Raw genomic sequence first — 141,541 nt, 5'->3', positions numbered from 1 at the left:
TATTTTCAAAAATAGAGAATAAATAATAAAAACGAGAATTTTGTTAGAGTGTATGGATAGATGTAATGAAATTATGTTCAAAATATATGTGTAACAAGATGATATCTCTATTTGACAAAATTGATGTATATAGTATAAAAATGTGATGTCATATATTTAATATTGTGTATTTTATTGTATATATTTTAAAATTTTATTTTTTCAATATTTAAATATGGTGTATATAAAATTAAAAATATTGAACTAAGTTTCCCTAATAAATAAAAGATTTGCTATCTTTTGCATCAAAGGTAATTAAAAAGTCATATCTAAATATCACTTTTAATCTTCAACGAAATGAAAAATAATGATAGATTGAACATTTAATATAAAACTGTTATTTTATGCTTTATAAGATACTGGCAATCAAATTGATATATAATGTGACATAAAATATTTAAAAATTTGATTTAAAAAAAAAAAATTAGTGAAGTTCGAAGTTCTTTTATCGTAATATTCATTGTCAATATTTTGAAATATGTTATATTCTTCTTCAATTCGATCCATAGGTTGCATAATTGTAATTTTTTAAAAGAAAAAAAAAAATTCTATGAATTGAGTGATTTTAATATATAATAATAATTTTTTTTTTTTATGTGTGTAAGATGATTTTCACAATAAATGAAAAATAATTTATATAATTACATATATTTGTAATGATTAATTAAAATCCAAAATTAATAAAATCAATGCTATAATTAATATTAATGAGAAAATGATATTTTCACTAATAAAAATAATTTCATGTGGACCGAGCGTGTGTATATATATATATATATAATTTTTTACCGACTTATATTCAAAACCTGACTTAGTCAATTTTTTTAAAAAAAATATATATGAAAATTTCAGGTAGATAACCAGCGAGGGTAAAATAGTAAATGTGCATAACAATCTTTATTCTATTTCTGGCAAAAACTAAAATACGAGTCTATTTTTTCATCAGCTTTCTCTTCCTGAAAACGCAAAGGCAAATATTCCCACCTGCATTAATCGATCTAGGGTTTCGTGATTCCGTCATTGAATATGGCTACCCCAGCAGCTTCTGGATCGAGTCTCTTGAAGTTTCTCAAGCGGCCACAGCCCATTGACATACAGGCCGCCGCCCTCTGGGGCGTCGCCGCTGGATCGGCCGCCCTCTATCTCGTTCAGGTGTTGAACTATTTCTCTCCGATCTGTTCGCCGTTCCCGCCGTTGTGTTTGATTAGCAGTATTATTTAGGTTTTGGTCTTCTCTGTTTTCGTATTTCTACATTTTTAAAATTATTTATATATGAATGGAACTCGTGCCAGAGGGGAATTCTGTATGTAATGTGTTGTATGTGAACATCGATTAATCTGATTAAGGTTAAACGTGCGAACATCCCTTGCCCAACGTTAATTTGAATTGTTTGCTGTGCATTAACGCATCGCTCGGAAGGTGGATGGCGTTCTATATGGTGTGGGATATGTAATGAATTGGCCATTTATGCTTTTGCAACCGACCAAAAAATAAATTTAATTAAAATGCATAAGATGAGCAAATGTATTTAGTTTTCTTTCTTGATTTCTGGTGTTCCTTATGTCAGATCTGTGAATTCTGTTTTCAATATATCATCAGTTCATTACAGATTATAATATATGTTTATTTTCCTCTTTCAATCCATTGGTTTGATGTGTGTAAATGTGTTTATAATGATTTCAATATTGCCAACTGACTGTCTTTCATATTCCTAGCAAAACACCATCTAGTTTTTTCATACTTAATTGCCTACTGGATCGAGAGAATCCCCACAAAGATCAATGAGATAGGAGTTTTGTTTGTGTGTTTGTTATCCTGTTTTGATAAAAGAAAAAATTTATGCCTTTGCTTTGAATCATAGTGGAATTAAGTTTTTTTCGGATTTATAGACGTAGAGATTGTTTACAGGGTTTTGTTGATTTTGCTACCCCCATGTGGCAGAACAAACACAAAAGTTCAAAATGCTTAGTTTAGTGCACTAATTTGTTGTCTTGTCGTAATATTGACAAGCAGTAATGAACTTTTCATTGATCATTGTTTGCATTTGAACTGAGCTTTCTTTGTTTTTCATATCCACAGCCTTTCGATTGGCTGAAGAAGACATTATTTGAGAAGCCTGACCCTGAAGAGAAGTGAACAAAGACTGAATGAATCTTGACGGTAATTTCTTGCTTATGGCTGTCGCGGGTTCTGATCTAGCTGCATTCATGAATTAATAAAGTCATTTAGCTGTCGTTTTAGGATTTAATGTTGCATTGCATTGTTTATTGGGATTAATTGGAAGGGAATTGGCTGCTCTCCTGTGCATTCTCTTTTTCATACATTTCCTGTTCTATAATTTTGGTCTAGTTGCTTTCTTGGTAATTTCTTGCTGAATTTCAAGAAATTTTTGCTGTTGTTCTGAGTCTTGTTACAGGAGCAAAATAATTTGACTTTGATGCTGATCGCCTACTATAATGTGGTGAAAACCTGTGTTGTTGTGTAACCTTTTGGTTGTAGAGTTTGCTAAACTATTGAAATGATACTCGGCCACACTCTTCGAGGCACTGCCATTCAAATTTAATATCCTGCAAATTAAATTATCAGTTCAGTTTGATTTTGAATGTGAAGAATGGTTTTATATGAATTAATTTATCATTTGTATTTAAGATTTAGAAAGGTTGGAATGTTAGTAGGAATGTTAGATATGATATTTTATAAAAATAAAAAATTCTAAAATTAAATATTAAAAATAGATATAAGAATCACAAATATTGTGGATATAATTTGCTATTGGTAGATTTATTTAAACTCTATACATATGTAAAAACATATAGTTGTAGTAGAGCTGACAAAAACTGATCCGACACGACAAATATGACCCGACATGAAATAATTGAGTTTGGGTCAAATATTTCAACCCGATTATGTATACGGATTGACACGAACTCGATACGATAGTAAACGGGTCGGGTTAGAGTTGAGGCTCTTAACTCGAATCCAATACGACAATCCGATTATAATATATTAATATTGATTAATATATTCATTATATATGTAAAATAATTATAATTTAATAATTTCTTCGTAAATTAATTTAAACTAAGTTTAATTTTAAATAATCCGACTTAATTTATGTTCAAACCAATAAAAATTAACATAACATGACAACATAACAAAAAATTATTTAATTTAAATCAAGAAATTCGACTTAATTATGTATACGGGTCAACACGAGTCAACTTAATGGGTCAATTCGAACCCGACACAATAATAAACGGATTGGGTTATAGTTGAATAATTTAACCCGTTTGAAGTATTCAACCTGACATAAATCCGATACGAATCGACCCATTAAGAGCTCTATGTTGTAGTACGAGCCATATTCATTTTTTCTTTAAATGAAATTAAGAAATGTTGCCAACAAATTCATCCATCATTAACTGTAAAATAAAATAAAATATTCGATTTTTCTTTAATAAAAAATGGAATCGTAGATTGAAGTAAAGTGATGCTTGGTGAAACCATATACTAGATCTAGCAATTTAGGACCGGCCCAACAAATTAGACCGGGCCGTACAAATTATAGTTATGTGGGATAGGCACGGTTTGTTTTGTTAAAACTGGGCCAATACTTATTAAAAATGAACTTTTATAGATTAATTTAATAAATGAAATTCAACTTCAAACTCACAATCAAGTTGTCTACAAACAAATATGATAATATTATCCAAACAAATATAATATCATCCCAACTCTAAGTATTTTTCTACGATTTTTATATTTTATTTTTTTAATTTTATTATAAAAAATAAAAATTATCCGTGTATTGGTCATGTGGCTGACGGACACATGGATAATTTTTAATTTATTTATTTTTAATTTTTTAATTTTCAATTTTCAATTTTACTCTTTATATTTTTTATTCTATTTTTAATATTTTTTATATATTTTTTGTATTTTAAAAAAAATAAAAAAAAAATTATCCACTTGACGGACACGTGTTTACCACGTGATTCTGACATGGCTGACATGTGTCACCGATATGCCACGCAAGTGCCACATACGCATTGAAAATTAAATGTGTAAAAAAAATCACTTATAAAACTATTTTAAGAGAACCAACAATTACGATACTAAAATAATAAAAAAAATTAATTACGGGACTAAAAAAATATTTTATCTACCCAGTAATAAATTCTTATTCTTCAAACAATTCACTTTCTATAAAATTTTACTTTCTATTATTATTTTTCAATAATTTATTTTTTTAAGTTTTATTTATTTCACTTTCCTTATTGCCGCTTATTTTTAAAATTAAAGATTTGTAATACATTAAAAATAAAAAAATACATTGTTTCTTTAAACCAATTTTTTCAAATTTATTATTTAAATTATTCATTTTTTGAAAAAAATACATTTTTTCTCTATCACAAAACATCTGATTAAATATTATTTTAAAATCAAATTCAAATTATTTTGGTCAAATTCAACCAAAAGCATTTAAAGAAGCAATGAATGATGAGTTAAGGAAGCAATAAAGGTGTACAAAATGAAAGAATTAAGGAAAAAAGTGGGCATGAAATAGGGAAAATAAAATGAAAGCAGGTGTGTTTGTTCTGTGTGTTTTGATTTGAATTTTTTTTTTAATTATGTAAATAATATAAAAATAATGAGTGTGTAGTAAATTAATTTTTTTTTTAAATATTAAAAACTTTTTGAAAAAGAAACAAACTCTACATATAAAAATAATTTTATATTTAATACAATTAATTAATATATATTTATATTATACCATACTTTAACACTTTAATATTTATTTATTCAATATTCAAACTCGAAACAAATTCTTAAGCTTCTATATAAAGTGCTTACCAATTTTAAAGTTCTACTCCGTCACTCCACTCAAAAGTATATATATATATTTTGTAACTTTCTCGTTGAGCCTAATTTGCACGGTATTAGGCTCGGCCGAGGTTTATCCAATCCACACTTTCGGATAGCGGCTGCAGATTATCGCATCATAAAAATATATATATATATATATTTATTTTGATTTGTATTACAATTTTTATATTACTATTATTTTATAGTATGGGAGACCTGGAGGTGGATTTTACTTTTTTTAAAAAAATACTATTTTTTCAACAAATAATCATACTTTAATATCATATAATTATTTTTACATTAAAAAATAAAAAAAAAATTATATTGTACTGTTTTTAATTACTCATTATAGTTAAAATACTATTAATTTTAAAATCCACACACTAAATATATGTTCTCTTGCAGCATGGAGAAAGTATTTTTCAAAAGATCTAAAAATTAAATCATGAATGTATTTAGTTAACATTTTAAATGTCAATCTTTATTACGTTACTAACATTAATAAATTATCTTTTTTTTTATTTATTTTAATTATTAATTAAAATTTTAAAATACCAACTATCTTTTTACTTTTTAATAAAATATTTATTTTTTTAAAATTTTTGTGTAAGGAGAAATATTATACTCACTCTCGCTTACTTTGTTCTTTTTTTTTTTTTTTTTTTTTTTTAAATTTTCGTCTATTTCACTTATTGTCATTGTTTTTTTTTTAAAAAAAATATACAATTTAATCTTATTTTAAAATTTTAAATTTATTATTTTTTAAACTTTAATTATACAAATTAGCTATCTTAATCTTTACTCCCTCTGTCTCAGTACAATAGTTTTATTTATCATTTTTGTCCGTCTCAAAACAATAGTCTCATTTCCATAAATAATCATATCATCATAAAACTATTCATACTTTTTCATTATTATTACACAATTGCCACTATTTTTTACAATAATATACTCACTAGGGCAAAAAAATCATTTAGCCTTACTTTTTACCAAAATTATTTTTATTAAATAAGTATTATTTTCACTAATATATTTTTAATTATTTTCCGTGTGTTTATGGTAAAGTAAAAAATCACCATACATGAGAAGGATGAAGTATATATTGAAATTATATTAGTAAAAATTATTTGGGTGAACAAAGTAAAAATAAATTATACTACCTCCATCCGGCTCTAAGGGTCTCATTTACGTTATGCGTATTGATATTTAAATATTAATTATTATGTCAAAACATAATACAAATTAATAAAAAATTACAAAAATACTTCTATTAGCGTATTATAATACATAAGGATATTTTTAATATTAAGTGTGAAAAAGTAAATGTGACCCTAACCGAAGAAGTATAAAGTTAGTCGGGCCAAAGCCCCGAACCAAGCCTACTCCGAATTATCTCGGACCAACGAGTTAGAAGCCGGTCTGACTAGGCCGGACCGGCAGCTGTTAACGACACGAGTCACACGACGCCTGAATTATCTTGATTCGGAAATCAATTTGTATCCGTCGGATTGGATTGCCCCCATGCGGGGCCCATCGTGACCGTCAAATAAATCACGCGCTACACCCCAACAATCTTAGTCTCTCGCCTCGATGGTATATATTTCAAGGAGGCAGCCTCGGCACCGGGAACTAGGGTTTCAGGTTTAGGCTTCTGTGGGAGCACCGGCAGATGCTGAATTCGATTTTTCTCGTTCTCAGCTTTTGATTTCAAAGCTTGCATTACGGTATGTAATTTTGAGGGCACTTATTTATCGTTTGGTCAACAATCTGATTGGTTTTCGAGCTAAATTGGCTCACCCATTCGCAGTTTTTCGTTCTTTCGATGATTTTCAAGTTTTTTTGCGACTGAAACGGAGATTTCGATGTGGGTGGGGCTAATGTCGGGCTTTCGACCCCCTCTAAGTTTCTCTAACAAATATATGGAATATCTGTAGATGAAATCAATTGATGATAAATTCATGTTCGATGTTTGGATGTATTAGCGGTTTGATGTGTAGTTCGATGGTCAAAGAGACATCTTGCACGTATATGATGCGGCAGACTATGCGTAGTATTGTTAATTGTTTATTTATTTTTAATTCGATCTGGATAAAATTGTTTTAAGTTGTTTGTGATTTCTGTGTATGATTGAGTAGGAATAATGGAGAAGGAGCTTGTTGATCTTTTTGAGTCTGTGGAGAGGGCTGCAGCTGCAGCTCTGAATTCACCCGAGGATGAGGATAGGTGCCTTGATGCATTTGAGTGTCTCAAGAAGTTTCCGGTCACTTATAAAATCTTGCGATCCACACAGGTATTGAAACTCTTTCTTTTGTCTACGTTTATGTGTTTGTGTTCAATGGAGTTCCCATATTCTGAAGCTGGTTGCCTCTTTCACATAGTAATTGAATGCTGTAATGATCTTACTTATTGTTAACCATTAGGGTAGATGAACTTCGAAACAATTCTAGGGTGTTTTCATCTAAACCAATATTTGAATTTCTAGATTTCAATTTTAAGATGTGTCTAAAACAAAGTGATGAAATCCTTTCCGGGATAGATATGTTAAGTTGAATGAGACTGGGAATTGTAGAACAGGACTGTTTTGTATAGAGCAAATGTTCTATATGCAAGAAGATTGATTCATGATTTCGATTTAGCCTGGTTCTCTATTTTCAAGAGTTATTAGCTTATTGCCCATCTTAATATGGTAAGCCTTAGTACAAGGACTTGTAATAAATTGAGCATCTGATTATCCTGCCCTTAAGAAAGCTTGTGTGTGGTAGGGCAACAGTTTAGAGATTTGTATAGAACATCTGGTGTGTGCTGAAAATTGATTGTTGTTACTATATTGTTGATGTCAATGTGAGTGCTGTGTATGACACAAGCTTATGAAGTTTGGGAGTTGTACAGCAACGTGGCATGTGTGCTAAAAATTAATGACTTCCAATTATTGTTGTCTAAGGGAGTTATGTAAATGGAAAGAAACAAAAATAACTTATGCTTGAATAGGCCGACAGTTTAGGTTATGGCAAAGCAATGTGTCGCATGTGCTAAAAATTGATCAATTTTCTTTTATTGTTGGCAAATTGAGTGCTGTAAATGGCCACACGAATGAATGAATTAGGTCACTGTGTAGGTAGGTCAATGGAAACGTGTCACGTGTACTAAGAACTGATTGATTTTCATTTATTGTTGTAATAAAAGTGCTGTAAACGAAACAAGCTTATGAATGGTGAGAGGTGGTAAGGTAATGTGTCACATGTGCTAAAAGTTTATCGACTTTCCTTTATTGTTGGAAAAGTGGGTTCTGGAACTTGCTTAAGCTTATGAGTGAATACATTGACTGTTTAGGGGCTTTCTGGGCAATGTGTCACGTGCACTAAAAATTGGTTTACATTCATTTATTGTCGTCAAATGAGTTATGTAAATTGGTTTACCTTCATTTAAAGATGACAGTTGTGTTGCAAGAGGTCATCGGATATCTTTTTACCCAGATTTTGAGAATCTTTTAAAGCCCAAAACTTCTGGTTACAAATGTGAAACCAAATGTGGTTGCTCTCTCAAGCACTTGGAAACTTCTTTGTGCTATCTCTGCAATATCATTTGGTACTAGGGTTTGAACTGAAAATTTACTTTCCTTTTCTGGCCGGATTGAAACAGTTGACTATGTGAGTACATGGTGTAAGGGGAGTTTAATCAAACACGTTGATTAATACTCCCATCTAAATCTTACTCACAATATGATGAACTTGAAGATCAAAAATTAGCTTTACATTGCTCAAACATATTTACCTGAAGCATTTTCGAACACTTACGATTATTTACTACTTTGGATTAGTTGGGATTATTTACTCCCCATGTATTAGTTAATGCACAAGGATTAGATAATCCCATCCAATTCTTTGTAGTAACCACACCCCAAGGATGTGATTTTTAGGGTGTGGTTGCTGGATGGGATTATTTAATCCCACTGTATTAATTTACACAATGATTAAAGATATGCTTTGGAAGTGTTTTGGAGTTTTCGTGTGATATAGATAGTTGTTGGATGTGATGTTTTAAATAGATAATAGAATGTTGACGTAATATTTTAGATGAAAAATAACTTTTGATGTGATATTTTTTTAAGAAAGAAAAATTTTAATGAATAGTACAATTTTGAAATCAAAAGTAAACAGAGCCCAATAATCAGATCCAGTCCTCATAGTAAGCACGCCCTTAGGGTATGCACATATCTGAAGTTATTATGTTAGATAGCTCAATTTGATTTGAGAAACTAGCAAATAAAATGTTTCTCAAACTTGAAGCTGCTCGTTGATATAGTCTTTAAATCTTTTTTTGTTTCTTATAATTATATAGAAACTAATGAAATGTAGAACTCTAGATAATTGATTTCTCTAGCTGCGCATATTTATACCTATTTCATTTCATAAGCGAGGTTTCTTTTTCTTGTTATTTTAATATCATATAGGCAATCGGAGCTCTCCCCCTCTCTCCATCCCTCTATCTATATCTCCCTGTCTACATCTCTATCTCTTTTTCTCTCTCTCTCTCTTGTTCTGTTTCATACATTTTTTCCATTATTGCTCTTTTTGATGTATTGCTTATAAAGTTGAAATGCTAATGGATGGTAAGTTATTTGGGTGGCGAGTGGAGGCACGAGCATATTAGTCCTTACCTCAGGCCCTATCTAGCGTGGGTCATTGATGTAGCACTTTAGTATTTTTCGTTGCTAGATTGCACCATCTCTTCTATAATGAATTTGTAGTTTAGTTTCTCTTTCCCTGAATACCATTTTTCAGGTTGGAAAACGCATCCGCCAGTTAACCAAACACAGAAGTGACAAAATAAAGACACTGGCCTCCAGTGTGTTTAAGATGTGGAAGGATATTGTAATTGAGGAAACATCAAAAAACTCCAACAGTACTGCAGATGATGCTGATTCAGTGAAACCCAAGTCTGCCAGTAAGGAGACGAGCGAGGCCAGGAGCATTAAAAGAACAAACTCTATTAAGCCTGAACAGGATTCTTCAAAGAAACCTAAGATTGATGGAACCAATCATTCTACTACACCAAATTCGAACAAATCCATGAAGCTGGGAACCTCCTTGAGCGTCAAAACTGAGAAAGCTGAAGCAGAGAAGCCAAGGCCCATGTCGCAAAAACCAGAGAAAGTTGAATCAGAGAGGCCAAGATCCATGGCACAAAAACCAGAGAAAGTTGAAGCTGAGAAGCCAAGACCCATGGCGCAAAAACCAGCCCCGGCCTCAAATCCCGGAGGCCCGCCAAAACTGACTTCCCTTGTTTACTGCAAAGATCCATTGCGCGACAAAGTCCGTGAAATTCTTGCTGAATCCTTGTGCAAAGTCTCTACTGAGGTTGAAGATGCCGACGACCATGTGAAACGCCAGGTGAATGGATCTGATCCTTACCGGGTGGCTGTTCTCGTGGAGACTGCCATGTTCGATAAGTGGGGCAAGTCCAACGGTACCCATAAATTCAAATACCGGTCTATAATGTTCAACATTAAGGATGCCAACAACCCGGACTTCCGGCGAAGAGTTCTAGTGGGGGAGATCGAGGCGCGCCACATTCCTGAGCTTACGCCAGAACAGATGGCGAGCAACGCCAGGCAAGCTCAGAACGAGAAGCTGAAGCAGAAGGCATTGTTCAACAGCGAGCGCGCGGCAGCACCAAAGGCGAGCACGAACGAGTTCACCTGCGGGAGGTGCAAGAAGAAGGAATGCACGTACTACCAGATGCAGACTAGGAGCGCAGATGAGCCGATGACAACGTATGTCACGTGTGTCAACTGTGGCAACCATTGGAAGTTCTGTTAGAAGGAGACTACTGGGTCGGGTCGGGTAAGTCTCACTGTACTGTGGAGCTGCTGCTGCTGCTGCTGTTGCTGTTACATTATTTTTAGTGGTACTATTACTTTTAGGTTGCCATAATCACAGCACTGTTGATCTTCTTCAGATTCTGATCTTACCTCACATTTGTTGTAGAATTGAAGTCTCTCTCTCTCTCTCTCTCTCTCTCTCTCTCTCTCTCTCGCTCAGATTCTGTGACTGTTTTTTGCGTTGTGCATTCTTGTCATAGCCCTCAATTTTATATAGTTAATTGTGGCTGCCTGCCTCCATTAACATTTATGTACTTTGCCTGTCCAAAGTATCAAGATCTTGGATAGGGGTAAGTTCAAGTGGCTTATGTATTTTTAGGCTTCCTGTTCATGGGTTTGTTTGCTTCAAAAATGTTGACAGAATTTTATTAGTTTTTTTTTTTTTTCCTAAAAAAATATGTTCAATTAAATATTTATTATTTATTTTTAATATTATATTTAAAATTAATTTTATTTTTAAAATATTGCGTCAGAATTTATTTGTCTCCATCATGTAATTATTTAAATTTATTTTTTTTGTATTTGTAAACTTCAAACTTCCAACCAGCTATCCCTAGTGTTTTTTTCGATTGAATTTGAAAGTCAAGCTTTGTTCTTTTTATTTTTATTTTTTTTACATATTTTTTAAAATAAATTAATACATTATATATATTTATTATCTTTAAAATATTTATATAATTTCTTATACATAAAATTTTTTCATTTTCAATTATTTCACAAAACAAATACACCGTTCTTCATTAAAATAGAGTTCATGAGGTATACTTGTCAAGATTTTATGATTACCATCCTTTCGAATTGGGTAATCCATTAATCCAACTACTTTGAGGATTGTAAATAGATCTTTTCTTGTTTTTTTCTCCATTAGAGATTAGGAATAGATGAACTCTCAGTAGAATCCATTTTAGCGACCGAATTCATCACCACTTTAGTGATTTTAGCGGCTTGACTAGTAATTCAATATTGTTTCAATATTGTTAGCAATATATAGATGGATAAGTAATTCAACCATTCACATTCGGATCATGAATCCAATGAATTCGAAAAATTGAACAAGGAGCTCTATGAGGTCAAAATTTCATATACAATATTTTGTGAGAAAAAATTATATATATATATATATTTGAGAACATATACTTAAATAAATAAATAGATATGATGTAGCTTTTTTCGTTTTTAGAAAAATTTATTATTGATCAACCACCAAAGAATTTTGAAAAGTGCATGTAAATATAGAGCATAAATTTCTTTTTGTGAAAATGTGTGGCTGTTCGTATAATAAGAAATTGGGTTTATGATGTATTTTGTAGGCAAAAATATGTATTCCTTCCATCGAGCATAATTACGTGAAAGTGTATGCTGGACAGATTATATGAAAATTTGTATATTCGAATCTCTCAAATCTTTGATGAAATCGGTTAGAATTCTGTTTTCTTTGAGACAAACTTTTAGGTGAGTCGATAGACATTATTCAAATAAAATTTGAATAAAACCATGACAATATTAAATCGAAACGAAATTAGAATTAAACTAATTAAACAAATCAAGGCTACCATAATGAATTGAGTTAGGTAAAAACAAATGAAATCACAAAGAACCGGCTTTGGACAGCTGCGGATCTCCGACGGCAGCTCCCTCCTGTCATCTTCTCCAACAACTCCTCCACAGGCGAACCGCAGCGGCATCCTTCGGAAAATCATTTGAACTTCAGTCCTCGAACAGCCGAATTCTCAATCGATTAACCTCCGATCTTTTTCCCGATCTTGTCTATTCTTTTTCGAACTTTCACCGGAAATATGAACAACATATTTCGGGCCAACCATGGTGTCGGAATGACTTATGGTAACCACGCCTCAAAATAGAGATCAGCTCCTCACTCTAAGTCTCGACGCCCATAGAATTCAACGAGGGACCACATTTAGCTGGTATGCCACCTTAAGACCTGGTTTAATACAGACTTGGGCGGAGCTAGTGCAAGCCTTCCACGTAAGGTTCTACAACCCGTCATTGGAGGTCACAATTTCTGACCTTACTAACCTCCAACAGAAAGGAGACGAAACCGTGGAGCAGTTTTTGAAACGCTGCAAGCAGACCAAGGGACATAGTGGAAGATGTGAAGAAAAATCACACTTATAAGTCATACATAAACTCCAATAGTATGAGGTTTTTTGGAAAAAGTAAAACACAAATCCGTGCGAGCTTAGTCAAAAGTAGACAATATTATACTAGTGTTGAGTTGTCCCAATCCTAACAGTGGTATTAGAACCCGGTTAGATGGTGAAGCGGATTGAGTGGCATTGGGCACTAGTGGTGGTGGTGTACTCTCCCTCGTGACCTGCGGAAGTGTCTTGTGTCGAAAGTTTCTTGGCGGTGTTTGATCGGTCCCGACAGTTATAGTTGGTCAGACAGCGGGTCCCTTTGTATTATGCGGTACAAGGTGGCAAGAAGGCCCATAAGTTGGTCCCTGGTTTGAGGTGTCATATTGAAATATATGAAGAAAAATCCACACTTTATAAGCTCCATATAAACTCCACTAGTACGAGGCATTTTGAAAAAATTCAAAAACAAATTTATAAAAACTTAGTCCAAAACGTACGATATCATATTTATTATTGAGTTGGTCCAGTCCTAACACCTACTTCCTATCTTAAGGAGAAATTCACACTTCAATAATAGCCATAAGGGCCGCGCAACTTTTTTATGACACCAAAAGTGTGTGAGGACAAAGCCTATGCAAGATCTAGCCTTGTGGGCGGCAAACCAAAGGGAGGCTCAAATTCGAATGTCTTGGACAAACATTTCAGCCTCCGAGGAACCCTCCGGTTCGGGATAGATTCACATTTTTCGACACTGTCATCGAAGTTAGCTTCGAAAAGAACGGCGAGGTATAGAAAGTCACATTTGTCAATTTGATTGTTATCGGATTGTGTCCATCTTTTTATTTTAGTTTGTAACTTATACAATTTAATTTCATTTTAATTTTTTAATTTATAATTTTTTTTAATATTAATTAGACTAATTTGTTATCTTAATATTAATATAGAATTATTTATATTATACGATAATTATTTTTAAATATATTTTAAATTATTTATTAATTATATCTCTCCTGAATTCTCGTGTTTATAATAAAGAGGACACGGTAGTCGGGACGGATGGAATATTATTTTTTCATGGCTTTCTTTTTTAGCTTTTGTAGGTATGTTTTTTTTTTTTAATAAGTTTTAAAAAAATTTAGTTTTTGTAGGTATGTTTTTTTTTTAATAAGTTTTAAAAAAATTTAGTTTTTGTAGGTATGTTTTTTTTTTAATAAGTTTTAAAAAAATTTAGTTTTTGTAGGATATATTTCTTAAATGAGTTCTAAAAAATTTTGATTTAGATTTGATATTGAAATAATGTATGATAAAATATAATGTGAGAAAAAAATTATTTTTTTCAAAATAGTATAATTCAGATAGTACTCCCTCCGTCCTATGTAATTTGGGCATGTTAATGTAGACACGATAATATGTGTACCAGTAAAAATAATTATTATATAGTAAAAATAATTATAGATTAAGATTAACATAACTAAATAATTAAAAAATTATAAAATATAAAGTTTAAAATGTAATTAAAATTTATAATTATATTTTTTTAAAAAAAAATAAATTATATAGGATGAACAAAAATAAAAAATAAAGAGAAATTACGTCGAAGAAAGCAAGAAACTAGGAATTTGAAGTTTTTAACCGTAGTCACTTCCTTTATAGTTCTTTTATCTATTCTATTTTCAGCGGTGAATTTAGTAGGTGGGAGCAGTCTAACTCTTAAAGTTCAGCCTACTTTTGATTTAAATTTTACTGCTTTATTTAATTTTTACTAATTTCTTCGTATTCCTGCATTGCTAGTGCCTGGCTTTTCATTTAATTTTTACTGCTTTTTCAATTAATTTCTTCGTATTACTGCATTGCTTAGTACGCAACAACAGTGCGTACTAGGGTGTGTTTGTTTGGGGATTTCAATTTTGAGTTGGAATTTGAATAGCAAAAATTTTGAATTTGAATAATTGTACGATGTGATATAAATAGGTGTTGATGTGATGTTTTGAATGTAAAATTGATTTTTAATATAATATAAAAAATAAAAAATAGGTGTTTGATTTGATATTTTTGAAAAATTTTTTTTGAATGAATCAAAATCCTACAAACGAACCCACCCTAAATATTTCTCAACTATTCCTCAATTTTTTATACAATTATTCCAATTTTAACGGTGAGTGAATTTGTGACCATAAGATCATAACTTCAAAAACTTCTACGTCTTCTGAGCTACTTGACCACATAATTCATAATTTACCTAGTATGACTTATCTTATTAACCTAATTCGTAGAATATTAAATTCGATCAAAGATTTATCATTTATTTAATAAATGTTGTGAATTCCCAAACGACACAGTTCTGAATTCCTAGTTGAAGGAAGCTAAAAATCCATTGGATTTTTTATGAACTCAAATGCTAAACCATCCAAAAAAATGTTTCAAGCAATAACAGTACAAACCAACCAATCAATCTCAGCCTTGCTAATTCCATTCCAAGCAGGCAAGTAGTAAGTATTGTTTGAGGAATTATGTGGAATTTTCTATTATTTCCATAATATTTTTTTTTTAAAAATATCAAATTAAATATTTATTTTTTTATTTTTTATATTATACTAAAAATTAATTTTACATTCAAAACATCACATCAATTTTTATTTATATCACATTATATAATTATTCAAATTCAAAATTTTTACAAACACACCCTATTTTAATTAATTGACACACAAAATAGCTAGATAATATTTATGTTCCTTCCTTTAACAATGAATAAGAATAATATAATTGTACATGTCACCTGGTGGCGTAGGAATTAAACTTAGAAATGAATTTAAAGTTTCGACGCCTCAAGTCACCTGCCATACATGGTTCACCTTAGGGCTAAATACTACTTTAGATTATAATTATGGGACGGAAGGAGTATCAATTAACCATCAGAAGTAGGGGTGGAAGTAGAAATAGGAGTAGAAGTAGGAGATTGTTTGAGGGCCTGGAAGACCCTGGAGCTCCTGTAAAAAATCTGGGCTCTCCTGTTGTAATCAGTGGGGTGTCTCCCCACATCGTCACCCATTATAGCTTCCTTCTCCAGGAACTCCAGGACCTCCGCTATTCCTCCCAGCTCAACTTCATTCTCCTTCTCCAGTATCTCCTTCTCCAACTCCAACTCCAACTCCATCCCCACTGATTTTCTCTTCTCATCCTCTTTGCCACACCCTAATCTCCTCCCCGCCGCCACCTTGTACTTGTAATTGTAATTGTAGGATACCGCAGGATGAGGAAACCAGATTCTGCTTCTAGAAGAAAAAGATGATGATGATGATGATGATGATGGGAATCGAGGGAAGACAGATTGAGAAGGAGAAGATGAAGAAACTGCAATCGAAACAGTGTTCATTGTTTTATGATCTGCTGTTTAATCAGTTGTGTGTGCTGTTAAGGACGACCAAAATAGGCGATCAAGCCTATCTGCTATCTGTTGTGTGTATATAATATATATACATATATCTGTATCTATGTTTATGTCAATGGTCTCCGGAGATGAATGTGTCAGTCACGTGCCTGGACGGTGAATGAAAGGAAATGGTCTGCGGCCACGTGGCGGAGAGGAAGACCACGTGTCTAGGGGCACGTGGAATGACAAGCATAGCTCCACCTCAAAAATATATTTCTTCCTAACTAATTTATCTCATTTAGTTTAGACACTAAATTTTAAAATTGTACAATTAGTGATTAAATAAAAAGATATTTGTGAAAATATTTATAATTTAATAAAATAATTTTAAATTAAAATTAAAATAATTAAATAATTTAATTAAAATAAAAAATTATGAATTGGGAATTAAAAAAAAAAAAAAAAAGACAAATTACTCTAAGCCAGGAAGCCAGTTTAGCTTAGGTAGGTCGATTTCGTGTTCCATGAGATAATGATAATCATGATGATAATGAGTTTGTTTTATGTTGTGTTTAAGATGAATTTGTATTTTATTCTCTAATAAATATTATAGAAAATTATATTAATAATATAAAAATTAATATTTTATATTAAATTATTAATTTTTTTAAAATAAATAATATATATTTTATATTATATTAATATGAATATTTTATATTTTAAAAAATATTTATAAAAAAATTATATCATAAAATATATATATATATATATTTGGCCAACAAACCGAATACGTTTGCGTGTTTTGTTGAATGGAATTAGGAATTCATACCCTATAAGCGACACACCAACGTCGCTTCCAATCTCAAAATTACTCACGGCATCCGACTCTACTTTCTTCGTCCCCAAGAAAAAAATAAAATAAAATAAATCTATATATAAAATAATTATTTTAAAATAATATTTTAAATTTTATACTATAAAATTTGAAAGATATACACAATGATTATTAAAAATATATATTAATATATTATTTTTTTTATAAATTTTTTGTAATTATTTTTCTAAAATATTAAAAAACAATTATTCCTCCGTCCTACTTTTCATATCCACCTTTATATTTTCGTTAGTCCCATTTATTTTGTTATTTTCGTTTTTGTAAAATAATTATATACTTTAATTTTATTTTTGAAAATTTAATTTATAATTTTTTAAATTTTAATTATACTAATTAATTATCTTAATTTTAATCTATAATTATTTTTATTAAATGTTAATTATATTCACTAATATATTTTTAATTATTTAGTAATTATATTCCTTATAAATTCTCGTGTCTACAGTAACATAGACAAAATATCCGGGATGGAGGGAGTATTTTTTATATTATGGATTGTAAAAATTATTTTTTCTAAATTATAAATATATATATATATCAAATAAGTTTAATAAAAGAAGTAAAAACAATAATAAATATGACATACAATATGATTATATTGAAAACATAGTTGTCAACCACTACAAAAAAATAATATATTTGTAACGGAATTCCGTTCATAAATTTCACATAGCTAACGTAATTCCATTCCTATTTTCGTCTCTAATGTCATTAGTAACGGAAAAAATAGATTTAGAGACAAAAAAGTTTTGTTACAAAAATGAATTTTTCTTGTAGTGAACCTAGCTTAGAATATGACTTGTATTGAGAAAGAAATCGTGAACATGACTATGTTGAAAACAACATCATGAACACGGGCATGAACACAACCATGTTAAAAAGTGCAGGGTAATCAACACTGTCGGACCTAGTTTGCAGGATATTAAATTCGAAGAGAATTATCATATACGCACTTTCGGATAGCAGGTGCGAACTCCTAGGTCAGGTCAGTATATTTATTAGTTTAAATCATCCATTTAATTTATGTATTATTTTTTTATAGTAAACAATTTGTCTATTTATAATTTTATTATTATTATTTTAATTAATTAATTAATTAATTAATAATAATAATAATCAAATAATAGTCAATACTATATTTTTATTTACGTTATATTTTCTTTACCAACTTTTAACACACATTTTATTTTTTATTTACCCTGCTTGTATATTAGAAATAATATCATTACTTCTTAATTTTTATGCTCAAACAAAATAGTATAGAGCGAAATATTATAAATTAATTTATATATTTATATATAGTGCATGTTAATAAATAATATATTCGCCTCAATTCAATATATCTATTTTACTATTTTTGTTTGTCCCAATTAAAAATATATATTTTATATTATAATATAGTAATCATATACAAGTACCAAAATATTGTTAAATTTTACTTTTTCGTTCCGGCTAAATTGCCCACTTTAGCCGGGTACAAAGTTTTAGGTATTACGCAAGTAGCAAGTAATTAAACATGTATTAATAAAAATAATTATAGTATAATAAAATAATAATTATAAATTAATATTAAGATGGCTAAATATTTTAATTAAAATAAAAAAAATTATAAATTATGAATTTTAAAATGTAATTAAAGTGTATAATTATATTTCCGAAAAAAAAATAAACAATTTATGTGAGACGGATGGATATGAAAATGGTTGTTAAATTAAGTGGGACATAAGGAGTATAAAATATATTCAAGGTTTTTGTGCCCGTATTTTTTTTCTGACACGATTCTCAATATATATATATATATATTTTATTCTTTCACCAAAGTCAACATTCAACATAAAATATATTCACTCCGTCTCACTTACCATGTCTATCTTTTCATTTTCGTCTGTCTCACTTATCTTGTCATTTTTTTCTAAAAAATAATTATATACTTTAATCTCATTTAAAATTTATTAATTTATAATTTTTTAAAATTCTAATTAGATTAATCAATTATCTTAATATTAATCTATAATTATTTTTATTATACGATAATTATTTTTATTAATATATTCTTAATTATTTACTAATTATATCTTTTCTAAATTTTTGTGCCTACAGGAAAGCGAACATGATAGCAAGGACGGGGGAGTAATATTTATATTATCGACACAATTTTCTATATATTTCATAAAAAACTAAATTCAAGAAAAATCACTAAACAAACAAACCATAAGTTTTTTGTATTTATAAAAGTATAAGTGTCAAAACTATTTTACACACTTTTACTGACCAATAAAATATTATTATTTTTAATCTACTAAAAAAAATAAATATATAAATTCAATTGAAACACGAGTATATATTAAAAAATATTTATAATTGTTAATATGCTAAAATATACTTATTACTAAAATATAATAATAACTATAAAATTTTTAAGTATTAAATATTTATAAATAAATGACTACTGTTTTGTTTAAACAGAAATTTTTGAAGATTTTTGGAATTTTATAAGTTTGAAAAGAGTAAAAAAAAATTAGTATTTGGTTTAATATTTTGTAAGAGAAAAATTATATTTGATGTTATTTTTTTGAAAAATAAAATATCAAATAAATAAAAGTGTGTTGTGTAAACAAAATCTACACTTACCACACTAATTAACTTTTAATATTTGATGGTATTGTCGGGTGGAATGTAAATTTACTGATTGAATATTAATTTTATTAAATTATAATCATATAATCATGATTGATAAATTTATTTAAAGAGTTCATAAAAAATATTTTGTTATTTTTGTTATACGTAGTCAAACGGAATAAACACATATTATAGCAAAAAAATATTTTAATTTATTTCTTTAATTATAATTAAATGAAGAATCTTTCATACAATTTATCTATAATATTAATGTTCCATATTGATTGACTTTTGCAGAGAAACTTTTGGCTTTTATTTAAAAAAAAAAATATTTTGTACATGTTTGAAATAATATTCAATAATAAAAAAAATAAATAAATAAAATTGAAAAATAATTTTTTCATAAGCACTTGAAAGTAACTCTTTAAATAAACAACAACAACAATAATAATAATAATAATAATAATAATATAGTATAATATAGTTGTTGAGTAAGGAAAACCAATACGTAGAATTTTTTTGGAGAATGGACTTATAAATTAGAATATGGGTTTGGGTGTATAGGCCCAATGGTCAATGCGCTATTAAGAAATTGGCTTTTCCGGAAGAACATGTGATTAGGTGATCGGTGGATATAGAAGTCGGACAAAGAGAGGTCGGACGAAGGGAGACAACAAACATCTAGGTCGGTTGGCATGAAGGTCGGACAAAGGAAAGTCGGGCGAAGAAAGATGAGGCGGCCGATGCGGAGGTCGGACAAAGGGAAGTCGGACGAAGAAAGATGAGGCGGCCAATGCGGAGGTCAAGACAAATGGAAGACGGGCAAAGGGAGAAGAAGCAGTGGATGTACAAGTCGGATGAAAAGCAGTTCCAAGGCGGTTGGAAGAAGTTACAACTGACAAACGGATATGAAGGCACGATCTGATAACTACATTTGGGCGGTTGACATGGGTTTTTAAATATGTCTTTTCATAACCTAAAAGAAGAATCTTCAATCGACATCAAATTCAGTGAATTTCTTTTGGGGATCATTATTTTAATTTTACAGTCTGTAGTATTTCTTTTCAATTTTTTCTTTTATATCGTACTAGGTTTAGAGATTCTTAATCTCAGACATTTATTTAATCAAATTCGAAGATAATTTCTATTTTCGGATTTTACTTTTTATTGTTGAAAATTTGCATCAACAATTTGGCGACCACGGATGGATGGAGATAGAGAAGCTAGGGGTTAATTTGGCTAAGGCACGACCTATCGACCTTTGAGGGTTCGGGCTAATGGGTAGTCGGCCAAAAAATGCGTTTGAAAAGTATAGACGAAGCCACAGCTCCAGGAACCAAAATGGTCCCGAACCAGCTATGTCCGCCTTCTTGGTATCGGTCAGATGGGTGCTCACTCGGGATAAAGCCTCAAAAAGGTTGGCTAAAAATAAGGTTCCTAATGAGAAAAATTGGCCACTGGCCAGATAAATGGCCTGGTCAACCTGGGAGGACAGAACAAGCTTGGAAGGAGAAATTATTATATATGTGTGAAGAAAGAAGAAACTTAACTAAATATTCGACTTTAAGGTTATATGGAAAAGTATAAAGAAGAAAAGTGTACCTGCATAGCCAAAAAGAAGGAAAGCTGCGTTTTCCAACTCGGAAACAAGGGTGCTTTCCTCACCCAAAAACTTAGTAACAAAGCTGGTCCAGCTCATTTCCTTCTCGGCCAGTTTGGCAAGTGCCCAACCAGCATGGTCGGGCGAAGGTTCCCTACCCTCAAAGAAGACCAGAATGGGATCGTCGCCCACTATGGGTAAATGGGTGATGATGGCCACGTCCATAAGGGTCGGGCCAATGGGTCCAGAAGGGAGAAAAAAAACTCCCATCTGTGAATGCCAGAAGGCTGCCATGGCCAACAGGGCCTTATAATGAAGGTGGAGAGGCTGAGTTGAGAGGAGAATAGCCTTGTCAATACCTTGCCTCCTCCACTGCTCTTCGAAATGGGGGAGAAGTCTTGCGTACCATTTGCGATAGGCATCTTTAGGGTCAGTAAAGTGAGTCCTGACGCTATCAAGGAGTCTTTCTGGCTTGAAAGCAACATCGTTTATGGCCATCGGAGAAACTTGGGAAATGACGGATTTCATGCGATCGACATCTTCGGCAGTAGTACAATAGGGGCGAATGGTAGGGGTAAGGCCCCTCGAGGCCACAAAAGGCACCGATGGATTAGTCCTGTCGAAAGGAAGAGCAAGGACATATTGGTTGGCCATTTGCGAAGGATATACAGAAAACGAAAGAGAAGAGATCTGGGAGGATATTCGCTTGAGAGAAAGGGAAGGATTTCAGGATTCTGAGTGCGTGAATATGGAATGGAAGGGTGAGAGAAGGGTTTTACGTAAACCCCACGATGTGACATAAAACAGTGTAATGATAGCACTGTGTTACAAACCCCTAAACATCACATCTCACACAGTCCGAGAATTGACGCTTAGGAGTCAGGGAGGCAAGTTGTTGAGTAAGGAAAACCAATGTGTAGGGTGTTTTTGAGAATAGACTTATGAATTAGACTATGGGTTTGGGTATAGGCCCAATGGTCAAGGCGCTATTAAGAAATGGGCTTTTTCGGTAGAACTTGTGACTAGGTGATCGGTGGATATAGAAGTCGAACAAGGAGAGGTCGGACGAAGTAAGACAACAGACATCTAGGTCGGTTGGCATGGAGGTCGGACAAAGGGAAGTCGGGCGAAGAAAGATGAGACGGCCGATGCGGAGGTCCGACAAAGGGAAGTCAGACGAAGAAAGATGAGGCGGCCGATACGGAGATCGGACAAATGGAAGACGGGCAAAGGGAGAAGAAGCAGTAGACGTGCAGGTCGGATGAAATGCAGTTCCAATGCGGTTGGAAGAAGTTTCAAATGACAATCAGATATGAAGGCACGATCTGATAACTACATTTGGGCGGTTGACATAAGTTTTTAAATAGGTCTTTTCATAACCTAAAAGAAGGATATTCAATCGACATCAAATTTAGTGAATTTCTTTTGAGGATCATTCTTTTACTTTTACAATATGTAGTATTTCATTTTAATTTTTTCTTTTGTATCGTACGAGGTCTAGGGATTCTTAATCTCAAACATTTATTTAATCAGATTCGAAGATAATTTCTATTTTCGAATTTTACTTTTTATTGTTGAAAATCTGCATCAACAATACTATAATAATCTTTCCCTCTATAATAATCTTTCCCTCATGGTTGCTTTTCTTTTCTTGTTTCTTCATAAAAATAACTAATTTTTTTTTTTATTTTTAGTTAATTTATTATTTTAAATATATTTAATAAATATAAATTAATTAAATTAAATTTTAAATTCTTTTCCTAGCTCAAAATATCTTTATTTTTATTTATCTACTTAATAAATAAACATGTATATTTATATTTAAAACTCCTAATTTTTATAAAATTAGTTTTAAGTTAATTATAAATAAATATAAATATTTATATTTATTTATATTAAATAAAATTTTACTCCCTCCGTCCAGGAAATATAGGACTATTACCGTAGATATCAGAATTTAGGTAAAGTATAATTAGTAAGTAATTAAAAAGTATATTAGTAAAAATAATTATTATTTAGTAAAAATAATTATAGATTAAGATTAAAATAAGTAAATAGTTTAATTAAAATTAAGAAAATTATAAAATTTAAAATTTTAAATGATAAGTTATACGGGACGGACGAAAATAGAAAATAAGGACAAATTATGTGGGACTGAGAGAGTATTATTTATGTGATATACATATTTTATATTTTATTGAGATATAATGTTAAAAATATTTAAAATATCAACAATACTACTCGTATAAATACAATAAAATAAAAATAATTTTTTAAATATAATTAATAAAAATTAAAATAAATTATAAAGATTCCAAAAAATATACAATTATATTAACATCATATATTTTTAATAAATTTTAACTATTTAAAACACTTTCAATTTTATTACATTCAAATAATTTTTTTTTAAAGTATTCTCGGAATTATTACAATACATTGTATTTCACGTATTGTATATGATCGGCTGCTCTAGCCTTATCCACTTTGCACGGCGTGCCGTCGTGTGTTCGAGCCTTCACAGCGGCTGCATTTTCCGGCGACTTTACAAACCCGTCGACCAATGCTCAGTGATCGAGTACTTGGCTGGGCGACGAATACCCCATCAAAGAATGTAGCCGATGGTTCAACGACAAAGGCCACACCTGTTCGATCCCGTTGGTCGATTTTCGCAGCTCGCCGATATCTGATGACGATCCAACCGATTCCGCCGGAGTCATTGATCCAAAACGACGCCCCTCTTCTATGTTCCGACTACAGTTTCCCGGCGAAGGGGCCAATGAAGCCGCCATTGTCGGAACTGCAAAACTTCCTCGAACCACCGAGAACTTCAGGACATTCTTACAGGCATTGCACATAAGTCGATGGCTTCTTCTGTTAAAGATCAGAAAATCATCGGGAAAATGCAGAAGTTCTGAGCAATTGTAGCATGCGATAAACGGCGCTGCACCCGCCACAGGTCGAACGTATCTCTTCGTCTTCACCGGCCGTTTCTCTGGAGATTTAGATCTTTTTATGTCGTTGCAGGTTCGATGCGATTTACTTCGATCATTAACATGGTGATGCGAGCAAGAGCATCCGGAACAATTAGAATCCCTCGATGCAGCCATTCTTGAGTACTGTTTTATTGAATATGCTTCCTGCTCGACTGTGTATGGATTATAGCTCAAGCGATTGAACTTTCTATCTACGAATCGATCTAAAAAGCTTCTGTTTTCTATAACCTCGGGAAACTGCATCCTGTCGATCTGATCTTTCAGTTCGTAAACTGTTCTCAACAGGTCTGCTCTGTTCATCTCCGAGTATGAAGCTTTTCTTGACGGACGATCGCCCAGACAAGGTGGAGGTAAAATGAGACGATCACTTGATGCGCCGATTGAGTATAAAGCAGTTTCAGCGTACTTGTCTCGGTCCCGGAACATTTCTTGGATTCCATTGTAAGAAGATTCAGTACTTGTGTATGTGTAATAACTATCATCCGTCGCATTCTTAGTTGTCGATCCATTTTCTGTGTTGACGCCGAGGTAATTTGATCCAGTTGTAATCGGAGAGTCTTCCCCGTCTAGATTCATAATCTTCTCCATTACATCTTCGCCTGCTTCAAGATTCTGCTCTTCTAGTTGCGATGCATCGTCGCCAGAAATAGATACAGAAGATAAATCCTGATCGGCAGATTTTACACTTCCCACAGAATCTGGTTTCTTGTCGAATAACAACGAAATCTGTCCCTTTTCAACATGATCTTGTGGAACCACATCATCCGAAGGCAGATTGGCTTCTGGATCTTCATGTTCTTGTAAATCCGGAACATCCATGGCCGCCTCATGAGTACACTCAGCCGAGCCAAGGATTCCATTCGGCTCACCATTATCATCACTGTGACATTCTTCGGACACAAGGTCTCTGAGATTGCCCTGTTTCGAAGGTTCCTTACCTTCAACAATGGAACCTTCAATCGGACGGGCAATATCAATCGAACCACCACCGGAATCTTCTTTATCCGGCGAAGAATCTAAGGAAGGCTGCGGTCCGGTGGAAACATGCTCGGAGCTCTGAACTTCCTTCTCTTCAAAAGCACCAGCATCCTCCTGGCTTTTTTCAATCTGATTGCTCCTAGATTTCCAGTTTTTGCCTAAAACATAGCAGCAAATCACGAAGATGGAGAGCAATTCTGCGAAGAAGACGAAGCTGAAAGAGGCTACAGTACCTTGAAGAATATTGCCGCATCCTCCGCAACTGTAGAGGGAAGCGTCAGGCAGCTCTTCTAGAACGTTCCAACATCGAGGGCATCTAACCCGTCGAACTTTTCCAGCCATTTTTGAACGGTTATTTCGTTCCAATCTACGAAGGGATGAGATCGATTGAAATCAATAATTTCAGTATTCCTCAGAAGATCAACCATTCACATGAAACCGAATCAGCGACGGAAAATTGGAAGCAGCGCAGTGAAGAACAAGCAAAACTCAACAAAGTTCATATTAAATTACGCTTAAAATTGAAATCATACAGAGTGCAATAGAAACCCTAGAAAATGGGGACGAACCGAACTCAAATCAGTTAAGCTGTATTTCTTCGCGCAATTCAAACAAACTAACATTACTGAACAAGAGACGAAATGCGATCCATCATTCATTCCACCGTATATAAATATTCCACCTAAATTCCGAAAGAGACGACCATACCTTATTCCATTAACAATCGGAACTAACTCTTCAGAATGATGTCTTCAATCCAGACCAGCAGATGAAGGAAGTAGGAAGCGTGAGATGACGTAGAAGAAACAGAGCCTACACAGAGTCAAGGAAGGGAAGGATATTATTGTTTTGGATATGGAGAATCTCTCTTCTTCTCGTTCTTCGTTTCTATTGGTGCAGGCAGAGCCACTGCTGCCATTGACAAGCTTCCTTCTCGCTATCACTGAAAACCCCACACGGAGGGAGAAGTCATCATCTCTATCAGTCATCATCTCTGCCAATTGCCATGGACATGACTCGGTCATCCAATAAAGAAAACTAGCCGACGCTTGAATTTAAACGCTTTTATTTTATTATAATAGTATATAAATTACAATTTTCTTTTTTTATTTAGCTTAAAAATAGTGTTAAATATTGTGCTCATATATATATATATATATATTTTCACTGTTCGCCTTTAAAGTCATATTTACCTTTTATATTATTATAGTAATATTAAAAAAAAATTATATTTGTATAATTATTTATATAATTGAAGTATTTTTGTAATCTTTTTCTTAATTTGTACCCCTTCTGTCCCATATAATTTGTCCCTATTTTATATTTTCGTCCGTCCTACGTAACTTGTCTTTTCTATTTTTGGAAATATAATTATGCACTTTAATAGCATTTTAAATTTTAAATTTTATAATTTTCTTAATTTTAATTAAACTATTTATTTATCTTAATTTTAATCTATAATTATTTTTACTAATACATTTATTAATTACTTACTAATTATACTTTACCTAAATTCTCGTGTCTACGTTAATACACTCATATTACATGGAACGGAGGGAGTATTACGTTTCGATATAATAATTAATATTCAAATATCAATACGCAAAAAAACAAATGAGACATTTTGATAATAATAATAATAATAATAATAATAATATAATAATAATATAATACTTGTATCGTAACAAAGTAATTATTTTTTTCATTTTAATCTGTACCATAACAAAATATCTATTTTTTTCCTAACATTACAAATACATTTATATTTTATATATAATTTATCCTTATAAATATAATAACTACGTAAATGAATGTCGATGGTGTGTAGTTAAGCGGTTTAATCTTCGCTTGACCAAGTTCTTTTTCATTTTTTTATATCGACCCAGAAGGATCCTATGGTAGATATTCGTTATTAAGGGGTTTGCTTGGGATCATAATCTTCACAAAGATATCTAACATTGCTTTTGTAAAATAATAATAATACAAATAAATTAAATTAAAAACTACTTCTAATCTGAAGTTTTTATTGATTAATATTTAAAAATTACAAATTACAAATAAGAATTTTCTTCAATTTTATTATAATTGAGTTTCAATAAATTATTTGAATATTTTGATTTGAAATTGAATATTTAATTTTTATTTAAATAATATTTTGATACGATATTTTGTCGAAAAAAATATGATATTTTTATCTACGATTGAACATTATTAATTTGTATTTAAATTACAAACTGAACACCCTTCTTATTTTTCACTTATTTATTTATTTTTTTTATCCTTATTATTGTTAGAAAAACTTCTATCTTATGTAGGATCTTAGTAATAAGCACTTAAACAGCTAAAGCTATTAGAGTGTGTTTGTTTGGGGCTTTGGATTTTGAATTGAGATTTGAATAGTAAAAATTTTAAATTTGAATAGTTGTATGATGTGATATAAATAGGTGTTCATATAATGTTTTGAATGTAAAATTGATTTTTAGTATAATATAAAAAATAAAAAATAGGTGTTTGATTTGATATTTTTTGAAGAAAATTTTTGAATGAATAGTAGAATTTTGACAAAATCCTACAAACGAACACACCCTAAAAGTAAATTAAATTCCTAATTTTGGCCTGATAGCATACAAATATTGGCTCTTACTATTTCTTTTTAATTGATTTACAATAGTCACGGAGCATGCATTACTCTTTGAATACTCAAAGTGATTCCCCCAAAATTTTCCAACTGAAAATGAATTTTTGCATGGCTCCTACTCAGATTTTTCGAAGGGGCTCTAAGCCTCTTCTGAATATGATGCGCTCAAAGATCAAACAATGTGAGTCCTGGCAGCACTTCACAAAGCCCGTTGTCGGATTAAAAATAGGCTCTAGCAGTAGCACCGCTACACGGTTTCAAGCCTTAACGGTTCATTTGATGGATTTTATCTAAAATCTACTGGAATTTGGATAAAAACAAATTGAAAATTTAAATTAACATAAAGTATGCTAGAATTGACAAAAAGCAATATAAATTAAGACATAATTCGATAAAATTCCTAAAATCTAGAGACAAGCTACTAGAAAAATAAAAAGATAAATTTGATTTTAGATAAGATGTGTGTTGTGTGAGTCTTACTAAATATGACCCTAAAAAGGAAAATAGAACCAATTCTTAAATTCTAGAAAGTGGATGGTACTTCTGGACCCATGTCCAACAATCTTTTTATTCGTACCTGCAAGAATTCTAACACTTGTGATCGATTTTGAGGCCACATGTGACAAAGGAAAACTTCTTCATCTGCAAGAGATAATCGACTTCCCATCATTGGTTGTCTGCAGCATCACCGGAGTGCCAAAGGCAAACTTTCAGACATACATTCGGCCAACTTACAACCTAACCTTAACTGATTTTCGCAAAGAACTTACCGGAATATAGCAAGCTCAGGTTCTTATATATTCATAATGTCCAAATGTTTGTTTTAACTTTTATCTAGGTCGACCGTGGTCTTACATTAAACAAAGCTATTTCCCTACACGACAAATGGCTTCAGATGATGGGAATAAAAAACACTAACTTTGTTGTCGTAACCTAGTCTGATTGGGATTGCCGAACGCTACTTGAAACTGAATGCCGATTCAAAAATATTTACAAGCCTCCTTATTTCAATAGGTATGCTTTTGTCCTCCCAAGTCAAAGTAATCAATCTTCTAATGTTCGTCATCAAACCTATCCTTTACATAAAACTATGCATATTTTTTAGCACCAATTTTGTCCGTGTAAAAAATGGATCCATTTGAGGATTCCATTCCATAGTGTTTTTGGTCGGAAAGCATGTAAGTTGAATGAGTCTGTCGAGAAGGCCAGCCTAAGACGGGAAGGTCACTTAATGATAATTCACAAGGGCTACAAACTTTCAATCACCAACATGTTATCCTACAACCCAAGCGATATTAGGCCATTAATTGTGGGGTTAAAAGTAATAAAACAATGGTTAGGAAACATGTGCTGTGGCAAGGAAGATTCTTCTTCGAATGCGGAAATTGGACTCCGGCGAGAATTGCTAAATGCCAATTCAGAAAATCAAATATTTCAGGGCTTAATTGTGATTTTTCTTCTTGGTTGTAGATCTGTGTTGTGTTGTTCTGTTCATTTTTTTAATTGACTGATGATCGATCGAGAATCTTCTTCTCCATTCAGTATATACATATGCTAATTCTGGTTTGCTAATTTTTAGGTATTTTATGCTTGCTCTCTTTATATGTATATATGGACATAATTGTGGGTACAATACCTATATGTTTATTTATCTATGGAGTGTGTGTTAAGAGTATTTGTCTCTCTTTATATTATACGTACTATTGGATATTCTCTCATGTTGTTCATCGCCTTCATCAATAACAACATTAATTAATATATATGATTTGTTTCTTTCTAAACATGAACTTGATCGACACATGTGGCACCCATCTGACACGTCAATGTACACATATTAGAGTAAATATATGCACGTAGTTGATAGAGTTACTCAGAGCACCGCCAGTGGCTAATGTAAAAATCTCCCTCGAAAGCCCACGTGTCCAATTATACTTTATTTCTCGATGGATGGTTTGTCAATTTGAGTACAGTGACCCATTTGTTTTTTTAGAGGTAAAATATTTTATTACTAATTTTATTTATTTAAAGAATATTTTCCTAGGATTTTTTTTCATAGATACGGCCATTCTCCCCCAAATTGATATATCATCTCCTCGCCTCGTTGATTCTCTTTGTTGTGGGCATCCCCGACGACATCATCCAAACAGCACATCGCCCGGTGGGAGTTTCTTCGGCGAAGGTTTTTGAAAATTTTCATCTCGGAGAAGGTAAGAAACTCCTTCTCGCTTTCTCTCCTTCTTTCACCCCACCCGACGACTTAGTAACGCATGAGCTTTGCTGCCAGAGGGACGGCGTGAGAGAAATTATTGTGGGAAAACTTGACGCCGGGGAAAAAAGAACAGTGAAGTGGAATGAAATTTGTACGGTGTGCACAGATAATTTAATTAAAGATGAGAGAGAAGATGAATTTTTTGTCACACAACACCATTGTGCCTCACCTCCACCAGGCACAAGTTATGTTGCGCCAATATATTCACCTCGAAGTTTATTTCACTGTGCGGCCTAATTCTCGATGGTCATGAGCGAGGCCTTCTGAATAGAATAAATGGGTCTCCAAATATGAGCAGCTGGCGATGATGCTCTCATGTACTATGAAATCACATGCATATATATATATATATACTAGTGCTCCGTTGGCAGTGTATAATTGTTTTTTACCATAATATATATTAATATTTTAAAATTTAATTATTAAGGTTCTATATATACTAATTAATTTTAATAATAAATATTATTACGATTAAAGTATCGATTACTATATTTTTTTATTATTATTTAAATCAATTTACTTATGAATAATGAAACTTAATTTGTTTAAGAAATAAAATGCATAAATTTATTAAAAATTCTAAATTGACGCAAAGATCACAAAAATAATATTCTTATTAAGGAATATCATAGTAACAATTTTATTGAAAAAGTATAATTAAAATATAAGCAAAATAGGGATGGTGAGTTGTTAAGTGGCTACCGAGTAATTAATAAAAATTATAAGTACTTGTTTATAAAGCAAAGATAATTTTACTGCAATATCTGAGATGCCTATGTTAATTACAACAAATACGTAACAATAATTAATGAAAACATATCTAAGTATATCTGGAAAGTTTTGGAGGTTTTGAAAATTTGGAAAAAGTAAAAAAAATTAGTATTTAATTTGATATTTTTTTTAAAAAAAGTATATTTAATATGATGTTATTAAAAAAATGAACAATGTCAAATGAGTGAAAATGAATTGTGTAAATATACCTTAATAAGTAACAACAAAAGGTTGTAAAGACAAAAGTTCAAACAAATATACAAATGCAAAAGGCAATGCAAAAAATATAAGGATATTAAAGTCATTTCAACTGTCAAAAAAGTTAGATAGGTATATATTACTTTAACCAAATTTTTTCAAATTTTATTGTTTGGACTCCATTTCTCGAAAAAAAACATATATATTTTTTTCACAAATCATTACATCAAACATTTGTTTTGATACCAAACTCGAACCAATCTTTCCCAAACTCAAATAAGTATTAAAATATATGAACAGCATGCATAGATACAAAAATATGCTTACTATTTCATTGTTGTGCTGCAATGCTGAGATGCACAATTGGATCAAATCCCCTTATGGATCATATCTACAGACTCAACTGCTTGGCTTTTCCTTATCAGCAATGGCTACAATTTTCTTCTCAAGTGCAACCTTGTCGGCACCAACGAGCTTGTCGACCTCTTTCCCATCCCTCATGAAAAAGAAGGTTGGCGTCGCGCTGATGCCCCATGAGGTACTGAATTCCTGCACCAGATAGACATAAATCCACAAGTTCAATTTGGACATTGAAGATCATCGATTGCATGTAGACAGTCATGTCATTTCCAGTTCCGGGTTTATGTGAACTTACAGCCAACGCATCCACATCAACCATTAGAAACAGAATTGCGGGGTGCTTGTCAGCAAGTTCGCGGTAGGTTGTTGCAATGTGCCTACAAGGACCACACCAATGTGCACTGAAATTCACCACCATCTGGTTGGAAATTTCGACCATTTTGTGAGGATAAACGAATCTCTGTAATGGAAATGGATTAAGCTTAACAAAACTGATAACTTACGACTTTGCCTTCATTGTTTGATTCCGATGTTTCTTGGTTCCACTTTTCCATTGAATTTACAAGGTGAACATTTCCACCTGCAAGTTCTTCGTCACTGTCACTGTCCTCTTTTTGATTGGTTGGATCCCCCAGCCTACAAACTCTCCTTATCTACCAGGAGACATGAATGAAAACACAAATTTTTTATGCATTCCAATGTTTTGTTTAGCTCAATTGTTAATAGGGAATGCAGAGATCACATAAACAAGCATTGTCATGTAGATCACAGTCTAAAAACTGAGTAGATTTATTGTAGAAGCTATTAACACAAAGATTGGAAGAAATTGGCAATTTTGTTTCAATTAACACTTTCAATCATAAGTCACATATTTGTAGGAATGGGAAACCAGTTAACTGTTTCTGTATTCGATAACAACAAATCATCGGCTAACACAGCAGAAAAAAGTTCAGAGAAATATGTGGGCAAAAGTGCATGCTAGAAATTGGTTTTAAAGAACTATGATACATTTGAAAACAAGACTGATTTCTCGAAGAGAATTAGAACACTATTGCAGTAAATGGGAAACCAGTTAACTGTTTCTGTATTTGATAACAACAAATCATCGGCTAACAAAGCAGAACAAAGTTCAGAGAAACGAAAGAAATATGTGGGCAAAAGTGCATGCTAAAAAATTGGTTTTAAAGAACTATGATGCATTTGAAAACAAGACTAATTTCTCGAAGAGAATGAGAATTAAAAAACTATTGCAGTAATTTAACGAATCACAAAGAGATGTGAAGATTATAATCAACTAACATCAATTCCCCTGCTCCAGCTCCAGCAGAGTCCCATCGACTATTCACAGCTGAACCCTGGCCAAAGGACTAAACCCGTGAGCTGTGACCAATTGTTACAAGAAACCATTCATACACCAGCTAGAAACACAATGCACCAAAAGATATTCTTAATTGCAGCAATGAAGCAGACAAGCAAGTCGTTAAGCTAAAAGTATTTTCAATTGAAAATTAGCCAAGCTTTATATCAATCTCAAAATTCAACCAGTGACTTGCTTAACCACAATTTTGGGGATAATGATAAAAACCTAATTTCCACTTTAACAACATAAACATCTCCTAAAAATTGATTTAAATGTGTTCTCGAGTGCAATGAATGAAAATCCTCTCAAATATTTTCCTTAAATGTCCAATATTGATCCAGGAAAGCATTTTCACCTGATCAACCATTAAAATTTTATGAGAATAACGTTGTCCACTTACCAATAACCGTGTGCATAACTCAAAATAACCAAGACTACCACAAATCGCCGTCTCGATTCGCCTTAAACCAACGAATCAACAATTCCCATTTAGAAATCATAGCAGAGCTATTAAATGCATCAATACATGCATGCCGAAAGACAGGAAAACCAAAATCCAGCCCTTCCTAGAATCCATCTGAAATTCATCCACATTAACATTATAATCGCAGGAGTACTATGCTCCGATTGCGGTAATCGTTGATCAATCGAAAATTTTTACCGTACGATCGTGTGAGCACGAAGCTTCTGGCCAACCGTCATGGAAAGGAAAGGGAGCTAACGATCGATGAGAGAGTAAATTCTGATATGATTATTTATAGTATATTGGTTTATTTTCTTTTTTTTATACACACAAATTAAAAATAATGCTCTATTATTCATATAATTTTTATTTAAAATATATTGTTAATTTAAAATTTTATTATTTAAAAAATTAAAGAAATAAAAATTTAAAGTATGTATTGTCCCATGTTTATAATTTTAGATATTTTTAAGTGAAATATAAAAAAAAAATAGTATTAAGATTATCATCATTATAAAAAAAAGTATGCATTCTAAGGATAATTATATAGGAAATAAGAGATCGGAAAATTTTCAGAATTTTTTTCTAAACCAAGTATTTATCAAAATTATTTTCTTAAGTTATCGTTTGAACAATTAAACCATGCACAATGGTCTAAAAGCAAAAATACCTCTTAAGTAAAAATCAAAATTAATTTAGTATATGCTTTCAACCATTTAATTTTAAATTTAATCATTTTAATTGAATAAAACAGTTAACTCCGTGTATGTATTTAGTATTTGTCCTGCTCGCATAAGTTATATGGTATCACAAAACAATTTTTCAAATTCAAAATAGATTATTGTCTTTCTCTCATTGTTTATGTGCAGAAGTTCTTGAAGAATTCTCTCTCTAATTCTCTCAACTACATAGTCTCTTTGCCCGGCTAAATAAACTAACTGTAGTGTGTAACAACTTTTAGGGCGGTTTAAATTCAATTTTGTATTTCCAAATAAAAACAGTTTATGAGTTGATATTATGTCAATTAACTCATGATTTGTTGGGTTTGGGTTCCTTCTGTATGTAAGAGGCCCAACAATTCAAAGTTAGCCCAAGAAGAATTAAAAGCCCATTTTTGTTAATTGTTGCCCTAGCCGTCTTAGTTGGGAGGGGTCAATTGGGTGTAGAGATTGAGAGAGACAATTGTTATCCACGCACGCGAGAGAATCTGCAAGTAAGAGATAATTTCAACTCGGTTCCGATCAACGGTCTCGTCATCTTCGGATGTTCTTTTTTGGTATCGTTGATTTTTCCTTATTTGTTTGGATTCGATTTTGAATCTTATTGGTTGGGATTGGAATGGGTTGTTTGTAGTTGGGAAATCTCTTGTGATTGGGATTCGATTCTTGTATTTGGGTGTGGAGGTTGATAGCCCTTTTGATTGTGGTTATCTTTTGATTGTACGAACCTTTTGAGATAGTGGATTTTTACCTTGGGTCGGGTGATAGACCTCGTGGTTTTTATCCTTCACTTTGAAGGAGTTTTCCACGTTAAAAGTTTCGGTGTTTCGTATTGTTATTTTCGTTTTTATTGGTGGTTGTCATTCATCTTCTTTTGGTAGAAAAAATAATTGATTGAAGGCAAAGGTTTTGGTGGAACAGTTTGAACACACTGCTTGGGCGTGACCACGCACGCTTAAGGAGTACGTCGAATCTAATTTTGGTTTGCATTTTGGCCTTCTTACGGTATTCTTCCAACATATTTGATCATCAGATAAAATTTGTTCTGACTTTCAGCAAAGTCTTTGTCTAAACATAGATTGATGCAGGTCATTCGACTGACTCTCGGATAACATCATCCAAAATTATAAATATGTCAACATTCTCAACAGAGCAAGTAAAAAAAAAAATTGTTTATTTGTCATACATCGATAATATAACTAATTTACTTATTTTACAATTGGCGAAATTGAATATTTATCGATGATCAAATTCACTATTTAAGTTGTTAATTTTATTATTGATTAGAAGCTTTTTATTATTAAAGTTACTGTTCATCATAGATTTTTTAACCTTGTAATTTATTTATTTTTAATTTTTAATTTTTAATTTTTAATTTTATTAATTAAACTCCTTATATATATATTTATATATTGAACATTTGGAGAATTTTTTTTTTTTTTTAGCGGACGATTCTACATTCGCTTTATTATTTTTGTTTTCATTGTTAAAATAAAATTATACTATTTAATTTTTTAGTATATGAGGAACAATGTCATTAATTAATCTATTCAACAAAAATAAATAGATATATAAATATAAATAATGGTAATAGCTAGTAATATATTACCCCATTTGTCATGTAAAAATAAAAAATGTTTAACAAATTTTAGGCATGAATTTTAACAAAAATAAAATAGTTATTGTTTTGCCTTTTTATAAAATATATATATTTATGTTTTTGCTTAAAGAAAATAAAAATATTTTTCTTATTACAATTCAAAGAAAAAGAGTTAATATAGATTTGAATAATACTCCCTACTCCTCCCACATACCATGTACACGTTGTTGTTTCTGTTCGTCCCACATACCATGTCACTTTCCTTTTTTTTTTAGAAATGACTACACATCATTTTAAATTTTAATTTTTTTTTAAAATTTTAATTAAATTAATTAGTTATTTTAATCTTAATTTATAATTATTTATATTATAAAATAATTATTTTCACTAATATATTTTTAATTATTTATAAAAAAATTATTATATTATTACTTTAACATATTTAATTTTATCTTATTTTTTTGTTTAATTATTATAATAAAAACAATAATTAAGTATGCAAAAAACGACAACAAACTTATCCTTAATCCTCCTTCATTGCATCCTCGGTAGCATTGTAATACTACTTAATTAAAATTCGATCGTTGGTACCTTCAATTTATTCGCATTTACTGATAAATTTTAAACAAGAAACTGCTTTGGCAGTTCTCACTCTTCTGACTTTTCCACCAATGAACAACACTTATTACGCAAATTTTATAAAAATAAAAATAAAAACAGTAAAATATATTAAATAATTTTTTAATAAAATAATTAATTAATTAATTATTGATTTTATAATTTTTTAAAATAAATTATTATTTTTATTTAAAATCAAATATCAGTTTCCAAAGTGTTTTTTATAAATTTTATAAATTATAATAGGGTTTTTGTGTATATTTTTTTTAGCGTTATATAATATACCTAAATTCCATAGTACATTCTACAATTAATCGGCGCTTTTTACTTTCCCAGTTTCTGCTAATTCAGTTTTAGGGTTTTAATTTCTTCTTGTTTTTTCATGGAGGAATCGTCAAATCCAGACGCTACTCACGGCGGATTCCTCCAGTTGCCTTCCGTACGGTTCATACAGTCCCCTATTTCATCCCTACTCGAATACTCCGGCGTCCTCCGCCGCGACCCCCCGCCGGAGTCCTCCTCCGGCAGCCCTCTCGTGGCCCAGAGTTCTTCGACTACTGAAGCCGCCGCGAACGGCGCTCCGGAGTCGGGAAGTAGAGATTCCGGCGACGGTAATAACGAAGGGGACGTATCGATTCGGATTGTCGGGGAGAGTGGCGCCGGCGACGGTGGGGACAATGTGAATGATGATTATTACTACAGGGGATCGTCGAGGTTTTTGCAGCAGGCTGCGAGGTGGGTTGAGCAGATTCTTCCATTTTCAGTCCTTTTTTTGGTGGTGTTCATCCGACAGCACCTTCAAGGTAATCAATCTAATCTAATATACTCTCTACGCAGTTATTCTCCAAGTTTTAAGAAATTTTGAATCTGATTGTTACATCTATAAGTATGTTGATGATGATGAGTTGGCTCTATTGCTTAGAACAATAGGTATTGCTTTAAGTAATACTCTCTCTTTCCTCTATTTGTATGCTCATTTGACATAGACACGAGTTTTGATTAATACTCCCTCGACGAATACTCTGTCAGTCCGGTTGTAAGGTTTTATTTATATAATATTTTACAAAAAATATTATTATAATAGTATTATAAGAATACTAAAGCATTTTTTTGTCATTAATTTATACTACATTTTCATATAATAATTAATATTCAAATATCAACTAGCAAAAAGTAAATGATAGATTGTGATATAAAGTGAGTAATATTTTAGAAAATAAATTACTTGAGTTAAAGAGTTAGAGAGTTTTTAATAAAAGGGACCTTTAGAGTTTGTAGTAAATTAAAAAATAATAATATTTTATTAGTTAGTGAAAATATAAAAATGTGTAATAATTTTTTATATTTGTGCTATTTCCTTTGTGTATAAAGTAATTGTATGGGTTATAATTAAGTAAAAGTTAAAAAGTATTTTGGTTTTAGTATATGATTATTTTTTTTAAAAAAAAAATGAAAGGAATATTTTGAAATAAAACATACGATAATGGTAAAAAAGATATTTGAATTAGAATAGAAGGAGTATAATATAGAAAAGTATAAATTAAAGACTATAAGAAATATTTATTATATATGAAAAATGCATATTTTTGTGGACAAACTTAAAAAAAAAATGTATAAATTTAGTGGACGGGAGACTATATAGTGTTTTGTTGTGAAACCGAAGTTGAAGTATGGAAGAGTACTGCATATTAAGCCCTAAAGACATTTTTCGACCTCGCCGGTGAGGTTTCCGGCGAGGGGGGTTTAGCTAAAAACATACTAGTAAAAATATATGGCTTAACTCTTTGTCATTCAGACATAGGTTCGTCAAACTGGATCACCAAATTATCGTTTTTTGTGTGGTTGTTTCTTTCTTGATTTCCTTAATTTCGCAACATATTTAGTTTTATGGCTATATTTGGATATAATGTTCATGTAAGTAAGCTCATATCTGGACTTGTTTCTTTACTGTTTCTATAAATTGTTTCTAGGATTCCTCGTGATCGGTTATGCAATGGCTGTCTTGGTGAAGTCCGACGATGTTCTTCAGAACCAAACTGCCCTAAAGGTTGAGCCGACATTCGTTTTGCAGATGACATTAGTTAATACGGCGAAGAAGAAAACTCATAAGATTCTTGCAGGGCGAGAGGAAGCTAATTGTCCTGCTCGGTTGTTCAATGCTTTTCATGATTCATATATTCGGAATCTACTGGTGGCTTCGCAATGACGACGTTCTGTATTCACTGCTCATGATTCCTCCAACGGCGATCCCTCATTTTTGGCGCGCAGTTTTCATCATCCTTTTAAATGGTATGGATCTCCTCCATTTTTTTAACGGTCATTTTTGTGAAGTGAATTTCATTAGCTGACAGTTCTGTATTTACTTAGTATCCGGTTGCTGTCAGATATAATGGTGCGACAAGCCGGGATGATCTTCAAGTTGGTTCTTTTAATGTTCTACAAGAATGGCCGAGCCCAAGATTTCCGGAGACGGGTAATGTAGCAGTGTGTGGATGTACTATTAGCTGTAAACGAGCCGAACTTGTCATGTTTGAGCTCGGCTCGTAAAGAACTCGAGCTTGGCTCGTGTTCGTTCGTTAAGAGATACGAGCTTAAATTTTTATTTGGGCTCGGCTCGTTTAGCAATTTTTTTGTTCGTGTTTTGCTCAACTCGTTAAAAGAAATTTTCGCTTTGTTTACCCACACACTTTCACTCGTTGCATACTATTCATTTTTTAAAAAACATTACTATCAAATACATTTTTTCTCTCATAAAACATCAAATTAAATACTAACTTTTTACTTTTTTTTTTTTTTTTTCCAAACTTTCAAAATTCCCAAAACCTCCAAAAACTCTTAGCTAAACAAACCATTTATTTTATTTATTTATTTTTTTTAAATTTAAATTTAGTTAATAATAATTATAATTGTTATTAATAAATTTAAATAAAAAATAGAATGAAATATAATATTTATAAAGATATATATACTTATTAAAATAAAATTATTAATTTAATTTTTCTAATAAATACTATCGAACGTCCGCGAACAAGCTCGAACTCGTTCGTGAACACAACGAGCTAAAATTTATGTCGTATTCGACTCGTTTAGCTTAACGAACGAGTTCTCAACGAGCTTAAACGAATTGAACTGAGCCGAACTCGCGGCCTATTTGTTTGTTTTACAGCTCTATTTACTAATAATCAGCTCATGTAATTTGCTTCGAGTTAACAGTTATGTTTTGGCAATTTAGGGGCAAATGCTGACTCTCGTCGAGTATATTTTACTGCTGCACCGCACCGTGTTGCCTACGCCGTTATGGTACAGATTCTTCTTGAACCAAAATTACGGGAGCTTTTTTTCATCGGTGACTGCCGGATTATATTTAACTTTCAAATTGGCATCGATCGTCGAAAAGGTATTTCCTACATGAGGTTATTTGTATATAAAAAAAACTCGTGTCTGAATGATCTACTCCACCGATTCGCGATCAGGTCAAGTCATTAGTTGCTGCCGTGAAGGCGCTGTCCCGGAAAGAAGTTCCATACGGGGCTTACGCCACACAAGAACAGGTGCTCGTATTTTTTTTTCAAATTTGAGAATCTGAACAATCGAATCACTCATGCAGCGCGCTAACCGGACATTTTTGATCGATTTAATTCAGGTAAACAATGCTGCCGGAGATTTTTGCGCTATTTGCCAGGAGAAGATGCACGCCCCGATTTTGTTGAGCTGCAATCATATGTTCTGCGAAGACTGCATTTCTGAATGGTTCGGTTCGCCTTAATTTTTTTTATTTTTCACCTTTGCACAAGCTAAGTTATTGATTCGATCAGATCAATGATGCCAACTTTTTTTTTTTTTTTTCAGGTTCGATCGAGAAAGGACCTGCCCCTTATGCCGGGCGCTGGTGAGGCCAGCTGATCTGCAATCATTTGGGGACGGATCGACCAGTCTTTTCTTCCAAGTGTTCTAGTCTAGTCGTCTTCTTGCGACAAATTAGTCATTCGTAACGGGATCTTCAATTCCCCTGTCTGCTCGGCACCCAAATCAAACAGTCGGAAGCCAGCTTCGCGATCAGAGGACGGATTTGTGAGATAGAGGTCTCCATGGCTGAAAATGGAGGATAGACATTGAGCATCAGGATGAAGACAGGGGAATGTTGGGACAATGTTTTTGACATGAAGGGATTCATTGAAATAAACTAACTTGCATGGATGGATATGCAAATACTTTGGCCTTATATCATATCATGTATAAAAGCATCATTGGTTGTCTACCTCTCGATTCTTTTAAATTTGTTTTTGTCGGAGAATATGATTCGAATAAATGTTTGTCTTGCTCATATAGCATGGCTAAAAGATTTTCATTTTGGATTCATGTTTGTGGCTGTCATAAAATTTAAAAGATATCGGCAATGTTATTACAAGTATGACTAAGAGCAACAGCAAAGGATTCCATGGCTTTCTCTCAACCTGTAGAAGCCCTTTTTTTTTTTTTTCTCAAAAATTAATTACAGACTCTTATTTCCATAGGCATAGGTGATGCAGTCCCGTGTAGAAGAATGGCTTCTCAAGCTTTTTTCGGCTTCAAATCCTCTGTTCCATTTTTTTTTTTTTTTTTGTTACCTCTGTTTCTTTCGTTTTCAATTAAAATAATTTCTATCAAGATTTATCAATTAAATTGTGCCAAAAAAATCATGGGAGAGATTTAGATCTCTTTAATCATCTATCCAAAATTAAAGATGTGATTCGGAGTTGCTTTGAACTCACTCCGCTGCAAAAAAGAACTTTCTCTATGATTAAAAGATAGTCGTGAGAACTTCCATAGGTCCACCAGAAGAAGTAGTCGTAAAGCAACAAAAAATTCATCTATACAATCATCCCAACTTGTTGCAGCTGCGCATCAATCCATGGCCAGGTTAGTTATTCAATGCTAAAATAAATTGGAAACTATATATTTGAATCGGTTAAAAAAATATAGCAATATTGAATTTGTCCGTCAATTGTTCGATAAAATGCTGCCAATAAATTTGTCCACTAATGACTATAAATATGATTTCACCTTACATCAAAACTTTTTAAAAGATCTCAAGAACTTGATCTTTTTTTTGTTCAAACGTCTATAAGATAATCAATCATAATTTCTTTCTTATTTATACTTTTTAGTCTATTTTATTTAATTTTATTTATCTGTTTTGAATAATAAAAACAATGTGTATATTTCTTAAAATATTTGTTTGATTGATGCCATGATAAATCATGTGCATGGATGGATGATATCAAAGGATAGTATTGATATTAGAAAGGAAAGACAACATGCAATAACAAGAACCTTTTATAGTTATGGGTTTCAAATACTTATAAGTTATTGCACCATATTTTGTCTGAGAGATTTCATATGTTCTTCGTAAGGATATATTTAGTACTTGTTGCACTTGCTGAAGTTGAAGAAGAATCTTTTTTACTCACATGTCTAAGAGATTTCATATGTTCTGCCTAAGGATATATTTAGTACTAAGAAGAATTTTTCTTACTCACATTGGATTATATCATCTTATTTAATTGTCAGTTACTTTTTATGTCATGTTGTTGGATTATGAATATGTATGTATGATCAATCTAATATCGTGCGGTGCAACTGTTCATTAATCATACATTTTGTTTATTCGAAATTTCTCTTTTCAACATTGCATATATGATTTGATGCCACCAATTCATTCTTTCTCAACTCGATACAAACACCTTATTCTTAAATTTGAATGTCATAGTTTTGTCTAATTGTATTACTTATATTATATTGGTTTCTTAATTAAATACTAACTTAGGAAGGGATTGCATGAACACTAAGAATGTAGAGCTATAAATTAAGATATTAAGATTCACTTCCACTAATTGCAATGTTATAGTGAAATTAGCTACTGAACATTATCACCCTACTATAGATTCCTCAACTCACATTTAAACACTTAGTGGATGAACACATATAGGGATCAAGCCAACACAGAAGGAAACTAAGATAAAAAAATTAAAATAAGAGCTAAACGCAAATGAACCGGGAGGAATAATCCATGGGATTTGTATTCTCTTGCACCTCTTTCATAAACCATATAAAATGCTATAGTTAAAATTGAATGTAATAATTTAGACTCTATGATTAAGATATATTTTATTATTCTTAACAAACAATAATTTACTTTCAAATCCAAAAGTTATTGATATTATGTTGATTGACACTTTAGATTGTCATTTACAGTTTTCAAAAGAAGAATCTGCATATTTTAATTTTACAATCAAAATGAAGATAAAATTAAATTTGTCATTTAGAGGATCTAGAGCTTTCAATATTCGGGTGATTTGCCTCGTGAATTAGTTTGAACCTGAACATGTATAAAACAAAAAATCAATATAATTTGTTTTTATTTTGCTGACAAAGAAAAATCAAGATAAAAATTGATTCATTTGATTTTGCACAAAATCTTGATATTTAACGTCAAAAAATATATAATAAAAACTAAAGTATTACAAATATAAATACTCAAATATAATGTAAACTAACTCGATGTGATTGATTATACATTCCTTGATTTTTCATAAACAATTTTATTTGTGGACTGCAAACAATATTCAAATTTTTTTAAAAATAATAAAATAAATAAATGTATATATAATATAAAAAATATATAATATATACTTGTATAGAAGTTAATACATCTTTTATGGCACTTGACATCGTGATGAAGGACTTTTTCTTTTCTCCAAAGTTTTCTCTAGTCTACTTTTAAATCTCTTTTCCCGAAATAATTTTTTTAACTTTTATTCCAATAACTTTATCTGTGCTTCTTCACTTATTGTAGATGCATTTTTTTTCCTTTGAAGTTAATTTCTTCAAAATTGAATTCTCACAAAAAAATCCATATTGTGCAACTTTTCATTAACCTTTTTTACATATTTTCTTGAGATCATCTCTTGTCATTTCATATATTTATTATGTTCCAACTGCTCTCGTAAGAAGTTCATTAAAAATATTATACAAATCTCTGTATCATATTTTCTACAGTACTTTAGAATCCAAATAGTTCATATTGACCAAATGTCATTGTATTATGAAAATCTCCAATCTTCAATTTTCTTGTCCATCACCTCAATATATATGAATGTGGAGGAATCTCAACAATATTATGTATAATAAAAACCTTCAAAGCATGAGAATATAATATTTCACAAAATTCAAATTTTCTGCAACTGCAATGTATTTTGCAATTCAAAAAGTCTAAGTGACAATATGATATTTTGTTTTTCCAAAATGTGTAACATGATAAATTGAAACAACTTCGATTATGCTAAAAATATAAAAAGTTACAATCATAAGTATTTTACAATTCGTTTGAAACCATTTAAATGTTTTTGAAGTATAGATATTTGCAGTATTTTTTAACAATTAAGTAGAAAAGGAAGAGTATTTGTATTTGTTCTAAAGTCATTTAATTCTCCGTAACGAAGATTATCAATCAAATTTTAAAAGTATTCAAAAAATTGATGCAACTATTCTTGTAATTGGCGTACCTTTTAACAACATTATTCATGCTCACATTTCTTTATGCCATAGTGATATTAATACAAAAATATTGACGACTATAAATCAAGACCTATTTTTTCCTTTTTACTACATAATCTTTTCAGTCAATTATTATTTTGAAAATTATATTTTTCAAGTATATTATTCTATTCAATTAAAAAAAATCATATTCTTCTTCAAAATCATATACACACTTGCTAAAATTATATGCAAAATCTTTAAATTTATCAAAAAATTTACCTAAATGTTTAGCAATATTTTGATAAATATGTCAAAAATACATAACTTATGGTGTCTCTGGCCATTTAAAAGCTAAGGTTTTTGTCAATTTCTGCGTCTTCGTCAATCAAAATAGTATTTGGCTTCTTACTTGACATGCTATAAAAAAATACGTCAAATAGTCATTCAAATGTTGCAGTGATTTTATCATATAAAAGCATACAAACAAAAATAGTAGTTTGTTTGTGATGATTCACACCAACAAACAATACAAGTGTGATTTTCAGAATTCTTTATATAAGTTGAATAAAAAGATATCACATCTCCAAAAACATCATAATCAGTTTTTATTCTTCTATATGTCCCAAAAATATTAGTTATTACATCATCCTCGTCAACTTGAATTGAATCGAAAAAATTTGAATCTTTTACATACATTTCTTTTAAATATTCAAGTATTCCGCCCGTATCTCCAATTTTCATATCTCCGATTCTCTTTGATCGCAAATAATTTTTATAATCTTGTGAAATAAATCTCAAATTATCGTGACCGCCTGTTTGCTTAATCATATAATCTTGAAATGCTTTTGGTGGAATACCTGCATTATCTGTTAATTCAATTTCAATAATATGAATTTAAGTTATTTTTCTGTGTAATCTAAACATATGTGTTTCATCCACTCTTGTTAAATAATGATTATGTTCTGAAATAAATTTCACAATTTCATAATTTTTATTTTTATTCAAATATGTTTTCATTTTTGCCAAATAATCAAATCTAGTTTCAGCACGTGGAATTTTCACATTAGTATCTCATTGATCATGTCTTATTTTACCCTGAGCACAACAATAAAATAATATCAATCGACAAGTTTGCCGAAAATTTTTATGCTGAGTGCTTTTTCTAACATCAAACCCATTTTTTTTAACATATGCATAATAAAACTCACCAATCAAATTTTTATTATCATATTTCATAGCTATTTGGGGAATCTCTTTATTTGGGATAGAATTACGCAGTGAACCATTACAATTAAAATTTCTGAACTTGAACGGCCGATAATATTCTGAACCATTACTACCTCTTTCTGATGTATCTGGAAGTGTGGTACAAGGCGGAGATTTTTTGATATGCCTTAAAGTTAATTTGTCACTTATTCATCTGACATTGTAATGATGCATCCTGGTAGTTATCCGAGGAGGAGCAAATCTGAGGCAAAATGGAGCAGTCTGTTCATCTGACATTATAATGAATGCATTTGAAAGTGGATTCAAGTCAAGGTGGATATTTGTTGATATGCCTTGAATCTAAAGATATGATTTGAATATTAGATATTATATCCTTATATTTAAGATATATCAACAGATGTGATATAAATATATATTGATTTGATATTTTAAATATAATATTTTTTGTATAATACTAAAAAATAAAAAATAGAAAGGGATTTTTTTTATAAATAGTAAAATTTTAGACTAAAAGATTGAGATATTTTAGATATTCAGTTTTAGATTTAATAGATTTATATCTAGATTTGATCTTATTCATAGACTAGGTTACTTAGATTTGAGTTTATCGAGTCTGTTTAGTATTGTCTATATACAGACTCCTTATTTTGATGATCAATAAGACAATTTCATTATTTTTCCCCAAAATTTCTAACATGGTATCAGAGCCTACTTTTCTCATGTCGTAGATATAGTCTACCAACCCGCGTTTCTCCGGGTACATTCAACCTAGGATGTACCCGGATGTCTCACAATTTTGAAATTTTTTTCTATAGTTTCTAGCCCCTTCTTTTTATAATTTTGATTTTGTCTTTAGTCCTGATTTTTTCTACTTTTGAAGTCATATATGTGCATCGGTCTACGATCCATCTGCTGTATTTCTTCAGTGCCATTATTTTCGACTCCATCGTGAGTGCTGTTATTTCCGACTCTATCGAGAGTCCTATTACTCCATCGTGAATGCCGTTATTTTTTACTCCAGTGTCATTATTTTCGACTCCATTGTGAGTGCGGTTATTTTCGACTCCATTGAGTCCTGTTACTTCATCGTGAGTGTCGTTATTTTTACTCCATCAAAAGTCCTATTATTTCCAACTCCATCAAGAGTCTTGTTGTTTCCGACTCCGTCGAGAGTTCCATTGTTTTGGACTCTAATTCAGTTAAGAGCATTATTTATGATATTAATCATCATCATCACCATCAAATGGATTTTCATTAGGAACTTCTGGATTCCAATCATATGCTACGGCGGCATCAACGGCAAGCAAGCAACTGTTATTTTTATTTGCATCTTTTACGTTTGTATTCAACATTTTTATCAAACTTTTCCCCCTAAAATTTCTAACATGATATCAGACCCTATTTTTCTCATGGCGTAGATATAGCCCACAAACCTGCGTTTCTCTAGGTACATTTAACCTGGATTGTACCCGAAGGTCTTGTGATTTTGAGATCATGCATTTGCAAGTCTGTCTATCTGCAAATCTGTTTCGTCTGCGATCTGTCATTTGCTGCTTGTCTGTTCTTGCGTGCGATTTGAATCATGTCTGCGATATGCTATATGTTTGTTGCCTGTGTGCGATCTGAAACCGATCTGCCTTCTGTCGATGTTTGTCTATTGTCTGCGTGCGATCTGTTTGGTGTTTCCAATCTATGTCGTTTTCGGCTCCAGTTAAGTCATGTCGTTTTCGGCTCCAATTGAGTCATGTCGTCTTCGACCATCTCGTTTTCGGCTCCGGTGGAGTCATGTCATTTTCGGGTCCGGTGGAGTCATGTCGTTTTAGGCTTCGGTGGAGTTATCTCGTTTTCGGCTCCAGTGGAATCATCTCGTTTTCTGCCATCTTGTTTTCGCCTCCGGTGGTGTTATATGGTTTTCGGCTCCAGTGGAGTCATATGGTTTTTTGCTCCGGTGGAGTCATCTCATTTTCGGCTCCGGTAGAGTCATCTCTTTTTCGGTGGCTTCGGTGAAGTCATCTCGTTTTCGGCTCTGGTGGAGAGTCATCTCGTTTTTTGCTCCGGTGGGTGGAGAGTCAACTGCTAATTTTATTTATGTTTTCTTTATGTGTTTATATTCAAATTTCTTATCAAACTCAAGTTGGTTTCTATTATACCACTTGAGTTTGAGGGGATGTTGAGATATTTTAGATATTCAATTTTAGACTTAGTAGATTTATATGTAGACTTGATCTTATTCGTAGATTAGATTACTTATATTTGAGTCTATCGAGTCTATTTTGTATTGTCTATATATATGCTCCTCCTAATTTTGATGATCAATAAGACAATTTCATTATTTTTTCCCAAAATTTCTAATACAAAACAGAAAGAATTAAACATGGTCGTATGACAATATGACAATGTATAATTGTAGACTGAACTATACAGTCATGTGACAACATGACTATGTATAATTGTACGTCCATGTCAACAATTTTCGTTAGTTTTCTAACAATGAAAATAAAATTGATTAAAATTGTTTATAATAGGACTAAAATTGATGAATTTTCTATATTTTAACCAAAATTGATAAATTTTATTATATTAAGACCCAAATTAATCTTTTTTTCTTTTTTTTTTTCTACATAATTCATTCTTAGTATAATGTTTAAGAAAAACTAAATTATATATTACCTCCATCATCCAGAAACATTGTTAAACTTTTGAATATAAATTTCATATGGGCGTAGATATATATTTTTTATCTTTTATAATAAAAATATTTAAAAAATAATATTATTATTTTTACTAAAACAAAAGTATTAGACAAAATAAACAAACAAACATAAATTTAAATGACCGAGTATAATATAGTATTAAACAAGAAAGTATTAAAAAAAAAAAAAAAAACACTGACAGAGATTTAGAAGAATGAGTATAATATTTTTAAAATATAATAATAAAAAGTTGCTTAAAATTCCAAGCGTGAACAAACCAAATACGTACACGCCCAAATGGCCTAAAAAGGAGGATATGCCGACACACTAACACTCGCATCAAGCGAAGCTCCCGGAGTTCGAAGTCCCGACATTATATCACCGCCGTAGATCATGGTACCCGCGGCCAACGCTCCCCCCGCCGCCGCACCCATTCCAAATCCCGGAACCGCCGGACGTCCCTGACCTACTGAAGATGGCATGCTTATGTAACTGCTAGGAGTCCAAGGACCATTACAATATGGACCAGATCCGCCACTCGGCGGTGGCGGTGGCGGAGGCAGATTATTAAGGTGATTCCCGCCGCCAAATTGGTGGTGCTGAGGATAGCTCGGTGTGTACGGATAAGGCCTCGCCGCCGGCCGTAACGATCCGCCAGTTAAATCAAATCCATCATTTGCCCCTGCAATAGTACCTTGAATTACAATTTCACGATCGGCAACCAATTGGGGGAAAACAATGGCGACTTCAATTTTAATTACCTAAAGGCGAAGATCCAGTTTCAGCCTCTTCGGAATCGGAAATTCGAATGGAGATATCGACAAACCCTACGGCTTTGTCGGATTTCTGCGTCCTCAGCTGAAAGCTTCCCACTCGCTCCGATCCGGTGTGTTTCTCCAGAAATTCGTTGAGAGGAACGGTGGCGGATCCGAGGAAGGTCTGGCGGAGAAACACCGGCTCTCGGCTGTAGACCTCGACATGAAGAGCGGGATGAGATTGTGACCGGGGGATTGGGTGAGCAAATGTGGTGTTCCAGAGGGGATTCCCGGTCCCCGGGGCGTCGATTTTGGTGCAGAATTTGTGGTCGGGATGGATCCAGGCGACGGCGTACCAGTGGAGGCGGTTCCAGCAGCAAGACGAAGATCGGCGGAGGCCTCTGGCCGAGATGAGGCAGATTTCGGCAGTTAGTGTCCCCATGATAGTTCAAATATGCATTCTGAAGCAGCGTAGAGAGTATAGCATAGCCGTTGAGTGAGTGCTTCACAGGTGGAAAGGGCAAAAAATTGCAGACAATATGGTAGATATCACTTTTGTTTTTTATTTATATAGCTGGTAAAATATATTTCATATGTTTACAAAAATCGCTATTTATGTGATTTATTTGCCCGTAACATTCACATAGAAACAACGTAACAATATCTTAATTACTGCCTAAACAAATTAAAGAGAAACAAGGACTGCACTCACAATAAAAATGCAACAAGTAGGATTTTTAATATAGAAATTACAATATTAGCTATCACATGGCATTGTAGCATTGTGTTCATTTCCCTCTAAAATTTTTCATCTTCGCATGAATAGAAACAACGATCATTACTCTTCCAGGCACGCTTTGATGTCGCATTCAACTCCCCAGAGTGAAAGGATTTTTCATTCTTCCGACCAAATGATCGATCAGGTTGTTTGGTGTCATCATCTTCCCGACCTAGTAAGTTGTTACAAAAATTGCACCGGTAATACAATCTTCTCGAATTGTTTACATTCCTTGATCTAATTAGAGTACATTCTCTTCCGCACACACTTAGGTCTCATTTCATCCATAGGTGGTTATGCTTCAACTATAGAAAAAAAGTAAATAAATTATCGACCATCAATTTAACGATTTCGAAAACAATAATGAACATATTGAATTCCTATTACTTTAGACACCTATTAACAATCCGAAAAATGGAAAAATGCAAACATCAAGGTCAAAACTGAACTGTTCTTTAAAGAAAACAAATCTGAATATATTTTGTGCAAATATATCTCCTAAAATTTATCCACAATTTTCACTCTAAGGTAATCAAACAATAAGGGGCATATACCTCCTGATAGAGTTGTTAAACGAATCAAGCCGTTCGTGAACTCGACTTGGTTCGGCTTGATTCGGTTTGGTTAAAGCTCGTTGCGAACATTAATGAGTCGAGTCGAACAACATAAGTAGGCTCGTTTAGTTAACGAACGAATTCGAGCTTTGTTCGTGAACATTCGTTAAGATAATATATTTATTATAAATATTAAATCTACATATAAAATTATAATCTATACATAAAAAATTTAAAAAAAACAATTTAAAATAAATAAATCAAATATTTTTAGTTTTTTTTTATAAATTTAAAAAAGTGAGGCAAACTAGCTCGAACGAACTTAATCGAGCCTACACGAATTGAACACGAACACGAGTTCAAATAATAAACATATTTAACGAGCCGAGCTCGAACATTACAAATGAGCTCAAAAATTTAACGAACGAATACAAACCTTGTTCGCGAACTTTAATGAACGAACACAAACACTTAAAATTCAGCCAGTTCGGCTCGTTAACGGTTTTATCTGCTGGAGCATTGTTCACTTCGATTTTAAACGACACTAAAAAATAATTACCAAGAGAAAAATACAAAAGAACTACTCACCGAAGATCGATCCTTTGGATGTTTCTCCGACAACGACAGCCTCTGACATCGTCCAGTTAGGGTTCCACGGTGAAGACGAGCGTTATTTTTCTATTGAAAAAAAAAATGTGTAAAAAGTATAAAGTGAAAATAAATTTAAAAGGCCAGTGTGAAAGAATTTAACAATTGTCTTGCTATGTGATATGGAAAGTGTCAATAGGCCCATTTATGTAAAAATCATGGGCCAGCGATTGCCTTTTGGATTTTGAAACCAAATAAAAATGAGGTAAACTTTGGGTTAAATTTCTAAACAGTTTCGGTCAGACGATAAAAGTATTTCTATCTGCCCAATTGGTTGACAGCAAAACATACACGCGCCCCGCGTCACTGTTCAACCTGCTGACGCTGATGCTCGACGAACTTAAATGCTGAGTTCGAATCGTAGTCAGACAGGGAATTCAAAAATTTCACAGGTGTAGAAGGGGCAGGAATCGAGCCGGGTCTGTGGTCTCGTCGTTTCAAACTTTTCTCTGGACCGTGGGCGGTAAAAGGGTTTCAATTCTATTTCTTTTTCACTAGGTCCGCTGTTGTTAGGGTTTCCGGTCTTTGTTTTTGTGGTTGTGTTGAATTCAAGTGAGATAAGTACTAGGTTTTTGTGTTGTTGTTTTCAATTGGTGAATAGTTTAGATTCCTCTGTGAAGTTAGAGGATATGGACGGGAGGAGAATAACGGCGAGTCCGAGACCCTGCTGCGGTCGGCGGGTGGTGGCGAAGAAGCGGCCCCGCGGTGGTTTAGATGGGTTTGTTAATAGCGTGAAGAAGCTCCAGAGAAGGGAGATATCCTCGAAGCGCGACCGTGCTTTCAGCATTAGCGATGCTCAGGAGCGATTTCGCAACATCCACCTGCAGGTTCGTCGTATATACATAGTTCACCATCTTTCCAATTCAAATGGTCTTTTTTTTTTTGTATAATTTTTTGGTACCGTATGAGGATTTGATTGACTGTTGTGATTGTATACGGAATTTTGTTTCGATGGTATGTTTGTAATGACTGATGGTAGATCCTGCTGCAATGTAAAACTAGGGTTTCTATTAGGCCTTGACAAATTCTTAGATTACAACGCAACTAGTACCTACATATGTATGGGATTTCGTTTACCAAATTATCATTTAGGACCCCAAGTTGAGAGAGTAAATTAGGCTGTTTGCTGTGAACGCTTGAATTTACCAAATTAATTATGCGGTTTGTCTATTAATTGGGGGTTCTTTTTGCATCTTGTATGATTTTTATAAAATTTAAATAATAAGCTGCAAGACCACCTGTGCTTAGAATTTGTTAGAGATGAGGGCTTGTTAACCAGTGGCCAATAAGTGTGAAAGATTTGTAGTGTTTCACTCTATAGAATGTCCTCTAGGTTTGATTGTGAAGTTCCATATGTTAGATTTATATTCTGCTTTTGTATATTTTTACACATAGGGCAGATATTTGGAAGTCTGATGCTTGGTTAGAAACAAACTCTGGTAAGTGCCCTTCTACCCTTCTTGCTTGATCCACCACGTTGGTGATCTGTTTGCAACACAGATACTGTTTGTGCATTTAGCCAGCAAAGTGAAGCACTTCTGAACATTTTACACTGCTAATTGTAATTTTATACAATTGTGCCAAGTGAATTTATTGATTAAGTTTAGTGTGATGTTTTGTGCTGTTTGGTTTAAGGAATTTGGGCATTCTACACTATGATAAATACATCTGAAATCCCATTGGTGCATGGTTCTGTTTTAATTTTCATGAAGATATGACGGCTTTTCTGTCCGTATAATTGTATTGCATTTCAGTCATCTATAAGGCTCCTTTTCTGAATATTTGGGATAGGGTGTGTGCTTGTGTTTGTGGATGTTTTGGATTTCAAGTTTTTTGAATGGAAAATAGGTTTTAGAATCTGAGATATTATGTTTTGAATGGAAAATAGGTTTTAGATATTATGTATTGAATGGAAAATAAGTGTTGGATGTGATGTTTAAAAGGGAAGAGGATTATTTTAGTATAGATTGTATGCTGCAACAAGATTTAAAAAAAAAAAACAAAACACACACACACACACACAAGCAAAGTTAACAAAATACACTATATCATTTGATGGTTTTGTGAATTGGTTTTTTTTTTGTTTTGTTTTTTTGGTGTACTCTGATAAGACTTTCACTCATTTTGTCTTTTCATCCTGCAATAATTGCAGTGAAGTACAAAAATTGTCTGGAAACTCTATCCAGGTCACTGCAAGTTTAATTTGATGTGTCATAATCCTCCATTTGATTATACTTCCATGGAGGTTGTGTGCTCATGTTGTTATTAAGCCTTCCCTGTTGATTCAATTAAAATTACATTTTTTACTATTATTAAGTTTTTCCAATGTTGTCAATTAGAACTTGTTATTTCTGATTCTTTTCATCAATATATTTTCTTTTCATCTGTATACTCTAATTCATTTGTGTTCTTTATATGTTTGATCCAGGAGGAATATGATACCTATGATCCCAAAGGATATGGTCCATTGTCGTTGCCATTTCTGAAGAAAAGGGCAAAAATTATAGAGATAGTTGCTGCCCATGATATTGTTTTTGCTCTTGCACAATCGGGTGTCTGTGCAGCATTTAGCAGAGGTGCTGCAACAACGCTGAAACTTGGTATCATTTCAATTTTAGGATGTTGGATGATGCCTTACATTTTGTGTCTTCTTTTGCAGAGACCAACGAGAGGATTTGTTTTCTGAATGTTTGTCCAGATGAGGTTATAAGGAGCTTGTTTTACAACAAGAATAATGATTCACTCATCACTGTTTCTGTTTATGCTTCTGACAATTTCAGCTCCCTAAAATGCAGAACCACAAGAATTGAGTATGGAATTCTATTTGCTATTACATCATGGTTTCCATTTGTAATCATACGTTTTCTAATACTCATTGCATTTCTTGACCAAATTTTAGATACATACGCCGTGGTAAACCTGATGCTGGTTTCCCATTGTTTGAGTCTGAGTCATTGAAGTGGCCAGGCTTTGTGGAATTCGATGATGTGAATGGAAAAGTTCTTACTTACTCTGCACAGGATAGGTCAGTGACTAATAAAAATTTTCGTGAATTATCCAGGCAAATACTATTTTATCCTGCAGTTTGCTGATCTCTTCTTTCTTTGTCGTTTTACAGCATATACAAAGTGTTTGACTTGAAAAACTATACAATGCTATACTCAATTTCCGATAAACATGTTCAAGAGATTAAAATCAGGTAAATTTTATGCATTTAGAGTTAGTTGAATTCTTTGATTCCACATGACTTCCATAGTCTTAGTTTATGTCGAAGCCCAGTACCTTTTGGTGTTGGAAGCTAGAAATAATTTATTTGCAATTGTTGCATGACATGTCTAGTCATTGTTTCAGCTTGTTTAAATTATTCTTATTTACACTTCCATGTCCCTTCAGATTTCTTTTATTTCGTAGTTTTTTATGGTTTTTAATAAGTTGTACTCTTTCTTAATGGGATGGTGTTCGTACCGATCTGCTAAATGTGATTGAACTGTTTTGTCTTTGGTACCCTCTGTTTGTGTTTGACCCTCGAATGAGATTTATTTTTGACTTGTTCATGTAATTTTATTATTTTTCGTCTCTTTTTGGTACTTTAGCTGCAGCTTTGTTATTCTTAATCTGATTATGATGATTCTTGATTTGTTTATGTTGTTTTTTTCTATGCAGTCCTGGAATAATGCTGTTGATATTTACCAAATCCCAGAGTGGTGTTCCTCTAAAGATTCTTAATATTGAAGATGGGACTATTCTCAAATCATTTAGCCATCTTCTCCATAGAAACAAGAAGGTGGATTTTATCGAACAATTCAATGAAAAGCTTCTGGTCAAGCAAGAGGATGAGAACCTCCAAATTGTTGATGTGAGTTGCTTCTAATTTTTGGTCAGGATGTATACTTCTCCTGCTTCTTAGATATAAGACATTTTTATGTGCACAGGTTCGCAACAATGAGATAACAGAAGTTAGCCGAACTGAATTCATGACCCCGTCCGCATTCATATTCTTGTACGAGAACCAGTTATTCTTGACTTTCAGAAACCGGACGGTCGCTGTCTGGAACTTCAGAGGCGAGCTCGTGACCTCGTTTGAGGATCATCTTTTATGGCACCCTGATTGCAACACCAACAACATATACATCACAAGCGATCAGGACCTCATAATCTCCTATTGCAAGGCAGATGCCGATGAACCACTTACTGAAGGAAATGGTGAGTGTCATGTCATGCCTTGGTGATTAAACTATTCCATACACAAAAGCTTTTCATCGTTACTTAAGAACTATAACCACAAAAAACTTCTCATATCTTGCAGCAGGATCCATCAACATCAGCAATATCTTGACAGGGAAATGCTTGGCGAAGATAAAAGCAAGCAACAGCCAACCCACAGACACAGACGAATGCAATAGCAGCAGCCCAAGTTGCAGTAAAAGAAAGCGCAGCTCCAGCAAACGCTCCCGAGCTTCAAGAATCCGAAGCACTGTTGCAGAGGCACTGGAAGACATCACTGCCCTATTCTACGATGAAGATCGCAATGAAATATATACTGGAAACAGGCAAGGCCTTGTCCATGTCTGGTCAAACTGAGAGCATCAGCCCTATTCCCTTAAAAAAGGGATCATTCGGTATGTCATTATACTTTGCATACATTCATTGAGCTTGGTCTTTTCGTAGTGTTCTTAAACTTATACAATCGGATCATGTCGCCGTGTAGATGTGTTCCATAAGTTCCGAGGGCTCTCGCGGGAGCCATTGTAGTGTAATAATAGTTCTAGGGTTGAACCAATGATGCTTGTGTAATGGATTTGTTAGGTGTGATTTGTGTGCTCTACAAAATTGCTTGTTTGCTTCATGATTTGGTGTTTTGGGGGTGGGGTGGGGTGGGGTGGGGTGGGGTTGAGGGGGTGGATATCAAACCTCCATTTTCATCCTCTTGAAGATATGTAATCTATAATGGGATGCAATATATGATATATATCTGTAGTCTTTTACTTGAAGATTTTTATGTGTAGCTTTTAAGTGAAGACACCACACCATTTTATCTCTTTTTGTTCTTTTGCTGTTGGTGGGCAAAAAAATTATGTTGTGTTCATAAACGGTCGTTTTTTTAAGAAGAATATTAAATTCAATATTTATTTTATTTTATAAAATATCATATAAATTTATTTTATTGTTACTATTTTTAATTTTTTTCTAAATTTTTCATCACTTTCAAATATCTTATCTAAATATATGATTGGCTAAATTTATTGCATGATTCAGCTTGCAATGGTAACAGGTGAGCTTGGAATTATTAGTCTACAGGGTTTCTATGGTGTAAATGGATTATGTAATAAAACTTTAAAATATCTCATCATTTATGTTGTAAAATATATGGTTTATTTGGTTTTTATTTGAATTTAAGATTCGATTAAATAGTATTTTGATGTAATATTTTGCTGTATAAAATAGTATATATTTATTGAAAATAGTATTGATTTGTATTTGAAAGACAAATACTAGTGTTATAAATTGTTAGAGCCGTTAACAATTCGAGCCGAACCAAATTTTAAATGTTCGTTAACGTTCGCGAACAAGGTTCGTGTTCGTTCGTTAAGCTTTCGAGCTCGTTTGTAGTGTTCGAGCTCGGCTCGTTAAGAATTTTTGTTGTTTGAGCTTGTGTTTGTATTCGGCTCGTTTAGGCTCGATTAAACTCGTTTGTCTTATTTTTTTAAAATTTATATATAAATTATAAAGAAAATTTAAAATTATTTTATTTATATATTTTAAATTAATATTTTATTTATTTATAAATTATAATTGTATATGTATATATAATATTTATAATAAATATATTATTTAAACGAACGTTCGCGAACAAAGCTTGGGCTCGTTCGTTAATCAAACGAGCCTGTTTATGTTGTTCGGCTCGTTAACGTTCGCAAACAAGTTTTAACCGAGCCGAGTTCGTTTAACAACTCTATAAATTGTTAGATCAATATAGTTAACAGAATTATATCTTGATATAGTTAGGGTGATTAGATTTTGTTAATTACATAGATTTTTTTTTCTTACTTATATATATATATATATGTATTGTCTATTTTATTTTTTGTAATGAAGATAACATACTTTTATTTAAATTTGATAATCGATCATATCCTGGTGTTTCGTATATCTATGCTGAATTTATCTTAATTGTGTTAAGAGTATTGCAGAATTTAATTAGAACCATTGTATGAAAGCCTATTAGGATTTGGATTAAATTCTACTTTGGGCAAAAACTGTAACTTTCCTTCACACACACCCATTCGAGCAAGCTTTTTACCCAATTTTATTGTGTGGTCGTATGTCTCATGCACCGCCGCTGTTGTCGCTATACATCACACACACAGGCCCGTTTAAATTGGCTTTTGGCAGATATTTTTGACTTTTATTTTTAAAAAATACTTTATACATGTTTGTATTCATTTATGTACAAAAGCAAGAAGCACTTTTGAAGCCCAAAAGTGCTTTTGAAATAAATAAAATTATTTTTCAATTAAAATTATTATTTCATCGTTAATAATAATATAATAATTTTAATAATATAATAATAATAATAATAAATACAATACTATACCATAATATAATATAAAAAAGTTAATTTATAAATTATATTTTATAAATATTAAAAAAATATAATTATATTATTATTTTCAATTTATAGATTATACTTAATTAAAATTCTAAAATTATAATTGAAATAGAAGTAAACAATTTTTTTAATTATACTAAAATTATTAAATATAATTTATAAAAATTTTAAAATAAATTGTAAAATACAAATAATTTAATATTACATTTTTAATTTATATATTATCTTTAAATTAAAATTTTAAAATATAAATAACTAAAATTGAAAAATATACTAACTTTTTATACTTTAATTTAAAATCTGTAAATATAAGTAATAAGTTTTAAAAATAAATTATAAAAGTTTTATAAAAAAAATTAACCGTACGTTATTTTGAGTAATTTTAACAATTTAAAAGTATTTTCAATTATATTATATCCAAACAATTTTTCTTTTATATAAAAAGCTGTTTTTATAATTATTCATCTAAATACAAAATCGAATTGCTTCTTGCTTTTGCTTTTGCTTTTGGCTTATACTTATTTTAGCCTATCATGTATTTCTTAATCTACATTGTATTTATGTATTCGGTAAATTTCTATCAATCTTCCTAATGAAAGAGCTTTTGGATTGTTCTTTAAAAAAAAAAAAAAAAAACAGCAGAATCTAAATCTGTTATGATGTTAAAATATATTATTTTTGAACAATATATAAATTTTTTGTTGGAATAATTCTAAACACAGTCAATCCTAAATTTAAACAACACAATTTCGTCCCATAATGAATAACTTAGTGGTGTAAGAATGAACTTGTGACCATGAAATTACAAGTTTAAAATAAATTAATATTTTATTTTAAATCAATTTCGAATACACGTTTTTCCCTATATTAAAGTGTTATGTCAACCATTAATAAGATTAAAATTGATAAAAGATTTTAATACATTCTGTCTGCAAAAAAATATATCAATTACTAATATTATTTTTTAATTATCAATTAAATATAAACTTAGTATCTAATCTAATATATATATATATTAAGGTTTGAAGGTATGTTGACACGTGTTGGCCTAATAATTTTTTTTTATTTTTTAATTTTATAAGTGTGACTCTCACGAATTAAAAACTAAAAATCAAATGACTTTCGTCCTTCTAATCAAAGACAAATGCTGCATTTTTTTTTTATTACTCCCTCCGTCCCAAATACTGTGTCCACGTTGTCGTTTATGTCCGTCCCACGTACCATATCACTTTCATTTTTTGGAAAATGATTACACACTTTAATCTCATTTTAAATTTTAAATTTTAATTAAACTAATTAGTTATTTTAATCTTAATTTATAATTATTTATATTATAAGATAATTATTTTCACTAATACATTCTTAATTATCTACTAATTACATTACTCCTAAAATACCGTGTCTACAGTGTAGCAGACACGGTATCCGGGACCGAAAGAGTATTATTTTATGAGTGTAGATCCTACGAATTAAAAATCAAATGATTTTCATCCTTATTTATGTGTTTTTTTTAGATATGCTTAATATTAGAAAGATAAATATATTGAGAAGATGATAAGTCAAATTTTTTATAATAACATTTAAAAATAATTTAATTATTGTATAACAACAATTAATTCTAACAATTCAATAAAATTTATATAATTACCCCTGCATAGGAGAGACTCCCTCTAGTAATTTATTTATAATAAAAATATTATCGATCTACAATTTTATTATCTCATTTTCACAAATATTAACTATTTTGTAATCATTGTTTTTATTTACTCTATCATTTTTTAAATCTAATTTTTTAATAAATTTTTTATTTTTAACTAATTTTATTATATACCTATTATATTTTTATATTAAAATATTATTATAAATTTTCCATAAAGTATTTACACCTGTTAATGAAAAGAATAAATTTATTAATAGAGTCAACCATCATATATCTAATTTTTAGTAAATAGATTATTTCAAAAACCATTACTGAGTATTTAAATTAATTACAGTATTTTAAATGGAAAGTATAATTTATAAGCATGTCAAAATTTATAGTGTTCCTATTTAACTGACTATTTAAAATAGGTATCATACTGAATTTTGAGAAAATAAAATTTAAGTATAGATTATTATAAAATAGTTATCAAAAATAATTATTTTTTATATAAAATAATTTCTTCGTCCCGGATAGGGGCGTCAATTCGTGTTATTGGGTCGTGTTTGTATCGGGTTGAGCCATGGCGATAACAAAAAAGCTGTCAATCTGAACCTGACCCGAACACGATATCTGACCTAAAACTATAGACCCGAATACAACATGAATTCTTTCAGGTCGGGTTCAGGTTGACCTGAATTAGTTTCAGGTCACCCGAAACCCGAACAAACCCGACACAAAACAGATCCAAAAACTTAAAAAAAATTAAATTGACCTAAAAAATATCATTTTTATTTTAGTTTTTATATTATTTTATATTTAAAATAATATAAATATTTAATTAAAATAATAATAATAAAAATTTCAGGTCAACCCGAAACACGAAATTCAAAACCTAACCCGATTTTTATATTTCAGGTTATCAGGTCAACTCGAAACACAACTCAGACACGACACTAATTTTTTTCGTTCGGGTTTGGATCGGCCCCCTTTTTTTCAAACCCGAAATACTCAAAACCGAACCTGAAAAATTTCAGGTCGAACAGGTTTGGTTTTTCGAATCGGATTTACTTTTGACATCTCTAGTCCCAGATATGATGTACTATTTACCGTAGACAAAAAAAGAATAATTAGTAAATAATTAAGAATTTATTAGTAAAAATAATTATAATTTAATAAAAATAATTTTAAATTAAAATTAAAATAACAAATTAGTATAATTAAAATTAAAATAACTATAAATTAAAAAATTTAAAATGAAATTAAAATGTATAATAATTTCCTAAAAAAAGTTGACAGAATAAGTGAAAATTACATAAATAAAAATATAGATACGGTAGGTGAGACGGAGAGTATATTTTTAACGAAAAAATAGAATTTATATACTAGTAAAAAGAATTAAGAAGAAAAAAACATAACCATGTCTTCTTGACGTAGCAGAATTTATTGAAAGCAATCCAGAAATAGACACAATTCAAAAATTAAATTAAAAAAAAAATAATAATTATTATTTGTGTGCAATAAATAGCAAAACGGCAGAAATCCCATACGAAATTACACATTTGATCCTTCATTTTGCATTAATTAAAATTTTGAAATGAGAAAATATAATTGAAGCCTATAAAAACTACTCGGTGCCTTCCACTATACTGTACAGTTCTTTTCCATACGGTACGTGCAGTTAAAGCTAAACGTTCTCCTTTCTTTTCCTTTCTGTCACTCTCACTCAAATTAAAAAATGGGAGCTTTTATTTGAATTGAATTCATCGTCGCTCACACCCCCCTTCTCCCTCTCTCTGAAGCTCCTCAGAGCGCAGGTGGCGTCACTCAGTGTTCGTGAGTATTCCTTTTATCTGATTTTGTTTCGAGTGTGATGGTTGTTTGATTTGAATGTGCATCGTTGTTGTGTTGGTTTTTGTGTAATGCGTCGATTTGAACATTGGCGGTAGCTTGGAGGTTGGCGTGCTTTTTTATTTTTGTTAGGTTTATTTTGTTGGATTGGTGGCTTGGGAAGCGTGGGTTAGCTTGTGTTTTTTAAGCTAGATCTGAGTTTGAGCGGTTGGTGATGGTGTTCGTCATTTCAAATTCTGTTTTTTTTTTTTTTTTTTTGTTCTGGAAGTGTGGATTTTTGGAGTTGTTTTATTTCATTTTCCGTTTCGTTTGATCATTCAATGGTATATTCGGGTGGCGAGTGCTGTGCTGGATTCACAATTTTATTCTTTCACCTTAGGTTCGTTTGATTGTTTCATGTTCATTACCGCTTGGCTGAGAATCGAATGATTGGGATGTTTATTGTGGCAGGTTTGTTTCGTTATATGGCGCAGAAGTTTGGAAAAGTTTAAAGCAGAAAGCATTCTGTTAGTCATGTTTTTCTGTGTGCTCTTGCTTTGTATATATCGCCTACAAGATTCAGGACTAACATACTTTCTTTATTTATTTTTTAATCTTGATACAGATAGTGCCTTGAGAATAAAGTGGTGATGATGGAGGCAGCAATAGATGCTAATGCTCCACTTGATTATATCGAAATCCACATTTTCCCATTGCAGAATAGGTTAAATACCCATCTTTGCATCTATTTTAACTATTTATTATGACATTGCTATGTATCTTCCTCTCTGTATTGTGTTTCTAGTATTTTTAATTAGTTTTCAATGATTAGTTGTACTTCCTTTAATCTTCTATGCTCTTTGAACATCTGGTGAATAGATTTTGATCTTAAAATAGTTGAAAATGATATAAAGAAATCTTTTGTATAATTATTTGTTACATTTCTTTCTCTGAAAGACCAGAACCTGTTTTTTGGACTAAAATGGGGAGGCAGAGTTCATGCTTTTTCTAGACTGCAAGCAAGTGTGACTCTAATTTCTTGTACTATGTTTCAATCATTCTTTGCTAATGATTATTAGGCATTTGTTCTGCCTAATTCAATCACTATTGTTTTATGTGTTGTTGTTCACTGTTACTTTCACACTTGTGAAGGTATGAGGCATGTGTTACCTATCTGCACAAGAAAGAGAAGGTGTCGTCTGGACTTCTGGAACATCTGCTACTGCATTCTCCCAAAATCAAAGATTTGCATTGTCAAGGATCCAATACCAAGTATGGACTTAATCCACCTGAGTATTCACATGATATAAAGTGGTTTACAAAATCCACATTGATAAGGTTCGGAAAATTTTCTTTATATTAAATTTGAATTTCATTAAAGCATTCCTCTTGCATTCTACTAGCTTCAAATTTATATCCACCAACAGGTTTCTGCATATAATTGGTTCTGCAAACATATTGGAAGTAACAAGTACTCTGAAAAAAGAGATATCTCAACTGGAGGATGCTCGCCGATTTCATCTTTCTTTGTATACAAAGGTTGAGTCAGTCAACTGGTTTTTTTCTTCATGTTTCTTCGTTGAACAATCAATGAATTAATTTATTAGTCAACCTTTTCAGGGTACTCAATCTAACCAGACCGAGGAATTTGGTAAGTTTGCAACCATTTTACTTTCCAACGATATCCAATGAAAAGCATATAAGAATTTTCATGCGTGCATATTTAAAGTTGATTGAAGTTTATGAATTCTTAGTTGAGTCCTATGCACTTTGCCAAGAAAAATATAGTGAAAGAAGACTTGAGAGATATCTTTTAAACAGATAACCGAGTGAGCATTCCCTTGTTTTTTTAGATGCTGGATGCACTAATAGTGGTGGGTCTGCTACAAAGGTAAAATGTTTGTCATTCTGTTTTGTTTCAATTATGTTGAGTGTTGTGCTTTTGTGATTTTTAAACGGCTCATAATCGATCTCTCTTTGCAGGCTGAAGACTCTGATGTTTCCAAGTATGTGTACTTGCTTGTCTGCCCATGTGCTTAATGCATACCCATGTAGATTCTTCTGTACTCTTACAGTTATGTATGCAGGAACAAGTTGCTGCATGCTATTGACTCAAGACTGACTGCTTTAAGAGGAGAATTGACTGCTGCTTTCGACCAAGCTGCAGGATCTAGATATTCCGTGGCGGAGATGACTGATATAGAGAAGTTTTCTCGTCACTGTGGATCTTTGGAATTGAGGTGCGCCTTCCTTATATGTTGGAACTAGGAATTATTCTCTCAACAATGGAGATTTATTTCTTTTTTATTGTGTTCCAGTGACTCCCTGCACAAGCACATAGAACTGATTCAAGGAGCTCAGACAGCTGAGAAGTCAGGGAATCATGTCACTGAATCGTTATCTTCAGAGGTTCAATTTGCGGATGTGGAGAGGCAAGGCTACACTGAGAGTGATGGATCATCTTTCTCTAGTGAGGAAGAGAAACAGCATGAAAGGAGTCGGCCTCGGATAAGATCTGCTTCTCCTCGAAGATCTGCATCTCCAATGCGGAGGGTACAAATTGGAAGATCTGGCTCCCGAAGGTCTACTGCTATAACTATTAAGAGTCTGAATTGTATTCCTGCCAGAGAAAAATCATATTTGCCTGCACGTGGAGCCGCAAGTGATAGTGAAGGAGAAGGATCTCAACCAGAACCAAAAAAATCTGATAACAACGTGAGGATTAGTGTCCAGGATGCAATAAATCTGTTTGAAAGAAAACAGAGGGATCAAAAAGTGGATGTCAGGAAGTCAGGGACATTTTCAAATGGAACTATCTGTCCAAACAAAGCTGTTCTGAGAAGATGGAGCAGTGGGATGGGTGACAATTCTGTACAACATTCGCAAGAGATTTTTCATGAGGCTCCTGTTGCTAAGATTCAAAACGATGCAGAAAACAAGGAAGTTAAAAGTGATCTGCAGGAACATGATATCTTTTCAGAAGACCTTAGCCCCGAGCCTTTTGGATTGGATGTGAAAATGAACTCACCTGTAAAAGAAGCTTGTAGTTCGGTAAGAACACAAGAGATGCTCCTTACTGCACCAACGGATGCTGGTGAGAAAGTAATTTCCTCAGCTGAATGGAATCGTCAAAAAGAAGTAGAGCTGAATGAGCTTTTTATGAAGATGATGGAAACTAAACCTGTGAAAACGCGGGCTTCTGTACCTGCAAGCAATAAAAGACACAGCTTGCCTTCTGAGCAGAGAGGTTGTTCTTATGATCACTACAAGGAGAAGAGAGAGGAGAAACTTCGGGGTGAAGCTGCTGGAAAGCGAACAGAGAAAGATAGACATTTCAAACCAATACAACAATTTTCGAATGTCAGAAAATCACAAATGGCCTTAGCAAGTGGCGTCGATTCGGAAAGAAAGCCTAGTGTTAAGAAGATGCAAAAACCACAAAAGAGCTCGGTTGAACCTGCAAATCGCAAGACTGAAAGCCCAAAATCCGGATCTGTTAAGAAAGCCACTCCGAGATCCTCTTCTGTTCCTCACATACGCAAATCATCAGCTTCATTACCATCAACAAGAGGTCCATCTCCCGCAAAAACTCCTCCCATAGTAGATGCAATGCCAGCTCGTAGAAGACCACGGTCCACAACACCAGTTTCTCGCTCCAGCCCAAAAGTGGAGACATCTCAAATTGGAACTAAGCCTGTGAAGCCAAATTGGGACAACAGCAAAAAAAGCTCGGGAAATGCAGTGGAGAAAAAGCAGCAATCTGCAAAAAAGCCTTGGCAAAGTGTCAAAGGCAAAGTTCCAGCTGCGGCCAACGATCATGCTCCTACTGCTAAACCTAAACCTAGCTTGTATATCAAGGTTACCAAAAAAAGCACCATCGTCCCTCTCGAGTCAAAGCCTTCTCTACCTAAAGGTTCTGGAACTGTCTCCGATGCTAATCCATCTGTGAATAAAGAAGAAGCATTGGTTTCTCCACAGGATGTATTGCAGAAGTCGGCAGATATGATCGAGCATGAGGAAAATTTAGAGGTATCCAACCATTCTAGTCCTGAGATTCTTCATGAAGATGATATTGCTGTAACGCCCGAGGTTATTGAAAGTGTAACTACTGTGAGAAGCCCTGCCATTGATGACAACAACACCGAGAATGTGACGGAGAATCAATTAAATCCCGATATTGAAGAAGAATCAATCTCACCTGCTGCTTGGGTGGAAATTGAGGAGAATGAAAATCAACTTGCGACTTTGGAAGACTGTTCTTGGGAAATGGTTGATCCATCAGCAGCCAACAAGGCGGCGCCAGTCGTCGCATCTAGTCCTCCTCGAGTGCATCATTCTCTGTCGCAAATGCTCCTTGAAGAGAGTAGTGAATCTGATGTCCCAGAGTGGGGGAATGCTGCAAATCAACCACAAGTGATGGACCACAAAGACTCTCCCAAAGGTTTTAAGAGGCTATTGAAATTTGGTCGGAAGAGCAAGACTGACACCAATGCAGCAGCAGCAGCAGGTGGTGGTTTGCTTATCTCGTCTGTCGTGTTTTCTGAAGGAGAGGATGAGGGCGAGTGTGCAAATAAAAGAAATGCAGAAAAACTACTCAGGAAATCAGCAACACTGCATTCGAAGAACAATGTCGCTGGTAAATTCTTGCTCCCAATCCCTTCCAAGATTATTATCATTTTGACGATGAATATGAATTTTGTTGTGGTTGGCTCGGCTGCAGGTCGTCCGAATCTTAGCAATTCCAGTTCGTCACAGGATGATCATGCAACAACAAAAGGTTAGTTGCAGTTGCCATTTTTGGAGCCGTCCCGTATGAAATGTTTGTTTGTTTGTTGTTTGTGTTTGGTGATTATTATTATTATTGTTATTCTGATGAAGTCTTGGTGGTGTGTGTAGTAGGAGGAGGAAGGTCGTTGTTCTTCTCTCTTTCGGCTTTCAAAGGCAACAAGTAAAGTAAGAAGAAAGGAGGAGGAGGAGGGAACAAATCTATAATATAGATATCATTTTGTATGGAATTTCGTTGCACTTTTTGACTTGTTAATTATATATTATATATGGTTGGTTTAGGCTACTTTGCTTTACTTTTGGTTTTGATTTTGATATTGGGAATGGGTGTCCATGTCCATGTCCTTCCTATGTAAAACATACATTGTCTTGTTTTATGGTCGGGTCGGATCGGATTGGATCTCACTCAGTTTGGATGAATACTAATTAATTTATACATGGCTGTCAAACTTCAATCAGACCTAAGGGTGGCATATTGTACTAAAAATACCGATCAATATCGATATTATATCGAATTTTACATAACGTACAGGTACGGTTAATACTGAAAATTCTGATTTAGGTAAGATATCGGTAAACTTCGATTATGTTCGAGCAGATGGGGAAGGCACCGAACGGCTTTAATGAGATTAGGGTTTTTTTAAGTTTCTTTTTGGTATATTTTTTAATTATTTATATTAATAATTAAATTATTTAATAAAAATAATATGGGTACGATATTATATCAAAATATCGAGCTTTCCAAAAATTTATACCGATATCGTACTAAAATTTTCGATATTTTCAATACGGTATGGTACGAATAAATCGGTTAAATTTTACTTGCTTGTGGATGACTTACCATATGCGAAAAAGATTTTGTAATTGTCATTTCTTGTTTTGGCATACGACACATCCTTCTATCCAGTGTGTCGAGATTTGAGACAAACACACAATAGGAAAGTTGATAGGCTGTGTTGCAGACTCATTTTGCATGGTTGCTTTATGTCTTTTTTCAGAAAATTTTGTTTGGATTTGAGAAGTTAAGTGTTGAAAAACGTTTTTGAGGTTGCATTTCTATGGTAGTGCAATTAATTTCCCAAGATTGGATAATCAAACAAGTCACAAAACCATCTTGTTTTGTATGTAAACAGTGGGTAAGATAGTCTTGTGAGCATAGAGAAAGAGTGTTTTTATTGTAGTAAGAGAAAAAGTGTGTTTTCTCTCAAGGGTGAGTTTGTTCTAAGGTTTGGATTTTAAATTGAGATTTAAATAGTAAAGATTTTGAATTCGATATAAATAAGAATTGATGTGATGTTTTAAATGTAAATTTATTTTTAATATAATACAAAAAATGAAAAATAAATGTTTGACTTAATATTTTTGAGAGAAATTTTGTGGAAATAATGAAAATCCAACAAATCCCTCAAACAAACATACCCTAAATATTTTCGTTTCAACTATCATTTATTATGAGGAAGATATTGAACTTTCATGACATTTTGAAGCTCATTTAAAAGGAATTTTCAATAAGAAAAAAAAGATCAACTTTGTACCCACTTACTCTCGATTAGAATGATAATCTACTAGAACTTCTGTATGGTCATCCAAAGAAAATTGAAGGAGAAATCGTTAAGTCATGTGTATATCTAGTGATAAATTTAGTATATACTCCTTAATTGTTAACAAATCTTGTGTGTGTTTTATTTTTCATTAATTTTTACGTCGTTGTCATTAAATTCGGAGAAGTGTTGACCTCTTTATCATGTTCACATCTATTGAAAATGGGCATTCCTAATTATGAGAGAAACTCATCTTTCCGACTTTCAACAACTGACTTCAATATAGAGAGAAAAATTGGACATGGGAAGAATCTTAGAACAGCCAAAGAATCTGATATGAAAATCAACCGATCATAAATTATTTTAAGTGTCCCATGTTATTGTTATTTTAATGAGTTGTACAAATTGGGATCATTGATTTGATGAAGATTTCATTTCATTAATCTCCTATTCTTTCTCAGACATAATAGTTTCACTCATATGAACATATTCATTCATTAAATAGAATACACAAACTTGTAATGTAATAACTAAGAAGGAGGCCCTCTCAAGGCTCTGTTCCTTTCTAAAAAATTTCAATCTTTTTTGTTTTCTACTCCTCACACAAAACATATGCAATCTAAGTGCAAAATGCAGAATAGAATCATCAATGAGATATCATGGAGTTACTTGTTCAATCTGACTTGCTTTCTAAACAACTCCCAATACAGAAGAAGAAATCACTGAATATTTGTTCCAAACAAACAAAGGCAAATATATATATATATATATATAGCATGCCATGCTTGCTGTATTGATGCAATAGATAAAACAATCCACCTACCAACAAGTCAAGTCGATCACGTACACATAATTATTATGATTATGATTATGATAATGATTATGATTATGATAAGATTAGGTCAACTCGACAAAAAGGCTTGCCTGTGGATGTAATCCGGCTTCCTTCAGGGACAGAGAGAACTTGTCTTCGCTGTAAACAGTACGGGGAAAGTTGGAGACCAGCCTGTATCCATTAACTTCTAAGCATCCTAAACAATCGACGTAGTCATACAGAGATTGTATTCTTGCACTGCAATGGAATCTCCTCTCTTTCCGCTCTCCAGATGGAAATCGAACCAATACCTTCAACATTCAAATTTACAAGACAAATGATAGAAGTCAATAAGTAGCTCAACAAAGTTGTCTATAGCATCCATCTCTATATATAATAGGGATAAAAACTCGGCCACTGTTTATGCACTCTCAAAGGGAAAGAGAAAACAAATGAAGATTAATTGCACTCCAAACTGCTTGAACCCAACCCGAATTTCCGCCCCATAGAGACTAAAATTCTTTATTCATATGAAAGAAATTTCACTTCTGTGAAAACATTTTTCAGTATCTAAAAAGCAGTAGGTGATTAGATATCGTAATATTTCAGTATAGATAATGAAAATAAAGCAGATTTTGTTACTTACTTGAGTAACATCAGGCCCTTTCTCAGGTTCGGGGCCAAGGGATCGAGCTTTCTCCTCACGCATCTTAGCTAAAGCAGCTTCTCTCTCAGCTGCTTCTCGTGCGGCTCTTTCCTGGGCCTCCTCTTCCTCTTTCCTTTTCCTCTCAGCTTCGGCAGCTTCACGCTCCAGCCGTTCCTGTTCTTCTCTCCTCTGGCGCTCCCGAGCCTGAACAGTTGTAAAAGGATAAATAGAAACTCTTACTACGTAAAATTACCTGAATAGAGAAAAGTTTATTAATAATTATTGAAAGAACATCACAAAAGGGCATACTTGATCAGCCTCTAGTGCTGCTCGATAAGCAGCATCCTGTTCCTCTCGCAGCCGTATATTGTTTCTTCTTTCTTCAGCTTCAGCCCTTGCTGAAACGAGAACTGGAGCACTTTCTTCGAGCACTCTCTGCAGTGCTGTCATCATTTCTTGCGGAGATTTTGGGCCCTCAACCTGCAAGTGTACAATGCGGTACATATATAAGCATATGGTCGAGCACACTTAGAATGACACTCAAAAGGAACACCAACGTGATGAACAGATTCCTAGTAATCTTAAACAATGTTAGTGACAAACATATGATTAAAGTTGAAATGGTAGATCAAATTAATCATAGATCCCTTACCAATTGAACCTTTCCGTTCATTTACAAATCATGAAACCACTAGATGCAACAATACCATGCCTTGATTCATCTAAAAGGCAGAGAAAGATCTAGGAAGAACTTGAAACAAACTAAGGGACATTTTACAATTCAACTTATATGTCAATGTGTTTTGGATATGGCCAAACCACACAGTAGAATAGAAGCTGCGATTTACTTTCCAATTTAAACATACATTTGTAATGCCCAGAAAAACATAGAATCTCTTTTGACATAATCATCCAGAATTTGTAAGAACACAGATGAAAACTGAATTAATATATGCAAAGCATTGTGCTTTTTAGCAAAAATCTTTAAATTCCCATTCGTAAGACTCCAATACAAATTCCAATTCTATTTCAAACCCTGAAACCTATAACAGTCGGGGAAAAATTAGGAACCTATGTCATCAATCATTTCTAGCTTTCATCAAATATTTACTGCAGAAAAAGACGTAATAAAACCACCTCACATTAATGTTTTAAAGTTCAAGCAGAAAAACAAATAAAAAATCTTTATGCTATTATTCTGGACAAGAAGACATCATTTCATAAACACGGAAGTAAGTGTGCGTTAGCTTTAATATGTGAATCCTGTTGGTCTTTCTAGAAAATTAGAACACTAAAAATTTAAATACACCTTCATTCCTCATCTGATGTTATGATGAAATGTAAAAATCAATAATCAGAAATCCTTAGAATTGCATATAAATCAAATGAATTAAATATATACATATAATAGAACTCAAAACATATCAGCTGCCAACTTCAAATAGGAAAAGGTTGAAGGACATTTTATTTTACACATAAAACGATGTTTCAAGAAAATAGTAGAACACCAATGCCAAGCTGTAGGACCCGTACAAAGTGATGTGGAAAATGCACTTCCAAAATACTAAAAACACAAAAAGATAAAACCTTATTTCATATCGCAATAGCTGTTCATCCATTTTCATGAGGAAAAAATAATCCTAACCTAATAATAATAAACTGCATAAATGCTCAATGTTAAGGCATATGTCCCTGTCTTTTCAACATTGTGCCTTATCAAATGTCTTCGCCAGCTTCCATTAATATTCAGAAAAAAATCCAGAATACTCTAGTGTTCAATAAAAATCCTCTCATACCATCTTACCAAATGATCATTGAATGTTGACATGGTTAATTCTTCGAAAAGTATTTTCTATATATTCCTGACTTAAATCCATTACTCATCAATTTAATCAAACCTCCACATATAATGATACGATAAACCCATCCTGATATCTACCATTTCTAGAGGAATGGAAATTGTCAGTTGAGTAACAAGATATATGACCACAAATAACAAATTAATTTGATAACCATTATGTGTTTAAAGGAAGCAAAACAAAAGATATCCAATATCTTTTCTTCTCTTAGATAATAGGAATTATTTGAAGATAATGAAAGCAATCTGCACACTCAACATTTTTCGCTCAATGCAATGTATGTTTTTATCACACATCAGTGTTTCAAGTCAGTGAAAGAATGCACATGTACATCCTCATATCAGAATGGAACTCTGATGTAGTTACAAGAAAAAGATTTACCTCTATATAAAACATTATAGTAAAAAAAAAAAACATATATAACAAGCTCCTCGTGCCCAATTCTACCAAGCACTGAATATTTTGGTGAAGTAGGAAAGTTGGAAAAGACTAACAGATTATGCACAAAGAAAATGAATTTTAACTAACAAGGGCACAGAGACAGAAAGATTTCACTATCACCATCAAGAATAAAGACACGCTAATCACAAAGAAACACAAAGCATCACACCCCACCAGGTAATCTTTCTTAATTTAAAAAATCTATGGAAATCAACTTATGGAAAAACATCATACAAAGCTGCAAAAATCTGTACTGCATACATTCAAAAGTTGTAGGCACTCCAAACAACAGCCTGTATTCTTACTACATATCATCAAAGAAGTTTTCAGTTAAATAAGCACACTCAAATCCTTACTCTACAAGTCTACAACATGTATTAAAGGGAATTTTGCTATTCGAAGCCCTTTATGCACCACTAAGCAATATAACATAAATTTAGCATTATACAATTCATAATAATAAGAAAAAGAATTTCCTAGCCAAAAACATTAACATCCAACAACTATTTGCCATTCTTGAAACTTCAAATCCAAGACAATCCAAGCCACTTAAACACCCAAAACACAACTAAACCCTAAACCCTAAACCCTAAAAAGGAGAAAGAAAGGCACATAACATTTGAAATAAAAAAGATATTATCAAACATGCACAACCTGTTGTAGCAAGGCGATCCTCTGATTCGTTGCTGCCATAACAACAGCACAAAATGGAAACCTGGAAGCTTTCAAACTATTACTCATTTTGAACCCTTCACTAGACTTGACACTCCCTCCCCACGACACAAAATTCTCGTTCAAGAAGGCAACTAAAAGCTCATTGCACAATGTCCTCGCACAAAACTCCGGCGTGTCAGGGTGCTCCGGCGAGTGCAAGTAAACAAACAATAGCTTATACTCATGTCGAGACCTCTGCAAGGCATCCATGAAACCCTCGGTTGCGAAATTCGGCCTCAATCTCCCATACTCCCTCTCAAAACTCGAAACAAATCCGATCGCCTCCGTGGCCGACTGTGACGCCGCCGGCGACGCTGTCCCAGCCCTAGACGCGCCGTTCAAACCAATCATGCCAAGGGAATAAGACAAAACGCCTCCTGCCGCCCACATACCTAGTCCAATTGCCCCGGAAATCAACCCTAGGCTTCCGGAAATGACGGAGAAAGGAAGTGTCACTAACTTCCAAGCGAGACCGGGGGGTTGATCATTACCATTAGCGGGCAGCAAAAGGCCTTGACCTTCCTCCTGATTCGACCGCGTACTGGCGGATGCGGATACTGAGGAGGACGAAGGCCGGTGAGTGTCGGTGGAGGTGATGGACGAAATCGCCAATTCGAGGTCCCAATTGTGAGCGGAGAGAATTTCAGTGCACAAATCCGTGTCTTCGAGGCCCGTAATTGCTTGAAAATACGCCAATTTATCGGCCACATCCCCCATTTCTGTAAGCTGCAAAATGAATTCCGATCCAATCCAAGACGAGGAAAACCTCCCCTATTCTGTTTATTTCTGGGAAACCTCCCTCGTTCTTTGTTGCTCTCCGAAGGACCTCACAGGGACGTCTTCTTCCCCAAATTCCGCATATCAGAGAGGAAGCAGCCTGAAATTATTTTATTTCACCCGAATCCACCCTCCTGACGATGAGATCTGCAATCCCGTCCTCTATCAATCTATCTAGTTAAAGACCGGTTCTGGCACACCTTGGATTGGTTAAGCAGACTACTACTGGTAAAGACGGTGGGTTGGGGAAGACGAATTCATCAGATCACGATGATGGACGAGACAAAAGCGACGATGGCCTCGCATTTGGGATTTTAGGGTTTTAATTTACTATATGTTATAAGTTGTATCGTACTGTGAAAATCAAGGTAGGGTTTGTTGGATTTCGGTTTTGGATAAATGTGTTTTCTGGGTCGAAAATATAAAAAATAATGACTTTGTTTGTTTGCCGAACGCATTTATAACACACTATTGTTAATATATATATATATATATATATATCTCTTTTTACAAAATTTAAACATTCAATATAATTTTATTTTTATATTAAGAATATAATTTTTTATACTTTATATTAAAAATAATTATTAAAATCAAAATGTTAAATACACAAATTCAATATTTTGAATTAAATTGTTATTTCTAATTAATAAATAATATAATATTTTATATATATATGTATACTATATTTTTTAAAATAATATAACCTCTTATATTAAAAAATATTAAGGGGTTGAGTTTTATTGATTGTGTTAAATTAATTTTACTTTATTTTTTTTGTGAAATTTATTGTTTTACCAAATTAGGTGTGTTTTAATAAAAAAAAAATTAATATATTTTTCGATTAATATTAAAAAATATAATATATATAAATTCATATATATAATATATATGTAAATTCATATAAAATATAGTATATAATTTATATCCTAAAAAACACGGCGGAGCCGGTGGTGGACCAAACCTACTATTCGTTCCTTCCAACATGGGATAGGACGGAGCCACTCGGATTGACACTCATGCTTCAGGTTCTCGGTTATAGCCCGTCCATGTGTGCGAGTTTCTGGTCCTGTACGGCTGATTGACAATATATATTTTGGTGCATATGTCTTGGTGCATGTACGTGTTCCGAATTATTCTCTCAATGGTATATCATGGGCGTGTTACGCACAGGGAACGGCTGGTTTGGGCCTCAGCGTGGGCATGTCAATTTCCGGACACGTTACATATGATATCAAAATAGACCTTGACGGTGGTGGCGAACGAAGCGACAAAGTGGGGCATTGCTCGGAGAGCATGTCGGTGGCACGTCAAGGATGAGCATATCCTAAGGGAACTGTACATTCCAGAGCGGAGTGCTCTTTGAGTGGGGGAGTACGCTCGACGTTGCCGGGCATGTCAAGGAAGAACATGTCCTAAGGTAACTAGACATTCCAAGAGGGGAGTGCTCCCAAGGTGGGGGAGTACGCTCGACATTGCTGAAGGGTCAAGAGGACTGAGCTTTGTTCGTGAGGGAAAAACCACATTAAGGACGATCTTCAGACGAAAATCGCACAAGCCGCAACAAAGGGTATCCCAGATGGTGTGCGGAGATACCCGGCGGAATGGGTCGCATGTGGGTTGTCTATGACAGAAGACCTTGCTGGCTGTTGGTGAACACAAAGCGTGAGGGTATGCAAAAAAGGGTTGAGAGACTGACACCTGAGGCATACCGAAGGTGCAAGAAATAACGTCAGTGCACTTAAGTACATCACACGAAGGCGTTTGCGACTTGAAATGGGGTAGTATTGTCACGGGTTGACACTTCTGCCTCAGGTTCTCGGGTTAAGGCCATCCCATGTGTGCGAGCCCCTATCCTATACGGTTGATTGACGGCATATGTCTTGGTGTAAATACGTATTCTGCATTATTTTCTCATACTGTATGGTATATTCTGTGCGTATTGCGGACATGGGACGGTTGGTCTGGGACTCAGCGCGGCGTGGCCTAGCGCCAAACGTGTCAACTTCTGGACATGTTACACACCGCTTTGGTTAGCTCATCCATAAAAAAGAGACAAAGACTAAAAAGAATATGACGACCACATAAAAAAAAGACACTTTGATTAGAAATGTACGTTGTCGAACCATTGGTGATCGGAAAAAAAAGAAACATTGACATTGTATAAAACAATTTAAAATAAAATATGTTTTATTATACTACCGATATTTTTTTCTCATATCTAATCTATATGTGCATGGTTTTTCAAGTTCGCTAAAATTGTTGCATTATTTACTATTATCATGGCATGACACTTATTTTGTGAATGACGTTAGACTTCATTCTAAATTATGACATGATATATTTTGGTTCAAGTATACATGTCACATTCGAGATATAGACGCCTCAAGATTTAGAAAGATGAGTGAGTGAGTGAACTTGCATCTTAGGTATTATATGTAAATAGCTAACGGGAAAAATCACCTGTTTAGGATTGTATTTTTATAAAAATTCATAAATCGGCTTGTGTATAATAAGATGGTGTTATATTTTAACTTTAACAATGTAATGTAAGACCCGAAACATGATATTGATGATCTCTTGACGCAGTGTAGCAGTAATATTATAGTATTTGTCGTATGAGCTAATAAAAAGTGTGCATGAATAATTTTTAATATAATACCATTTGATGCAGTATAACAGTAGTAATTCTAGTATGAACTAACTAGAGGTGTAACATAAACAATTTTTCATATTATAGTATTTGGTATAAAAATTTAAATCTTAATATAATATTTTAAATAAAAGAATATCTTATTTGTCCAATTGAAAGATTTACAATTACTAATTAATGAGGTAAAAATCTTTTTCTCCTGGTCTTTTAATTTGATTTGATAGTATTAAGGTAGATAAATATAAATATGAGGTTATGTATAATTTTTAATATGATCATTCTTATTGAAATGAAAACTATATACCTTTTATTTGTAAAGGTGAAAATAATAAAATACTCTTTTCTTCTGCTTAGTAAATATATATTTTGCTATTTTTTAATATCCAAATATATAAAATCTATTTTTTAAATAAGAATGAGTCTCAGTTCATATTACAATTTAGTCCAATTTAAGCAAAGTCAAAATTTTATTTATTTATTAATTTATTTTGAAAATACCCGATCACGCCGAAATAATGCCACAGAACGCACATGTCACCTCCTGTTTAACACAGCTCAGCGTCGGATCACGCCGAAATAGTGCCACGGAACGCACATGTCACCTCCTGTTTAACACAGCTCAGCGTCGGGGCGAACACATCATCGCACGCCGGAGGATAGAAAGAGCGAATTTTATCCACTTATAATCCTATTTTTAGAATGGCAAAAATTAATATTTAAAAATAATACTCCCTCCGTCCCTAATGTATTAGTGAAAATAATTATCCTATAATATAAATAATTATAAATTAAGATTACAATAACTAATTAGTTTAATTAAAATTAAAAAAAATAAATTTAAAAGTTTAAAATGAAATTTAAGTGTATAATCATTTTCCAAAAAAGAAAAGTGACATGGCATGTGGGACGGATAGAAACGGCAACGTAGACATGGTCCGTGGAATGGAGGGAGTAATAGGCTTCACTTAGAAGACAAAAATTCAAGGTGGATTAGAGCACCATCTGCAGCAGGTTCATTTGGATTTAAACCATAAGTTCATTGGACCGTATATTTGCAAAATAATACTAATATATCAGTCTTACATCTAGAGAGAAGCAGCTTAGGAATGGGCTGGCTTACCTACACAACTCCATCCTTGAGGTAATCCAAGTAAGGGAAAAGTTTGTCCGCATGAGATCCATAGTGTCGTGAAAATATCGAAACCAGTCTATTTGTGTTTTCGGCATTAACTCCCCTCCCCAAGCACCTGTGGATGGATGCTAGTTTAATCAACTCGTTCCCAATCACAATGTGGTTTTCGCCGTAAAGTTTTTCTAGGATCTGTTGGTCAGACAGGCAGGCATTTATGTATTAGGACAATGCATATAAAAGATATATATACACGCATATGCACTTGGAAGCTTGTGTAATGTTAAGATATGTATTTACGTTACCTCAATGGATGCCTGGCAATGCTCCATTGCAGCTTGCATATCTCCAGTCGAACAAAATGCCTGAGCGATGCTATCTTCCACCTAACAGTGACAATTGAGTCAGTCGAGGATGAGTTCAGGGCGGGGTATTGTCCCTTAAAAGCTATAGAAATGTAGTGTTTAAATGAGAAAATCAGGAATGTATCAAAATATAAGACAATGTATAATGATAATGATGATGTTAATCATATCTGTAGCTGAAAATTTGACAATTTTTTGTAAACTACCTCAGCAATTCTTTTGTTGAAAGGGTGCAACCGACTTCTTAGAGTTTCAAGAGATTTCAAAGAATCCGCAATGAGATTAGTTGAGGTTTCACCATTAGCAATAGCATCCTGCAATCTGATCAGAAACAGAGATTATTATACGAAGTATTATGATTATCTTAGATAATAACTTCTGATTTCATCAAGTTTAGAAGTTTTAGTCCCAAATTGGAGCAATAATACCGTCCGATACAAATCTCAGCTTCAGCGATTGTGCTTTGGGAGGCTTGTAAATCACAAAAAGTCCCACAACTCAAACAATAGCCGGGCTTAAAGCAGCTGCTAAAATTAGTTTGATCAAAGATGCGTCGAGCCACTCTACCAATGTCACCATCCTTGAGTGCGTACCCCTTTTGAGATATAATAGCACACAAAAATAAGATGCACGGAAAAAATATGTGATGATAGTAATAACAGCAACCGTTTAAGCCCTTATTAAATGCTCATTATGCACTCATGTGAAGAACAAAGGAGAGTATATTATGTGCATGAAATCAATTACTGTTTTGTTTTGCGATAAATAATCACGGTGTTCGCGTGATATCTATTTGAATTAGAAAAGGAAAAAACATATTACCTGCATAGTCTTTGATCCTTTCAATTGCTTGTCTTTCTCATATTTGACAATGTGACTGTCGAGGACAACACCAAAACAATTTGTTCTAACACAACGATAACCAGAATGCACCAGATCTGATAAATTTACTCGTGCACAGCCGCTACACTGACATGTAAATAAGTACTGTTCTTCTAAAGACTTGCGTCGATGGCTGCAATTCCATTGCCCAACCTGTTACCAATATATACTTGCTTAGAGCAACAATCTATGTCGCTATACATATTGCACGAAACATAAACAGCATTAATGTACAAACGTATAGTTACTTCTTATTGTATTGGTCCATAGTGACCTTTTTCCATGTAAGGAATTCAATAGATTTCAACAGGTTGTCTGCACTGTGTGCTTGGGCATCTTGAAGTTACAATAGAATTATATATGTATATCACAAACATGATATTACAAGCATCCAAAGACGTATACCTGTGGGCCATAAGACAGTTCTAGTTCTGATCCTGCAATGACATTTTCTGTTGCTCGTATGAAGAGGCTACGTGAAATGAAATACGCATGAACATTTGGTTCGCAAGAGTGGTTGAATAAACTTCCACCAGGATAGACAGCTTGAGCCACTTGCACCTAAAAATGATCATCTAGGCAGATTTAGAACACTCAAATTATCAACTGAAGTTTAATGGAACAGCCAAAAACCTAGGAAATATGGAAGGAGTCTATGATGATGATATTTTGTCTTTCTAATAATTCTTGGAGGATAAATACTGCTAGCACTTTTTAATGTGGGTCCTAATTGAGTAAGTAATCAAAAATTGTTGGCAACATTGAAGTTGTATGGATATTTCATTGCAAGCATATGAAGATTTGTGAGTATTGAAAACCTGTTCCATAGGACTTGTTCCGTCAAGATCTAGCTGCTGCTTTCCATCAGCATATCTCATACTAACAATTGCCATGGAATTGATCCTAATTTGCGATAGGAGAATGATAATCTTCATTCAAAAAAACAAATGTAACATAAATATAATGCAAATAAATTTCGAGTGTATGCTTATTAACACTAAATAAAATAATACAAATTAAAACAGCTAAAATCACATAAACAGTGTAATGCAGCTTTTCAAAAGCATCATGCACTGAGATTACCTCTGCAGCTGTGGCTGAGTTTAGAGGAAATTTGGCACTGAAAAATTGTTGAAGACAGCATATCAAAATCATTGAATACACGTGGAACTCCAATTTGCATTTAGGTGGAAGCTTTCCATAATTCTCGCAAAGATCCTAGAGATCATCAAGGCCATCAGTTTGAAGACATCAAGGGAATAGTATCAAACATATAAAAGAAAAAAATTTACTTATAAATTTACCAAAATTCCATGAATTTTCACATCATTGCTGCCACTACTCTGTATGTGCTTGGCTACAATGCGGCCTACCAGAACCACATCAGATGGTAAAACTGCAGACCAGTGCATGCCTTGACACTCATGTTTGTGCTCAGCTCCAGATTGAAGGTCTGAAACTAAAGTGCCTTGTGAAATTACATTTCCAACATATTGTTCGAGACCTTTTGGCAAGTCTTGTAAAAATCCAGAATTTCTCTTGTATTTTGGATGATCATGCCCTCCAGCTTGCACTTGGCACTTTACTGAGCAGAACACTAGACTGGAACATGCCACGCAGGGTACTGTATCTGCCGGTAGTTCATTGAAGCAGAAAGCACAATGAGTTTCCCGACAATTCTTTAATATAATCTGCATCAAGGGCAAATAAAACGCTAAACTTGTGCACATCCAAGTCCAATCAATTTTTTACTTATCATCTGCATCATTCCAGCACAAACATTGTATTATTCACCAAGGTATGCAGTGAAGTAAGACAAGTTCAAAATATGAGTCTAGACAAAACTTTACAACATAATAAATAATTGGCATATGAAAAGGCAAGGAACCAATGAGCAGAGATAAAAAATTTATTAAGTTATTTGCAGGGTAAACTTGTATTTGTTCTTTTGTTCATACCGCCGCATAAGGATCTTCCCTATGAATTAAAGAAGCCACAGGAATATCAGTGAATGAAGTTAATCCTCTCCCTTTATTTCTTGTGGAGATACATTTGAGTTCCATTTGAAGTCTCTCATCTGTCACATAAGACCTACATTATAAGAATCAAGGAAGGAAAGAACACACGTTACGAGAAAGTAAAAGATAACTGAACCAATGGGTTAAAACAATATGGAAAAGATAAGTAGTAAATGGATTAAAAGTTTCATAGGAAACAAAATGAGTTAAAACAGAGAAAACAATGAGGAAGAAAGACAAAGTAACAATTTGATTGTTAATAATAAATTTCAAATAAGTGAGGAAACAAACTACTATCAGCCCATGATCAACCCTCCACCAGTAAATGGGAAGTTCACTCTGCTAACTCTAACTATAGTAGAAACTATGAGTAAGTGTTTTAAATTTTTGAAAGATTTTGGATTTAAATTATTTTGAAGTGAAAAACTGAATTTTTGAAAGTTGAACTGTGTTTATATAGAAATTATGGAAATTTTGAAAGTAATGATTATTTGATTGATGGGTAAAATGGTTTGAATTTATTGTTGATGTGATAGAAAAAAAAATGATTTAGAAATAAATAATAGAGTTATAATGAGGTATAGAATTTGTTCACTCAATGAAAAATTTTCGACCAGCTTCCCAATTAATATTATAAAAGTATACAATATAAACAAATATTTACATTTTAATATATATATATTATCCATTTAAAATAATAATAATTCAATACAAAATATTTCTTTTTTATATTACCAATGCATTCGTATCTAATACAAAACAAACAAACACCATTTTATTTATTTATTTATTTTACTGGGTAGGAAGAATGTCAGAAAGTTTTTACAGTGGGAAAATCATGCATCTGCAGCAGTAGCAATCTGATAGACAGTCCTTTGCAGAAGTTGCCAATTATTCATAAGAACATTCCGAGTCATGATTTGTATATATTTTGGCGACAGTAAAAATATATGGACAGGAATTCAATTGATAAACAGTGCCAAACGAGTCCAAATGCTTAGTCTAAACAAACCTAAATCATGTGATCTCTGGTCCTCCTAATTATTTTCTTAGGATATAAACTTAACGTAGAGGTTTTACATAAAAATTATAGAATGGTTCACCACAGATTGAAGTGACGAAAATTTCAGAATATTTAGAAACATATAAATTTGACGACAATTGAGAAATTTCAAACTAGATCACTGTAGTGGCTTCATGAATTGCCAACACACATGTTCAGAACGCAGCTCAAATAACTTAATGTAAATAAAACAGAAATTTAAATGAATGCTGTGCAAAGTAAACCTGAGGTGTCATCATTTGATTTTCCAGAATCATTTCTTCTCAGCCTGGACTGCTTTAACAACACTTGTAATTCGCTCTCTATCTTTTTTCTCCCACTCAAGGTTTCCTCAATCTTCAGCACAACATTCAAATCATTGATAGCATCATCATAGTTTCCCAGTGAAGAATTTGCTTTGGATCTCCTATACCATGCCTGCTTTAAGGTATATATTCTCATTTTGACTAAGAAACACCAATACAGGGAAAATCTGGAAGCAGAAACAGTATCAAAGCTGAACATCAAGAGGTCTTTCCCTTAGATTATATTCAGTTTGGCATAACTTACCGAACTGCCAACCCATTACCATGATGCATAAAAGATAATGGAATTCATTAATTAATTATTTTGTAAAATTGAAGCACTGTTCGGCTTGGAAAACCTTCTGGTTAAATTATACATATTCAATCAAAATGATCCTAAGATAATGGATAGGAAGTCAGTGCGCAGCTCATATATTTTCTGCGAGGCATTCACAAAAAATTGTAAATCGACATAAATTAGGTCCAATCCTATCAGGATCCAAAATTAACATCACTGGCATGAGGTAGGCAGTGGAACAAACATTTTACCTTAGCATAGGGTGGGTAAATTGTGAGAGCCCGGCTACAGTCACGCAGACATTCGAGAAACAATCCCATTTCCTGAGATAAGTCAGGAATAGACAATAAAATTGCAGAGATGCACAGGGAAAAACAATTCCAAAATCAACAATTTTTTTTCAGTGAAGACAAAACACAATAACCCAGCCTTTAAAAAGATCTGAGCGCCTATGTATGAGATAAGCTTTTCAACATTGCCACTCAATGACATCAGAATCACAGTGAACCAAAACTCACATGCCATGAAGAAGCTCGGTTAAAGTAGAGGGTTGCAACCAAATTTTTTCCCTTGTCTTCAACATCCATTGGAGCAACACGCAGCGCCTGTTTTATTCATGTAAAAAGAAGAAAAGAATGATAAACACCAATCCATCATCCAAGTAACAGAAAGGGTTAACAAATATTCATGCTCAAATCCAAAACAAGTTTCATAAAATCACGACCTCATACAGCAAAACAAGTTCCAGAAGTTTAAAGAACTCATCTGCACATGAATTTCAGAACTTCAAAGATATTTCAAACATTTATGTCTTCATCATATCTGTATGCTCATAATCAGATAATTTTGTAAGTGTACATACATATATATATCTACACATACACGTACAATTAATCTTATAAGAAGAGCATAAACAGTGACATCAAGCAAAGGCATTGCTACTCAGACAAAGTGAAGAGGAAAGAAATGTGAATTTGGGATTAACGGTTTCTCTTTCATCAACCTGGGAATAAAAACTCGAAGCACTAGAATAATCCCCTTTGAAAAAGCATTCATTGCCTTTGGCCTTAGCTTCCATCGCAGCTTCCTTATTCTTGCCACACAGAGCCAGTTCGGGGTCGGTCAAATCGCTGACCATCTACAAAATTCAGCAACAAAAAATTCAAAAATAAAAATAAAAATAAAGAATATCCAAGGAAGTTCCATGCTATATAGCATAGGCGAACCTGAAGAAAAAGGGGGAAGCTTTGGAAGAAATGGAGTAGGTGAGAGCATGTCAATGGGAGGTCCTCCTTGCTACTTCCTTCAATATCCCGTTTCAGTGCTTCAGGGATCGCAGATTTCAGCTTCTCCATATATTAGGGTTTTGGGTGGGGAGAAGAGTTGGGGCGCCAAGACGACGAAATGTGAAAATGAAATAAACTTTAGTCACGTAAGGGATGGCGTACGGGTGTGAAGTTGTGACCATGGTCCGCTCCGTGTGTATTTGCCTTGTTGGGATAGTAGGTTTGGCGGAATTAGTTCTCACGTTATAGAAAAAAAATCAATTTATCGGGACTTTAATATATTTATTTTTTGTAATTTTAAAAATATCAGTATTATATTAGAATAAAGTAGAAATAAAGGTAAAAATATTGAATTAATTTTATTAGTATAGTATGATATAAATGTAATGATATTTGTATAATATATTATAAATTGGAGACTGAGGGTGTATAATATATTTTTTCATTTGATAAAAAAACACAAAGAACGAATGATTATAACAACTTTGTTAACTGTCCAATTGAAAGGAGTTTTCATGAATCGTCGGTCTTTTAGTCCAATGGTGAGGTTTGCATCGGACATTTATAATTTGACCACGTATTTGCACGCATTCTTGACGGATTCTTATATAGCACTTGATTATATTAAATTTTGTTTTTTGATATCGTAATTTTTTTTATTTAAAAAAAGAAAAATAATAAATTATGTGGGACAAACAAAAAAATAAAAGAATGAACAAATTAAGTAAACTGTGAAAATATATTTTTATTAAAAACTGTTCAAACTAAATAACATTAGACTTATATTTTCTATTGTTTGAATGATAGGAATGAACAATTACATAAGGTATTTATTGATGTTATATATCCAATGGACTGACTATGATTAATTAAATTTTACAAATTGTTGGACATGGATCAAAAAGCACCCAAACGAGACTCGAAGACAAAAACGGAGCCGGAGCTCCCTGGCTACGGAGGTGCCCAGCAACAATAGAACTCCATGCCGCGGAGCCAAAGACTATTGCATCCACATAGCCGAAAGCAACAATCTCAATTGGACTATGATGTCTTCAAAAAGCAAAGGATTCCTGCATCCACTGGGCCGAAAGCAGCAGCTTCCACGGATTAAGAGGCAACAACCTCCATTAATCTCGGGGCAGCAACTTCTTGGACTATGGTGCATCCATCCCGGAACAATACTTCCATAAAGTCGAAGATTTTTGCCTCCACCGAGCCAAAAACAACAACCTCCATTGGCTTTAAATTAACAGCTCCATACCGAAAGTCAATAAAAGATCCACATGCTTCCATATTTCATTTAGAAGACTCTTTTAAAGGGAGACTGTTATAAAAAAGAATTGAAGAGTCAAATAACTCAAAGTTATTGGGATGAAACCCCTTAAACCAGCCAACTAAGGTATAATGGAGGCAGTTTGAAGTGAGTTTGGTTCAAGTGCAATAGAGGCGGTTTGGAGTAAGTAGCGGACCGGTTCAAAGCGGTTTGGAGTAAGTTGCGGACCGGTTCAAGTGCAATTGAGACGGTTTAGAGTGAATTCAACGGTTGAGAATTGAGTGGAGAGAGTTATCATGCGGTTGGAATGAGTCAACGGTTAGAATTGAGTGAAGAGAGTTGCCAGACGGATTGAAAGGAGTTTGAAAGAATAACTGCACCACTCTCTTAGAATGGTGGTTGCTTATGTTATGATACACAGAACACGCTTATCTTATGATACACAGAACATAGACACGCACAAAAATACACATTTCTTCTACAGGTCTTTTATCATTTTATTAGTTTATCTGTATATTTTAGGAGATTGTCCAATTATATTCTAATTTATGTTGTCTTTTATTAATTTTTTTTCTTAATTAATATTTCTAGTATATTTTTATCCGATTTTCAATAGATTTATCCGAATTTTAGTAAATTTTAGTTAATTCATTGCAGGCTCCACCAAATGAGCCACCTCTAATCCCACGACAGATAGAAGATTATTTTGTTATTTATTTTATTAAAAAAAACTATTTAAGATATTTTATTATATTTATAATTAAACATTAATCTTGAACGATAAAAATATTTTATGCCTATTTTAATTAAACACAATAAATTCATACCGTAAATAAAATAATTTTGTGTATGGCTACTAAAATATAATAGAGTTTACCCTCCAATTATTTTAGTATTCAAAACATAAAAATCCATGTATATTAGTCTTGTAAAAGTGGTCCAACCATTAGCTAGTTCCGCTTTCACCCGTCAACTCTTGCCTTATGTAGTAATTAAAAAAATATTTTTGTTTATTTATAATTAACATTTAAATCAATTTTATAAAAGATGTGTAGTTTTAAATATAGATAAAAATATTTATTTTTTTTAAGAGAGATTTTTAAGAGAGATGTAGAAATAAAAGGGTTTTGAGTACGTCTATTATAATATTGTATGTTATGTAGTTAATGTGTTTGTTTGGAGGATTTGATTAGATTTTCACTATTCATCCCAGGTTTTCTCTCCAAAAATATCAAATCAAACACCTATTTTTTATTTTTTATATTATACTAAAAATCAATTTTACATTCAAAACATCACGTCAACACATATTTATATCACATCATACAGCTATTCAAATTTAAAAATTTTACTATTCAAATTCCAACTTAAAATCCAAACCCCCACACAAACACAAACATAAGTTAATTTATATTTGTTAAATATATTATTTTTGTTCAATATATTTGAATAGTCCTTTTGCAAAAATAAAAATGGCGACGGTTGGACAGAATGCAACCGCCGCTTTCCTTCCAACAAAACAAAATTCAGAAAATGGTTACAAGACATTTTTTCGGCGCGAAGCTGTAGTGCAGCGGCAGAGATCGTACCCAACCGATTCCTGCAGCTTGATTGAAGTTCTCATCAAGTTGAGCTGTGGAATTGGGAGATTGACGCTATATTCGATTGCTTTATCCTAGGATTTTATGAGCGGTTAATGGAAAGCAGCACCATGGATGGGGATTGCGATTGGAGGCTTCAATCGGATTGGTACTCTCCGAATAGGCTCCACAGCAGTCCCGTGGAATTTGATTTTCCGGTAATGTTGTGGCGGTGGTATTTTTCAAAATTTCTTATGGAAATTCACAGATTATGGTTTGTTTCTATTTAGTTCTGAGGATTTATGGTCTTGTTGTTCTTGTTATGAAGGGAGATCGGTTCATTCCGAATAGGAGCCTGATGGATCTCGATCAAGCTCACGGGGAATTGACAAACAGGACTGATAACGGACTGCGCAAGACCAAGGTCGGTCGGATTTCGATTCCTTTTGGTTAATTTCCTTTCCGATTTCTCAATCATGTTTGCACTTCACAATTGCTGTCTTCTTGAATTGAGTTCTTAATGATTATTGAAGTTCAGAATTACGCTTCATCTGAGTACCTTTGGGGTTCCTTTTTATGTATGTAATCTCCATTGTTTGGAAGGGTACAATTTAGACAGATTTCTAAACATTGATTGTTATGAGAAAGTATGAATCCAATGAACTGTGAGTTTGAAGGATCTGAATGAAGACAGTGACGTTGTTCCTCTGCAATGCAGGTTGAATACCGTCGACAATTGGAAAATTTGAGGCTGGATGCCGAAGGGCGGCCATTCCAAATGCTGGTTTTCAGAGGTAGTCCTAAATCGAGTAGGAAAACAGGGCGTCTAATAGATGAGATGCGGCGCAGTGATGAGGAAATCCCGGCTTGTCGACCATTGATGCGTCAATTCCCTAAGGTATATTTACAATTATTTCCCAAATAATGTTCAGCTCTATGTTTTTCTCATCGAACGACGTATGCATTGCAGAGGGCATGCCATATTTTGGATGCACCCAACATGAAGGATGATTATTATCTCAATATAATGGATTGGGGCAAAACCAACATTCTTGCTGTGGCTTTGGGAGCAAAGGTTTACTTGTGGAATGCCGATACTTGTAAGATTGAGTTGTTGTCGGACGTTGGGGAGGGCAAGTATCCTGCCAGTGTGTCGTGGTCTGAAGATTCGAAAATGATAGCAGTAGGATACAGTTGTTCCAGAATACAGATATTCGACGCCGAATCTCTCAAACCTGTGAGTGCTCTGAGCCCAACACATTCGGCGAAAACTTAGCCTGTTAAGTTTTATTTGTTAAGTTCATGTGCATCGTTCGACAGGTGAGATGTCTTAATGGTCACGAGAGAAGAGTTGGGTCCCTTGCTTGGAACGGGAACATATTGTCGTCTGGAAGCTGTGATAGAGCTATCGTTAATCACGATCGTAAGTTTTAAATCATCTCCTCCATAAAAGCTTAGCATGTTTGTATAACAATAGCATGTCATTTTAGATTGCTTCGATTATGGGGCTGATTGGAGACCTCAATCAACATATGAAAATATTATATGTTGCAAGTGAAAATACTATAGATAACGAATGAAAATATAATAGACAACAAATGTTGTATAAAGTATTAGTATTAGTATGTACTGGTAGTTCTATTTATCAACACATGAAAATACTATAGATAACATATTAAAATATAACAAACTATAAAATATTAGTATGAATTGTTCGTTCTATTTCATATATGTTACGTAGATTTATATCTAATGTAACACTGTCAGCACGGTGCTAACATACCCTCCGCCCATTTTAGATTCATTTTACTTCGGATCTTCATCCTCGGGATAAATTACTAATTTGTTCGGTTCGATTATGGCTGATATTCGTGTTGTATGTTGCGACAGTAAGAGCAAGAAGAATGCTGTCCTGTATCAAAGAGCACAAAGGAGAAGTCTGCGGATTAAAGTGGTCGATCACAGGCAACAAGCTGGCAAGCGGAGGAAACGACAATGTAGTCTACTTATGGGACGCGTGTAAAATGAGCTCGATGCACTATACCTACCAGCTCGCCGATCATTGTGCAGCAGTTAAGGCCCTCGCGTGGTGCCCTCACGACTACAACGTGCTGGCCACCGGGGGAGGCTTGAATGACGGATCCATCAGGACATGGAACACGCAGAATGGAGCTTGCATCAACAACATCGATACCAGGGCGCAGGCAAGTTAAAAAAACACCTAAGATGCTCGACCATATCCCGGTTTATCTGAACTAATGTCATAACTTGAATTACATGTTCTGTGTTGCCAGGTTTGCGGGCTGCTCTGGAACAGACATCATAAAGAGATACTAAGTGGCCATGGCTACGGCGCGGAGCACAAGAATCAATTGTGCCTGTGGAAGTACCCTTCTATGTCCGAGATAGGCGAATCGGTCACTCATAGTTCAAGAATCCTCCATCTAACACAGGTTTGGTTTGATGTTTTATATCAACAACTCAAGCTCTGTAGTCCGTAGCGCAAAATTATCTTGACGATCAAATGCTGTTGGTTGGGTTGTGAGCAGAGCCCTGATGGCCTAACTGCAGTCTCGGCCGGAGAAGATGAGACGATACGTTTCTGGGAAGTGTTTGGTCCAGCATCCCAAGCTGATTCCAAGACTTCATATTTGGAAGGACTCTTGTCTCTCAAAACAACACCACTTAGATGAAATGATAAGAACAGAATCTTGGCCTATATATCAGGTACACAATTTTTTCGAAATTTCATAGCTAATATTCAGCAGATTTCTTCTACACGAATCTCTGGTCTTTGTTGCAAATGTGAGTTCTGTATATTGGTATAGATTATGGCTTAGGGCAGAATCTCATATTTAAACCTTTTTAAGGCTGTCTAGTTTTCCATGGAGCTTTGTGCATATAAAATCAATAGGAAAACACCATAGAAAAGGCTTAAAAGCTTCTTTTTTTTTTTTTTTTTTTTTTTTTCCATACAAACACAAGAACAAGAAATGAGGATGAAAGTTGAAGTTGTTCATACTATTCATTGAGGAAACAAACCTTCATGAACTGATAAAGGTCCCGGATTTAGCTCTGCATTTGTAGCGGGTTGAATATTGGCGAAGTCGATAAGAGCTTTAATCGATGTAGAGTTGCTGAGGGGAGGAGAAGCAACAATGGGAACAAGCTAGAAAAATGGTGATCTGATCATACTCGAATAGTACAGTAAAAGCTCCTCAGATATCGAACTTTTAATGAAATTTCAAGAGTTTCTGCAAATTGAGTTTTTGCTCACAATATTGAGAATCGATTAAGGCTGTATTGTATATAGATTGATGAGGCTTTTGCAACCAAAGTTGAAGATGATAAACAACGTATCGTTAAGGTTCTAAGCTTGATAATCATTCAGTTCATGTTATATTATAGTAACATATTTCCTAGGCCATATAGTTCATTTTGTTGTGACGGATTAGGATTAATGATCAAATAACAAACATAAAACGTAAAGAAAATATACATTTACGTAGTTCACCAACAACGTGTTGGCTACGGACATAAACGGAGAAGGCCAAGGCCAGGTTTATTGACTTATAATCTCTAATTCTATTTAAATAAACCAAAAGAATACATCAGACGGGTTCAACCCAATACCATCTCAAAAGTTCAATACTACCGTTGGCTCCCTCAGACCCAGGCAAAGGTGACTTTGCCCCCTTGACCCCATCTCGCTAACTGGGCAACGATACCCAGCGAAGCTCAGCAAAATAGCAAACTAAATTAAATACATATCAACACATTTCAAGAACAGGAAATAAGAACTAATGGCCTATAACTTTTATAGATTTACACTTGAACAAAGCAACAAGTTGAGAAAACTAGTGTTAAAGAAAATCTAGGGTGTATAGGGAGAGAACCCATTGCTTGCATTTTTTTTTTTAATTATTATTTTTTATTATTTTAATATTTTCTTGTTTGCATTGGGTTTTCAAATAAAGCAGCTTTGCTTTTGGACCCAAAAATATTTTTTTAAGAAGCATGTAGGATGTGCTTCTCAAACCAGAAGAAGTTTTAAAACTTGAATTCTGAAATTATTTCTAATAATAATAATAAATAAATAAATAAAATAGCATAACATAATACTACTGTGCCAATCCTTTGGCAACTGGATGCAACATGTTCTCAATAAACCTATATTTTAAGACAAATAAACCAGACGGAATAGACACAATTTGAATGCCAAGAAACTAATCTGTATACCTAACATCTTTGACGGTGAACTCCTAGTCAAGATAGACCTTAACGTAAAGAATAGTTGGAAGATCGCTCCTTTTAATAAATAATTATATATTAAAATGAAGATAAATAATTAATTTAATTAATATTTTAAAAATTTATAAATTAAAAAATTCGAAATAAAATTAAATGTATTTTTTTATTAAAAAATAATATAAGATGTAGGATGAACAAAAATATTATTGAAGATCGTCTCACATTTCATGTTATTTGATAGGCTATTTAATTTTATATTTAATTATGTCTCATGCTATTTTTATTTTTGTGTAAAAAATGATAAAATTTATGTAGTTTTGTTAATTTGTTCTAGTATTCAATTTTTTTCAATAAAAATTAATAGTGTTTATATAGTTATATGTGTGTTTGTTTGAGGGTTTGGATTTTGAGTTGGGATTTGAATAGTAAAAATTTTGAATTTTAATAGTTGTATGATGTAATATAAATAGGGGTTGATGTGATGTTTTGAATGCAAAATTGATTTTTAGTATAATATAAAAAATAAAAAATAGATGTTTGATTTGATATTTTTTTGGGGGAAAAAATGGGATGAATAGTAAAAATCCACCAAAATCCTTCAAACAAACACACCCTTAGCATATTATTATTGTTTGACTTCTTCTTCTTTCTTTCTTTCTATTTTTTTTTTATTTTTTATTTTTTATTTTATTTTTTTTATACTTTACATGGTTGTCACGAGAGTGACAAAAATTACATAGAATTAATATTTTGCAAGAAACTTATATTTTGCACCCCCAAACTCAGGCGCTAATTTCGTCACTGAAATTAATATATTACACTTGCTTTCATATTACCTACTAAAAAAATAAATATATTACAACATATTTATTATTTTTATATTACCTACAAAAAACATTAATACATATTACACACTCATTATTTTTATATTATTTATGCAATTTTTTTATAAATCATGTAAAAAAAAATATATCCTTTAAAACTATGTCACAAACCAAAAGCAAATTAAACATTTATTAAACAAGCATTTGCACATCTAAGAGTGTGTTCTTTTTGAAAGGAAAAAAAGAAACACACACGATATTCCCAAAAATATTAATATATAATGCACATTTATTATTTTTATATTTTCTATAAAATTATTTATATCTCATATAAAAAAATTTTCCTTCAAAATTATCTCATAAAACAAAAAGACCCTAAAGAATTGTACGAAAGAATCTGGAAAAAAACTCAGTAATAATAATGAGAATAAGAATAATAAAATAATAATAATAATTCTTCCTTTACACAAATCTAATCTCTTTCCCCTGATTTTTTCAAAGAAATAAACTAAGGAGGGTATATTCAATTGAGATTTTAATGGATTTTTTTGAATTTTAAAAAATCTATGAATTTATGTGGATTTAGATCTACGTTGAGTCTGATGGATTTTAGTAATTAATTTAGATGAATTTATATGAATTTTGTAGGATTGTAAAATAATTTTTTTATGAATATATATTAATTATATAAATTTGTATCAAACAACAAATTTTATAAATATAATAAATAATTATTAATAAGATAATATTCAATATTAATAAATAAAATATAAATATTAATAAATAATATATACGGATTTACTTATTATGTAGAAAGATTATATTAAAATAAATAAATAAATAATTTACGATTTTTTTTTAAAAAAAATATAAATTAACGGTTCTACAAAAAATATATATTTAAATATCTATTTCACCGTTATCGTTATGATAATATAATGTATTCGATAATTGAAAAGAAAAACTGACAGTAATATATGATAATAATATTTTTTAAAATTATATTTATAATATAAAAATATATACTGTATTTAAAAAAATTTATAATAATTTGCTAATATATTTTAGTTTTAAATTACTATTATTTTTATTAAAAATTATAATAATAGTAATAAATATTATCATATTATTGATCACATATACAACAACAACAACAACAACAATAATAATAATAATAATTTTAAGAATCCATCAAAATCTGTGATGGTCGATTTTTTTCTATACAAAATTTTCACAAGAATCTATTAAAATCCTTTAAAATCCATAATTTATGGATTGTTGAATATCTCAACATTTTTAAAGACTTTTAAAAATCTAGGTCGAATACCTCAAGATTTTAAAAGATTTTTAAAAATTTTGATTGAATACCTCTGCATTTTAAAATACTTTTAAAAGTCTTGATTGAATACACCAAATTTTGAAAGTCCAACAAAATTTTACAAAATCTATATTGAATAAACCCCTAAATTTGTAAGATAGAGGAGAGATTAATGATAATAATAATAATAATAATAATAATAATAATAAGCCACTATACAGAAGCAACAAAATATGGCCTTATTACAATACACCAAAACATTTAACCGAAATAAATAAAAATTTATAGTTTTATTAATTATCCGAGAAACATGCCTGTTAAATATATATATATATATATATTTGTCACAACATTGGGATATATATAACTTATTAGTCAAGTTCGAGAAATATAAAATGCAATGACAAAATTAAATAGCCTGTCAAATAATGAAGGAAAAAATCATGCAAAAATAAGTCCTCTTACATACTTCTTGCAAACAGCCAGCCGTGGCTCACAGCGAAAACGGCTTCGAATACACGTCAAATGGCTCATTAGCACTAAGCTGCGGTTCCTGCAACCAGATTCAACGATTTATTGTCTCCAAAAGGTTACTTGTAATAACGAAAATTGCGAAAAGTTAAAAACATCGGGCTTCGGATAACTTACAATATCCTAAATAGCTTTCAATTCTATGTAAAATTATTGAGAAATGCAAATACCATGTTTTATAATCTTGTTAATACTCAGAGTAAAATGGTTGTTGTGCGACGAGGGCAAATCAGTACAGTGCTGATTAACAATACCTACTTTTACTTAACACAACACATATTGTATTAAATAGAAACATGTGACTATGAGCGTATGCTTGTAGGTATGTTGTATAAATATATTTATGAGATTATATCACGTGGTATGTTATACTTCCCTCAGCCTCTTCACAAACTATCCATTTTTCTATTTTGGTCTGTCCCATAACAAAATATCAATTTCTTTTTTTAGTAACTGTATCTAACATTACAAATACCCTTATGACTTACAATATATTACACAAATGACATTACCTTTATATCACACAATGCTAATAAGGTTATTTTAGTCATTTCTACTTTATTCTTACTACATAATATAGGGAACGGATAGGGTGCTGAATTGGAAAAATCAACACCAGTAATATATAGAAACAACACAAAGTCTTATTATAATGACAGGTGATGTTGCTTCATAATTATAGTGTGTTGTATAACAGTATGTGGTGTACTGAAATCAATTAGTATTTGTCCTGTACAAGACTATAGCATGTGTTGTCAGTTCATGTATTGTATTTATGTTGTTGGTTCATAATACAAGTGTGCTGTATAACAATATATAGTGTGCTTAAATCAAGTATTGATTGTGCTGTATTTGTATTATATGAATGCAGACTGTGTGCTGCCAGTAGTAACACCGTGTGCTGCGGTGTATTGTCCGCACAGTGCCACAGTGCTGAATAGCCGCCGCCATCAATATAATACTAATATACCTTAAACTCTGTGGAAAAAAAAAAAAACGGATATCTACTTAAGGGACGGAGGGAGTATGTTCTTGTGTCATGTTTCTATCAGTCCTTATATTATGTACTGTCAGCGCTACGTTGAATTTTATAATTTAGCACAGTAGCAACTGCCATGTTCAGATATAGAGTGCAGTGCAGGTGAAAATTGTTGCAAGTTTGCTAACTTGTGCGGTATTAGTAAGAAATAACCGAGAAGAAGTAAGGAAAATTGAAAGAATGTTGTTGTGTGTTGAACTGGATAGAATACGGTACCTGTCTGAGTCCAATGCTGGCGCTTCCTCCGGTTAAAAGCATTGTGATGAGAGAAGTGACGACACCGCCTCCCAAGTCGCTGCCACCGCCAGTCTGGCGAATGGTATTTCTCATGGCATTTAGAATACTCCCATATGTATTTCCTTGTCCCTTTTCGATTGCTTGGATAAAAGCATAGGTCATGGCGCCGGTCGAAGTAACTTTAGATAGAGCCTGTGTATGCAATCCGCATCATAACAATTCCATCGGATGAGGTTAGAGAGAGTTGAAATGTTGAATTAAATGATATCGATAAGAGTAAGAAGTTTACAGCTGTATCAGCGGAGGTTTGATCATCGTCACAACCGCTGAAGGATATGGCCTCTCCCCCGCTCGTGCCTTTCCATGTGCCTGTTCGAGGGCGATGATCCTCCCAGGCGTACCTCCCACTTCTGCAAACAAGGAATTTTTTCGAGGAGCTGGAATTACAGAAAAGTAGTAATCGGGAGTATGCCTAAAATTGAAGAGCCGTGTATGTACCTGTCCATCCTGCAAAGATACGGCAAATCTAGCATCGTCCCGCTGTGACAAGCATCTATGATTGCGTGAAGCTTGACCCCGGACGGAAGGGGTCTAATCAGTGTTGCATTGATTTCATTGTCGACAATCATTCCCTGTGTCTCGAAATCCACGGGGCAGAGTGTTTCATCAAATCCATCTACTTCATCTCCCGTGTAGTTCCTCTGCTGTGAACCGTGGCCAGAGTAATGAAACAGCAACGAATCTCCGGGCTGACATCCTTGTACTAGCCAAAACATAGCCATTCTTATGTTGTGCTTTGTTGGAATTCTGTAGGGATCAGTTTCCTCTTCTGCAAAATACTTCCACAAGAGGGTTGAGATTAGACTCGAGCAGTATATGATAAGGTTTGATAAATCGATTCGATCCCTCTGCAAGAACTAGCTCAATCAGACAATAGAGAGATGAATTTTTGATGATATGCTCAAGAAAATCTGATGAACAGCTTGTGTATTTAATGACAGAAAAACTATTGCACTTGTATTGAACAAGGCAAGAGAATTGTCGAAATATAGTGTCAATTTGTTGAACGGAAAAACAAGATCTATCGAACCAAAATCACATTTGAAATATGCTTATCATGCTGACTATTGTCATTCAACAAAGAATCTGGATCAAAAACAAACATTCATGACAACATAACATCCTTCTTCCAATCTTTTGAAGAAATCTATATATAACCAGTTAAGCTAATACTTCTTCCAGATGCACAACAATGAGGATCAAAATATCGAATCAGTTCAAATAGTGAGTCAACTATTTTGTGAAATCACTTTTCAAGACAACATTCATCCAATCTTGTGCATAAATATGTGGTGCTTGAAGACAGCAAATCCATAATTTGGTGAACTTAAAAGGCAAAGATGCCATTGATTTCAGCTCTCACAGTTGGATTTTGGCATTAAAAAACAGAGGCTGATTCCCTACAATATTTTAATTCTAACAAGGTTTCAGACAACTCACGCAGCATATAAGACCAGAGCACAGAGAATTTCTGGAATGAATTTTTTTATCAAGAGTCAGAAATCAAAGTTCATATTTAACAGTAAGCATCTGGAAGTTCTCGAAATTCGAACAACTCAACTTGCCAAGTAGAGCTCAAGCAAGTCAATCCTCAGCCAAGTCAAACCTCCAATCGCTTACCAAACAGGGAAAAAACATCTCAAATTTGAATAATTCAGATCAAAATCCATCAAACGGATTAGGAGAAGATTACCAGTAAGCATGAGGATCGAGGACTCGGGGAACTTAAATCGGTTGATTAGCAAATACTTCATACACTTGGCATCATTAATACATCCTTTAAGCTCATTCCTCGAGTTCCTGTACGATATCCCCACAATAACTGCTTTCTTCCGGCCGTGAACCGCCGGCGGGGGTCCTGGCGGAGCGTGGTTGTATGGAGACGGAGCCGGCGGTCCAGGCTGCGTCTGGGGCGCCGGAGGAGGATAATAACCGTTGTATCCGTTGAAAGAAGAGGTGGAGGTCATATAAGGCGGAGGCGGAGCTGCGCGGGGATCGGCGACGCGAGTGATGGCCTGGCAAATGGAGCAGCGGATGGAGGTGGCTCCGTGTGGCAGCTGGAGCGGCGTCCGGCAGTTGGAACAGTTGATTAGCATCAACATTGTGATCGGCGAAATCGAAGGTCAATTTTTGGTGGTGGAATTCTGTATTGTTGGAGTGGGTGGAAAAGGGCGTGTCTTACAAATGAAATGAAATGAAAATGGGAGCAAGGAAACGAAGAAGAAGATCAAAAAGGCCGGGAGGGACCAATATAATAATAATAAGATATTAATTATATTTGTTTAATGTAATTTTAGGTGTGTTTCTTTGTCTTTTCCATTTTGTTTTTCTACTGGCTATTATGTTCGGATTTAGTTTGCAAAATATTAAATTCGATCAAGGGTTTACTAAAGCGTATTATTCAAATAACGATTGAGGCTTTTTACATTATCGAAAAAAATATTGTTAATTATATCTTATTTCGAAAATATTATAAGATATTTGAAATAGAAAAAAAATATATATAGTAGGATGTTTGGGACAAAAAAAAATAAAAAAATACTATCCCCGTTCATCTACAATTTTGATATTTGTTTTTTTTACGTTCGATATTTAAATATTAATTACTATATCAAAATATAATACAAATAAGAAAAAAAATCTTATAATACAAATATAATAATATTTGTAGAAAAATAAAAAGCAAAATAGCATAAAACCGCCTGTGGTCAGCTGAATTTGCTAAAAAAATCCTATGATTTTAAAACTCCAAAAAATTTATTTGTGATTTGTAAAATGTTGCATAAAACCCCCCTATGTTAAGACTACTTAACTGAGAGTGTATGTACGCGACTCAAATGCGATTTTTTTGACCCACTGTTCTTTTATTCCTCATTCTCTCTTCTCTCATTTCCCTTCTCTTATTTGTCTATTCAAGCTCAAAGATATAAATATCTGGTTCCAAACCGCCATTGAACCTGGTGCGCCTAATGAAGAAGAATTGGAGAAGAATGAGGAAGAAAAAAATTGAAAAGAATGTGGTGAGTCTAAAAAGAATCGGGGAAGAACAAGAAGGAAAAAAATGGAGAAGAAAAAGTAGAAAAAGAACCTGTGCTCTGAACAAGAATTAGAGAAGAAGAAAAATAAAGAAAACAAATTGGAAAAAAAATAACAAAAGAAAAAATCTTGTTCGCCTGAAGAAAAATTGGGCAAGAAGAAAAAGGAAGAAAAATATTGGGAAAAAAAAAATAACGTGTTTGCCTGAAGAAGAATTGGAGAAGAAGAAGAAGAAAGAAAAAAATTGGGGAAAAAAAGAAAAAATAAATAAAGTGTTCGTCTGAAGAAGAATTGGGGAAGAAGAAGAAGGAATAAAAAAATTGGAAAAGAAAGACGTGTTGGCCTGAAAAAGAACGGGGAAGAAGAAGGAAGAAAAAATTGGAAAAAAATATTGAAGAAAAATTGGGGGAGAAAAAGGAAGAAAAAAAATTTGGGATAAAAGAAAAAGAAAAAACCGTTGGCTCTGAAGAAGAATTGGGGAAGAAGAAGAAAAACAAAAAAAAAAAAAAAAATTTGGAGAAAAACAGACACTCAGTGGCGGCTTCGACTCCGACAGCAATGGTATCTAGCGCTACGATTCTTTCACCGATCTTCTGAAAAAAAATTTAGAGAAAGAAAAAAATAGAAAAGAAGAAGAAGACAGTGGGAGTGAATGCCTAGGAGAAGAAGGAAGAAGAAGATGAGAGTGGATGTGTCGGAGAAGAAGAAAGAAAGAACATGAGAGAAAAATAAATTAGAAAAAATATAAATAAGGTATAACGGTCGAATATGATAAAATCTAACGTTTATGATTTAGAGGGGAGGGGCGAGTGTACAATATTTTGGAAACCACGAGTAGGATTTTTTGAAATTTTAAAATCACGACGGGTTTTCAGCGAATTCAGAAAACCTCATGCGGTTTTTTACTATTGCCAAAATAAAAAACAATAACTTTTAGAAAATTGTTTGTGTAAAACATTTCAAATATATATTTCTTCAATCAGCCAAAATTATATCGATTTTTTTTTTTTCATTTTCTACAAATTTTTAATAATCTATTTATTGTAAAAAAAATTATTCATTTATAGTCTTATTATGGGAAAAAATCAATAATAGTCACAATATAACAACAATGTATCAATTTTATTTTCAATATAAAAATTTATCAATTGTAGTATCATTATAAATAATTTCAATCGATTTTAATTTCACCGTTAAAAAATCAACTAAAATTGCTGACATTGACGTAATAGAATCGACGTGGCAAATGACCCAAACAAAACACGACCATGTACAATAAAACGCGATCATGATATCACAATTAGCAACAACCAATCAGATAACACGGCCCTATTAAATTGTATATGATTGTGTGTTCTCCTACAAAACCTTGAACTGAAATAAATAATTTCAGTGATAATGGGTTTAGAAGATCGAGACTTTGTAAATTGGATGACTTCTAAGGCTTGCCTGTTAAATTTGTAGTGTACTAGTTTAGTATTGGTGCAGAAGTGGCTTATAATTCTGTACATTCTAAGACATCAACTCTCCGGTACCTATCACTACGGTAGGGGTGTCAATGCATATTTTCGGGTTGTGTTCGTGTCGGGTTGAGCCATGGAGGTAACAAAAATATTGTCAACCAAAATTCGAAATTTGACCTAAAACCCTAGACCTGAACACGACACAAATTCTTTCGGGTCGTGTTCAAATTGACCTGAATTAATTTCAAGTCACCCGAAACCCAAACAATCTCAACACGAAACATACCCGAAAAAAATTTAATTTAAAATAATATAATATTATAAATTAAATTAATAATAATAAATAATTTTAGGTTAACCCGAAACCCGAAACCCGAAACCTGACTTGATTTTTATATTTCGGATTATCAGGTCAACCCGAGATACGATCGGAACACGATACAAATTTTTTTGTTTCAGGTTCGGGTCGACCCGATTTTTGTAAACCCAAAATATCCAAACCCAAATTTGAAAAATTTCAGGCCGGCTTTAATTTTGACACCCCTACACTATGGTCTATATATATATATATATTATATTTTGGCTCATTTATTTTCCTGTCATGGTGAGAGCACCGTGTTGGAACATATGGGTATTGCGAGAATAAACGTGAAACCGAGTCGATGATGGATTCTCTTTCCAAAAATTAGATACACCTCGGTAGTGTCTTCGGTGGCTGGTGTTCTAACCCAAAAATAAAACGGTTTCCATCTTCAATGAGAGTGACGCCTCTAATCGTTGGAGCTCCGACGAACAAAAAACGAGAGATGAACTAAGCTGCGGAGGTTGCCGGAAAGCTGGAAGAGATGAGAGAAGGATGAGAGAGTTGTTGATGTTTGTGTTTAGAATGAAAGGGGATGCCTTTTATATAGGCGTCTCCACTCGGCCAAATAAGGCAGGGGATCAATTACGATCATAATTACGACCTTAATTATCGATGTAATTTATTCTAAATTTAAACCTTCCGTTTGAAACAGTCGTAATTGACTCTAATTACAAACTTTCTGTTTGTGACGATCGTAATTTATTCTAATTTCAAACATTCCGTAATTTATTCTAATTTCAAACCTTCTGTTTGAGATTATAATAAATCTATCCAACGTATAATATTTTATCCAAATAATACTGCGACTTAGGCCATATACTCGGGTTTAATTTGGGGTTGCACAAATTGGTTTGTCTCGAGACAGGCAAAATAACTAAAATATTAACCAAACCCCATATACAATAAATAAATAATATTTATTTATTTATTTCAGATTAATCTAATTAATTTGGTACACCCGTCTGTTGCATTTTCACTTACAAAATAATCGATTGCCAAATAACCAATTATCCAACACACCATAGTAGTCTTGAATATTGATTCATACTATCTTTGGAGTATGCTTGAGCGTCAACCTATTAATTTCAGTTTTATGCTTGCTCGATTTAGGATACATCAGGTCAAGGATGACCATATGGGGAAAATGCTCTTAGTCTATATGTTACTTGATTGGCAAAGAGTTTTGAAATTTTTTATAAAGAGATTGAGGATCCTGTTTGTGTCATGATGTCATATGGTTTTTAGATGTTGCAGATTATGGATATTGTTAGGGAGATAACGAGGGCAACAGTAGATAGATATATTGGTTGATAGAGCTGATGAGCCGATAGATGAGGGTGACCACCATTCCGGTGATCATTGTGCGCCAGAGGGTGATCAGGCGCCCCTCGGATGGTTCAGGATATCATTCCGATTGATAGATCAATCATTGATGATTTACGCATAGATATGCAATGCTGTATAAACGGTATGCAAATGAATATGTATCATCAGATGGACGGTATGCGGTTGGAGATGAGATCTTCATTTTCGTATATTTTTTCAATATCTTTCCAATCCCGTTCCACCAAACGATGGCGCTTCACATGCACTTATGCAAATAGTTCAAGCTGGAATAAGGATTGATAGTTTTTTTTTTTGAAAGTATGTAATGATTTTGGGTTTTAAGTATGTACTATTTCTTAATTTAATTTAAAGTGTGTTAGATTAACTTTTCAAACTTCTCAAATTGTTACTCCCTCTTCCCACTTATGGTGTCCATTTTTTCATTTTCGTATGTCCACTTGTTCTATCACATAGTTTTTTTGAATTTTTTTTACATCTTAATCTCATTTAAAAAATTTTAATTTATAATTTTTTTAATTTAAATTAGAATGATTAATTATCTTAATTTTAATCTAAAATTAAATTTTATTATATAATAATTATTTTCACTAATATATTTTTAATTATTTACTAATTATACCCCTGCTAGTTATATCTCACTTTACTTTTTTACATGCTATTATTATATTAAAATATTACTCCCTCCGTCCCAAAAGTATATTTTATTGTAATGGACACGAGATTTAAAGAATATTAATATTATATTAGTAGTCGGTAAAAAGTATGGATAAATGACTTTTTACCCTTGTGAGTATATTAGTGTAAAAAATAGTGGCAATTGTATAATAATAATGAAAAAGTAGGGATAATTTTATAGTAATACGATTATTTATGAAAATAAAATTATTATTTTGGAATGGACAAAAATGATAAATAAAATTATTATATTAGGTCATAGGAAGTATTATTTTTTAATTTCTGTAAAGAAGACACCACATGATTTTTCAGGGTGGAAGGAATATATCTATGATGTCATATCAAAGCAAATTGCGTTTGGTAATCAATTGATATTTTGAATTGGAAATTGTATTGAAAGTAGTCTATATTTAATTAGATTTATAATTTAATATATATATATATAATTAAAAATTTTAAAATATATATTTAATTATTTTAATAAAATATATATATATTTTTTAAGAATAAAATTTTATACTCCCTCACTTTATTAAAAAAGTATATTCAAATTTTTAAATATTTTAGTGTAATTTGCATTCCTCCAGTGTGATTTGTTTTGACAGTAAAAATAGTTATTGTTGATCTCGTATTATAAACAACAACAAGAATAATAATAAATTAAACACACGCATATAAATTCTTAAATCATGTAAATTTTTTTATTTTTTTATTTTATTTTTTTGGATTAAGACTAGTAGCACAATTGTGAAAAATTTAAGAACAAAGTGGGATGATTCTTGAAATTACTCAGCACCTTCAATGGTTGAGTAGTTAAAGAGGAAGGGGAAGAAGTCAACCTTAACAATAAATTGGGCACAGGTCAACTATTGATGCAAGAACATTGGGTAATTGATTAACTACCATGTGTTTGCTTCTTTTTATATTTTTCAACTATTTTACTATAAAAATTATAATAATTTATTAGAATGTGATCGGCTAGGCATCTCCAACTCTCAACTTCATTTTTGCAGTTGCTACAATAAAAAGCAGTTGATCTACAGTAATTTTACTCCAATCATAAACTTCAATTTTTACTCTAAAAAGTATATTCCCTATATATTCCTCTTTTATATTATTTTATATAACTTTTCATATTTATAAATTATACCCCAACTTTAATTTATTTTTACATTATATTCATACACATATAATTTATAAATTATTTAAAAATTACATATATAAATGATCTTACTTCCTCCTCCGTTATTCAAATCTATACTCACTTTTCTTTTTGGATTGTCGTTGAAAAATATTTTTGTTTTCTTTTTAAATAAAAAATTATTACATTTTTGTATTTTTTTTTACTATAAAAGAAAAAAAATAACAATTTTTATTCACTTTTATTAAAATTCGTGCCCGGTTAAATAAGCACACATTTGTATGACGTAGGAAGTATTTAGTAGAGCCGGCAATGGGTCGATTCGTGTCGGGTTGAATACTTTAAACGGGTTAAATTACTCAACTCTAACCCGACCCGTTTATTATCTTGTCGGGTTCGTGTTAACCTGTTTATTATCGTGTTGAGTTCGGGTTGACTCGTGTTGACCCGTACACATAATTAAGTCGAATTTCTTGATTCAAATTAAATAATTTTTTGTTGTGTTGTCGTGTTAGACTAGTTTTTATTGGTTTGAGCCTAAATTAGATTGAATTATTTAAAATTTAACTTAATTTAAATTAATTTATGAGAAAATTACTAAATAATGATTATTTTGTATATATAATAAGTATATTAATTAATATTAATATATTATAATTGGGTTGTCGTATCGGGTTCGAGTTGAGAACCTCAACCCTAACTCGACCCGTTTATTATCGTGTCGGGTTCGTGTCAACCCGTATACATAATCGGATTGAAATATTTGATCCAAATCCAATTATTTCGTATCGAATCGTATCAAATTATTGTATCGGATCAATTTTTGCCAGCTCTAGTATTTAGGATGACGTTTGACTTTTCAATGTTCCGACGGTGCTTATTGTATGTTATCAAAAACTACAATGTTTGGGTTTCAATGGAATTTTGATTTTTTCTCTTTTAACACCACAATGTGATGTGCCTAATATTTGTTCATCCTAATTTTTATCCAACCTTTATTCAAAAATATTAATACACTACAAATAGAGACAGACTATATAGGGGTTAGGGGCAGTTGACCCCAACCCCTAAAGTATAATATTTTTTTAGTGTAAAAAATAATAAAATTATGTATTTTTTAATTATTTTGCTCCCCCTATTTTTCAGTTTTTTTTTTTTAAATGTAATAGTGTAAAAAATAATAAAATTTTTATAGTTTTGTTGATTTATACTTTTAGGTTTTAATTTTTTTAGTAAAAATTATTGAATTTTATTAAATTTTCTTAAATATTTTTCTAAAAATTTAATCTTTAATTATTTTTTCCCTTCTTGTTTGTTCGGTTGTATTGGGTGAAATAAAAAAAAATATTAAATAAAAAAAAGTGAATTGATATTTTGCCTCCCACCCCCATAAATTTTAGGGCTGGTCCTCTACAAATATTTACTAACTACACAATTTTCTGTACCTCATGTAAAATTTTCTTTTTTCAACATTTTCAAAGAACAAACACACCAACGTATTTAATTTATTAATTTTTAACCATTAGAGTAATTTTTAATCCAAAGCCTAATATTAAATGAAGGATATAAATAGCATTAGAGTAGGAGGCTAATATTTCTTTTCCTACAATTATTTTTCTTTGTAATTTTTTTTTTGGTAAATTATATAACATCTTTTTTGTATTTAAGTAAAAATGCACAAAACACGTGAGTTTTATTTATTATGTGAAACCCCTTGTGTTAATGTAAAGTTTGCACGAAACATCCTCCTTGTCCAAAACTGATGTTTAGTTCTAAATAAATACCTAAATTACACAAATTTTATACAAATAAAAAAGTAAAATATCTTAAATATTTTTTTAAAAATAAATAAATAAATAAATAATCCTTCGTTTTATATTTTTTAGAACAAATTGTTATCAGATTTTTATAAAAACTATAAAAATAAATGATTGATCAATTTTTTATTTTTTTAAAAATAAATATTTAAGATATTTTATATTTTTTATTTATATAAAATTTACGTAATTTGGATCTTTATTTAGAATCAAACATCAGTTTTAGATAAAGAAGGTGTTTCGTGCAAACTTTACATTAACACAAGGATGTTTCATGCAATAAATAAAATACAATGTGTTCTGTGCATTTTTACTAAAACAAAAGGGGGGTGTTATATAATTTACCATTTTTGTATGGCAATTTTTTTGCCATAATTATTTTTTTTTTCAATTTTTTTTTTCTAAAGTTTTTTGTTAATGTATGGCGGTTTTTTTTGTCATATTTTGTGATATTATTATAGTATTAATCGATAGAAATATTAATTATTTCTATTAATTATTTCTACCGCTAACTACTATTTTTAGTTCCGTAACTAGACCTCCTCATCATTTTAGTCCAGTAAGTGGAGCCTGTCGCAAACTAGTCCCGTAACTGGACCTCCTTATCATTTTAGTTCAGTAAGTAGAGCCTGTCGCAAATTAGTCCCATAAGTAGAAAATTCACTACAAAAAAAATAATATATTTGTAACGGAATTCCGTCCCTAAAGTTCACGTAGCTAACGTAATTCCATTACTAATTCCGTCTCTAATGTCATTAGTAATGGAAAAAGTAGATTTAGAGACAAAAAAGTTTTGTTACAAAAATGAATTTTTCTTGTAGTGATTTTCGTTGTTTTAGTCATCCGGGGCCGGAGACGCCCGTGTGGCTCGCCGGAAGCCACATGTCCGCCATGTGTCCCGCCAGGTCAGCGACACCTGGCGGACACGTAGATTTTATGTTTTATTTTTCATTTTTTTTGAAATTTTTCATTTTTCTTAATTGGACCAAATAAAAAAATTTAAAAAAAAACAAATAAAATTACAAATAAATTAAAAAAAATTAAAAAATAAAAATAAAAAATAAAATCCACGTGTCCGTTAGGTGTCGCTGATATGGCGGACACGTGGCCTCCAGCGAGCCACGCGGGCGTCTCCGGCGCCGGAGGACTAAACCAACGAAATTTTTTCACTTATGAGACTAGTTTGCGATATGTTCTACTTACGAAACTAAAATGATAAGGAGGTACAGTTACATGACTAAAAAAATAGTTTACCTTTTTATATATTGTATATTGAATCTCAACCTTTTAAGGAATTTTCCCTCACAATGTCAGACTAAAAATCTTGGTGAACTACGATAATTTTTAGGAATTAAGTTGTTTCGGAAGAAAATTGGTATCTTTCTTTCTCAAGCGTAAATATATCCTTGATTTATTAATTGAGACTGAAAAGATTGAAGCTAAACTATCTAGTGTCCCTATGACACCACCCAGACGTTTACGAAGGGCGGAAAAGCTTGAACGGAGCCTCAAAGATATCAACGATTAGTAGGTAAATTACCTTACCATAACTCGGCCAGACATTGTTTATCTTGTTAGTGTGGTAAATCAGTTTATGAGTACATCTATAGCCTAACATTTGAAGGCTCTAGAACAAATTTTAAGATATTTAAAAGATACTGCAGAATAAGGGTTCTTGTACAAGAACTATGACTGACCTGTCGCACAGTAAATCAAATATTTCACATAATCCGTGATCACAATTTAATGTAATACAGGGGAAGGGATCGTCTCCACAGGGATTGTGTGATTCACTCTTTCGTATTCTAATGCAGTAAATAAAGGGGGATTTTTCTTTTATTATTTAATGAAAATAAAATAACAAAGCAATTAAATTAAAAAGGAACTGACTATCAAGGGGATGTCTGGCTCAAGGGATGATGCAGTTATGACACTTGTGTTTTATCATAAATTCAATAAAGTTAATTCTTATTAAAGTATCAATAAATTGGTTATAGTTATTAACAAGCTCTGACAACCAATTTTTCCTTACAGTGTAGGTAATTAAGGTACGACCGTTAACGACCCCTAATTAAGCAAATAAACCTAGGTGCGCCCATAAGAATATTGCTTAACCGCATTTCAATCTAGAAAAACCCATTTCAAAACAATTACTACCTAAGAGGAGCAATTAGATTTGATTGTCTAACCCCCGGAAAGGAACTATTCAACTCGGTTGTCACCTATTCAAGTGCGAATACAATTACGGATATCCTACCTGAATTGACTTTAGATTATCAGACTAATTTAAATATCGGTACCAAAATATTCAATCAATCTAACAATCACAAACACTATTATCAGAATTAGACAAATATTGATAATAAAAAAGAACTTCTATAAAGAAAATTAAGAATCTCCAAAACAAAAGAACCAAAACATTATCACCCCTCAAACCAGAAAAATATCTACTCCATAATCAAATAACAAAGAACAAAAGAGAAAGATAAAGTCATAGTGGAAGGGGAAAATCTTCTCTGTCGATTTGCTCCTGCGCGATCTATGAATCTGTCAGTCTCCTGCTCCTGTGCGTTTCTGCCCTCGCCCTTCTCCCCTTGGCAATAGGCGTGTGATCCCTCTTTTTATTTAATGTTTGCCCTAATTATTTTGTAGATGGGCTTTTGGGCCTTTAATTAATTTTATTTCCTTTTTCTGCCAATTATGTCAAATTTAATATTTGCCCTCTGCACACAGCAAATAAACAATTCGCATATAAATTAGGTAGAATCCAATCAAAATCACCAAAATATCGCGTATGATATGAATATAAAACGCATACGATTTTTAACTATCAATGACCATAATCGGATTGAGTGTTTCTCTGATGCTGATTGGGTTGGATCTGAAATTGATTGTTGATCACTCTCTGGATATTGTGTATTTGTAGGTGGTAATTTGGTTTCGTGGAAAAGTAAGAAACAAAACGTGATATCTAGATCTAGTACTGAATCAGAGTATCGGGCAATGGACGCATTCCGTTTGTGAGATCATTTGGATTCATCAATTTTTGACAAAATTGGATTTTGGAAATTCAGCTCCAACATAGCTATGGTGTAGTAATTAGGCCGCTCTTTACATTGCATCGAATCCCGTATTCTATGAGTGGAATAAAAATATTGAAATTGATTGTCATTTTACGGGAAACGATCTAACAAGGAATGATGCTTACATGTTATGTAAGAACATGATATGAAACTGGTGATCTACTAATCAAAGCCTTACCTAGCACTCTACTAAAATATCTTTGTGACAAATTGGGCCTGATTATATTTATGCTTCAATTTGAGGGAAAATATTACTCAATTCGTTCCTTAAAAATCTATTCATTTTTTTCATTTTGATTCGTCCTATAAGAAGGTATCAATTTTATTTTTTAGTCTATTACATTCCAATATAATATTAATATTTTTAAAACTTCTTAAAAAAAAATGATATATAAATATATGACAGATAAAGTATATATATTGTTATATATATATATATATATATTAGTTAGCTTATCATGTAGAGTGTGGGCACTAGTGTTGTAGACTATGAGTCCAAACTCATGCTAGTGTAAAAAGTTATATATCAAATGTGTATATATATATATATATATATTTATTTAAAATAATAGTAAGAAATAGAACTACATTTACATAAGATTATATAACCTATTAGAATAATATTATATATTATAATTTTATCTCCCAACTTAAACACACCCAATATATACTAACAAAAAATCAACAAAATATACGAAAATATTATTCTTTATAATATTTTTACGATTTTCCATACCTAGCAATAAATATATAAATAATTATTTTATATGATCTATAAATATTAATTTCATATTTTAATATAAATTAAATTTTAATATAACATAAAAATAAAAGAAAAATAACTATCTAATTTAATTAGAAAAATACTAATGTAAAATTCAACAAACAAATACAACCTTGGAAACTATTAAAAGGTAATTAACCCTTCAAAATAAACGTGAGTCAGTGTCACGTGAAGGGGCAACTTGGAAACACATTTTTCATACCTCAATAGTATAAATTTCTACCCCCAAAATCCTCCCTCATTATTCACTTTAAACTTGCTGTGTATTTTTTATTTTATTTTATTATATATATATACATATTTTGCATGTTTTATTATGAGTAACTTTTTAAAAAATAAAAAAAATAAAATAGTTTTGAATATAATATTTTATAAAATAAATGAATATTGAATATGGTATTTTTGGAAGCAAAAAGTGAAATGGTATAATAAAAAAATTTAAAAGAATAAAAAGATGCATGTTAATCAATTATTACTTAAACAATCAAAATACATATATTCTTTAGATGTATGTATTATTTTATATTTAAATAATGATTGTATATGATATTTATATATATATATAATAAGATTATGATAATTGCATAATAAAAAAAATTAAAAATAATAAGAGAAAAAAAAAGAACAACTTCTAAGGGCATACCATATAATTAGAATTAATATAAATAAAGAAATATTTTGAATACAATATAAATTTAGAATAATAATAATATATGGAAACCATCAGTAATAAATATTCCATTTATATGTTAAAATTATAATTATTCGTCTACGGGTTGTCCACTAAACATATATACAATTAATTTATAATAAATAATTTTATTCACTCATAATTTTATTATTTTTAATAAACTTTTTATAATATTTTTATTTTATTTTTGAATAGTTGTATGATGTGATATAAATAGACATTAATGTGATATTTTGAATATAAAATTAATTTTTAATATAATATATAAAAAAAAATAGGTATTTGATTTGATATTATTGAGGGAAAAAATGGGATGAACAGTGTATTTAAAATAGGAGTAGGAGGGTCCATTAAAGAATTTCGAATCATAAGAATTAAATAGGAAATGTTTATATTTGGTTAAACATTTTTTCAAGATCCTCTTTTCCCTAATCAAAGAGTACATACATAGACATGAATAAAAGTAGAAAATAGATTGGATTGGATAAAATTCAAAGAGGGGTGATTATGAAGGGAATGCATATAAAGATGAGGATGAAGATGAAGATGCCGACGATTATTCGAAGAATAGTGTGGTTGTTGAGTGTCGTCGTAGGCTTGTTATTCATGGCGGCCGTTGCATTTCTACCGCTCTCTGATTTTGCCGAGTATCGACCATTTTGGAGATCGTCAGACTTGCCCCCAATTGTAGTAAGATATTATCATCTTTTATTCTTTTCTTGCAATTACAAATCTGTTTCTTTGTATTTGGTTTGGGAAGATTTTTTTGTTTATATATTTTTATTTAAATAATATTTGATGAGATATTTTGTGAGAGAAAAAAAATATATATATATTTTTCGAGAAACATAGAGCTTATGCACCTTCAGAAAAATAAATAAATAATAAAAACTTGCTCCCTCTTTCACTATATTATATATATGTATGTATGTTATCGAAGTATATGTTCTAAGTTAATGACATTAAAAGTTTGATCCGATTATATCTTTCAATGTGTTAAGAGTTTATATCACTACAAAAAAAATAATATATTTGTAACGGAATTCCGTCCCTAAATTTCACGTAGCTAACGTAATTCCGTTCCTAATTCCGTCTCTAATGTCATTAGTAACGGAAAAAGTAGATTTAGAGACAAAAAAAATTTTGTTACAAAAATGATTTTTTCTTGTAGTATATTAGTATAGAAAAATTGAGAGTTGTAGTCTTAAAATCGACTAATGACTTCTCTATACGAACAACACAAACACTTGTAAGTTCATATCGTCAAATCCTGCCATAGAAGTCTTAAAATCGTGCTTTTAAAAGTAGTCAAAGTTAGGGTTGTATATGAATCGAATCCAAGCGAATAATGTAGTATTTCGATTCATTTTGAATTTTAAATAATATTCAAATTCGATTCGAAATAGCTTTCAAACTATTTGATTCAATTTGTGGGGTTTAAAATACATTTTTAACGATATCAGTAAATATTCTATTCAAAATTCGATTTGTTTTTGTACTATTCAATTTGATTCAAAGACATTTCATTCGAAATTTTGTAATTAAAATTTTCAAAAACAATATTAAATCAACTTGATTAAAAAAACATATATGCATATTTTATTTATTATTAATATTTCAAATTAAAACATAGAAGTTCTTCCTCTAACAAAAAATAAAAATATTATTGTATAGTTGTGTTTTAATTATACGATAGATTTATTTATATAAAATTTAAAAAGCAATATTCTTAATAAATTTAGCTTGATATATTTAATTTAAAAGAAATATACCGTAATTTTATAAAATATATGTTGTATTTTATACTATGGATGTATATATATTTAGTATTGAATCAAATATTTATGGATGTCGAAAAGAATAATGAAATATTTTTATTTGTATTTAATTTATATTCAAATTGAATATTTTTATTTGGGATTCTTTTTAGTCGAAATAGAGGATTGCGCGTGATTGTCTAGGAAAAAAAATACATTTTTTAATAGAATATTATAAAAATTACATATCAAAATAATAATAATAATAATAAAAATCATCAAGTAAACAAATTCACTATTTTTACATATATTTTTGTACAGTGTAATATGACTGTGACGAAAGACGACAATCTAGACAAGGTGCTTGCATCAGCGGGGTCTTTGGACAAGACGGTAATAATAACCATAGTGAACAAGGCATATGTTGATGGCCATGGCATGACAATGTTGGACTTGTTCTTGGATGCTTTCCATCGACGAGGTTTGAGGGAACTGATGGATCGTCTTGTGATTGCGGCCGTTGATGAAACCTCGCACCGGCGGTGCAGATATCTCCGTGGGCTCCATTGCTACAAGATGAAGATGGACGGCCAAGATTTTACCGGCGAGAAAGTTTACATGTCGGAGGATTTCATCGAGATGATGTGGAGAAGAACCGTGTTCTTAGGAGATGTTCTCAAGCGTGGCTACACCATACTTTTTACGGTAAGTTTTTTAACTTGTTTCTTTATTTTGAATTTATTGCAAGAGTGGAAAATTAGCGCTTTTTCGTTTGAAATTTTTGTTCTCTTGTTTCTTTTTATTTTTTCTAAATACTATATCTATTACTACCTTCGTCTCACATTCGATGTCTTGGTCACTGTAGACATGAGAATTTAGAACAAATATAATTAGTAGATAATTAAAAATGTATTAGTAAAAATAATTAACCTATAATATAAATAATTATAGATTAATATTAAGATAACTAATTAATTTAATTAAAATTTAAAAAAAATTAAATTTGAAAATTTAAAATAAGATTAAGATGGGTAATCATTTTTCAAAAAAGAAAAGTGACATGAAATGTTGGACAGACAGAAACGACAATATAGACATGGTAAGTGGGACCGAGGAATAGTTATTTTCATTACAAAAGATTACATTAATATATTATTATCACCTAAAAAACTTAAATACAAAAGAAAAACACAAAAAAGAAATGTATATTTCAATACTATATATTTTAGAGTAAATTATATTTTCATAAATAGAAAATATATACTATTCTCATGTGTGCCTACAAAAATTGTGTGAGATTTATCTATATTTTTAAGAACTCTACATACCTTATTAGTTGAAAATGTAACGGAGAATATGTTTATTTTTTTTATTTTCTTATTTGTTTAATGTGAAAATTCGCAATCGTTACTTTTATGCACTTTAAGTAAATTTTTGATCGAACCTAATAGCAAACTAAGCTAGCAAAACAAGTCATATTAAGCGAGTCATGTATGATATACAAGATTTGATATGATCTCATAGTCACAAGTACCATACACAGAATATGTTTACTTGCTTGAGCTGCAGTTGGGATGTGTATTTTTGTTCAGCCAAATATATTATCTCTTAAGAATGTGTTACACATGATCTCCATCAAATTTTTACTTTAATACAACTTACCTATAATATACTAACATATTCCTTTTTTCATAAAAATATGAATATTTTTATTTAAAATGTTAATTAAAACAAACTTTAATTTAAGAGAGATGCCATTCGAAGTCAACATAAAAATTATAACGAAAATCTAGGTTGCCTATAATATATATATATATTTTTATAATTTTTATTATTCAATCTCATAACAATATAAAATAGATATATTTATAACACAATAATAAATCAAAATATAAATAAAAACACAATAAAAAAAATTAATTATACCCTGTGTTTGTTTGAGAGTTTAGATTTTGAATTGAGATCTAAATAGTAAAAATTTTGAATTGTAATAGTTGTATGATGTGATATAAATAGGTATTGATGTGATATTTTGAATGTAAAATTAATTTTTAGTATAATATAAAAAATAAAAAATAAGTGTTTGATTTAATATTTTTGGAGAAAAAAATTTGATGAATGATAAAATTTTAGCAAAATCCCACAAACTTAACAAGTATTTGTAGTATGTTTGATGTGTATTTTTATTTTTTTTAGCTCAAACAATGGTTGAATATGATATATTATATGAAAACATAAATATATTTTCATTGGAAACAAAAAATTAAATAATAAACTGCGTTTTATTGTACGTGAATTCCATTCCATTCCAGTCCAACTGCCACGACGCCTAAATAGGCAATATGTATAAATAATCTCACATTAAATTACTATGATTTAAAAGTTTAATACTCCTTTCGTCCTAGAATTATAGTCTGAATTGTGTTTGACACGAGATTTAAGAAATATTGATATTATATTGACAGTGGATAAAAAGTACGGTAAAAGATTTTTTTTCACTTGTGAGTGTATTAGTGTAAAAAGTAGTGACAATTGTGTAATAATAATGAAAAAGTAAGGATAATTTTATAGTGATATGATTATTTATGAAAATGAAACTATTATTTTGGGACGGACGAAAATGGTAAACAAGACTATTATATTGGGATGAAGGGAGTATAAAAATTGTATTATTAAAAAGTTATTCACATAAAAGAGTACTCCCTCCATCCGCCGCTTGTACTTAACATTAAAAATTTTCTTATATTTATATAATTTTTTGTACAAATTTCTTTCTATTAGTATTATAAGACACCAATAAAAGTATTTTTGTAATTTTTTCTTAATTTGTATTATATTTTAATATAATAATTAATATTTAAATATTAATATAAAAAATAAATGAAACGGAAGATATAGTAATATATATATTTTTTCCCATGAAAATAGGAGCTAACTAAGAATCAGTTTAGACAGATTATATTTTAAAAGTTTCACAGTAAAACATTTATATTTCTTGTTTTTTTTTTTCCATTTGCATAAGAATGACTTTGATATGATTTTTTTAAATATATATATATATATTTAATACTTTCGATCCGATTTTAAAAAGTCACATCTATATTTTGGGTTACTTAATATTAAAAATATTGTTATATTTATATATATATATATTTTTACAAAAATTCTTTTATTAATATTATAAAACACTAATAAAAATATTTTTTTCTATTTTTTTTATTTGTACTATGTTTTCGATATAATACTTCATATTTAAAGATCAGGATGCAAAAAATAAATATAACCCGTAAAGTTAACGAAAACAGTACGACATTTTAAAAAAACGAAGCCTAACTTTTATCTTACAGGACACAGACGTGTTATGGCTGCGGAACCCTTTCCCACACCTCACCCAAAACCATACCATCGACCTCCAAGTCAGCACCGACAACTTCAACGGCGACGAGTGGTCGGAATCCAATCCCATCAACACCGGCTTCTACATGGTCCGGCCGAGCAACCGCACCGCCGCCCTATTCGACTCGTGGCACTCAATGAAGGACACCTCCGGTGGCCTGAAAGAGCAGGACGTGCTGAACCATCTCCGGCGCCGAAGACTGTTCGCAAAGCTCGGCCTCACAGTTAGGTTTCTCAACACTCTCTATTTCAGCGGCTTCTGCGAGGACAGCACCAATGCCTCCGCCGTCACCACCGTCCACGCCAACTGCTGCCGCCGCATCGCCGCCAAGATGGCGGATCTGAGTCAGGCGGGCCGCGATTTCAGGCGCTATGATGGATTGTCGCCGGCAGCGAAGTTGAGGTTCAAATGGTCGAACCATAGCGCGTGCATGAATTCATGGTCGTAATCTATGTATAGTGACGAACTTTGATTTTTGTGGGATTGTTATTGTTTCTTGAAATCTGTATGATCGATTTTAATTACTCCAATCGTTTTAATTGGGTGTATTTTTTTTTTTTTTATTTGTTCTACTCAGAGTTCATTATATTAAAAATAATCACACGTTAATACTAAAATATTATTTAACATATCATCGAAAAATACAATAATATATTCAATTAGCTCTTTAACTAAATTGTTATAAACAAAAATTCTTTCGGTGATGCAATCTAAGTTTATTTATGTTATTAAAAAATATAAGAACAAACCGAAGATTTTATTATGAAAACGACAAAAATTTTGACTAGATTTGGTTAGGCTGAGCTCAAACCAAACTCGGAACACAAATCGATACAAACACACCTAACTAGCAACTACACTGAAGAACCGACCCGAAACCACACGTCACACACAAATCCAATCCCCAGAAAAAGATACAAGGCGAAATAGAATAAATACAAACACCTACAAGTTGAATGAGCCCCTTGCGGCTACGAACAACAACAAATAGGGAGAAAAATAGCGCCTCAGGAACTCCATAAGTTACAAAAGAAAAAGCGCAACCAAAAACCGCCGGGAAAGGTCGCCGGAGAGGATGGACGGAGAGGTCGAGAGAGAGGGGCTAGAGAGGGCGAGTGTAGAGTGAGAGAGTGTTCATATCGAATGACGGCTGCCCCTCTCACCCTCCATATATATATCTAGGTTAAAAGAGATCCAACAGTCAAGATTAAAACCCTAAATCGAATGGTCAGCGCAGCGTCTAAGAAAGACGCGGATCCTCAGCGGGTATGAGTCAAGGGACCGGGTCAGGATAAGTCGGTAGCTTTGGAAGTCGGGTAGCTTTGGGTCAAGCACAAGATCGGTCAGATCAAGATAAGTCGGTAGGTTTGGGTCAAGCACAAGGTCGGCCAAAGGTCGCGGGTCACAGGTCGGCTCATGGGTTAAGGATCGCGGGTCGACTCATGGGCAAGTTGGTAGCCGGAGAAGTCGGCAGCGAGGGAAGTCGGTAGTCAGGGAAGTGGACCATGAGCCAGGGCCAAGGCTCATTTGGACTGCATGATTAGGTGTGTGTCTTATTTGGAGTGGATTCAATTGAACAAAAAAGTTTAACAAAATTATTCAATTTTTCAAATGTCACTGATCCCACAAATTCAAATAATTTTAATATTTTCAAATTATAGTGGATCTCCCTGCCATCCAAATCCATGTTTACATTTTTTGGTATTCTCATAAAAAATATTATTATTTTCTTTTTTAATTAAAAAGAAAATTATTATTATTTTTATTTATTTTTAATTATAAATAGAAAAAAGCAACAATCATTAGACATTTTTGCTAAAGTTTATGCCTAAACATTTGAACACATAATTGAATGACGAAAAGAGTATTAAAAATTATATAATATTATCAAAACTTATATAAAATAATATCTTGAAATTAAAAATATAATATTATATGTATTATTAGAAAATAAAAAAGTATAAAAATAAATAATTGTCGTGAATTTTATAAAATAATAAAGAGAAGGAATTAAATGTGGTGCTGTTATAAGAATTGTTAAAAATAAAATAATAATTTAAACATTGATATAGATATAACAGTGAACGAAAGAGATAAAATAAAAATAATCATTACAATAAATCGTTAGCTTCATAATTTAAATTACACACTTTATTAGGGGGGCTGAGGATTCATGTGGGGATGTTTGGGACGGATTTTTGCAGGTTGAGATTTACCCTGCTAGAAAATATTAAAATTTACGATTCGCACCGTCTCGTTTCAATTTGATTCTCAGGATCGTGTCACGGGGCCAATTCAACAAATTCATTTCTTTAAAAAATAAATAAAATATAATTTTTTAAAAAATAAATAAATAATATAATTTATATTGTATAAAAATATAAATAAATTGCAATAATTATTAAAATATCAGAGTTCAATTTCAAGAAGGGATGGACTTTTAGTAACATCCGTAATTTGCTCCGGATCTGACCGGGTCTAAAACTCAAAATTCAATCCTCCGCCCCGAATCAATTTTTTTAGACCTGAATCCGCCCCATTAAAACCGGATCCGAGACAAATATGGGACTAACCCGCAACATTTGACATCCCTAATTCCATGCCATCATAGACAGTTCACCTATATATATATAGATGCATAATGTGCATGCACCCCACGTCTACCCAACTCCCACGATTCGTTATTCTATTTAGATTATCTGACAATATAATAATAATAATAATAATAATAATAATAATAATAATAGGAGCATGTTCGAGCATTAACAAAACCCAAGGATAAATTAATCTGATTCCTGAGTGCAATGGATCGCATGACTGAATAAGAAACAGGCAGCATATTATATATATATATATATATATATATATCACGATCATAGTAATATTAATGGCAGGCCTTTACGACAATTTCTCTGAAAAATCGAAATGTCTGTTGGTGTTCATCATATGCATAATTTGCACTCTCTGCATAGAAATGGAAGACATAATCAGCATCGGCAAGACCCAAACTTTCAGACATACTACGGTAAGTAATTATATATTGTGTGGTAAGTTTTGGAATTAAGTGTTGTATTTTGAATAATAAATACAAACACAAACTTTTAGTATTTATTTATTTATTTATTTTTTTCTGTAAATCGACTTGTATAAATTTGTGGTTCATATGATCAGAACAACGACATAGCAAAAATTGACAAACTCGAAGAGGCATTGGCGGCGACTAGTACGAGGAACAAGACTGTAATAATATCCTTCGTGAATAAGGCATATGTGGAAGGGAATAAGACGACAATGCTGGATGTGTTCTTGTACGGTTTCTCGAATGGCGAAGGGACTCGGGAGTTGATGAAGCATCTTTTGATCGTGGCGATGGATGGAGCCTCGTACAAGCGATGCCGATCTCTGAGGCTACATTGCTACAAGTTGGAGACACAAGGGGTGGACTTTGAAGGCGAAAAGGTTTACATGTCCGAAGAATTCATAAGGATGATGTGGAGAAGAACTTTGTTCCTTGGAGAAGTCCTCCAACGTGGTTACAACTTCATCTTCACGGTAAGGCAGCTTATTCATTGCATTCATTATTATTATTACTCTTATATATATAATCAGTAATTTAAAAGTATACTCAGTCTGTTCATTCAACTTTTTTTTTTTTTTTTTAGATGAATTGATTTTTATTTTTTTTTGGTATGAAAAATTGTGTTAGTAATACTAAAAATAATATTTTGTGCTGAATTGTTGATTTTTTTTAGTGGATAATATATATTATATTAATATGGATGTATATTTATATTTTTTAATAATATTTATGAGGAATTGTTTAATTGAGAAATTTGAGTGAACAAACAGACTCTCTCCTTTGGAAGGGGATTTTTCAGCTTTACTTTGATGTTAAAACATCATTATTTTTTAATTTCTATATTCAAGCAAAATGGTATAATTAGTCCAAACGAATAGAGTAATAGAATATATATATATATATATATAAGTAAAATTGTCCATAACCCTCTTATGATTTCGAAACTCAGTATAAATTTCTCTTATACTTTAAAAGTTGTGTGCTATTCTCTTATACTTTAAAAAACTTTTCTTCTCCAACAAAAATAGAAAAGCGTTGCATGAAACTCCTACGTGGTTTCGAAGCTCAGTGTAAATTTTCATTTTATTTTAAAAATTGCATAGCGTCCCCTTATACTTTCAAAATATTGCATAAAATTCCTCGTCGATCGAAAATCATCTTTTCATCACACAAGAGTGGTTTTCATAGCAGTGGAAAGTTTAATAGGATACTATATAACTTTTAAAGTATAGGAAAATTTTACGTTAAATTTTGAAATCATAGGAAAGTTAAAACCAATTTTACCTATATATATATACATATATACTACCTTCGTCCGGCTTTAAGGGTCTCATTTACTTTTTGCTTGTTGATCTTTAAATATTAATTATTATATCAAAAGGTAGTACAAATTAAGAAAAAATTGCAAAAGTACTTTCATTAGTGTCTTATAATACTAATAGAAGGACATTTTTACAAAAAATTATACAAATATAAGAATATTTTTAATGTTAAGAGTAACTGTGATCTTAGAGGCAGACGGAGGAAGTATAATATATTGGAAATGAAATTAGTAAAAAGTTGTTGGACGATATATTTCTATTAAAAGCTATGAACTGAATAGTAGTAATTCGTATTAAAACCAAAACCAATTAAAGACGGACTGCAAGCAGGACATGGACGTGCTGTGGCTGAGAAACCCCTTCCCATACCTAACAACGACCGAGCCGGAACTGGACCTCCAGATCAGCACCGACAAGTACAGGTCAGCATATCCACGTGTCAACACCGGGTTCTACATGATCCGATCCAACAACAAGACCCGGGCCCTTTTCCACGCCTGGTACGCCCGCAAGGACACCTCTCCGGGCCTTAAGGAGCAGGACGTCCTCCAGGCTCTCATGCTCCGCGGTGTTTTCCGCCGCTTGAGCCTCACCGTCAAGTTTCTCGACACTCTCTACTTCAGCGGCTTCTGTCAGGACAGCCGCGACCCCGCCGCCGTCGCCACCGTCCACGCCAACTGTTGCCGTGGCATGGCCGCCAAGCTAACCGATTTGACGGCGGTCCTCCGTGACTGGAAGAGATATAATGTTAATGATAAAATGACGCCGTTCCGGTGGTCATCTCACTCGGCTTGTAGGAAGTCGTTTGGTTAAACAATGTCGTTTTCCATGAATGTTTAGGTTTGATTTTGTTCGACACCAATTATTATCGCAAGATTTAAATTAATTGAATATATATATATATATGCCTTGTTTGTTGGAATTAATAGAATAAAATGATTATTCAAAAATACAATTAGGGTTACATCTTCATATATATATATATATATACAATTGATATTGGTCGGGCCATTTACATAAATATATATATATATATCAACATCCTCCCTTAAACCCAAGGTGGGAGTGTGAAAAACCAGCTTGAGTTTTCTCAAGAATGACTGAAAGCGGCCGGGTAAACGAGGCTTCATGAAGCAATCAGCAGTCTGATCAGCAGAAGAAGTGGGGGACAAGGAGACGTTTACTTTAGCAACGTGATGACTTACAAGGTGACAGTTGATCTCAGTATGTTTCGTACGCTCGTGAAAAACATCATTTGTCGAAATCTTCATGGCACTCTGAGTGTCACAATGAATAGTACTAGCAGAGTGCTGAGACACACCGAGATCAGCCAGTAACCATCGAAGCCATAGAAGCTCGGCAGTGGTATCGACAAGAGCTCTATATTTGGACTCCTCACTGGACCGGGAGATGACCGTTTGTTTCTTGTTGTGCCAAAAAATAAGCGAATCACCATGAAAGAAAAAAAAAACCGATAGTCGAGCGACAATCAGTGGGATCTCTCGCCCAATCAGCATCAGAGTACCCAGTTAAAACCAAGGACGAGCGAGCTGAATAATTGAGACCATGGAGGAGAGTGTCTTTGACGTACCGAAGAATCCGTAAAACAGCAGAATAATGAGTCGTCCGAGGAGCGGACATAAACTGACTGAGGATATGAACAACATAGGCAGTGTCAGGTCGAGTAACAGTAAGATATATCAAGCTTCCCACTGGCTGACGATATAAGGTAGGATCGTCAAGAGGGACGCCATCCATTAGAGTAATGCGACAGTCAGAATCAAGAGGCGTAGGCTCGGTCTTAGAGTTAGTGAGACCTGCTCTAGACAGAAGGTTGGAGACATACTTGGCTTGAGAGAAAAAGTACCCATCGGAGGTGTCGGAAATCTCAAGACTGAGAAAGTACCGAAGAGGACCCAAACTCTTCATTTTAAAGTGGCTATGTAGATGATCTTGTAGCTCAGAGATGCCGGACTGGACTGATCATCTCCTGTGATGATCATGCCGTCTACAAAAAGTAACAGAATAGTAACACCAGTGGACCCGCGTCGAATGAATAAAGCAGATTCATGATGGCTGGAAGTAAAATCTAGGGGTGAGCATTGGTCGGTTCAAACCGAAAAAACCGAAAAAAATTTCGATTCTAACTATTTGGTTTGGACTGTTCGGTTAATTGGTTCGGTTCGGTCCAAAACTAAATTTATAAATTTCGGTTTCGATTCTGTTATGGTTTCCAATTTTTAATTTTGGTTAATCGAAATAACCGAACTTTTAAAAATAATGAAAAATTATATATTAATAAATAATATATTATAATTTTGAGTATTTGTATTTGATTGTATATTAAAAATATATATTAATAAATAAAAGTTCAGTTTCTTCGGTTTTAAACCGAACCGAACCGAACTAGTTTGGTTCAGTTTATTTGGTTTTGAAAAACTTTGGTTCGGTTTCGGTTTCAATTTTTATAAACCGAAAACCGATCAAAATTGAAAGTTCAGTTCGGTTTGAACCCGGACCGACCGAATGCACACCCCTAAGTAAATCCAAGCTGGAGCAGAGTAGAGCTAAATTTCGAAAACCAAGCTCGGGGTGCCTGATTCAAAGCGTATAGAGCACGACGAAGTTTACATACCTTGGAGAATGTGGGAAAACCAGGAGGAGGAGACATGTACATGTCCTCGAATAAATCACCATGCAGGAATGCATTCTTGACATCAAGCTTGACGAGGACGTCCAATCTTCAAGCATTCAAATGCCCGTGGGACCCATCACTCGAAGCCGAGCTCATCAGTTTCAAAATTCCGTCACTGCATTGATCGGACGATCTTTCATGGAGAATCATTTTAAGGATGATACTTGGAGACCACTTAGCCCTCACCTGACGCTCCTTTAATGGGACCCGCAAGAATCCCAATTGAAATATTAAGAGAATCGCTAATCATGGAAGATTATCAAGGAAATCATCACTTATGGAGAGAATCGCTAATCATGAAAAATTATCAAGGGAATCATCACTTACAGAGAGAATCACTAATCATTGAAGTATATCAAGGGAATCATCACTTATGGAGAGAATCACTAATTATGGAAGATTATCAAGGGAATCATCACTTATGGAGGCTTCTAGAAGTTACCTTAATATATATTTCCTTTTATTATAAGTTTCCATATAGTATAATTCCATATCTAAAACTTTCCTAATTATTTATTTTCTTATAGTTTGACTTACCTTTTGGTTTATTTTCTTTATTATTTGTTGCCTTTTATTTTACTCAAGGACCTCTATATAAGGTCCTTGCCTATTATTGTAATGGAAACATTTTCATTTTTAACATCTTGAATTGAATTTCACTTTTATAATTTTATAGTGTTAGGGAGTGATTTTCTCACATTTAGAATCTCAAATCGGGTCTTTGGAGTGATTCCATCGGTTCGTGGCTTCCAATCCTTTGCAGTGGGATTTAGCCTAATGTTTGTGTTTTACCTATGGATTGATTTCAGGTCTGAGACTTATTCTCATAGTTGGTTATCATCTATACTAATTCACATTCTCTACACTATCTTTTCTTCTTCTTCTCTTTTCTTTTATACATATTCTTAACCCATTTGTTCTATTGAACTTTGTGGGTAAGAAAATTATATTGGTTATAATTATACACGGTCAGGCCGTGTCAAAGCTGGTGCAGGGGCCACTGACGAGCGGCATCAATAGCTATAAGACAACGGACGGAGGTGAGATGACCAACGGGAGCAAAGGTCTCCTCATAGTCGATACTGTACTTCTGGGTGTAGCCTTTAGCTACCAAACAAGCCTTGTAGCACTCTATGGATCTATCAGAGTATGTTTTGATCCGGAATACCCACTTACAACCGATAGGTTTCTTGTCTCAAGAGAGATAAACCAAATCCTACGTATGGGTTTTTTCCAAAGCCTTTAACTCCTCAGACATAGTCTACCGCCACAATGGGTCCGCATACACCTTACGAAAGGACCTGAGCTCATGGTGGGACAAGGTGGCAGACAAGCACTGATAATCGAGTAAGTGACTAGAGAGATGACTAACCCGAGTGGAATGGCAGGGGCCAGGATCAGGGTCCGAGGTCGAAGTAGTGTTAGGCTCTGGTAATGGTGAGGGATCAGAGTCGGGAATAGTAGTAGGCTCGGGGATCAGGTCGGTTCAGGAGGTGCAACCGAAACATCGTCAGGATTAGGGAATGGAGCTGCGTCGTCGGAAGGAAATAGAGGTGAAGAGGACAAGGTAAAGAACGGGGACGAATGATCAAAGGGAACTCGAAAGTAAGACAAGGTAGAGAACTTAGTATTCTCCTAGAATGTGACATGACGAGAAATACATAACCTATTGAAAATAGGACCCCAACAACGATGACCTTATGCTCTACCCCGTATCCCATGAAGCAACACAGATGCTCGCGAGGTTCTAACTTAGTGCACTCATGAGGAGGGAGGATGACGAAACTTACACAACCAAAAGGGCGGAGAAGACTATAATTAGGGGCTCGATTAAATAGTCTTTTAAATGGACTGACATTACCCATGATAGAGGAAGGGAGACGATTTATAGTGTAGACAGTAGTAAGTGCAGCTTCCCCCCAAAAACGATCCGGACAAGAGGCAAATAAGAGAAGGGTGCGGACTGTATCGAGGATATGACGGTTTTTACGTTCGGCGCGACCGTTTTGTGGAGATGTACGGGAAGGAGCACTGGACAATAGTACACTGATCAGATAGGAAACGGAGGAATGAAGATTCTGTAAACTCAAGAGCATTATCTGTCCGGAGAGTTTTAATGGTGGAGGAAAATTTGGTATGTATCATTTTAGCAAAGTCTATATAAATAGATGAGACTTCATAATGTTATCGCATGAAGTAAATCCATGTAAAGCGAGAATAGTCCTCGATAAAGAGCACAAAATAAGGAGAACCATTCATAGAGACAATGGGTGAAGGTCTCCAGATATTAGAGTGAACTAATGAAAATGGAGTATCCACAACATAAATACTATGAGGAAATGACAAAGCAGATTTTTTCGCAACGAAAAATCCACACAATTAAAAGACTCAAAACTGACATAACCCAAAAGATCCTAACTAATCAAAGACCTAAGTTTATTAGAGGACGCATGACTGAGACAATGATGCCACTGAAGGCAGGATGGTGTAGAGGTGGTGGCACCAGAAATAGAGGGACGAGGGAGCTGAAGTGACTCAAGCTCAAATAAGCGGCCCGTCTTCCGGCCCTTCCCGAAGGTCCTTCCGGTTTCCTGCTTCCTAAACCTGCACACCAGAAGAAGAGAAGATTACTGTGAGACCTTGATCAACTAATTGACCAACTGAGATTAGATTCAAGGTTAATTGATGAATGCAATAGGTGTCAGAGAGGGATAAGGACGAGGTGGATGTATGTCCAGTATGGGTGATGCACATATGGGTACCATTTTCGGTAAGGATAGGGGGTAGAGATCTACGGTGGATGTAGAGGTCATAAGGCGTATATCAGAGGTCATATGATTATTACAAGCAGAATCAAAATACCAAGAAGAGTTACCTGATGTGGTAGACATGGCGCTATTTGATGATAGAAGATGTTTAAGAAGAGCCTCAAAGTCCTGAATCGTAGAAGGCGCATGCGCAGGCGTGACAGAGGCTATGACAAAAGAGGTACTAGATTGAGGAGGTCCACGAACATGCCGAGGCTTGAAATTACTGTTGCGAGAGCGAAACGGCCTAGTAGGGCACTGTATAATATGGCCTAAAACATGACAGTAGTGACACTCCACCTTGGGACAGTGACCGAAGTCGTGACCAGAAGACTGAAATTGTTTGCAGCGGAGTTGACGACTCTTAGTAGGAGTTCAGGTGGTGACCGCAAGAGCATAATCAAGCGGAGGGGCCTTGGCTAGGTGAAGACGAGTTTCTTCAAAAAGAATCTCCTGAATAGTTGCATCCAATGTAAGAAGTGGGTGCCGATGTAACAAGGAGGCACGAACTGCCTCACACTCTGGACACAAAGCCATCAAAACCTGAATTAGGCAAAGATGATCAGGACTGGTCTCAGCCTGATACAACTCATGCCAAATGGGTTGTACTTGCGCAAGAAAGTCGTTGACAGAGTGTCCTAGTTCCTGTTTTAGATCATAGAGTGTACTTCATAGCTGATAATAGTGCGTCAAACCAGTAGCACGGAAACGGACTACTAGGAAATCCTACGCTGTTTTCGCAGTTTCAAATTGGGCAAGTTGCACATGCATCGTCAGAGTGGAAGTGTTGCGCAACCAGGTAAGAATATGATGGTTCTTACTGTCTCAATCCTCAATTTTTTCAATATATAATTCAACAGCTTTAGTGGTAGCCATAACTTCACCTATAGAAATCGGAGCAATAGGAGCAACTATATCTACTGTAACAATCCGCCATAACTTCTTGTCTATAAAAAAAATTTCATCGATTGTGCCTATAAATTATAATTATCCCCATATAAAGTAATATTAATCGGAACATGGACATCCATCTTTTCCATATCAAAAGAGAAAAAAAAAACCACAAATAATATCCAAAGACGAAATCGCAGGATCAAAAGTAGCCAACAGAAGTACGGACAGAAGATCGAATCGAATATGAAACACAAATGAACATATGATCACAGAATAGTGCTCAAACGAAAAAACAAATTATACCATTATAGACAAAATCAAATTCCGAGCAAGACATAGGAAAAATCTCCGGCAACCGCCGCCGCACGCGCCGCCTAGCGTCCGACGGCGAATTTTTGTTAGGTGCATGAGAGCGCCACGCGCCGCCGTTCGCCGTGAGTTTTCGGGTGCCGGCTGGTCTTGCGGTGGCAGACTTAGTGGTGGGGGCGGTGTCGATCGAAGATCACCGGAAAGATGGGAAACGGAACATGCAGTATGTTTTGGTTATACGAGGAGAAATTGAGACTCTGACAACATGTTGGAATTAATATAATAATAATATTTCTCAAAAATACAATTAAAATTACATCGTCATATATATACAATTGATATTGAGCCGGACCATTTACATAAATATAAATATATATATATATATACAATATATATATCAACGTTGTTGAACCTAAGGCTTTATTTGTTCGTAGATTTTAAATCAAAATTTTGATACTTCTAAAAAAAGAAAAAATTATAAAAATATAAATCAATACTCCTTCCATCCCTTTTGAAAAATAAGTCATTTGGAGTTTTTTAGTAGATTAATTAATAATAGTATTTTATTTATTAATGAAAGTGTGTAAGAATATTTCACATTTTTTACTTTTGATTTTATGTAAAAAGTAAGTGCATGTGTAATTATATGTTTGTAATTTAAATAAAAGTTAAGGGTATTTTGGTACTAGTATATTATTACTTTTTGCTAAAAAAATAAATAAATAAATAGATACTTTGGACTGAGACAAACGAAAATGGTAAAAATGATACTTTATAATTGGACAGATGGAGTATATTTTTATTGTTCTTCAAATAATTATTTTAATTCAAAATTTTATTGAACTAACCACCTCATAATCACTAATCAACTTATATTACTATTGGGTTTAGCAAATAACATATATTAGGATGAGTCTATAATGTGAAGATTTGGGCTAAAATGATGTCAAATGGTCTAAATGAGTGGATTGTGCAAGATTTTTAGGAGAATTAAAGATAGAAGAAGTTCAAAAAATTTTGGACATTCGGTGAGACTTGAGTTTCTTTTGGTTGAGTTTGAGAAAATTTGATTTGGATTTTGTATTAAAAAAAAATATTTGATGAGATGTTTTGTGAGGAAAGAAAGTATAATTATTTCGGGGAAACGCAGAGTCCAAATAGTAAAACTTAGGAAAATTTGTGTAAAGAAACACACCCACGTACAATTTTTTTTTTTTTATTTTTTATTTTTTATTTTTAGTTTTTTAGTTTTTGTATATATTTTTTTTTTTACATCAACAATTGTGTGGGGTCGAGGCTGGACTCTCAACTTAAACCCATAAAGGGAGAGAACGAATTCCCACACATGAATTACAAAGACAATTTTTTCCAATGTTTTAGGTGTAACGTTTAACTTATTTAGCAATTACAAGAATTCACTAAGCAATATGTGTATGGGGTACTCAGATTGAGATGCGTTTAATTGAAAACAATAATAAATAAATAAAGCTTTTAAATAAATATTATAGAAATTATCGAGAATTTTAAAATAATAAAAAAAAAAGTGATATTTAATGTTATATTTTTGTGAGAGACAATTTATATTTATGAGTTTTTGTTTTAAGTGAAAAAAAAATGTAAATAAATATCTTAGAAATTATAGAGAATTTTAAAATATTTTAAAAAACTGATTTAATGTGAAAATTTTATAAGTTATATTTCAAACTTGATATGATATTTTTTGAAAATTTTATAGATAAAGCAGGGTTTGTTTATTCAAACATAAACATTTTAACACATTTTTTTGAAAAAATTAATAAACTAGACACTCATTCTTTTTATATTATCTATATAATTCCATATACTCACGTCAAAAAACAATTTCAAACTAAAACACAAAACAAACACACCATGTATCTTTATCTTCGTAGCTTAACAACCAACATAGCTCAATACAGAAACCCTAATTTACTGTGCAGAGCCAAAATTTCGAGGTTGGGGAACTAAAATTAGGGTTATGCGGATGGAGAAGTGGGTCACCATTAAACTGGAATCGAATATAAAAGATATAAAAATTGAAAAAAAGATGCATATATAAAACAATTCAAATTATCTATGAAATGCCGATAAAAAAAAACTAGTAATGTCGGTTATTAGAAATAAGAAAATCCTAAAAAGAAAAACAAAATTTACAAGAAAACTATAAAATACAGCTGGAGGAAAATAACCTAACCCTATACTTGAAAAAAAGAAAGAAAAAGAAGTAGCATATGCCTAAAATAGATGAATTATTATTATGGTGATTATTCATGAAGAGAAGAAAAGAGAAAAGGATTAAATGGCCTGCGGCTGAGGCTGAGGCGCAGGAAGAGTGGGAATCTGCAGCCACTGGGCAGCCTCGATGTATCCGAGGTTGAGGAAGGGCTGAATCTCGGCGTCGGTCATCCTCTTGGTGAAGGGTGCTCGCTGGTCCAGCAGAGCTCCGGGACCTTGGTTGTTGTACTCCCCGAAGTAGGCGGTGGCGTCGGTGTTGGGATGATTGTTGTTGGACCAGCCCTGAGGATGGACCACGTCTGTCAGCTCGCAGTAGGCGAAGATCACCCGGGAGCAGTCGAACCAGGTCCTCCCCAGATACGCGATCCCGCCGGTGCCGGTGACGTTGCAGTGCACGAAGACGTAGCCGCTGGTCTCCGGCAGGGTCTTCCTCGAATGGGCGGTGATGATGGCCATGGGGTCCCCCGGGATGACGTGGATCTCGCTGTTGAGATACAGAGACTGCCCGCTCCCGAAGATGAAGTCCACAGTGCCCTCGATGTAGCAGTCTTTGTACAGATGCCTCCCCATGTCGTCCATCAGCGTGTCCTGGAAGCCATGGAAGCTGCAGTTGAAGAAGGCCGCGTAGTCGCCCATTATCCTCATCGCCACCGCCTGAGCTCCCACCATCTTCCCGTCGGGCCGGGGCGACGAGTTCTGACATACATTTTACCAGTTCAGATTTCAAATTTCAATTGATCAAATTAGGGTTTTCTATCAATTAATTACTCACCACAATGACCATGTTGATCGCCGTGAAGTAGTCCGACTCCACAATCAGCGTCCCGCTGTCGGCCGTCCCGAACTTGGCAGCGTTGCCGTCGAACACCATGGTCGGCCTGCACAGCGGGTCTCCGAAGAAGGTGATGAAGGGCTTGTTCCTCTCAATCTTCACCTTCTCCGTGTAGTTCCCGGCCCCAATGAAGATCACTACGCGCTGCTTGTTGTCCGGAGGGATGCTGTTTACGGCTTCCGTGATGCACTTGAACTGCCCGCTCCCATCGGCCTTGACCGTGATCACCTTCGGCGGTCCGGCCAGGGCCGCGCTCAGCACCGATTGCGCCGACACTACCGACTGCGACATTTGAGCCACATTGCGCTCGAACCATGCGTTGAGCTGAGTCTTGTCCGTCGGAATCGGCTCGCATGCTTGGCCGGGCGCACCAGGCTGCGCGCCGGGGACTGGTAGCGCGCCGGGAACTGGCTGGGCGCCGGGAACTGGTAGCGCGCCGGGTACCGGTAGGGCTCCGGGGATGGGTTGGGCGCCGGGGACGGGTAGGGGCTGGGAATGGGCGATGGGGAAATGGTGGAGGAGAAGGAAAACTGCCCCGATGAGGACAGCTACCTGTCGTTTGACGACATACATTTTGTAATTGTAATGAATTATGTTTTTGGATTTGAAATTGAGATGAATATTAGATGAAGACGACAATGGTGTGTATTTATAATGGAAGCGTAGAAAGAAGAATTCTTAGGGTTCGGAGAATGATTGATGGAGAGATGAAATAGTGCAATGCTCGGAATATCAATGGTTTTTTATACACCAAAATATATATATGGTTGTTGTCTTTTTGTCCAAAATATATATATACATATATACTTACTTAGTCCAAGCTCCTGTAATACAAGGATTGGATAATTTATTTTTTTTTTTATTTATTTTACTTATATTGTGTATACTAATAAATATATATGTATATATTAATATATATAATTTGTATAATAATTGAATGGTTAAAGTGTATTATTGTTACTATAATTAAATTTAATATTTTAAAATTTTTTTAAAATTGATTTGAATTTTTATTTAAATATTATTTTAATATGATATTTTATAAAAGAAAAATAAAAATGGTATTTTATATTGAAAATTATGGTGACTGAATAATGTATTTTGTGTTTGAAATCATAAACAAACAAACACTTCATTGTTTCTTAGTGCAGGTGTATTTTTTATATTTTGCAAAATTGCATAAAACTCAGGTATAGTTTTATTGAATTACGTCAAATCTCTTATATTTTTAAATTTGTGTCAAACTCTTTATTTGTTTCATAAACTTTGCCTTTAATCTTATCGGTCGTCCTTATGTAAGAGTGTTTCATCTGCGTCGTGCCTAAACTGCATGTGAATGAGTTTTGAAATGTTTATTTCTATTTTAATGTAATAAACGGAATTTTGAAATCTCTATGTCTATTTTAAGATAGTCTTCAGTTATGAGATTACAATTAATTAGGAACTAAAAAAAATAATTTAGCCAATATTAATTAGGTGTTGCTTGTATTTATATATTTTTGTGATTACATAGTAACAATGTGCTGTTTTTTTTTTTTTTTTTTAAGTTACTTAGATATGTTATTTACACTGGATTTTGAAAACTTTTAGAAGGATAGTTGCAAATATATATATACATATAGGTCCGTTATCAGGGCTTTTCAATTGTTTCTTGTGAGTATTATTTCATGTTGTTGGGTTTGGATTCTTCTATGTGTGGAGGCTCTCAAGTTAGCTCAAAAAAATTGAGAGATGGGTAGGAAGAATCGGTATCCATGTACCTGAAAGAATCGACCAGCAAAAGAGAATTTCTTAACTCGATTCTGATCTAACGGTCTCATTATCCTTGATATATATATATATATATATTTTTTGTATCGTTGATTTTTCACTATTTACTTGTTTAGATTCGATTTTGAATCTTATTAGTTATGGATTGAAATAAGTTGTTAGTAATTGAGAGATCTGTTCGATTCTTGTACTTGTAATTGAACGTGGAGTTTGATAGCCTTTTGGTTGTGGGTATCTTTGATTTGATTGTACGAACCTTTTGATACAGTGGATATTGCCTTGGATCCTCGTAGTTTTTATCCTTCACTTTGAAGTATCTCGTATTATTATTTTCATTGTTTATTGGTGACTATCATTATTTATCGTATTTTGGTAGAAAGAATAATTGATTGAAAGAAAAAGTTTTGGTGGAAAGTTTGAACCCCTAAGCAGGGTGAATATTTGTCTTATGGTTTAAGGCGTAGGCGCGCGTGTAGTTCTAACATCATTAAGTATTGAGTTTTACTTTTTCTTAGCCGAAAATAAGATGACTATGTTCTGGTCGTTGATACACCCGGAGAAATCGAAATCTTCACTTGGTCTTGGTCTGCATCAGGAGCCATTATTACTGAAGCTTTTGCATCAACAAGCTTGTCTACCTTAGGCCATCTTCAACCTACCAAGCAGTTTTAATTTTAAAAATACAATTGCTACAATATTTTTACTCAAAAAAAGAATATTGTTCGAATATTCTATTTTGTATACTCTCCGTCAATTTATAATTGTCCTAAAGTATATTTGCACGAATTTTTGACAAATTTATCTTTTATGATAAAGTAGATATTAAAAATGATAAATAAATGAAAGGTAAAAAAGAAACATTTGTATTAAAAAATAAATAAATAAATAAATAAATAGGACAACAGTTATTAGACATTAATCTGTGGACAGAGGGAGTATTATTTTAAACTACTTTTTATATCTACAATTAATATACTTTTTTTAAAAAAAATTAAAACATAATAAAAGAATAAAATAATTAATATAAAAAATAATTAAAAATACAAAAAAAAAAAAAAAAAGGTACATGTATAGCAAATACCATTTTTTTGTGTCAAAAACTGCCCATAGTTAGAGAGGAAGAACTCCATGGGACTGCAGCACAAAAAATGTAGCTCATTGAAGATGCTCTTATGGTTGCAGCATCCTCTATAAGACATGATTACCATTAATATAATAATATTTGCATTCAATGAAACAAATGTGACCCAACATGAGGTATCTTTTCTCAGCTAGGTTATCATCTTTCTTGCTAATGACTCTATTCATTGGTGATTGTTCTCCAAATGCTTGTTAGCCTCTCCCTTGCAGCATTGGAAGATTTCTATAAAGATCTTAGATCTGTTGGGAGTGTCTGCAGTCATTGAAGCCAGTGCATGGAAACCTACAATTATGTGTATTCTACATACAACATGTTGAATTTAGTTAGCATCAATAAACTAGAATTTGCTTAATGACATGATATTCCGATGTTGACAAGAGACGGGCCGAGAAGCAACCTTTGGAGGAAGAACGTAAAATGGTTTGAAGGATTGGAGAACAACAGGAGGGAATGTGATAGAGAGACAGCAGAAGAGGATGGGAAAATCGACGAGGATTATCATAACTTCTAGTGTAAGTTCCATTCGTACATACCAAGTTGTAATTCTTAAATAATTTAATACAATTTATGTATAATTCAAAATATCACATCAAAATACATCCTAAAACAGCAAAGTTGTTCCCCTATTTTCTTCAGCTACAAAGTTTTTTCCCTTTCTTTTTTATTCCAACGTTGTTGAAAAGAGAATTTTGGACTTTTAAAACCTATTATAAATATTTAGAGAAAATAAAAAATACCTGCAAATGTTTAAACCTTGAGAAATTTACATGAACATATCCATTATGACCATTCTTAGAGTTGGATACCGCTAAACTAGGGATCCAAAACCAAAAGTACTGCATATATAATTCATGAAATAGTTTTCACCACAAAGTTAAGACAATCAAGAACACATCCATCACTATTCTAACCAAGTAAAAAAAAAAAAACAAACATCAGTACAACAGAAAAGGGTTCAGAGGAGTGTGATAAGCACATCAAACTTCAAGATTAACCACATCACCAGTGTGACAATTAATTACAATAGAAACTCCCAAAATATCCAGTCACCAGTAAGCACAGAGATCCCCAACGGGAGAAATGTACATTTAGAGACGAAAACAACAGCAGCACAAAATTCCCAAAATCACCTCCTATACCGATAACGTTTGAAGTTAAAATACACATGCAAGATACCTCTTTCAAATGTGCATTTGAACCCCTTTTTGTGCGAGTATTCCCACTCTTTATTGACAATCCGAAAGGCCTGCACACACAGATAAACTTGTGAGTCGTACAAAATCTTATTTTCCAAACAAGCATACTGAAATTCATGCATTAGGAGAGAATCAAATAGGAAACAACGATTAGCTTACAATATCTTCGTAAGGGGGCCCAGCATGAAACCTTATGATGCAAGTCTCAGCACTGTCTCCATCTTTCTCAATGGTGTAAGTTGGAGCCCTCGATTTGTCAACAAGATCGGGGTAGAAAATATTGAACTTGTATCCTTGTACGATTTTGGGGGGTGGATTATCATGATCATAATGAGTTTGGTTGTACTTATTCCACTCATAGCCAGTGTGAACTCGGTTAAAATACTTCGGTTTTCTTGGACGATATTTATCATGCCACCAGTATACCTGTTCCCAATGGTAAAATGGAACAAGATTTTAACTTTCAAAAGGTTTCTATATTTCAAGCGAGCTCAAGGAAAAAAATAGAATACTGTAAAGTGAAAATCTCCACCTGCGAGTCAAGGTTAATTTCATCACCCAAGCCAAATACAGCATCACCTTCCTCCATAGTGCCCATGGCTTTTATAGCATTTTTCTCAAAGTTATCTTCAGGAGGAGGTCTTGAAGCCAATTCTTGTATGCGCCGCTCTTCTAAAACGGAAACCCGCCTCCTTTCCTGCACACAAGTATTCAATAAGCTCATATGCCTAGGGACTATGCCAGCCTATATATCTTCCAGTAACAAATTGAGGCTATCTGAGTCTTGAAGCTTTTGCAGAAACATATAAAAAAAATTAGAGTTTCTTAACATCAGCATACAATGGAACATTTGTTACTCTCAAATGCAGACTTTTGAATCATCATTACATAGCAAGTATTCAAGAAGGAAAAGTAATAGGCAAATCTTAATTTGACATTTAGTTTGAACAAGGATATGGATGCCTTCTTGTGGTCATGTCCTATAAAGAAATTATTCTGAGCCAGATGGAAAGATGTACTAGTTTAAAAATTCGAAGAGGAACTATAACATAATATAAGTTGATAAAGCAACAGAAACACCAGTAGCATCTTTAACTAAGACAAATTTACTTGATTGATTTGCACAAGATACTAGAAACAAAGAACACAACGATGGTTCAATATATTGCATTAGCTCATATGCAGAGTAATGTTTCCTCTTTGTTTTATTTATGTAATCTTTCAGATGAAAATGATGTTCACTTGCAATGGGAAAGGATATTTTGGAAAATAAAACATTACTTTCTGAAATGTATTTCCCATTAAGACAAAATATAAACGAATATGCAAAGCTTTTAAACTCAGATTACCAAAATAGCTCTGTCCTCTTCAGGATCAACAGCATCTTCATTTTCATCACTCTGCAACAGTTTTGGTGAATACAATCCATCTAGTTCTTCTTCATCAGGGACCTCTGCATCCATCACAGGTGAAGGCGACAGAACAGCACCTGCATGCTCTAGGATTGTCAACTGACAACTAAACAAAACACAAGTACTTGTGCTTAGGAAGGCAGAAAATTTCAAATGCTTTCAAATATAACTTACCATGTGTATCGTGAGCAGTATCCTGCTCAACAAGCTCTGGAGTCCACTCTCTCTTGCCATCTTCACCCTCTGATGGCGCCTCTAAACGTTCCAAATGCTTACGCAGCATTTTAGCATGAATTTCCTTTAAACAAGCCTGCAGTTTTGTATGTAAATTGTGAAGTGTAAATTCTGTATTGCAAACAGCAGTGTCTAGCATGCAAAAGTACCTCCACAACGCTTCAGTTTTGCAAATAAATGTCAAAACTCAGAACAAACTTCACAATGCAATTACCAAAATTCAACATGCAAAATTACCTTAGCTTTGTATATATGAAGACGCTTTAAGACAGCTTCCCAATATTCAACCACCTTAGCAGTCCCAGATTGCATTTGTGACTCGATCTGGGATTGCAGATCTTCTAGTTCGCTATATGATTTCCCTTGCAAAAGGCTCTTAACGTTTGCTTCAACACTAACATGCAAGCCTCTTTCTTCACCAACCATCTCTGAAGGTAGGTGCTCTCCCCGCACCCTGGCGCGCTCCAATGCATCCTTTTTTCTAGCTTCAGCTAGCTCCCATTCACAAACAACCGAAAGTGCCTGTCATCAACATATATAGTTTTAAAAGGAAACCTGATTGGTAATAATACAGCCATGACTTCTGAAGGAAACATTAAATCACAAAACAAAGCTATGATTGGTAGATTGGTATATTGGCAATCATCTAAGATATATTCCAAAGATTTATTTTACCAAAAGCACTATAGTCATATCTTATCTCATGGGTATATTTTAGAAAGAAATTATTCCAACTCTGAGTTTTCCTTTATCTTCTCCTTTTCCTTGTACATCCTATGTTATATTCTATCTTTATCTTTCCCTAACATTATTTTACGTATTGTTTTGGTCCAAAACATAGTAAGAAATTCTGAATCTAAAATGCTTAGCATGGATGAGAATAAGGACCAAGGCAATAATAAGTTTCAATTGCAGCAATATTGTAACAGTTGAAGAATAGAAAGACCAGGAAAAGAAATTGAAAGCAAAAAGAAGTGGACTGGTGAGCGAATATGGAGGTGAAATAGTTGCTAAGTCAATAACAACATGATACTAAATAAGAAATTAATGCAAGCTCATAATTATAATAACACTCAACATATATATATATATATATTGAGGCAATTTATATTACGAATATAAACCATCATCTCGGTTTTCCCTTAGAATTTTATCATTTCCTCAAATCATCAGAAACATTTATGGGTGCGTTTGTTTGGGTAATTTGATTTATTTTTCACTATTCACAAATTATACCCTAAAAAATATCAAATCAAATATATATTTTTTATTTATTATATTATATTAAAAATCAATTTTACATTCAAAACATCACATAAAATATTAAAGAGGACTCTGCTGTTACTTGTATATAAGCAAATAAAAATAAAAATTTAAAGTGCACGAGAAGTCGAGAAAAACTAATTCCTGATAGCATATAAGCAAAAATTGACTGGTGAAAATTTTCCATATTAACAATATCAAGAGCAAATAACCATTAGAACACTAGCACTTCCAACTTGTAACTCACTAATTATGAACATCCAACTGACAGCAAATTAAACTAAAGCACATTGTGGAGCCAACTAAGATATTAAACAAGTTAACAAAAGACATTATTCTTATTAATATATATTTAAATTAGTAGAAACCAAAGAGAGCGAATGATACCTCCCAATATCTTATATGAGTAGGAGTTGCCCTGTCTAATTCAAGGTGCATCTTTATATCATTATAAAGCTCTTCCATCTCTTTCACGGTCAAACCCTAATAAGAAAAATCAACCAACCATCCATAAAAGAAATCAATATCAAGAGAATATTAGTAGGCATTTCAAGAAAACATAAGCTTGAAGTATTATAATTTCTTATTTCCACCGCCAATGGTGAGGAAGGTAAGGTGATTGGAAGTATACCTTGAAGACTATGTATGGTTCATTTAATTCAATCTCAAAGTCATCTGAAGGATCAAGATGTTTTGTAAGTATGTCAATTGGCTTGGTACGACCTTCACGCAACCGTATCTCTGACCTAATTTTGCTTTGATCAAAATGAAACTGCACATAAACCACATCACAAGCAACTAATGAGCTAAAGTTGGAAAAGGGCAAAAGCCTGGAAACCAAATGAAACATGCAAAAGAGGACAAAACCAAAAAGTTTCCATCACTAGCAGGTTTACCTCTTCCTCTTTCTTCTCCCAGTCTTGGAACTCAGCTCGAGCACGCTCTCTAGCCAAAAGTGCCTATAAAGTGAAAATAACTGAGTTGGGAAATTAAGTATCTAATAGATTAAATCAATTCATCAAATCTCCTAGAACACCAAAAAAAGTGCTTCTTCAGTGTTCAAAATAAGGACGGGAAAACCTACCATCTCCTCCTCATGTTGTGCTTTTTCAATGGCTCTTTCTTCTCTTCTTTTTTTCACCTTTTCTATCTCAGCCTACCAAGTAGAAAATATAAAAACATAAGGTTATCTAGGAAAATGAATCAGGAGGTAAGATTCACTATAAACCATAGCATGGTTATAGCTGATAACATATTCTAGACCAAGTAGTTTCCATATGGCAAAGGAACATATAAAAGCATAGAGGAAGCTTCATGTTCAGTTTTTTTATCATCTTCATACTCATCGAATTATATTGTTACATAAACCTGAAGAATATGGCATTAACAAACAGTAAGTAGAAGAAAGCAGCCGACCCTACTATAGAAAGGTTGGGTGCTAATACCTCAGCATAAAAGTTGGCCCAGGGGAGGGTAAAAGGAGAACTGATCAAGATACAGTCAATGATTATTATTATTATTATATTCATTTAATTTTTTATGCATTTAGTTCAACATAATTGAATGACGATGTAGCTTAAAAAACTCTCTCAAACCTTCACCACAACCCTTCCATTGTTAGATATGGGATACTTCACTGTCCCAAAATATACTTAGCTTATGCATTTATGGCCTTTTTATGGCCTTCCTATTATTTTTATAGACAACTCCAACATTCGAAAAAAAAAAAAAAAGGCATAAATATTACCATTCTTTCCCTTTGCCTCTTCTTCTCCGCTTTGACAGAGAACTCATCAAGTGGCACGCCTTGAGACACATCACGCTCAATTTTCTTTCGCCACACAAACCTGTGCATTGCAAACTTGAAATAGTATCATGATAAGAGAATTCAAAAGGATCCATAACTGGATATTTTACTAGCAGTTGTGAGTTAAATATTGAAAATTAGGGAAGATTTTAAATTTAAAGAGAGGAAATAAACAATATTGCAAGGTGGAAGATGAAGCAGAATTGAAGTAATAAGTAACAAGTCAAGTAGTGGCTTCATTTTAATGATAGAAAAGATTAAATCAATTCAACTCACGTCTCGTTGAGATTTGAATCGCCAAATGGATTTGAGTCATTGGAATATCCAGAGATAGTCTGCGACTTCAATTTTTTAGCTACCTTTGTAGCCTGCAGTTGTAAAGAAAAGATGCATATATTTTTTAAGCAGATGAGACAACTTCTAAAAGATTAGAAGATAGAGACCAAAGTAGAGGGGGCAACTTCTATGAGACTTAAGAAAATAGACCTTTTTTTGGGCCTTCTTGGCTAGGTATTCCGCAATTTCTTCTTCAGTAATCTTTCTCTTACTCCTGTGCTTAGTGGTTTTGACAAAATCACTATCATAATTCTTGGTATTGTGACGAGCCCTGCTCCCACGTTGAATGGAGCCGGAACCCGAATCCGATGAAGAGTCATATGACTCTTCGTGACGTCGGCGTCTGCCAGATGACATGCTGGATTCAAGACTCTGTTTTTGAAATCAGAAACCTTGTAAATACATCAAAACTTTTGCAAATGCTTGAAAGATTCGCATATTGTTCTTTTCTGAACATAAATAACACGATTAGAAAATGACAAAACAGCAAGTCAAAAATTAATATTGCTGAAAATGATTGTACATTCTCACACCTCCTCACTATATATCATACATTCAGATTTATACAATATAATGTGTTCTTTCTAGCAAGTACGCATTGAAATTGATGATAGCAAACAATTCGAACTCTAAAATACTCGTAACAACAAAAACTGTAATTAAAATTGAAAACAAATAATACTAAAGGGAAAAAAGATTAATAGTAGCCCCAATATAACTAAAATTTATCAATTTTGGTCTCAATATAAAAATTCATCAATTTTAGTACCATTATAAACCATTTCAATCAATTTTGATAATCTTTCAAAAACTAAAGAAAGTTGATGAGGTAGACATAATGGGATTGATGTAGCATCTGTTGGGAAAACAACCAGATCTGTGTTCTTTTGGAAGATTTTTACTAAATCTTATTACTGCCATTGATTCTTTCCCTAATACTATATCATTGAAACCCTAAACATACATAGGCAGCGGCAGCCATAGAAATTGATAATACAAAATAATTACAAGTTAGATAAGGATCGAACTTACAGCTGACGAAAGCGTGGAACAAAAGGACGTTAATATGATGATGAAGTTGTCCTGCTTTGGAAAACAACGTCAAAGCCAATGAAGACGAAGATGAAGGCAGTAGAGACGAACAAGAAGTTGCAATCGCCGGCTCGCCGCTTTGTCCGGAGGTTGGAGACGAAATTGGATGTCGAGGCTCGCGGGTCGGAGCACGAAGGATTGGAATTTGGAAGCAAAACGTGACGGATGTGTGATTTCAATATCAATATCTAATATCTAATTCTAATCGTGTATATATATTCAGGCACCCCAAGCAACGCGGTGAAGATGTCACGGAAGAATAATAAGGAAATGAAGCTCACCTTTGTTTTCTCCTAGGAGACCGCCGGTAGCATTTGCGACAGAGGACGAAGGGCTCAGAAGAATAGAAAGAGGAAGACGAAGTACAAAGGAGATGAGAAAAGGGGAGAAGAAGAAGAGAAAAGGGGACGGGCGGTGGTGGGCATTGATTTAGGGTTTTCTTTGTTTTGTGTGTATTGATTTTTTTATATATAAAAATAATCGTAGTACATATTATCAAAGGTTTAGGAAGGGAAAAGTGCGTGTATGGCCATCAATATGGGTTTCTGTGTGTTTCTTAATTAAAATTAATATATATTATTATTTTTTTAATAGAATAATGATGATATAATATAAATATGTTTCCATTTAATATATTTATCTAAGTTGTAAAATACGATTATTTTTTATTTAGATTTTTATTTATTAATTTATTTTAAATATAATAATCTATTAAATTTACATAATTGCAATATTAGTAGTTTTTACTATTTTTTAGCTTATTACACCCTCTATCCCACGTAATTTGTCTCTATTTTTTATTTTTGTCCGTCCCACGTAACTTGTTCTTTTCATTTCTGGAAATACAATTATGCACTTTAATCGCATTTTAAATTTTAAATTTTATAATTTTCTTAATTTTAATTAAACTATTTAGTTATATTAATCTTAATGATTATTTTTACTAATACACTTTTTAATTACTTACTAATTATACTTTACCTAATACACTCGTATTAAATGGAACTGAGGGAGTATTTATTAGGGACAGGATTAGGCGATCATAAAAAATCAGCATCCAATCATTTCTCTTATTATTATGATAAATCAGTTAGTAGTTGTTTTTCTTTTCTTCTTTTTTTTTTTTTTTTTTTTTGGTGAAATTTTGATGATTTTGTATTTATGTGGTTTTTAATACTCATGTCTTGGTCAAATGAGGTTTGTGGGTTGGTAATACATTAAAAAATAATAGTATTTTATTAGTTAGTGAGAATGTTTAAGATGTTTTGATATAGTATAGGGGTATTTTGGTATTGGTTTATGATTATTTTTACTAAAATAGGAAATGTTACCCGAAAGTGCGTACTGCAAACTAGGTTTGGAAAAGGCAAGTCACAGTGCGGAAACTATGTGTGGCAAGTGAACCTGAAGGTGTCGAGGGTTTGATCCCATGACTTCACGTTCACAAGTCCACCCCATACCACCATGTCATTCCTTACACGACCAGTCTATTTATTTATTTCTTTTTTTTATTTTTTTTTGAATGTATAGTTAGTGTATTCAAATTTTATTTGTTTTGATTTCATGATATTTTAGTTCAATTTTTTCATCAACTCTGTAAGTTTTATATCTTTTTGTTAAATTTTGTCATTGAGTCTATTGATTAAAGATTGTAATTATAATAAGACAATAATAACAAATATATAAGTTAATTTTTAAAAATTTATATTATTGTATATAGTTAAAATATTAAAAATAATAAATAATATATATTTGCATCGCACATAATTAGGACTCTCCGTCCTAATTCAAATTATTTTTTTATTATTTTCGTTTGTTTCATTTCAAAGTATTTCTTTTCTATTTTAGAAAAAATAATTATACACTAATATTACAATACTCTTAACTTTTACTTAAATTACAAACATATTATTATCATATCATTACTTTATACGTAAAGTCAAATAACAAAAATCAAAACCTTTTAAACACTTCTATTAACTAACAAAATACTATTATTTTAATAGAATTATTTTAGGATTAGTACTATATATATTTGGCAATGGGTGATGTGCAATTATGTGTGATTTTTTATCACCACGTAAAAATATATTATTATTATTATTATTATTATTATTATTATTATTATTATTATGTTATGAAATAAGTATATAACAAAAATATCAATATAAATATATGTATAAATATAGATAGAACCGTGTATGTATTTTATAAATAAATATATATATATGCATATAGCTAAATAAATCAATAGAATTGTATATATAATATATATAGGGAAGGGAAGGTTACGGAAAACATGTCTTGTTTGTTTATAATTTTAACGTGTATCGTATGAGAATATGTCATGTGCTAAAATCAAGTATTGTATGTGATGTGTGAGACTATATCATGTATTATTAAGTCATGTATTGTATTTGTATTATATTAACATATATTGTGTGCTATCTATGGTAACACCGTATGCTGTCCGGTAGCACACGGTGTCTATTCGGCAGTGTAACCGCCGCCAATATATATGTAAGTATGTGTGTGTATATATGTGTATATATTTTTTGTAATATATATAGAAATACGGGATGTAGAGAGAGAGCCGAGGAGAAGTGTGAATGAAAATCGTGTTCTTCAATTCCACAATTACAACCAATTAATACAATGAGTAAGTCTATTTATACAATTGATTGTGGAGATTAGTCATCAATTACATTAGGTGTCAATATATAAATAAATCACATGTAATACTTAACTGAATAACACTTATCATAATGCACAATGTGTTATAACACTCCCTCTTAGATGTCATTTAATTGTAATTAATATGTTTCGTTAAAATTTTATTAGGAAAAAATCAAGTGGGACAAAAATCCTAATAAGGAAAAAGAGTACGTGATTCATGCTTTCAAAATTGCTCTACCTTATATGGACATCATTTGAAATATTGCAACCGACGCATCTCAATGTTCTTTATCAATTTCTCGAATGTTGCAGTCGGTAGAGCTTTGGTCAATAAATCTGCTAAATTATCATTGAATTGAATCTACAACACATCTATTTTACCATTTTTTTTTAAAATCATGAGTAAAGAAAAATTTAGGTGAAATATGTTTTATTATATCTCTCTTGATATATCCCCATTTCAGTTGCGTTATACAAGTTGTATTATTTTCGTATAAAATAGTAGGATGATTATCATTTTCAGATTTCAAACCACAATTCTTTAAAATATAGTGAGTCATTGATCTCAACTAGACACATTTTGGACTAGTATCATGAATTGCTATTATTTCAGCACGATTCGACGAAGTTGCAGTTAATGTTTGTTTAGTGGATTTCCATGATACCACTGTACTGCCGCATGTAAATATATAGTCAGTCTGAGACTTGACTTTATGCGGGTTAAATAGATACTTAGCATCTGAATATCCAATCAATTCATGTAAAGAATTCTTTGAATATAATAAACCGAAATCAATCGTTCCTTAGAGATAACGGAAAAATATGTTTAATGTCTTTCCAATGTCGTTGTGTTGGCATTGCACTAAATCTTGCTAATAAATTTACAACAAATGATATGTCTGATCTTGTACTGTTAATCAGATACATTAGTGCGCTAATAGCACTTAAATATGGTATTTTAGTACCAAGTGCTTCCTCACTCTCCTCCTTTGGTCTAAAAGAATACTTGGTAGAATCGAGAATTCTAACGATCATTGGAGTACTTAATGAATGTGTTTTATCCATTGCAAATTTTTCCATACCTTCTTGATGTATGCAGATTGATGTATCAAAATTCAATTTTCCAAATGTTTAATTTGTAGACCAAGACATAATTTTGTTTTCCCGAAATCTTTAATTTCAAACTCTCTGTTCAAATATTCAATAGCTTCTTGGACCTCTTCAAGGGTTCCAATTAAATTCAAGTCATCTACATATACAACTATTATCATAAAAACATATAGGCAAACAGAATCATTGACATATCTTTCTTTCAATAATGATTCACTGAGACGATTATACCACATGCGACTAGATTGCTTGAGCTTTATTTAATAGAATAATATTCTTTTAGCTTTATTTTGTATGTTTCAAGCATATTGAATCCTTCAGAAATTCTCATATAGATATCAGTATCTAATGAGCCATATAAATAGGCAGTTACGACGTCCATCTTACGCATATCCAAATTTTTATGTACTGCGAAACTGACAAGATATCGAAATATTATTTCATCAATTATTGAAGAATATGTTTCATTAAAATCAATTATTGGTCTTTGTGAAAA

The 141,541-nt window shown here is 32.8% G+C and overlaps 17 protein-coding genes and 2 long non-coding RNA genes across 31 annotated transcripts; 8 read left to right on the top strand and 11 right to left on the bottom strand.

Moving 5' to 3' along the window:
• The first annotated feature begins 943 nt into the window (after positions 1-943).
• LOC127256330 (uncharacterized) lies at positions 944-2,635 on the top strand. Its single transcript, XR_007839837.1, has 2 exons — positions 944-1,191; positions 2,119-2,635. It is a non-coding gene; the product is annotated as an uncharacterized LOC127256330 (long non-coding RNA).
• Positions 2,636-6,477: 3,842 nt separating this feature from the next.
• On the top strand, positions 6,478-11,117 carry LOC127256310 (transcription elongation factor TFIIS). Of its 4 annotated transcripts, none has more exons than XM_051282267.1 (4): positions 6,478-6,629; positions 6,840-6,929; positions 7,041-7,195; positions 9,687-11,117. In XM_051282267.1, exons 3-4 carry the CDS (start codon positions 7,046-7,048, stop codon positions 10,722-10,724), a joined length of 1,188 nt encoding a protein of 395 aa, XP_051138224.1. In that variant the 5' UTR covers positions 6,478-6,629; positions 6,840-6,929; positions 7,041-7,045; the 3' UTR covers positions 10,725-11,117. The 4 variants fall into 4 exon arrangements, with proteins under 4 accessions (XP_051138224.1, XP_051138222.1, XP_051138221.1 ...); XM_051282265.1 differs by having other exon boundaries at positions 6,840-6,952; XM_051282264.1 differs by having other exon boundaries at positions 6,840-6,955.
• A 4,371-nt stretch (positions 11,118-15,488) lies between these two features.
• Positions 15,489-16,330, bottom strand: LOC127256138 (uncharacterized). The gene has a single exon (XM_051281984.1). The coding sequence runs from the start codon at positions 16,259-16,261 to the stop codon at positions 15,794-15,796; it is 468 nt and encodes a 155-aa protein (XP_051137941.1). The 5' UTR covers positions 16,262-16,330; the 3' UTR covers positions 15,489-15,793.
• A 7,354-nt stretch (positions 16,331-23,684) lies between these two features.
• On the bottom strand, positions 23,685-26,353 carry LOC127256515 (protein ENHANCED DISEASE RESISTANCE 4-like). The gene is made up of 3 exons (XM_051282565.1): positions 26,055-26,353; positions 25,580-25,713; positions 23,685-25,504 (listed from the first exon to the last, which is right to left on the bottom strand). The coding sequence occupies exons 2-3, from the start codon at positions 25,686-25,688 to the stop codon at positions 23,940-23,942; spliced, it is 1,674 nt and encodes a 557-aa protein (XP_051138522.1). The 5' UTR covers positions 25,689-25,713; positions 26,055-26,353; the 3' UTR covers positions 23,685-23,939.
• A 5,268-nt stretch (positions 26,354-31,621) lies between these two features.
• On the bottom strand, positions 31,622-32,196 carry LOC127256069 (thioredoxin H-type-like; the record flags this gene model as incomplete). The annotated part of the gene is made up of 3 exons (XM_051281900.1): positions 31,622-31,771; positions 31,878-32,000; positions 32,086-32,196. Coding segments are annotated over 3 exons (384 nt in total), but the record flags the coding sequence as incomplete, so codon positions are not given.
• A 3-nt stretch (positions 32,197-32,199) lies between these two features.
• LOC127256469 (uncharacterized) lies at positions 32,200-33,442 on the bottom strand. The gene is made up of 3 exons (XR_007839862.1): positions 33,343-33,442; positions 32,882-32,937; positions 32,200-32,235 (listed from the first exon to the last, which is right to left on the bottom strand). It is a non-coding gene; the product is annotated as an uncharacterized LOC127256469 (long non-coding RNA).
• A 3,229-nt stretch (positions 33,443-36,671) lies between these two features.
• LOC127256357 (uncharacterized) lies at positions 36,672-40,699 on the top strand. The gene is made up of 8 exons (XM_051282332.1): positions 36,672-37,145; positions 38,313-38,389; positions 38,463-38,631; positions 38,727-38,815; positions 39,575-39,739; positions 39,816-39,893; positions 39,986-40,092; positions 40,192-40,699. The coding sequence occupies exons 1-8, from the start codon at positions 36,725-36,727 to the stop codon at positions 40,295-40,297; spliced, it is 1,212 nt and encodes a 403-aa protein (XP_051138289.1). The 5' UTR covers positions 36,672-36,724; the 3' UTR covers positions 40,298-40,699.
• A 7,272-nt stretch (positions 40,700-47,971) lies between these two features.
• Positions 47,972-49,058, bottom strand: LOC127256125 (uncharacterized). The gene is made up of 2 exons (XM_051281965.1): positions 48,542-49,058; positions 47,972-48,462 (listed from the first exon to the last, which is right to left on the bottom strand). Exons 1-2 carry the CDS (start codon positions 48,975-48,977, stop codon positions 48,083-48,085), a joined length of 816 nt encoding a protein of 271 aa, XP_051137922.1. The 5' UTR covers positions 48,978-49,058; the 3' UTR covers positions 47,972-48,082.
• Positions 49,059-50,797: 1,739 nt separating this feature from the next.
• Positions 50,798-55,361, top strand: LOC127256321 (uncharacterized). 6 transcript variants are annotated; one of them, XM_051282285.1, is made up of 9 exons: positions 50,799-50,978; positions 51,122-51,342; positions 52,944-53,091; positions 53,175-53,325; positions 53,415-53,540; positions 53,634-53,714; positions 54,179-54,371; positions 54,448-54,718; positions 54,822-55,361. In XM_051282285.1, exons 2-9 carry the CDS (start codon positions 51,145-51,147, stop codon positions 55,094-55,096), a joined length of 1,443 nt encoding a protein of 480 aa, XP_051138242.1. In that variant the 5' UTR covers positions 50,799-50,978; positions 51,122-51,144; the 3' UTR covers positions 55,097-55,361. The 6 variants fall into 6 exon arrangements, with proteins under 6 accessions (XP_051138243.1, XP_051138242.1, XP_051138239.1 ...); XM_051282282.1 differs by having other exon boundaries at positions 51,117-51,342; XM_051282284.1 differs by having other exon boundaries at positions 50,799-51,013.
• Positions 55,362-60,440: 5,079 nt separating this feature from the next.
• Positions 60,441-66,381, top strand: LOC127256468 (uncharacterized). Of its 2 annotated transcripts, none has more exons than XM_051282494.1 (12): positions 60,441-60,600; positions 61,066-61,121; positions 61,220-61,318; positions 61,747-61,932; positions 62,022-62,133; positions 62,215-62,245; positions 62,448-62,485; positions 62,578-62,600; positions 62,682-62,834; positions 62,913-65,230; positions 65,315-65,371; positions 65,494-66,381. In XM_051282494.1, the coding sequence occupies exons 3-12, from the start codon at positions 61,245-61,247 to the stop codon at positions 65,544-65,546; spliced, it is 3,045 nt and encodes a 1,014-aa protein (XP_051138451.1). In that variant the 5' UTR covers positions 60,441-60,600; positions 61,066-61,121; positions 61,220-61,244; the 3' UTR covers positions 65,547-66,381. The 2 variants fall into 2 exon arrangements, with proteins under 2 accessions (XP_051138451.1, XP_051138450.1); XM_051282493.1 differs by having other exon boundaries at positions 65,491-66,380.
• A 1,222-nt stretch (positions 66,382-67,603) lies between these two features.
• On the bottom strand, positions 67,604-72,574 carry LOC127256304 (plant UBX domain-containing protein 10). Its single transcript, XM_051282257.1, has 4 exons — positions 71,335-72,574; positions 68,690-68,860; positions 68,381-68,584; positions 67,604-68,045 (listed from the first exon to the last, which is right to left on the bottom strand). The coding sequence occupies exons 1-4, from the start codon at positions 72,109-72,111 to the stop codon at positions 67,818-67,820; spliced, it is 1,380 nt and encodes a 459-aa protein (XP_051138214.1). The 5' UTR covers positions 72,112-72,574; the 3' UTR covers positions 67,604-67,817.
• A 2,804-nt stretch (positions 72,575-75,378) lies between these two features.
• LOC127256513 (uncharacterized) lies at positions 75,379-82,302 on the bottom strand. 3 transcript variants are annotated; one of them, XM_051282563.1, is made up of 16 exons: positions 82,090-82,302; positions 81,867-82,001; positions 81,382-81,468; positions 81,115-81,186; positions 80,506-80,698; positions 79,159-79,277; positions 78,505-78,891; positions 78,284-78,418; positions 78,019-78,129; positions 77,606-77,761; positions 77,141-77,353; positions 76,747-76,913; positions 76,525-76,639; positions 76,259-76,339; positions 75,945-76,145; positions 75,379-75,512 (listed from the first exon to the last, which is right to left on the bottom strand). In XM_051282563.1, the coding sequence occupies exons 1-15, from the start codon at positions 82,216-82,218 to the stop codon at positions 75,945-75,947; spliced, it is 2,301 nt and encodes a 766-aa protein (XP_051138520.1). In that variant the 5' UTR covers positions 82,219-82,302; the 3' UTR covers positions 75,379-75,512. The 3 variants fall into 3 exon arrangements, with proteins under 3 accessions (XP_051138520.1, XP_051138521.1, XP_051138519.1); XM_051282562.1 differs by lacking the exon at positions 75,379-75,512 and adding an exon at positions 75,571-75,826; XM_051282564.1 differs by lacking the exons at positions 75,379-75,512; positions 78,019-78,129 and adding an exon at positions 75,570-75,826.
• A 2,612-nt stretch (positions 82,303-84,914) lies between these two features.
• On the top strand, positions 84,915-88,815 carry LOC127256508 (cell division cycle 20.2, cofactor of APC complex-like). Of its 2 annotated transcripts, XM_051282556.1 has the most exons (9): positions 84,915-85,220; positions 85,331-85,426; positions 85,721-85,900; positions 85,973-86,239; positions 86,323-86,425; positions 86,893-87,206; positions 87,297-87,455; positions 87,552-87,729; positions 87,988-88,815. In XM_051282556.1, the coding sequence occupies exons 1-8, from the start codon at positions 85,119-85,121 to the stop codon at positions 87,693-87,695; spliced, it is 1,365 nt and encodes a 454-aa protein (XP_051138513.1). In that variant the 5' UTR covers positions 84,915-85,118; the 3' UTR covers positions 87,696-87,729; positions 87,988-88,815. The 2 variants fall into 2 exon arrangements, with proteins under 2 accessions (XP_051138513.1, XP_051138511.1); XM_051282554.1 differs by lacking the exon at positions 87,988-88,815 and having other exon boundaries at positions 87,552-87,892.
• A 2,805-nt stretch (positions 88,816-91,620) lies between these two features.
• Positions 91,621-95,520, bottom strand: LOC127256509 (metacaspase-1-like). The gene is made up of 5 exons (XM_051282557.1): positions 94,956-95,520; positions 93,701-94,031; positions 93,492-93,612; positions 93,182-93,394; positions 91,621-91,948 (listed from the first exon to the last, which is right to left on the bottom strand). The coding sequence occupies exons 1-5, from the start codon at positions 95,362-95,364 to the stop codon at positions 91,889-91,891; spliced, it is 1,134 nt and encodes a 377-aa protein (XP_051138514.1). The 5' UTR covers positions 95,365-95,520; the 3' UTR covers positions 91,621-91,888.
• Positions 95,521-109,747: 14,227 nt separating this feature from the next.
• LOC127256068 (uncharacterized protein At1g28695-like) lies at positions 109,748-113,265 on the top strand. The gene is made up of 2 exons (XM_051281899.1): positions 109,748-110,125; positions 112,768-113,265. The coding sequence occupies exons 1-2, from the start codon at positions 109,748-109,750 to the stop codon at positions 113,263-113,265; spliced, it is 876 nt and encodes a 291-aa protein (XP_051137856.1).
• A 2,447-nt stretch (positions 113,266-115,712) lies between these two features.
• On the top strand, positions 115,713-118,133 carry LOC127256424 (uncharacterized protein At1g28695-like). Its single transcript, XM_051282432.1, has 3 exons — positions 115,713-115,842; positions 115,989-116,369; positions 117,549-118,133. Exons 1-3 carry the CDS (start codon positions 115,792-115,794, stop codon positions 118,029-118,031), a joined length of 915 nt encoding a protein of 304 aa, XP_051138389.1. The 5' UTR covers positions 115,713-115,791; the 3' UTR covers positions 118,032-118,133.
• A 120-nt stretch (positions 118,134-118,253) lies between these two features.
• On the bottom strand, positions 118,254-120,063 carry LOC127256067 (uncharacterized mitochondrial protein AtMg00810-like). Its single transcript, XM_051281898.1, has 5 exons — positions 120,044-120,063; positions 119,854-119,959; positions 118,725-119,141; positions 118,456-118,642; positions 118,254-118,342 (listed from the first exon to the last, which is right to left on the bottom strand). Exons 1-5 carry the CDS (start codon positions 120,061-120,063, stop codon positions 118,254-118,256), a joined length of 819 nt encoding a protein of 272 aa, XP_051137855.1.
• Positions 120,064-126,229: 6,166 nt separating this feature from the next.
• LOC127256066 (pectinesterase 1-like) lies at positions 126,230-127,581 on the bottom strand. Its single transcript, XM_051281897.1, has 2 exons — positions 126,949-127,581; positions 126,230-126,872 (listed from the first exon to the last, which is right to left on the bottom strand). The coding sequence occupies exons 1-2, from the start codon at positions 127,579-127,581 to the stop codon at positions 126,237-126,239; spliced, it is 1,269 nt and encodes a 422-aa protein (XP_051137854.1). The 3' UTR covers positions 126,230-126,236.
• A 3,273-nt stretch (positions 127,582-130,854) lies between these two features.
• Positions 130,855-137,702, bottom strand: LOC127256320 (cactin). Its single transcript, XM_051282280.1, has 14 exons — positions 137,200-137,702; positions 136,318-136,539; positions 136,108-136,199; positions 135,772-135,871; positions 135,109-135,180; positions 134,921-134,983; positions 134,656-134,796; positions 134,412-134,507; positions 132,999-133,283; positions 132,702-132,837; positions 132,465-132,604; positions 131,648-131,812; positions 131,275-131,541; positions 130,855-131,165 (listed from the first exon to the last, which is right to left on the bottom strand). The coding sequence occupies exons 2-14, from the start codon at positions 136,522-136,524 to the stop codon at positions 131,046-131,048; spliced, it is 1,884 nt and encodes a 627-aa protein (XP_051138237.1). The 5' UTR covers positions 136,525-136,539; positions 137,200-137,702; the 3' UTR covers positions 130,855-131,045.
• Between the last annotated feature and the right edge of the window lie 3,839 nt (positions 137,703-141,541).

The sequence above is a fragment of the Andrographis paniculata genome, unplaced genomic scaffold (genome assembly GCF_009805555.1).
Source record: "Andrographis paniculata isolate CXL003 unplaced genomic scaffold, ASM980555v1 Contig55END, whole genome shotgun sequence".
Taxonomy (NCBI): Eukaryota; Viridiplantae; Streptophyta; class Magnoliopsida; order Lamiales; family Acanthaceae; genus Andrographis; species Andrographis paniculata.
Note: the sequence above shows the minus strand (reverse complement) of the source record. Positions and strands in the feature narration are given on the sequence as shown.

What these genes read in the sequence shown, in the direction of transcription:
- LOC127256310 (XM_051282264.1), top strand. Translation starts at nt 6,853, where the DNA reads ATGATAAATTCATGTTCGATGTTTGGATGTATTAGCGGTTTGATGTGT. An exon ending in GATGCGGCAGACTATGCGTA is followed by an intron (nt 6,956 to 7,040) that starts GTATTGTTAATT and finishes ATGATTGAGTAG; the next exon opens with GAATAATGGAGAAGGAGCTT. An exon ending in AAATCTTGCGATCCACACAG is followed by an intron (nt 7,196 to 9,686) that starts GTATTGAAACTC and finishes ACCATTTTTCAG; the next exon opens with GTTGGAAAACGCATCCGCCA.
- LOC127256138 (XM_051281984.1), bottom strand. Translation starts at nt 16,261, where the DNA reads ATGAACACTGTTTCGATTGCAGTTTCTTCATCTTCTCCTTCTCAATCT.
- LOC127256515 (XM_051282565.1), bottom strand. Translation starts at nt 25,688, where the DNA reads ATGGCTGGAAAAGTTCGACGGGTTAGATGCCCTCGATGTTGGAACGTT. An exon ending in ATGCGGCAATATTCTTCAAG is followed by an intron (nt 25,505 to 25,579) that starts GTACTGTAGCCT and finishes GCTATGTTTTAG; the next exon opens with GCAAAAACTGGAAATCTAGG.
- LOC127256357 (XM_051282332.1), top strand. Translation starts at nt 36,725, where the DNA reads ATGGAGGAATCGTCAAATCCAGACGCTACTCACGGCGGATTCCTCCAG. An exon ending in AGAACCAAACTGCCCTAAAG is followed by an intron (nt 38,390 to 38,462) that starts GTTGAGCCGACA and finishes AGATTCTTGCAG; the next exon opens with GGCGAGAGGAAGCTAATTGT. An exon ending in GAAGACTGCATTTCTGAATG is followed by an intron (nt 40,093 to 40,191) that starts GTTCGGTTCGCC and finishes TTTTTTTTTCAG; the next exon opens with GTTCGATCGAGAAAGGACCT.
- LOC127256125 (XM_051281965.1), bottom strand. Translation starts at nt 48,977, where the DNA reads ATGGGGACACTAACTGCCGAAATCTGCCTCATCTCGGCCAGAGGCCTC. An exon ending in AACTGGATCTTCGCCTTTAG is followed by an intron (nt 48,463 to 48,541) that starts GTAATTAAAATT and finishes GTACTATTGCAG; the next exon opens with GGGCAAATGATGGATTTGAT.
- LOC127256321 (XM_051282285.1), top strand. Translation starts at nt 51,145, where the DNA reads ATGGACGGGAGGAGAATAACGGCGAGTCCGAGACCCTGCTGCGGTCGG. An exon ending in TGCAGAACCACAAGAATTGA is followed by an intron (nt 53,326 to 53,414) that starts GTATGGAATTCT and finishes ACCAAATTTTAG; the next exon opens with ATACATACGCCGTGGTAAAC. An exon ending in AGAACCTCCAAATTGTTGAT is followed by an intron (nt 54,372 to 54,447) that starts GTGAGTTGCTTC and finishes TTATGTGCACAG; the next exon opens with GTTCGCAACAATGAGATAAC.
- LOC127256468 (XM_051282493.1), top strand. Translation starts at nt 61,245, where the DNA reads ATGATGGAGGCAGCAATAGATGCTAATGCTCCACTTGATTATATCGAA. An exon ending in ACAAAATCCACATTGATAAG is followed by an intron (nt 61,933 to 62,021) that starts GTTCGGAAAATT and finishes ATCCACCAACAG; the next exon opens with GTTTCTGCATATAATTGGTT. An exon ending in GAAGACTCTGATGTTTCCAA is followed by an intron (nt 62,601 to 62,681) that starts GTATGTGTACTT and finishes TTATGTATGCAG; the next exon opens with GAACAAGTTGCTGCATGCTA.
- LOC127256304 (XM_051282257.1), bottom strand. Translation starts at nt 72,111, where the DNA reads ATGGGGGATGTGGCCGATAAATTGGCGTATTTTCAAGCAATTACGGGC. An exon ending in CAGCACTAGAGGCTGATCAA is followed by an intron (nt 68,585 to 68,689) that starts GTATGCCCTTTT and finishes ACAACTGTTCAG; the next exon opens with GCTCGGGAGCGCCAGAGGAG. An exon ending in AAGGGCCTGATGTTACTCAA is followed by an intron (nt 68,046 to 68,380) that starts GTAAGTAACAAA and finishes TGAATGTTGAAG; the next exon opens with GTATTGGTTCGATTTCCATC.
- LOC127256513 (XM_051282563.1), bottom strand. Translation starts at nt 82,218, where the DNA reads ATGGAGAAGCTGAAATCTGCGATCCCTGAAGCACTGAAACGGGATATT. An exon ending in GCTTCCCCCTTTTTCTTCAG is followed by an intron (nt 82,002 to 82,089) that starts GTTCGCCTATGC and finishes TGAATTTTGTAG; the next exon opens with ATGGTCAGCGATTTGACCGA. An exon ending in ATTGCCAGGCATCCATTGAG is followed by an intron (nt 76,146 to 76,258) that starts GTAACGTAAATA and finishes TCTGACCAACAG; the next exon opens with ATCCTAGAAAAACTTTACGG.
- LOC127256508 (XM_051282556.1), top strand. Translation starts at nt 85,119, where the DNA reads ATGGAAAGCAGCACCATGGATGGGGATTGCGATTGGAGGCTTCAATCG. An exon ending in ACGCCGAATCTCTCAAACCT is followed by an intron (nt 86,240 to 86,322) that starts GTGAGTGCTCTG and finishes ATCGTTCGACAG; the next exon opens with GTGAGATGTCTTAATGGTCA. An exon ending in GAATCCTCCATCTAACACAG is followed by an intron (nt 87,456 to 87,551) that starts GTTTGGTTTGAT and finishes GGTTGTGAGCAG; the next exon opens with AGCCCTGATGGCCTAACTGC.
- LOC127256509 (XM_051282557.1), bottom strand. Translation starts at nt 95,364, where the DNA reads ATGTTGATGCTAATCAACTGTTCCAACTGCCGGACGCCGCTCCAGCTG. An exon ending in TATCTTTGCAGGATGGACAG is followed by an intron (nt 93,613 to 93,700) that starts GTACATACACGG and finishes CCTTGTTTGCAG; the next exon opens with AAGTGGGAGGTACGCCTGGG. An exon ending in AAACCTCCGCTGATACAGCT is followed by an intron (nt 93,395 to 93,491) that starts GTAAACTTCTTA and finishes TTGCATACACAG; the next exon opens with GCTCTATCTAAAGTTACTTC.
- LOC127256068 (XM_051281899.1), top strand. Translation starts at nt 109,748, where the DNA reads ATGACTGTGACGAAAGACGACAATCTAGACAAGGTGCTTGCATCAGCG. An exon ending in GCTACACCATACTTTTTACG is followed by an intron (nt 110,126 to 112,767) that starts GTAAGTTTTTTA and finishes TTTATCTTACAG; the next exon opens with GACACAGACGTGTTATGGCT.
- LOC127256424 (XM_051282432.1), top strand. Translation starts at nt 115,792, where the DNA reads ATGGAAGACATAATCAGCATCGGCAAGACCCAAACTTTCAGACATACT. An exon ending in AAACTTTCAGACATACTACG is followed by an intron (nt 115,843 to 115,988) that starts GTAAGTAATTAT and finishes TCATATGATCAG; the next exon opens with AACAACGACATAGCAAAAAT. An exon ending in GTTACAACTTCATCTTCACG is followed by an intron (nt 116,370 to 117,548) that starts GTAAGGCAGCTT and finishes GACTGCAAGCAG; the next exon opens with GACATGGACGTGCTGTGGCT.
- LOC127256067 (XM_051281898.1), bottom strand. Translation starts at nt 120,063, where the DNA reads ATGATTCTCCATGAAAGATC. An exon ending in ATGATTCTCCATGAAAGATC is followed by an intron (nt 119,960 to 120,043) that starts GTCCGATCAATG and finishes GAATGCTTGAAG; the next exon opens with ATTGGACGTCCTCGTCAAGC. An exon ending in GGTACTCTGATGCTGATTGG is followed by an intron (nt 118,643 to 118,724) that starts GCGAGAGATCCC and finishes TGGCACAACAAG; the next exon opens with AAACAAACGGTCATCTCCCG.
- LOC127256066 (XM_051281897.1), bottom strand. Translation starts at nt 127,581, where the DNA reads ATGTATGTCGTCAAACGACAGGTAGCTGTCCTCATCGGGGCAGTTTTC. An exon ending in CGATCAACATGGTCATTGTG is followed by an intron (nt 126,873 to 126,948) that starts GTGAGTAATTAA and finishes AATGTATGTCAG; the next exon opens with AACTCGTCGCCCCGGCCCGA.
- LOC127256320 (XM_051282280.1), bottom strand. Translation starts at nt 136,524, where the DNA reads ATGTCATCTGGCAGACGCCGACGTCACGAAGAGTCATATGACTCTTCA. An exon ending in TTCATATATACAAAGCTAAG is followed by an intron (nt 132,838 to 132,998) that starts GTAATTTTGCAT and finishes ACAAAACTGCAG; the next exon opens with GCTTGTTTAAAGGAAATTCA. An exon ending in AAGAGGACAGAGCTATTTTG is followed by an intron (nt 131,813 to 132,464) that starts GTAATCTGAGTT and finishes ACTTGTGTGCAG; the next exon opens with GAAAGGAGGCGGGTTTCCGT.